The sequence below is a fragment of the Staurois parvus genome, unplaced genomic scaffold (assembly GCF_062004578.1).
Source record: "Staurois parvus isolate SC_StPar_1 unplaced genomic scaffold, SC_StPar_1.0 ptg001221l, whole genome shotgun sequence".
NCBI classification, from domain to species: Eukaryota; Metazoa; Chordata; class Amphibia; order Anura; family Ranidae; genus Staurois; species Staurois parvus.
In genome coordinates this window covers 1,224,094-1,368,272 of record NW_028319017.1, presented here as the reverse complement: position 1 = coordinate 1,368,272, position 144,179 = coordinate 1,224,094, and the positions used below count along the sequence as shown (strand labels likewise).

At 44.4% G+C, this 144,179-nt stretch overlaps 2 protein-coding genes across 2 annotated transcripts; both read right to left on the bottom strand.

Annotated features, from left to right (window-relative positions):
* Positions 1 to 3,127: 3,127 nt before the first annotated feature.
* On the bottom strand, positions 3,128 to 13,061 carry LOC149438076 (uncharacterized). Its single transcript, XM_089660295.1, has 5 exons — positions 12,123 to 13,061; positions 10,206 to 10,934; positions 7,589 to 7,650; positions 4,819 to 4,967; positions 3,128 to 3,441 (listed from the first exon to the last, which is right to left on the bottom strand). The coding sequence occupies exons 1-5, from the start codon at positions 13,059 to 13,061 to the stop codon at positions 3,128 to 3,130; spliced, it is 2,193 nt and encodes a 730-aa protein (XP_089516421.1).
* Positions 13,062 to 73,836: 60,775 nt separating this feature from the next.
* On the bottom strand, positions 73,837 to 125,664 carry LOC149438075 (uncharacterized). The gene is made up of 10 exons (XM_089660294.1): positions 124,770 to 125,664; positions 123,524 to 123,585; positions 119,793 to 119,944; positions 115,500 to 119,485; positions 112,201 to 112,262; positions 92,200 to 92,348; positions 86,289 to 90,062; positions 82,304 to 82,410; positions 78,651 to 78,764; positions 73,837 to 74,794 (listed from the first exon to the last, which is right to left on the bottom strand). Exons 1-10 carry the CDS (start codon positions 125,586 to 125,588, stop codon positions 74,771 to 74,773), a joined length of 9,249 nt encoding a protein of 3,082 aa, XP_089516420.1. The 5' UTR covers positions 125,589 to 125,664; the 3' UTR covers positions 73,837 to 74,770.
* Between the last annotated feature and the right edge of the window lie 18,515 nt (positions 125,665 to 144,179).

Genomic DNA, 144,179 nt, shown 5'->3' with positions numbered 1-144,179 from the left:
TACAGTATATATATTGCATATTGAAATGCATTTTTATTACAAAATATATGAAAAATATTTTTAAAAATACATTTCAAATATACTGTATGTCTTTAAAAACACAAATCTACGTTTTTGGAATGCATTTACAAATATATGTAAAAATATATGTTACAATTACTTTTTTATATGTTAAAAAAAATCTGGAGTATATTTAAAAAATATATATTGTTAAAAATATATTTTTTAAAAATATATTCTTCAGATTACAGATATGTAATAATATATGTTAAAATGACTTTTTTATATGTAAAAAAAAAAATCAGAAGAATATATTTAAAAAAATATATATTTTTAAAAATATCATTTTAAAAAAATATATTATTCAGATTTTTTTTTAACATATAAAAAAGTCACTTTAACATATATTTTTACATATATTTGTAAATGCATTCCAAAAATGTAGATACAGTATATTTGAAATGTATTTTTAAAAATATTTTTCATATACTTTGTAATAAAAATGCATTTAAACATGCAGTGTATATATATATATATATATATATATATATATATGGCAATATATTTGGGAAGAATATTTTGACAATATATTTCAAATACATTTTTCTTCCGTATGGGCTTTATTGATTTAATAAAGCTCTGCTTGAAACAGTGGCGGACTGACAACTCATGGGGCCCCCGGGCAATAGGGGATCATGGGGCCCCTGTGTCCTTGCCCAAACTCAAAAAAGCCTATGAAAAAGGTACAAGGGGCATCTCATGGGGCCCCCTACTGACCCCGGGCCCTCAGGCAGTGCCCGAGTTTCCCAATGGTCAGTCTGCCCCTGGCTGTAAAAGATACAATTACTTGATACCATTAGAGTTTCCCTTTAAACTATCTACAAAATGTTATTAAGTTAGGTCAAGAAAACACCAAAGAATATTTCGGCCAATAAGAAGAGTTCTTATACTCACATATATCCTAATCCTTTCACTAAGCTCCTTGTATGGACTGGATGAAGCATTCCTATATTCCGCTCTGAAGGGCAGATTCATTATGATAATAAAGAAATAACTGTAGGTTTCCTGTTTGGTGTTTGTGGGTTTAATTGTTGTAGTTGTTGGTATTGTAGTCATGGTCAGTCCCACCGCGGTTGTTGGTGCCGTAGTAGCTGTTGAAGTTGTATTCTGAACCGCTGTACTTCTTGGTTCTGCAGTTGTAGCTGTTGCTGCAGCAGTTGTTGCTCGTGCTGCTGTAGTACTGGCTGTGGCAATTGTTAGTAATGCTGTAGTGGTAGCTGGTGCAGTTTTAGCTGTAGCTAGTGACGTGGTAGTTGGTGTTGCTGTAGTTATAGTTGATGCATTTGCCAGATAAGCTGCTGTTGTTGCTTGTGCAGTTGTTGTTTGTGATGTTGTAGTTGTGGTTGTTGCAGTTGTCAGTGATGTTGTAGGTGTAGTAGATACACTTATAGACGACACTGCTGTAGTTTTACCCGGTGCAGTTGTAGTCAGTTCTGCTGTGGTTGTAGCCGGAGCAGCTGTAGTTGGTGCTGCAACAGGTGTAGTTGGTACTACTGTAGCATTGATGGTTGCAGTTGTTGTTAGTAATACTGTAGGTGTAGCTGGTGCTGCTGTAGTTAATGCATCTTTAGTTGTGGGTGCACCAGTTGTAGTTGTAGCTGGTACAGTTGTAGTCAGTGCTTCGGTTTTAGTTGGTGCTGCTGTAGTTGTAGCTGGTGCAGTTGTAGTCAGTGCTTCCGTTTTAGTTGGTGCCGCTGTAGTTGTAGCTGGTGCAGTTGTAGTCAGTGCTTCGGTTTTAGTTGGTGCCGCTGTAGTTGTAGCTGGTGCAGTTGTAGTCAGTGCTTCGGTTTTAGTTGGTGCTGCTGTAGTTGTAGCTGGTGCAGTTGTAGTCAGTGCTTCGGTTTTAGTTGGTGCTGCTGTAGTTGTAGCTGATATCACTATAGTTGTAGCTTCTGTAGTTCTAGTAAGTACTGCTGAATTTGTGGGTGCTGCTTCTGTTTTCAGTGCTTCACTAGTTGTACCTGGTGTAATTGTAGCTGGTGTAGTTTTAGTTGGTGGTGCTGCAGTTGTTACTGCTTCTCTAGTTGTACTTGGTGTAGTTGTTGCTGGCGTAGTTGTACTTGTTGGTGCTACAGTTTGTGTTACTGCTTCTCTAGTTGTACTTGGTGTAATTGTAGCTGGTGCAGTTGTACTTGGTGGTGCTGCAGTTGTTGTTACTGCTTCTCTAGTTGTACTTGGTGTACCTGTAGCTGGCACAGTTGTACTTGTTGGTGCTGTAGTTGTTTCTGCTTCTATAGTTGTACTGGGTGTAGTTGTAGCTGGTGTAGTTGTACTTGTTGGTGCTGCAGTTGTTACTGCTTCTCTAGTTGTATTTGGTGGTGTTGCAGTTGTTGTTACTGCTTCTCTAGTTGTACTTGGTGGTGTTGCAGTTGTTGTTACTGCTTCTCTAGTTGTACTTGGTGGTGTTGCAGTTGTTGTTAATGCTTCTCTAGTTGTACTTGGTGTAGTTGTACTTGGTGGTGTTGCAGTTGTTGTTACTGCTTCTCTAGTTGTACTTAGTGTAGTTGTCACTGGTGTAGTTGTACTTGGTGGTGCAGCAGTTGTTACTGCTTCTCTAGTTGTGCTTGGTGTAGTTGTCGCTTGTGTAGTTGTACTTGGTGGTGGTGTTGCAGTTGTTGTTACTGGTTCTCTAGTTGTACTTGGTGTAGTTGTAGCTGGTGTACTTGTTAGTGTTGCAGTTGTTGTTTCTGCTTCTCTAGTTGTACTTGGTGTACTTGTAGCTGGTGTAGTTGTACCTGGTGGTGTTGCAGTTGTTGTTTCTGCTTCTCTAGTTGTACTTGGTGTAGTTGTACTTGCTGTAGTTGTCGTTGGTGTAGTCGATTCTGCTGCAATTGCAGTCAGTGCTGTAGCCGTAATGGGTTCTGTTGTAGTTGTGGGTTCTGGAAAAGCCAGAAAGACAAAACATAAGCAGATTAAACGTAAGCTGTAACTGGAGGTATGCTGGTAGAGGTGGAAGTGACCTCAGTGTGGGAATTGTAAGTGAATCTCCTGTGGTAGCCGCGGGGCTGAGGTGAAAAGCTGATGTTGATTCAACAGAAGGATTTTTTAATTTCCTTCCTGCTGTACTCTACAGTAAAATATGAGCTACAATACAAGTGACTTGATAAAGCACATGTGTGCGAAGAGTGTTGGCCCAGTTACCAGCCTCAGCTTGCGGTCCACATCCAGAGCCTGACTTCCGCTCCCCCGCCCCGGTGGTTGTGACGTCACTTCCGTAGCGCCGTGGTCCCTGGCCGGGATAGCCACACTGGGTCACTACCACTTCCCGACCTGGGGACACAGGTGAGCGGACATTCCGTCTGTCAGGCCTGGGCCATACCGCTGATTCCGGATTATCTCTGGATACATTGTAGCCAAGCTGGCACAAAATAAAGTACACCCCTTGTGGAATCAATGTGGGGTTCATATCATGATTTATCCCCGTTTCAAGCCACAGTCACCCCAACGCTGGTTTTTTCCATCCAATTTTATCTGGAGGTATGCCTATCCACAGATGATTTCTTATCGTGATCCGGTGCACCATTGACTTCACATTGCTGTGTATTGTGGAGAGGTAAAAAAAGCGGGGCCGTTTACACATGAGAGTGAAGACAGCCTTATGGGGGCTCAACCTTTAACCACTTCCCGTCAGGCCGTTGTATATAAACGGCCAGACAGTGGCAGTGCAGGGTCGGGTGGCCATTTATAAATGGCCTTCCCGCACCCTGCTTGTGCGCGCTCCCTTGGAGGGCGCAGCAGCACGATCCGGTGCCTGCTGTATCCTCCGGATACAGTGGAACACCGACCGTTGTACGGGACCTCTGTGTGAGGTCCCAATCATGTGATCACTGATTGGCCAATCAGTGATCACATGCAGAGTAGTAAGCAAGATGTCACTTCTGACATCATTGCTTACTACGTGTGAAATCTGTGAATGATCACAGAGGTCACATGGTACAGGGCTATTCACAACAGCCTTGTACCATGCGACAAGCTGTGACCAATCACAGCTTACACAGTATTTCTCAATGGCTGCAGGAATGCAGCCAGAGAGAAGGAGAAATGATTGCTTTTACAGCCTTTATGGGTGTAAAAGGAATCAGTGTAAAAAAAAAAATCTTCATCACCCCCTCACCCCCGCAAGTAGTACAGTGTCACCATGGTGGTCACCATGGTGACACTGTACTGCTAGGGTGACAGTATGTAAAAAAAACCATAAATAATAATACAAAAAGATAAAAAAAGTTTAAAAATTATAATTTTTGGTTATAAACTAATTTGGGTTATTTTTTTTTTTTACTAAAAAGATAACGGAATAAATTTTGGCCAAGATTTATGATGAAATACTATTTATTTCCAAAATTTTATAAGAAAAACACTTTTTTTTCAAAATTTTTGGACATTTTCATTTACATAAGAAAACAAATAAAAATCCCAGCGGTGAATAAATACCACCAAAATAAAGTTTTATCTGTCTCAAAAAAATTCTAAAAAATTCATATGGGTACGGTGTTGCATGACCGCGCAATTGTCATTCAAAGTGTGATAGCGCTGAAAGCTGAAAATTGGCCTGGACTGGAAGGGGGGGAAAGTGTCCGGACTGGAAGGGGGGGAAAGTGTCCGGACTGGAAGGGGGGGAAAGTGTCCGGACTGGAAGGGGGGAAAGTGTCCGGACTGGAAGTGGTTATTACCTGTGGATTTGTGGTAACACCCCCATATTTTTACGATCGTTTCTTTTCTTGCTACTCATAAACTTTATTCCTTTATGGTTTCACCTACCTGGAGTTGTTGTGTTATCAAAAATGAGAGGGATGCCCCCCATGGTGCCATTAGCTCGCCCATCCCTGTCAAAAACCCTTTGTACTCCCAGGTCAGTATGATTGTCAGTCGGGAATTCTGCGGAAGCGTTGCAGACAGTGGAGCCTGGCCTGTAGAGAAAACAGAAATATCTCAACTTTGTGCCTTTTTGTGGTCAGATCTGCTGCTCACACAGACTTATTCCTCTTCCAATAAATCCAATAAAGAGTTTAGTTCCACTTTAACCGCTTTAGCTCCGCCCCATACAGGGTGTCAGCTGTGCGCAAAACCACGTATATTTCTGGGCATTTATCAAGGCCACGGCTGTCAATCACTGGGTAACGACTGGTGATTACCCGCTGGTGCCCAGTGATTGCCGAGGATCTCCGATGGGGGAAACAACTGTTTGTAAACAAAACAGTTCTCTCCCCTGTCAACTCCTGCACACTGCTTTGCATGGCTCTGCACCAGGGGTGGGCTGATGACTCATGGGGCCCCCGGGCAATAGGGGATCATGAGGCCCCTGTGTCCTCGCCCACACTCAAACCACACCCAAAAAAGCCTATGAAAGGTACCAGGGGCATCTCATGGGGCCCCCTACTGAACCCGGGCCCTCGGGCAGAGTTCTCGAATGGTCAGTCCGCCCCTGCTCTGCACAGCACAGCCATCCAGAGCAGTGTGCTTACAGTGAATCCCCCATAGTAAAACAGAACACAGTTAACCCTTTGATCGCCCCAGATGTTAACCCCTTCCTGCCCAGTGCCATTAGTACAGTGTCAGTGCTTTTTATTAGCACTGATCACTGTACTGGTGTCACTGGGGATGTCATTGACACCAAGTAAGTTCCCCCCCCAGTGTCAGAATGCCCACCGCAGTCCTACTATAAGTCGCTGATCGCTGCCATTACTAGTAAAAAAAAAAAAGAAGAAGAAAACTTCCAGTATCTATACCGCCATTTGTAAACACTATAACTTTCACGTATACCAATTAATTTACACGTATTGGGATTTTTTTTTTTAACAAAGACATGGAGGAGGATACATTTTGTCCTAAATTTATGACGAAATTTGATTATTTAAATTTTTAACTGGAATATTGTTTTTTTCTCAAAATTGTCGGTCTTTTTTTTATAGCTCAAAAAAATAAAAAACGCACAGGCGATCAATTACCACTGAAAGGAAGCTAATTTGTGGGAAAAAAAGACATAAATTTAATTTGGGTGCAGCGTTGCATGACCGCGCAATTGTCATTTAAAGTAACGCAGCGCCATAACGCAAAAAATGGCCTGGTCAGGAAGGGGGGGGGGGGGCAAATCCTCTGGAGGGTGAGGGGTTAACACAGGATCTAACCCTTCCCTACTGTATACAAAAGTATAATCTGTACATATACTTTAAATGTAGTTATATTATTTACCTCCTAAAATTTAATTTACAGAACAATTAATTACATTGTACATAGTTACAGGCGTACCTCGGTTTATGAATTTAATGCGTTCTGCGGGACTTTTCGTATTGCGAAAAATTTGTAAACCGAAAGGCGGTTTCCCATAGGAATGCATTGAAAACCAATTAATCCGTTCCGGAGGTCAGAAAAAAGTAAAAAAAAAAGCCTTTTATCTTTTCAAAACTCTTTATACAGTGCACTTTAAAGGCATAAATACTGTACAGGGACATGATAAAAAATAATTTGTAAATACATTGAAAACCAATTAATCCTTTCCGGAGGTCAGAAAAAAGTAAAAAATCTTTTATCTGTTCAAAACTCTCTATGAGGTGCACTTTAAAGGCATGAATACTGTACAGGGACATGATTAAAAAAAAATTTGTAAATGCATTTAAAACCAATTAATCCGTTTGTATTGCGAAAAAAATTCGTACAATTAATTACATTTTAAATAGTTACAGGCGTACCTCGGTTTATGAATTTAATGCGTTCTGCGGGACTTTTCGTATTGCGAAAAATTTGTAAACCGAAAGGCGGTTTCCCATAGGAATGCATTGAAAACCAATTAATCCGTTCCGGAGGTCAGAAAAAAGTAAAAAAAAAAGCCTTTTATCTTTACAAAACTCTTTATAAAGTGCACTTTAAAGGCATAAATACTGTACAGGGACATGATAAAAAATCATTTGTAAATGCATTGAAAACCAATTAATCCGTTCCGGAGGTCAGAAAAAAGTAAAAAATCTTTTATCCGTTCAAAACTCTCTATGAGGTGCACTTTAAAGGCATGAATACTGTACAGGGACATGATTAAAAAAAAAATTTGTAAATGTATTGAAAACCAATTAATCCGTTTGTATTGCGAAAAAAATTCGTAAACCGAGGCATTATTTTAGATGGATTTGCATTCGTAAATCAAAAATTACGTAGACCGAGGTACGCCTGTACATAGTTACATAGTTAGTCTGGCTGAAAAAAGACAAAAGTCCATCCAGTTCAACCATTAAAAAGAAAGATAAAGTTATAATCCTATACCCACAGATGATCCAGAGGAAGGCAAAAAAACTCCTAGCAAAGCACGATCCAATATGCTCCTGCAGGGGAAAAATTCCTTCCTGATCCCCCGAGAGGCAAAAGGATATTCCCTGGATCAATGTCACCTATACATTTTGTGTTTTTATTTGCCTCTGCACCAAAGGAGCTGACAGTCTATTATCCATACGACTAGAATTTATATGCACATAAGTCTGGAAGTTAGGGAGGCCTTACCCAGACCCCTGTACACCACCCCCTCCCCCATATAATAACCTACCTGAAGCCATGTACAGTGACACCGGTACAGTCAGGCAATGACTGATAAATGAACATGTACGCCTGCAAGGAAAATAGACATCATGACTTATTATTGATTTCTAATGTCAACAGATTAGAAATTAGAAAATGGTAAAAAAAAAAGTCCATCCAAATGGTTTTTTTTTAATAGTATGGAAGGATTAGAACCTCATGCACACGGGACGTTTTTACAGCGGCTGTTTTTGGCTTTTGACATTTTTTTTTCTGCAGCCAGTAAACCCCCCAGCATGTTATCCTATTTTTTTGGCTGGAAAAAACCCCAGGACTAGTGGGTTTCTAGAGAGAATTTTTAACTGTAAAAATGCGGCAAAATGCTGCAAACTGGCATTTTTGAACCTATTTTTGACAAAAAAATGTTTTATTTTTTAAAAAACACTAAAAAATGCAAACGAGGCAAAACACCTGTACAAGGAGTAGTTGTACTGGTGGTGGTGGGATCTATACTGTGGGAAGCTGTACTGATTGGAGGGAGATTATTACTAGGGGGTATGTATTGGGAAATGTTTTACTGGTAGGGGAGACATGTACTGCAGGGAGCTGTACTGGTGTGTGTGTGGGGGGGGGGGAATGGACATATGTACTGGGGAGAGCCTTACTGGTGGGGTGATCTGTACTGAGCTGAGCTTTCCTGGCCGGAGTGCCTTACTGGTGGGGAGATCTGTACTGAGGGGGAGATCTGTACTGAGGGGGAGATCTGTACTGAGGGTGAGAACTGTACTGAGGGTGAGGTCTGTACTGAGGGGGAGGTCTGTACTGAGGGGGAGGTCTGTACTGAGGGGGAGGTCTGTACTGAGGGTGAGATCTGTACTGAGGGGGAGATCTGTACTGAGGGTGAGGTCTGTACTGAGGGGGAGATCTGTACTGAGGGGGAGAACTGTACTGAGGGGGAGAACTTTACTGAGGAGGAGATCTGTACTGAGGGTGAGGTCTGTACTGAGGGGGAGGTCTGTACTGAGGGGGAGGTCTGTACTGAGGGGAGATCTGTACTGAGGGGGAGATCTGTACTGAGGGGGAGATCTGTACTGAGGGTCAGGTCTGTACTGAGGGTCAGGTCTGTACTGAGGGTCAGGTCTGTACTGAGGGGGAGATCTGTACTGAGGGTGAGGTCTGTACTGTGGGGGAGATCTGTACTGAGGGTCAGGTCTGTACTGAGGGGGAGATCTGTACTGAGGGTGAGGTCTGTACTGTGGGGGAGATCTGTACTGAGGGGGAGATCTGTACTGAGGGGGAGATCTGTACTGAGGGTGAGGCCTGTACTGAGGGTGAGGTCTGTACTGAGGGGGAGATCTGTACTGAGGGTGAGGTCTGTACTGAGGGTGAGGTCTGTACTGAGGGTGAGGTCTGTACTGAGGGGGAGATCTGTACTGAGGGTGAGGTCTGTACTGTGGGGGAGATCTGTACTGAGGGGGAGATCTGCATGAGGGTGAGATCTGTACTGAGGGTCAGGTCTGTACTGAGGGGAAGATCTGTACTGAGGGTCAGTTCTATACTGTGGGGGGGATCTGTACTGAGGGTGAGATCTGTACTGAGGGTCAGGTCTATACTGAGGGGGAGAACTGTACTGAGAAGGAGAACTGTACTGAGGGTGAGGTCTGTACTGAAGGAAGATCTGTACTGAAGGAGATCTGATCGGAGGGGGAGGGGGGATTCGTACTGGGACAGAAGCTGTACCAGAGGAAGAGTTCTACTGGAGAGAGGTGATAAGTACTGGGGGGAGTTTAGCATGAGGGGGGGGGATTGTTGCCCTATGTCTACTGACCTGTGCAATTCACATGCCAGAGCCATATTAGACTCTTGCCTGTAGCTTAGCAATTAAAGAATATTTTTTTGAAACAAGGACTGTACCCTCCCACTGTTAGTGCAATCGCACCATGGCGCACATAGCACGCAGCCTAATTATTTTCCTGTAGGTACTCCAATCAGGCCCTTCCTAGAAAAAAAAAATATCCACAGCCCTAAAATAAACGATATATAAGCCCGTAGAGGTGAATATGTGTTAAATAATGTTGGCCGCCATTCAACCTGGATGACAACTATAAAGTCTGCAGGGTGCAGCGATGAAGACATGATGAGAATCGCAGTGACAGTTACATTTCTTTTTAAACATTGAAACTTTTGATTGGCTACTTATGTATTTAGAAAAAACTTGTGGGAGTTTGCTGTACAAAAATGATCATTATAGTTTCCCTTTATACAGTCTACAAGATTCAATTCGTGAACATCAAGAAACACCCAACGATATGAAGGCCAATAACAATAGTTCTTATACTCACATAAATCCTAATCTTTTCACTGAGTTCCATGTATTTTGCAGATGAAGAATTCCTATAATCGTCTATAAATGTCAGACTCATTCTTATAATAAAGAAATAACTAACGGTCTTCTGTCTAGTGATGGTGGGCTTAATTGCTGTTGTAGATGTTGGTAATTTAGTTGTAGTTGGTACGGCTGTAGGCTTAGGTGGGGCAGTTGTAGTTGTAGATGAGACAGTTGTAGTTGGTACTTCTGTAGTTGTAGGTGGGACAGTTGTAGTTGGTACTGCTGTAGTTGTAGGTGGGGCAGTTGTAGTTGGTACTTCTGTAGTTGTAGGTGGGAGAGTTGTAGTTGGTACTTCTGTAGTTGTAGGTAGGGCAGTTGTAGTTGGTACTTCTGTAGTTGTAGGTGGGGCAGTTGTAGTTGGTACTTCTGTAGTTGTAGGTGGGACAGTTGTAGTTGGTACTTCTGTAGTTGTAGGTGGGGCAGTTGTAGTTGGTACTGTTGTAGTTGTAGGTGGGGCAGTTGTAGTTGGTACTTCTGTAGTTGTAGGTGGGGCAGTTGTAGTTGGTACTTCTGTAGTTGTAGGTGGGGCAGTTGTAGTTGGTACTTCTGTAGTTGTAGGTGGGACAGTTGTAGTTGGTACTTCTGTAGTTGTAGGTGGGGCAGTTGTAGTTGGTACTGCTGTAGTTGTAGATGAGACAGTTGTAGTTGGTACTTCTGTAGTTGTAGATGAGAGAGTTGTAGTTGGTACTTCTGTAGTTGTAGGTAGGGCAGTTGTAGTTGGTACTTCTGTAGTTGTAGGTGGGGCAGTTGTAGTTGGTACTGCTGTAGTTGTAGATGAGACAGTTGTAGTTGGTACTTCTGTAGTTGTAGATGAGAGAGTTGTAGTTGGTACTTCTGTAGTTGTAGGTAGGGCAGTTGTAGTTGGTACTTCTGTAGTTGTAGGTGGGGCAGTTGTAGTTGGTACTGCTGTAGTTGTAGATGAGACAGTTGTAGTTGGTACTTCTGTAGTTGTAGGTAGGGCAGTTGTAGTTGGTACTTCTGTAGTTGTAGGTGGGGCAGTTGTATTTGGTACTTCTGTAGTTGTAGGTGGGGCAGTTGTAGTTGGTGCTGCTGTTGTTGTAGATGAGACAGTTGTAGTTGGTACTGCTGTAGTTGTAGGTGCTGCAGTTGTAGTTGGTATTGCTGTAGTTGTAGGTGGGGCAGTTGTAGTTGGTACTTCTGTAGTTGTAGATGAGACAGTTGGAGTTTGTACTGCTGTAGTTGTAGGTGGGGCAGTTGTAGTTGGTACTTCTGTAGTTGTAGATGAGACAGTTGTAGTTGGTACTGCTGTAGTTGTAGGTGGGGCAGTTGTAGTTGGTTCCGCTGTAGTTGTAGGTGAGGCAGTTGTTGTTTGTACCGCTGTAGTAGTAGATGAGACAGTTGTAGTTGGTACTTCTGTAGTTGTAGGTGGGGCAGTTGTAGTTGGTACTTCTGTAGTTGTAGGTAGGGCAGTTGTAGTTGGTACTTCTGTAGTTGTAGGTGGGGCAGTTGTATTTGGTACTTCTGTAGTTGTAGGTGGGGCAGTTGTAGTTGGTACTTCTGTAGTTGTAGGTGGGACAGCTGTAGTTGGTACTTCTTCAGTTGTAGATGAGACAGTTGTAGTTGGTACTTCTGTAGTTGTAGGTGGGACAGTTGTAGTTGGTTCTGCAGTAGTTGTAGGTGCTGCAGTTGTAGTTGGTACTTCTGTAGCTGTATGTGGGGCAGTTGTAGTTAGTACTTCTGTAGTTGTAGGTGGGACAGTTGTAGTTGGTACTTCTGTAGCTGTATGTGGGGCAGTTGTAGTTGGTACTTCTGTAGTTGTAGGTGGGACAGTTGTAGTTGGTACTTCTGTAGCTGTAGGTGGGGCAGTTGTAGTTGGTACTTCTGTAGTTGTAGGTGGGGCAGTTGTAGTTGGTACTTCTGTAGTTGTAGATGAGACAGTTGTAGTTGGTGCTACTGTAGTTGTAGGTGGGTCAGTTGTAGTTGGTACTGCTGTAGTTGTAGGTGGGGCAGTTGTAGTTGGTACTTCTGTAGTTGTAGGTGGGAGAGTTGTAGTTGGTACTTTTGTAGTTGTAGGTGGGACAGTTGTAGTTGGTACTTCTGTAGTTGTAGGTGGGGCAGTTGTAGTTGGTACTTCTGTAGTTGTAGGTGGGACAGTTGTAGTTGGTACTTCTGTAGTTGTAGGTGGGGCAGTTGTAGTTGGTACTGCTGTAGTTGTAGATGAGACAGTTGTAGTTGGTACTTCTGTAGTTGTAGATGAGACAGTTGTAGTTGGTACTTCTGTAGTTGTAGATGAGACAGTTGTAGTTGATCCTTCTGTAGTTGTAGGTAGGACAGTTGTAGTTGGTACTTCTGTAGTTGTAGGTAGGACAGATGTAGTTGGTGCTGCTGTTGTTGTAGATGAGATAGTTGTAGTTGGTACTGCTATAGTTGTAGGTGCTGCAGTTGTAGTTGGTATTGCTGTAGTTGTATGTGGGGCAGTTGTAGTTGGTACTTCTGTAGTTGTAGGTGGGACAGTTGTAGTTGGTACTTCTGTAGTTGTAGGTGGGGCAGTTGTAGTTGGTACTTCTGTAGTTGTAGGTGGGGCAGTTGTAGTTGGTTCTTCTGTAGTTGTAGATGAGACAGTTGTAGTTAGTGCTACTGTAGTTGTAGGTGGGGCAGTTGTAGTTGGTACTGCTGTAGTTGTAGGTGGGGCAGTTGTAGTTGGTACTTCTGTAGTTGTAGGTGGGAGAGTTGTAGTTGGTACTTCTGTAGTTGTAGGTGGGGCAGTTGTAGTTGGTACTTCTGTAGTTGTAGGTGGGACAGTTGTAGTTGGTACTTCTGTATTTGTAGGTGGGGCAGTTGTAGTTGGTACTTCTGTAGTTGTAGATGAGACAGTTGTAGTTGGTACTTCTGTAGTTGTAGATGAGACAGTTGTAGTTGGTACTTCTGTAGTTGTAGATGAGACAGTTGTAGTTTGTACTGCTGTCGTTGTCGGTACCGCAGTTGTCGGAGCTGCTGTCGTTGTCGGTACCGCAGTTGTCTGTGCTGCTGTAGTTGTCGGTACTGCAGTTGTCTGTGCTGCTGTAGTTGTCGGTACCGCAGTTGTCGGACCTGCTGTCGTTGTTTGTACCGCAGTTGTCGGAGCTGCTGTATTTATTGGTACCGCAGTCATCGGAGCTGCTGTCGTTGTCAGTACCGCAGTTGTCGGAGCTGCTGTCATTGTCGGTATCGCAGTTGTCTGTGCTGCTGTAGTTGTTGGTACCGCAGTTGTCGGAGCTGCTGTCATTGTCAGTACCGCAGTTGTCGGAGCTGCTGTCGTTGTCGGTACCACAGTTGTCGGTGCTTCTGTAGTTGTCGGTACTGCAGTTGTCGGAGCTGCTGTCGTTGTTGGTACGGTAGTGGTCGGTGCTGCTGTAGTTGTTGGTACCTCAGTTGTCGGAGCTTCTGTAGTTGTCGGTGCTGCTGTAGATGTCAGTAACGCAGTTGTCGGTGCTGCTGTAGTTGTCGGTACCGCAGTTGTCGGTGCTGCTGTAGTTGTCGGTACCACAGTTGTCGGTGCTGCTGTAGTTGTCGGTACCGCAGTTGTCAGAGCTGCTGTCATTGTCGGTACCGCAGTTGTCGGTTCTGTTGTAGTTGTCAGTACCGCAGTTGTCGGAGCTTCTGTAGTTGTCGGTACCGCAGTTGTCGGGGCTGCTGTAGTTGTCGGTACCGCAGTTGTCGGGGCTGCTGTAGTTGTCGGTACCGCAGTTGTTGGAGCTGCTGTAGTTATTGGTACCGCAGTCGTCGGAGCTGCTGTCGTTGTCGGTACCGCAGTTGTCGGAGCTGCTGTCGTTGTCGGTACCGCAGTTGTTTGAGCTGCTGTAGTTATTGGTACTGCAGTTGTCGGAGCTTCTGTAGTTGTCGGTACCGCAGTTGTCGGTGCTGCTGTCGTTGTCGGTACCGCAGTCGTCGGAGCTGCTGTAGTTATTGGTACTGCAGTCATCGGAGCTGCTGTCGTTGTTTGTACCGCAGTTGTCAGAGCTGCTGTAGTTGTCGGTACCGCAGTTGTCGGAGCTGCTGTCATTGTCGGTACCGCAGTTGGAGCTGCTGTCATTGTCGGTACCGCAGTTGTCAGAGCTGCTGTCGTCGGTACCGCAGTTGTCAGAGATGCTGTCGTTGTCGGTACCGCAGTTGTCGGAGCTGCTGTCGTTGTCGGTACTGCGGTTGTTGGAGCTGCTGTCTTTGTCAGTACCGCAGTTGTCGGAGCTGCTGTCGTTGTCGGTACCGCAGTTGTTGGAGCTGCTGTCGTTGTTGGTACCGTAGTTGTTGGTGCTGCTGTAGTTGTTGGTACCTCAGTTGTCGGAGCTGCTGTAGTTGACGGTACCAGAGTTGTCGGTGCTGCTGTAGATGTCAGTAACGCAGTTGTCGGAGCTGCTGTCGTTGTCGGTACCGCAGTTGTCGGAGCTGCTGTCGTTGTCGGTACTGCAGTTGTCGGAGCTGCTGTCGTTGTCAGTACCACAGTTGTCGGAGCTGCTGTCGTTGTCGGTACCACAGTTGTCAGAGCTTCTGTAGTTGTCGGTACCGCAGTTGTCGGTGCTGCTGCAGATGTCAGTAACGCAGATGTCGGTGCTGCTGTAGTTGTCGGTACCGCAGTTGTCAGTGCTGCTGTAGTTGTTGGTACCGCAGTTGTCAGAGCTGCTGTAGTTGTTGGTACTGCAGTTGTCGGAGCTGCTGTAGTTGTCTGTACCGCAGTTGTCAGTGCTTCTGTAGTTGTCGGTACCACAGTTGTCAGTGCTGCTGTAGTTGTTGGTACTGCAGTTGTCGGAGCTGCTGTAGTTGTTGGTACCGCAGTTGTCAGTGCTTCTGTAGTTGTCGGTACCACAGTTGTCAGTGCTGCTGTAGTTGTTGGTACCGCAGTTGTCGGAGCTGCTGTAGTTGTCTGTACCGCAGTTGTCAGTGCTTCTGTAGTTGTCGATACCACAGTTGTCTGTGCTGCTGTAGTTGTCGGTACCGCAGTTGTCGGACCTGCTGTCGTTGTTTGTACCGCAGTTGTCGGAGCTGCTGTATTTATTGGTACCGCAGTCATCGGAGCTGCTGTCGTTGTCGGTACCGCAGTTGTCGGAGCTGCTGTAGTTGTTGGTACCGCAGTTGTCTGTGCTGCTGTAGTTGTTGGTATCGCAGTTGTCGGAGCTGCTGTCGTTGTCAGTACCGCAGTTGTCGGAGCTTCTGTAGTTGTCGGTACTGCAGTTGTCGGAGCTGCTGTCGTTGTTGGTACGGTAGTGGTCGGTGCTGCTGTAGTTGTTGGTACCTCAGTTGTCGGAGCTTCTGTAATTGTCGGTACTGCAGTTGTCGGAGCTGCTGTCGTTGTTGGTACGGTAGCGGTCGGTGCTGCTGTAGATGTCAGTAACGCAGTTTTCAAAGCTGCTGTAGTTGTCTGTACCGCAGTTGTCTGTGCTGCTGTAGTTGTCGGTACCGCAGTTGTCTGTGCTGCTGTAGATGTTGGTACCGCAGTTGTCGGACCTGCTGTAGTTGTCGGTACCGCAGTTGTCGGACCTGCTGTAGTTGTCGGTACCGCAGTTGTCGGTGCTGCTGTAGTTGTCGGTACCGCAGTTGTCGGTGCTGCTGTAGTTGTCGGTACCGCAGTTGTCGGGGCTGCTGTAGTTGTCGGTACCGCAGTTGTCGGAGCTGCTGTCATTGTCGGTACCGCAGTTGTCAGTGCTGCTTTTGTTGTCGGTACTGTAGTTGTCGGTGCTGCTGTAGTTGTTTGTACCGCAGTTGTCTGTGCTGCTGTAGTTGTCGGTACCGCTGTTGTCTGTGCTGCTGTAGTTGTCTGTACCGCAGTTGTCGGAGCTGCTGTAGTTGTCGGTACCGCAGTTGTTGGACCTGCTGTAGTTGTCGGTACTGTAGTTGTCGGAGATTCTGTAGTTGTCGGTACCACAGTTGTCGGAGCTGCTGTCGTTGTTGGTACTGCAGTTGTCGGATCTGCTGTCGTTGTTGGTACCGCAGTCGTCGGTGCTGCTGTAGTTGTTGGTACCGCATTTGTCAGAGCTGCTGTAATTGTCGGTACCGCAGTTGTCGGAGCTGCTGTTGTTGTTGGTACCACAGTTGTCGGAGCTTCTGTAGTTGTCAGTACTGCAGTTGTCAGTGCTGCTGTAGTTGTCAGTACCGCAGTTGTCCGAGCTGCTGTAGTTGTCGGTACCGCAGTTGTCGGAGCTGCTGTAGTTGTCGGTACCGCAGTTGTCTGTGCTGCTGTAGTTGTTGGTACTGCAGTTGTTGGTGCTGCTGTAGTTGTTGGTACTACAGTTGTCGGAGCTGCTGTCGTTGTTTGTACCGCAGTTGTCGGAGCTGCTGTAGTTGTTGATACTGCAGTTGTCGGAGCTGTTGTAGTTGTTGTTACCGCAGTTGTCGGTGCTGCTGTAGTTGTCGGTACTGCAGTTGTTGGAGCTGCTGTCGTTGTCGGTACCGCAGTTGTCGGTGCTTCTGTAGTTGTCAGTACCGCAGTTGTCTGTGCTGCTGTAGTTGTCGGTACCGCAGTTGTCTGTGCTGCTGTAGTTGTCGGTACCGCAGTTGTCTGTGCTGCTTTAGTTGTTGGTACCGCAGTTGTCGGTGCTGCTGTAGTTTTTGGTACCGCAGTTGTCTGTGCTGCTGTAGTCGTTGGTACCGCAGTTGTCTGTGCTGCTTTAGTTGTTGGTACCGCAGTTGTCGGTGCTGCTGTAGTTTTTGGTACCGCAGTTGTCTGTGCTGCTGTAGTTGTTGGTACCGCAGTTGTCTGTGCTGCTGTAGTTGTTGGTACCGCAGTTGTCTGTGCTGCTGTAGTTGTTGGTACCGCAGTTGTCTGTGCTGCTGTAGTTGTTGGTACCGCAGTTGTCGGTGCTGCTGTAGTTGTCGGTACCGCAGTTGTCTGTGCTGCTTTAGTTGTTGGTACCGCAGTTGTCGGTGCTGCTGTAGTTGTTGGTACCGCAGTTGTCGGTGCTGCTGTAGTTGTTGGTACCGCAGTTGTTGATGCTGTAGTTGTTGGAGCTGCGGACGCTGAAGTTGTTGTTGGAAATGTGGTGGTTGGCACTACAGTTCCTGGAGATGTTAGGGTTACAATTGTTGCTGGAGCTATAGTTGTAGCTGCCTCGCTGGATGTCCTTGAAGCTGCAGTCGTTGTTGGTACCGCAGTTGTCGGAGCTGCTGTAGTTGTTGGTACCGCAGTTGTTGGAGGTGCAGTCATTGTTGATTCTACAATTACATGTAAGAAATGTTTATCATCATATTTTAGGTTGTTTCTGAAACTAATGCCAATCCCATCATATCCTCCCTCTATTGTTACTTGGATTTCACCAGATTCCCTGCATAGTGAATGTGGACTAAACATCCAACCAATGAGAGTTTTCCCAGGGGATCGATCTCAAAGTCAGTGTATTTTAACATGAATGTGTTGGTGGAATGAATCAAGTTTTCTCTATAAATGTTACATAGTTAGGATGAAAAATATAAAAACAAGTCCATCAAATTCAACAAGTAGAAAAAAAGAAACAAATAGAAATCCTCCATATACACAATCCTATATCCACAGTTGATCCCTTTGCTTTTATCTGGCTCTTGGGACACTGTTCCTTTCACTGATTCAAGGCACTATTCACCACACTGACACCAAGAGTTCCTCCCACTGACACCAATGATGGGGCACTATTCCTCCCACTGACACCAACGATTGGGCACTATTCCTTCTACAGATACCAATGATGGGGAACTGTTCTTCCCACTAACAACAACAGTGGGGCACTATTCCTCCCCCTGATACCAATGATGGGGCACTATTCCTCCCACTGACACCAATGATGGGGCACTATTCCTCCCACTGACACCAATGATGGAGCCCTATTCCTCCCACTGATACCAATGATGGGGCACTATTCTGCCCTCTGACACCAATGACAGTGGTACTATTCCACCCACTAATACCAATGATTGGGCACTATTCTTCCTACTGATACCAATGATGGGGCACAATTCCTCCCACTGACACCAATGATGGGACACTATTCCTCCCACTTATACCAATGATGGGGCACTATTCCTCCCACTGACACCAATGATGGGGCACTATTCCTCCCACTGACACCAATGATGGGGCACTATTCCTCCCACTGACCCAAATGATGGGGCACTATTCCTCCCACTGATACCAATGATGGGGCACTATTCCTCCCACTGACACCAATGATGGGAAACTGTTCCTCCCACTGATACCAATGATGGGGCACTATTCCTCCCACTGACCCCAGTGATAGGGCACTATTCCTCCCACTGACACCAATGATGGAACACTATTACTCTCACTGATACCAATGATGGGGCACTATTCCTCCCACTGATGCCAATGATGGGGCACTATTCCTCCCACTGACGCCAATGATGGGGCACTATTCCTCCCACTGACACCAATGATGGAACACTATTCCTCCCACTGATACCAATGATGGGGCACTATTCCTCCCAATGATACCAATGATGGGACACTATTCCTCCCACTGATACCAATGGTGGGGCACTATTCCTCCCACTGACACCAATGATGGGGCACTATTCCTCCCACTGACACCAACAACAGGGATACTATTCCACCCACTAATACCAATGATGGGGCACTGTTCCTGCTCATACTGACCACAGGGGTGCCATGTATTTTTTTTTACTCCCATTGACAACAAAGCCTGAGGCATTATCTATTCCCAAAGGCAAAAAAGTGCCCCCCTCCCTAAAGTGTGAGTAAATTGACCCTTTCTTAGGCAGTTTAGAGGCCCCTGATCCAGAGGAAGGGTAAAATACACTAGGTAATTTGTATTCTCTTGTAAATAGGGAGGACAATCCTCTGGAGGTGCAGCTTCGGCATCTGAACCTCATTTGGGTTGGATGAAACTATATAACATTTTCCTCTAGTCCTCTGCTGATGATGTTCGTAGGCGCAGACACACTTTTATACATGTTAACATGTTATTTATTTCTCATATTGGCATTCCCATCAACTACTTATTAGAATTTCTTGGACATCCTGAGAATGAAAGTTGTATGTAATTGGATTGTGTGTGATTATCTTTATATTTTTCAACCTTAGATTGTACGCCCCTCGGGGGCGGGGACTGATGTGAATGTACAATATATATGTAAAGTGCTGCGTAAATTGACGACGCTATATAAGTACCTGAAATAAATAAATAAATAAATAAATTAATGTTCGAAGCTGTAACTCACCTGTAGACTGGCAGTTTGTAACCAAGAAAAGCCCTAAATGAAAAAAACAAATTGATAAAATCGCATGTAAACGTTAACATGTACTGTCGTGTGAAAACGTAAATGTATTCAGTTGAAATGGTTGACTTTTTCATCATATTTGAACAGGTAAACCTGTGAGCTGTCATTCAAATAATGCCGACAAATAAAGGGGATATATATGAAGGAGGCATAAAATTGTTTAATATTTTTTACAATCTAAATCAGGAGTCTACTGACACCAATGATGGGGCACTATTCCTTCCACTGACACCAATGATGGGGCACCAGCCCATGGGCCAAATGCAGCCCTTTGATGGTCTTTATATGGCCCTTGGGGCATAGTTTTAGCCACTGACTCATGAGGCCCTATTCCTCCCACTGACTCCAATGATGGGTCACTATTCCTCCCACTGACACCAATGATGGGGCACTATTCCTCCCACTGATACTAATGATGGGGCACTATTCCTCCCACTGATACTAATGATGGGGCACTATTCCTCCCACTGACTCCAATGATGGGTCACTATTCCTCCCACTGATACCAATGATAGGACACTATTCCTCCCACTGACTCCAATGATGGGGCACTATTCCTCCCACTGACACCAATCATGGGGCACTATTCCTCCCACTGATACCAATGAAGGGGCGCTATTCCTCCCTTGACACCAATGATGGGTCACTATTCTTCCCACTGATACCAATGATGGGGCACTATTCCTCCCACTGACTCCAATGATGGGTCACTATTCTTCCCACTGACACCAATGATGGGACACTATTCCTCCCACTGACTCCAATGATGGGGCACTATTCCTCCCACTGATACCAATGATGGGACACTATTCCAGCCTCCTGCAAGGGGATTGGCCAAGGTCTCTCAAACGTGCAGATCTGGGCTTCCTCTCCTCCTCCACCCCTGTTCCAGAAAGTTCTTAGGTTTCTGTAAAGGTGGGAGGGCTCCAGAAGCCCTGATCTGATAGAGTTTCACATCCTGTCCTGAGGTAACCTCACTATCTCACTCCCCAGGCTGACTCATCCCAGGCTGCTAGTTAGCCTCTATCTAACAAATGTATGGATTTGAACACCTCAGTCAACCTCCGACACCCTTCACCATCCTATTTGTTGAGTTATGTGTTGCAGGGGGAACATTTTACCATTTGCAAATATTTTGGATTTAGGTTACAGTGTCTATTTACACACTCGTCAATAAAATCAACCGCTCCCCATTTTGAAACAGTCCATGTTTAGAGGCAGGTCAGTGCAGGACAATATAACACTACCCTTATCAAAAATACAGTGATTGTTCCTAATTTCTGAATTTCCAAGTGAATAGAAAATCCAGATTTTGAATATTGGAGCAAAAATAAGCAGAAAATGTGCTTTATAAATGAGACTTTAGATGGCAGCAGGGGCGGACTGACAACTCATGGGGCCCCCGGGCAATAGGGGATCATGTGGCCCCTGTGTCTTTGCCCAAATGCAAAAAAGCCTATGAAAAAGGTACCAGGGGCATCTCATGGGGCCCCCTACTGACCCCGGGCCCTCGGGCAGTGCCCGAGTATCCAAATGGTCAGTGCGCCCCTGGATGGCAGAATGGTGGAGAACGATCAATGAATCAATATGGAACTTGCAGTACCATTAGAAGATCCCAAAACCTGATTTCTTACCTGTCAGGAGCAGAAGGCGGAACCCCCCTGCCATTCTGCTGCTTACGTTGAAACCCCTTTTCAGCCCTGACACAGCTCACAGGATCCTGCTGGGAAAAAATGTAAATTAAAAAATAAAATAAATAATAATAATTACATTTTATATATATATATATATATATATATATATATATATATATATATATATATATAAAAACATTGTATCTTCATGATATGAATGTTTCCACCTGACAATACTGTCAGGCCCTATTTGCACAAGCCCCCCTACCCGGACATGCAAATCACGTATATATACACGTAAATTTGCGCAGCCCTGTAGCAGTATTTCGGCTATAGGTCGGTGGGCAAGCAGTTAAAAGACCACCTGAACCAATTATACTCACCGTCACCCCACATGGAAGAACAATATATGTTAAATATATTCAATATATTTAAAAATATATTTCAATAAATAAATAAATAAAATATTTTTACAAATAAACTTTCAAATGTATTGTATGTCTTTAAAAATACATTTAATCTACATTTTTGGAATGCATTTACAAATATATGTAAAAAATATATGTTAAAATGACTTTTTTATATGTTAAAAAAATCCGAATAATATATATAAAAAACACATTTCAACATGCAAGATATGTATATATAAGAATGTAAGAAGAATGTCCCTTACATTGGTGATCAGTGGGAAGAATGTCCCTTACATTGGTGATCAGTGGGAAGAATGTCCCTTACATTGGTGATCAGGGGGAAGAATGTCCCTTACATTGGGGGTCAGTGGGAAGAATGTCCCTTACATTGGTGGTCAGTGGGAAGAATGTCCCTTACATTGGTGATCAGTGGGACGAATGCTCCTTACATTGGTGGTCAGTGGGAAGAATGCCCCTTACATTGGTGGTCAGTGGGAAGAATGTCCCTTACATTGGTGATCAGTGGGAAGAATGTCCCTTACATTGGGGGACAGTGGGAAGAATGTCCCTTATATTGGTGATCAGTGGGAAGAATGTCCCTTACATTGGTGGTCAGTGGGAAGAATGCTCCTTACATTGGTGGTCAGTGGGAAGAATGTCCCTTACATTGGTGGTCAGTGGGAAGAATGTCCCATACATTGGTGATCAGTGAGAAGAATGTCCCTTACATTGGGGGTCAGTGGGAAGAATGTCCCTTACATTGGGGGTCAGTGAGAAGAATGTCCCTTACATTGGTGGTCAGTGGGAAGAATGTCCCTTACATTGGTGGTCAGTGGGAAGAATGCCCCTTACATTGGGGGTCAGTGGGAAGAATGTCCCTTACATTGGTGATCAGTGGGAAGAATGTCTCTTACATTGGTGGTCAGTGGGAAGAATGCCTCTTACATTGGGGGTCAGTGGGAAGAATGCCCCTTACATTGGTGATCAGTGGAAGAATGTCCCGTACATTGGTGATCAGTGGGAAGAATGCTCCTTACATTGGTGGTCAGTGGGAAGAATGTCCCTTACATTGGTGGTCAGTGGGAAGAATGTCCCGTACATTGGTGATCAGTGGGAAGAATGTCCCTTACATTGGGGGTCAGTGGGAAGAATGCCCCTTACATTGGTGGTCAGTGGGAAGAATGTCCCGTACATTGGTGATCAGTGAGAAGAATGTCTCTTACATTGGTGGTCAGTGGGAAGAATGTCCCTTACATTGGTGGTCAGTGGGAAGAATGCCCCTTACATTGGTGATCAGTGGAAGAATGCCCCTTACATTGGTGGTCAGTGGGAAGAATGCTCCTTAAATTGGTGGTCAGTGGGAAGAATGCTCCTTACATTGGTGATCAGTGGGAAGAATGCTCCTTATATTGGTGGTCAGTGGGAAGAATGCTCCTTACATTGGCGGTCAGTGGGAAGAATGCTCCTTACATTGGTGGTCAGTGGAAGAATGCTCCTTACATTGGTGGTCAGTGGGAAGAATGCTCCTTACATTGGTGGACAGTGTGAAGAATGCCCCTTACATTGGTGGTCAGTGGGAAGAATGCCCCTTACATTGGTGGTCAGTGGGAAGAATGTCCCTTACATTGGTGGTCAGTGGGAAGATCAAACTGCCACTGTCAAAAATATACAATTTCCATAATTTTCATCGCAGAGGACAAGGGGGCACTCTTTACGTCTGGAGGAAAAGAAATGTAATCTCCAAACACGGAAAGGTTTCTTCACAGTGAGAGCTGTGAGAATGTGGAATAGACTCCCTCCAGAGTTGGTTGTGGCCAGCTCAGTGGATTGCTGTAGGAAAGTCCTGGATTCTTTCTTGGATACACAGAATATAACTGGATATAACATTTATAGGTAAAGTTGATCCAGGGAATATCCGATTGCCTCTCGGGGGATCAGGAAGGAATTTGTTTCCCTGCAGGAGCAAATTGGATCGTGCTTTGCTGGGTTTTTTGCCTTCGTCTGGATCAACTGTGGGTGTAGGATTATACATTTTTTTTTTTTTTCAATGGTTGAACTGGATGGACTTTTGTCTTTTTTTCAGCCAGACTAACTATGTAACTAAGTAAAGTCTTCAACTGTCCATTCTAATGTATCTACTACTAATTTTATCATAACCAGGATTACTCCCCTGTCTGGGTTGGCTTGGGGCCAACAATGTTTTTCTCCCATTTTGGCAATGGCAGGTGTCACCTGAATGATTGCTGTGAGCAATTGCTCCATTTACTCCAGATTTACTTGCTCTGCTTTATATATGTAGATGAGCGCCATCAGAATGTAAAGAGAAACACAAGTTGTGTGAAGGACTTTCTCTGTGACTGCTAAGTGTGTATGAATGTTGTGTGTGACGCAGCGTGTGCTCCATTGACACATCTGTTTTCTTAACACACCCTCATATAGAGGCTAACAGAGGTCACAAATCTGCTGTATATTTCCTCCTCAGGAGTGCAGCTAGAATTTTAAGTATCACCTGCCAAAATAATATCCAGTTTTACGACAGATTATATATTTCCTCTTCACAGGATATAATGCATTCCTCATGAGTAGAAGCACTTTCACAATCCTGCACGAGTGTCCTTCTATACCAAATACATACGTGACAGACACCTTGGGAAATAATCCTACATAATCAAGCCTACTTAAGGAAGACATATGAATGTGCTCCCAGGAGTGGATATCAAACATCGACAGTAGACTTTCTCAAGCTTTTGAACACAATAAAAAAATAAAAATAAATAAAAATAAAAATAAAGAAATAAATTTTATATATATATATATATATATATATATATATATATATATTACACACACTGCATGTTGAAATGCTTTTTATATATATTACAAAATATATGAATAATATTGTTAAAAATACATTTTCAAATATACTGTATATCTTTAAAAATAAATTTCATCTACATTTTTGGAAAGCATTTACAAATATATGTAAAACATATGTTAAAATGACTTTTTTATATGTTAACAAAATATCAGAAGAATATACTTAAAAAATATATATTTTTAAAAATACGTGACAGACACCTTGGGAAATAATCCTACATAATCAAGCCTACTTAAGGTAGACATATGAATGTGCTCCCAGGAGTGGATATCAAACAACTACAGAAGACTTTCTCAAGCTTTTCAACAAAATAAAAAAAAAAATTAAATAAAAATAAAGAAATAAATTATATATATATATATATATATATATACAGTATATATATATTTTACACACACTGCATGTTGAAATGCTTTTTATATATATTACAAAATATATGAAAAATATTGTTAAAAATACTTTTTCAAATATACTGTATATCTTTAAAAATAAATTCCATCTACATTTTTGGAATGCATTTACAAATATATGTGAAACATATGTTAAAATGACTTTTTTATATGTTAAAAAGATAGAAGAAGAATATACTTAAAAAATATATATTTTTAAAAATACGTGACAGACACCTTGGGAAATAATCCTACATAATCAAGCCTATTTAAGGTAGACATATGAATGTGCTCCTGGATATCAAACATCGACAGTAGACTTTCTCAAGCTTTTCAACACAATAAAAAAAAAAAAATAAAATAAAAATAATAAAAATAAAGAAATAAATTTTATATATATATATATATAAAAGATTATTTCTCCTAGATTGTACGCTCGAAAGAGTAGGGCCCTCTAACCCCTCGTGTGCTGTTTGATGTTACTGTTCTGTTTCATGTATTGTCCCCCCTCTATTGTACAGCGCTGAGCAAACCCTTTGGCGCTATATAAACTCGATAAATAAATAAATAAATAAATAAATATATATATATATATATATATATATATATATATATATATAAAAAATTTATTTATTTATATATATATATATATATATATATATATATATATATATTACACACACTGCATGTTGAAATGCTTTTTATATATATTACAAAATATATGAAACATATTGTTAAAAATACATTTTCAAATATACTGTATATCTTTAAAAATAAATTTCATCTACATTTTTGGAATGTATTTACAAATATAAGTTAAATTGACTTTTTTATATGTTAAAAAAAATCAGAAGAATATACTTAAAAAATATATATTTTTAAAAATACGTGAGACACCTTGGTAAATAATCCTACATAATCAAGCCTACTTAAGGTAGACATATGAATGTGCTCCCAGGAGTGGATATCAAACAACTACAGAAGACTTTCTCAAGCTTTTCAACACAATGGAACCCTTGAAATTACTTTCTGGTCTTGTGGAACCCTTGCTGAAAGTTACTATATCTTCAATTCATGGCACATTAGGGTGATGGTCAGTGGGAAAAATGCTCCTTACATTGGTGGTCAGTGGGAAGAATGCTCCTTACATTGGTGGTCAGTGAGTGGGAAGAATGTTCTTTACATTGGGGGTCAGAGGGAAGAATGTTCTTTACATTGGGGGTCAGTAGGAAAAATGTCCCTTACATTGGTGGTCAGTGGGAAGAATGCTCCTTACATTGGTGATCAGTGGGAAGAATGCCCCTTACATTGGCGGTCAGTGGGAAGAATGTCCCTTACATTGGTGGTCAGTGGGAAGAATGTTCCTTACATTGGGGGTCAGTGGGAAGAATGTTCCTTACATTGGTGGTTGGTGGGAAGAATGTCCCTTACATTGGTGGTCAGTGGGAAGAATGTTCCTTACATTGGGGGTCAGTGGGAAGAATGTTCCTTACATTGGTGGTAATTGGGAAGAATGTCCCTTACATTGGTGGTCAGAGGAAAGAATGTCCCTTACATTGATGGTCAGTGGGAAGAATGCCCCTTACATTGGGGGTCAGTGGGAAGAATGTCCCTTACATTGGTGATCAGTGGGAAGAATGTTCCTTACATTGGTGGTCAGTGGGAAGAATGTTCCTTACATTGGTGGTCAGTGGGAAGAATGTTCCTTACATTGGTGATCAGTGGGAAGAATGCTCCTTACATTGGTGATTAGTGGGAAAAATGTCCCTTACATTGGTGATCAGTGGGAAGAATGTTCCTTACATTGGTGGTCAGTGGGAAGAATGTCCCTTACATTGGGGGTCAGTGGGAAGAATGTCCCTTACATTGGGGGTCAGTGGGAAGAATGTTCCTTACATTGGTGATCAGTGGGAAGAATGTCCCTTACATTGGTGATCAGTGGGAAGAATGTCCCTTACATTGGTGATCAGTGGGAAGAATGTCCCTTACATTGGGGGTCAGTGGGAAGAATGTCCCTTACATTGGTGATCAGTGGGAAGAATGCTTCTTATATTGGGGGTCAGTGGGAAGAATGTCCCTTAAGCTTGTGGTCATTGGGAAGAATTACCCCCTTACAGATAGCTAAAATATATTTTAAATATACTTTAAAAATATTCTTCCCAAATATATTGATATATATTTGAAATACTACGATTTTGGCAGTATTCAATATATTTAAAAAAAAATATATATATGTATATATATATATATACACACACACACGCTGCATGTTGAAATGCTTTTTTTATATATTACAAAATATATGAAAAATATTTTAAAAAATACATTTTCAAATATACTGTCTTATAATATAATGTCTTTAAAAATAAATCTAATCTACACTTTTGGAATGCATTTACAAATATATGTAAAAACATTTGTTATATGTTAAAAAAAATCTGAAGAATATATTTAAAAAAATATATTTTTAAAATTTTGTTTAATATATTTCATATATTTTGTTTTATACATTAAAAATGCATTTCAACATACAGTATGTATATATATATATATATATATATATATATATATATATATTTTTTTTTTTTTTTTTAAATTTATTGGATACAGTTAAAATTGTAGTATTTCAAATATATGGCAATATATTTGGGAAGAATATTTTTAAAATATATTTTTCTTCCATGTGGGCTGGGAAGGTTTTTCATAAGATTTTGGAGGGTGTCTGTAGGAATGTGTGCCCATATGAAAGGTTGGGCAGTGATGTTGAATAAAAAGACCTGGCTCACCATCTGCAATCCAGTTCCAGCCAAAAGTATTCTGTAGGGTTGAGGTCAGGACTCTGTACAGGACACTTCAGTTCCTCCACACCAAACTGGTCAGACCATGTCTTAATGGAGCTGGCTTTGTAAACAGGGGGCACAGTCACGTGGGAACAGAAGAGGTCTTCACCAAATTGTTACCACAAGGTCGGAAGAGCACAATTGTCTACAATGTCTTTGTATGATGGAGTATTAACACTGAAAACACCCAAACAACTTAATTTGGAGGTGGTTCAAATATATAAATACATATACATATACATATATATATATATATATATACTCTGTATGTATATATATATATATATATATATATTAATGCTTATAGTGTAAGTTGGCTTCTTCCTTTCAGAGACAATCTCAGAAATCTCTTTATTAACACACATAAACACTTGCATTTCTAATGACATATCTACACACACAGTATTTTTTTTCCAACATTGAAGGCGGTGCAGTTTTATGTTGATTTTTTTTTTATCATATTATAAAAAGTATAAAAAAAATACATTAACAGACCATAAAGGATTTACAAAATGCTTAGAGGTCTATAGATATTTTCTAGGATATTAAGATCAAGATAACAATACATGTGATAAGGAAGAGCATTTCAACAAAGCGCATATATACTATGACCTTCTCTTGGATCTATAAAGTGATAAAATATTTGGGCCCCTTTCACACGGGGTAGACTCCACTTGTTCAGCAGAATGGATCAGACGGATGACAGGTCCGTGTCAGCTCCACTTATGCAGAGCGGTCACAGACACAGCCTGCTCTGCTCTATGGGCAGGTGGATGTAAATGGACTGGCTGTCCGTTTACATCCAACTGCCCTCCGATACATTCTGCCCAATATACATTTTTAAAAATATATATATTGCATGTTGAAATGCGTTTTTTATATATTACAAAATATTTTTTAAAATATATTCTTCAAATTTTTTTAGCATATAAAAACGTAATTTTAACATATATCTTTACATATATTTGTAAATGCATTCCAAAAATGTAGATTTCTATTTTTAAAGACATACAGTATATTTTAAATGTATTTTTAAAAATATTTTTTCATATATTTTACAATAAAAATGCATTCAACATGCAGTATATATATAAATTTATATATATATATATATATTTATTGAAATATATTTCTAAATATAATATATATATAATATATAATAATATATATATAATAATATATATATATTTATTGAAATATATTTTGAAATATATTGAATATGGCCAAAATTGTAGTATTTCAAATATATGGCAATATATTTGTGAAGAATATTTTTTAAATAAATAAAATGTGGGTTGTATATAACAAATACCTAACGAGTAAATTAAATTATCCACTTACCTACCTCACTATGGACTTGTCTAATGTTGACCTTCTGGTAGTCACAGCTGAATGACAGACATTGCAGGTAAGCTGGCATCTTTTATAAAGGAGGTTGCCCCATCCGGTGACTTATCATAGATGCCACTCAGGGAGGAAATGACATTTTCCGAATGTGATAAAAATTTTGCACCATCTTTTACTTCTTCCCAACTGCCCCATTCTGAGCCATTGTATGAGCAATGTACAGGAATGTCAGGTATGAAGTCTGCCCAAGATGGGGCTTAACATGAGACAATTATGTGATTTCCCTATTTAATGAAGTCACTACTGGGATTGGCAATAAATCAACCTTTAATCCATTCACTGTGAAATTATTACTCATTTGCTTTCAATTGCTTTTTAATCGTTAGATAAACAGACTACTGTTGGCTTGATCATGTGCCATCAGTTTTGGTGGAGGGGTATAGTACAGTCTACAACCGATCAGATCGCAGGGATGCTAACAGGACGAAATTCTGTAGAAAATAATAATAAATCAAAAGAGTTTATAATAAATTAGACTTTTTAGGCACACTAGAGCCAAAAAGGAATATTTTTAACATCAGAAATTTTAGGAGGCCACCCTAGGTTTGGCGGACCTGTGGGGGTCCATTTATATTACTGGACACATTGAATGGGGTCATTATTGGTTACACTGCTTTTTCTGTGGCCATTGGGGGCCTCCATGGATATTGAAACAATGATTGTTTTTTACTTTCCCACATGGAAGAGAAATATATTTCCAATATATTTAGAAAAAAAATTATATTTGTGACATGTATTTACAATATATTGGCCTACGCTAATATATTGTAACATGTATTCTAAAAAATGGAAATGTAAATATATTTTCTAAAGGCATATATTTAAAAATATATTTAAAAAAATATATATTCTTCTGCTTTTTTTTTTAATATAAAAAAGTCACTTTAACTGCTTATAAATGCATTCCAATAAATGTAGATTAAATGTATTTTCAAAGACATAATATTTGAAAATGTATTTTTAAAAATATTCTTCATATATTTTTTAATATATAAAAAAACGCATCTTAACATAAACTTTATATATATTTTGAAATATATTTTTGAAATATATTGAATACGGCCAAAATTGTAGTATTTCAAATATATGTCAATATATTTGGGAAGAATATTTTTAAAATATATTTAACATATATTTTTCTTCCACGTGAGTTAGGATGATGAGTTGGTTAATTCTCTCTCTCTCTTTATTATGCTGTACGAGGTGGTATCAAAAGGTTTCCAGACTAGTTTTGTAACACGCCAACAAATGGCAATACAAGGCTGCACACCGGGAAAATCTACCACAGAGGCTGAAACTAGGAAAATCTACCACAGACGCTGAAACTAGGAAAATCTACCACAGAAATGTTTGATGATGAGTCGTTGGAGGTATTTGGAGTGGCGCAGAAGAGCAAGAGCGGAAGACCATCACTGGAGGATGAAGAGAGATCAGGAAGTCCTTCAACGAACTCAACCTCCAAAAAATTTCAAAACCATTTGGCAACTTGTGCAAGATGATCATCTGGGAACAATTCAAAGCATTGCTGCCCTTGTCGGTTTGTCATACGAAACAGTAAGTTTCCCTGATCAATCCCCCACCAGATATACAATGACGCTGTACTGCACTAGTGACAGTATGTTAGAAAGAAAAATGTGAAAAAAAAACAATTATTTTTAATTTCTCCATTTTCCCAAAAATTATGACAAAAACAACTTTAAAAAATTTGCCATGACTCTTACTAAATGCCTTGGACTGTCTACTTTCCAAAAAGGGTTCTTTTGGGGGGTATTTGTACTCTCCTGGCATTTTCAGGTATCAAAAAATGAGATCGGAAGACCTCAATTTGTTTGTTAACTTTTTTCTTTTTTTTAATTCTATTTATTTTTTAATTTTTTGTTAAGTCAATAGTATATCAGTGATTCATTATATTATACACTGTATTAGTGACTTAAACTGATTTCAGCGTTTTTGCTATATAAAATGTACATTACATCTCTTTTCACAAAGATATTTTGTTATTCTTTTTGATACTACATTGCATACAACTTATGTAACGGCCTATCTGTTGTAATGTATACTATACAAAAAAATGTATGTATGTATGTATTAAAAAAAAAAATAAATGAGATCGGTCTTCGGTACATCAGGACTGATCGATTTTCTGGTACTGTATATATCCCATAGTTTGTAACTATATAACTTTCCTACAGACTAAATAATATACGCTGATTTGGGTTATTATCACCAAAGAAATGTAGCAGAATACATCTTGGCTTAAATGTATGAAGAAAGATTATTTATTTGCAAAATTTTGTAACCGAAACAAAGAAAATGCTATTTTTTAATACATTTTCAGTCTTTTATGGTTTATTTAGCAAAAAAATAAAAAAAAAAACCAGTGGTGATTAAATACCAACAAAAGAAAGCTCTATTTGTGTGACCAAAATGCTAAAAATGTGATTTGGGTACAGTGTTGCCAAAGTTGAAAGCTGAAAATTGGGCTGGGAAGGAAGGGGGAGGAGTAGGCGCTCGATGTGAAAGTGGTTAAAGTGTCTAAAAATCCGAAAATTTTTTTTTAGCTTCAGATAGAGTTGAGAATGGTTAGAACTCTTTTACTTATTGTGGGGAAAGTGGACAAATAGCACTGGATCCACAAAGTTGTTTTATTGGTTTTGCGATCTTAAAATGTTGATGTTGAGGTAGGTGATCTGGTTCCGGGGCAAGAGAATGCTACACCCCAGAGGATCTCCATGGTCTCCTTGGCTTGTAGTGTAATGCAAAATTGAAGTGCCACACCACTGTTTTTCATCTGAAGCCCTGATGAAGGGGGTGTTTTTGGACCTCAGAAACACATTGTATACACTCCGGATTTTCACCTTGATTTTTATTGGAATAGAGATGTATTGGGACAGAAGTGAACTTGAACTTTAATGGTCAGCACCTGATTTGTCTGTGTCCCCATTAGGGATGTTCACCTTCTCTATGACCACTTTTAAGGGCTGAAAGTGACTGGAAATCCAACATATTCATTTGTCACTGGAACAGCAGTAAAGCGGAAATATTTAATTAGGTACACTTGTTCTGCCGCCAAAGGTCTAAGATGGGATATCCTTCACTTTGTAGAGATTTCTCCTTACTTCATATTGCATCAACAGAGCAGAAATGGAAATCTTTTAGGACATTGATAGCAAAAAAACTGTCAGGAGTTTCTTATATTCCCTATTTTGTAAAAAAAAAAATAAAAAAATGAAAACACATTTTGATCTGTTTGGTCCTTGGAGGATCTTCTATAAAGAGGTCCTTGCTTGTCATTCAAAGTCAACAAAAATATTTTCATGAATTTGTTATTTTTTAGCATCAGGGTAATAATAGAGGCTCAGCTGAAATCCACAATATTTTTTGTTGTGATCACACCCCATTCAGGGGTATATCTACCGTGAGGCAAACAAGGCATTTGCCTTGGGTGGCATTTTTCAGGCAGGGGGTCACTACGAATGACACTACGAGCACTGGTGTAGCTTCAGGGGTTGCAATGGTGACGCCGCCCATGCTCCAAAGGGGTCCATCTTTCAGATAGTTGTCCCGGTGGCCATGCTATTTCCTGATATGGCTGAGGGACTCCTCTGTCATGCTGCTGCTCACTCTGGGTGTCCACCCAAAATTTGTTTTAAAATCATCCGTCAGGCAGCTACAGCTGTAGTCCTCTCCCACTGAGCCCGGACCTTATGATAGCAGCCATATCATTTGGCTCCACCCCACCTGGAAGCCACAGAGGAAGTAATATGCAGGCTGGTGGAAAAGGCATCGGAGGTATTGGAACTGGAGTGTGTTCTTGAGTGCTGGAACAGGTGATCAGGAGGGTGGGCAGTGGTGGACCATGTGCTCAGGAGGGGGTACTGAGGTGGACCAGGTGCTCAGAAGGTGGTGCAGTGGTGAAACAGAAGGGGAGTGAAGAGGTAGAAAAGGTTCTCAGGAGGGGATGCAGTGGTGGAACAAGAGGGGGGTGAAGAGGTGGAAAAGGAGCGGTACAATAGTGGAACAGGTGCTTAGGAGGGGGTTCAGAGGTGGAAAAGGTGCTCAAGAGGGGGTGAATTGGTGGAACGGGTGCTCAGGAGGGGGTGCAGAGGTGGACCAGGTGCTCAGGCGGGGGTATTGAGGTGGACCAGGTGCTCAGAAGCGGGTGCAGTGGTGAAACAGGAGGGGGATGCAGAGGTGGAAAAGGTTCTTAGGAGGGGATGCAGTGGTGGAACAGGAGGGAGGTGAAGAGGTGGAAAAGGAGCGGTGTAATGGTGGAACAGGTGCTCAAGATGGGGTGCAGAGGTGGAACAAGTGTTCAAGAGGGGGTGAAGAGGTGGAACAGGTGCTCAAGAGGGGCTTCAGAGGTGAAACAGGTGCTCAGGAGGGGGTGCAGAGTTGAAACAGGAGGGAGGTGCAGAGGTGGAAAAGGGGAGGGGGTGCAGTGGTGGAACAGGTGCTCAGGAGGGGGTGCAGGGGATGACCAGGTGCTCAGAAGGGGGTGCAAAGGTGGAAAAGGGGAGGGGGTGCAGTGGTGGAACAGGTGCTCAGGAGAGGGTGCAGTGGTAGAACCTTAAGGGGTGGATCTTAAACAGGAAGGAGTGGGACAAATTTAGATGGATGGGGGGGGGGGCACCCATTTTTTGTCTTGCCTAGGGCAGCACAAAACCAAAATACACCACTGTCTATGTGCCCTGAATGCAGAGTGCCACTGCGCATGCACGGGTGATGTCATCGACTATTGCCAATGTGAATACCTCCTAAATGGTACACGTTTAGGAGATATTCACTGTGCCTGATTGTAAGCTTACCTGTAGGTACAACTTAAAAAAAGAGTTTACTACCACTTTAAGGTCATAAATATTAATAATGTTGAATACAATGTGGATTATTGTTGATCAACATACCGCAAAGTCGTTCGTCCATGAGTTGTATATTGCAAAGTCACCAAGGATGCAAACAACCAAAAAGAATGTATGAAAGCAACTGGGTGTGCAAAATATGCTCATTGATCTGGACGTTTTCCAATGTATACTGTAGATTCAATAGATACAAAAGCAGGTGGGTATACATTTACTGGTATGGGACCAACGTGTTTGTCCACTGCAATCTTGGGAGCAACAAAGCTGGTCAACCATACAAAAAAATTGGCAACCACTCCCAACTTATAACTGGCTTTTGAAGCAAGGTGTACATGGAAGGGCAACACACTTTGGTAATTTTGGGAGCAACAAAGTTGGTCATCTGTACAAAAAAATTGGCAACCACTCCCAACTTATAACTGGCAAGTACAAAAACTGCCATATGTGTGATATTTATCTCTATTTAAGATGCGTACGAATAAATGCAACTCCTCAAATCTTCCAATATGGACCATAGGTCTTTCTGGAAGCTGTTGTATCATACATCTCATAGACTGTAAATCCATGGCGAGGTCTTCACTAGAATGTAATGGAACTGGGCACTAGTTCTGACTCTAGTACACAGCAGTTAGCTAAACGGGTACATTTATTTCTAGCACTTCTGTGTATTAGCAAAATACCTTTTCAAAAAATAAATCACCTCCTGATACGGGGAATGTACTGAGGATCCTACATAACCACATGAAATATTGCTAAACGATACCATAGCCACAAAAAAATTACTTGACGTAAACAATGTGTGTTAGAAAATAACTGTTTTTGTTGCATACACTTGCGATATACTGTATGTGGACGTCACATTGCCTCATTAAGGCCCATCTGTGTAGGGTGGTCCCCAACTCTAACCTTTGAGAAACTCCATCTTGGAACATATAGGGCAATGAATATATTAGGGGGGATATGCCTGGAGGTAGCCTTGGTAGCACCCTCCTAGTTAGGTGCTAGGATTTGTATAGGATAAGTATAGCTGTGGTATTCTGCTTAACAGATTGCTATGATTGATAAGTCAGGTCTGCTCATGATGCTCTGGTGCTGTTTGAGTTCCACCCGCCTTCAGGAAGTTATGAGTGAGCTTTCCAGAACATGGGTGGGAGCTAGGTAAATGGACAGCATGAATATGGATACAGTTCTAGCCAATTGCAGGGGAGGGTGCCCCCATTGCATGCTGGGAGTGGTATTTATATTCTGTGAGCTCATGGGTTCAGAGTCTTACCCTGGAGAGGATTGCTGCAAGCCGGGCTGCTGGCCCTTAGGTCACCCACCTCATGCTGGCACTTGCTGCCATGCGGCCTGAGGTGGGTGGCCTGAGGGCCTGAAGTTAGAGCGAGTGACCCTGATTCCACAGTAGGCTGACTGAGGGGAGGTCTGCCAAAGGTCTGTCTGGTATGATTGGAGAGAGAGTCGCTTGGAAGCAGGGGCGGACTGACAACTCATGGGGCCCCTGGGCAATAGGGGATCATGGGGCCCCTGTGTCCTTGCCCACACTCAAAGCACACCCAAAAAAGCCTATAAAAGGTACCAGGGGCATTTCATGGGGCCCCCTACTGACCCCGGGCCCTTGGGCAGTACCCGAGTGCTTGAATGGTCAGTCCGCCCCTGCTTGGAAGCTTGGAAGGAGGTTGCCATTCTGTCCTTGGACTTGTGAGTACAGACACTGAGAGATCTTGGGGACTTTGTGTGCTTTGCTACCCCTCTGGTGCTTGATAGTCTGTGTGGGTCTGAGAAAAGGGAACACTGGCTAGTGTACTGAAGAGCGTGTCCAACTCTTGCTGCTGCAAATGACTTTGCGCAGTTCTATCACTTATGGACTGATATAGTCTGTTGTAACAGGCTTGTACCTGAGAAGCTCAGCCCTGCAACTACTACTACTGCTAAAGGGAGTGTGATCAAGGGCGGACTGACCCTTTGGAAACTCGGGTCAGTAGGGGGCCCCATGAGATGCCCCTGGTACCTTTTTCATAGGCTTTTTGAGTTTGGGCAAGGACACAGGGGCCCCATGATCCCCTATTGCCCAGGGGCCCTGTGAGTGGTCAGTCCGCCCCTGAGTGTGATCACTCCTAAACTACTTGATGCTACACTTTAACCACTTCCCGTCTGGTCGTTGTATATAAACAGCCGGACGGTGACAGTGCAGGGTCGGGTGGCCAGTTATAAATGGCCTCCCTGCCCCCTGCTTTTGCGCGCAGCACCGTGATCCGGTGCCCGCTGTGTCCTCTGGACACAGTGGAACACCGATCGTCGTACAGGACCTTTGTGCGAGGTCCCGATTATGTGATCCCTGATTGGCCAATCAGTGATCACATACAGAGTAGTAAGCAAGATGTCACTTGTGACATCATTGCTTACTACGCATAAAATCTGTGAATGGTCACATGGTACAAGGCTATTCACAACAGCCTTGTACCATGTGACAAGCTGTGACCAATAACAGCTCACACAGTAGTTCTCAATGGCTGCAAGAATGCAGCCAGAGAGAAAGAGATATTATTGCTTTTACAGCCTTTATGGGTGTAAAAGCAATCAGTGTGAAAAAAAAAAAAAATCTGCATTACCCCCCACAAGTAGTACAGTGTCACCTTGGTGACACTGTACTGCTAGGGTGACAGTATGTAAAAAAAAAAAAAACACATAAATAATAATATAAAAAAAAAATGTTTAAAAATGATAATTTTTGGTTATAAACTAATTTGGGTTATTTTTTTTTTACTAAAAAGATAACTGAATAAATTTTGGCAAAGATTTATGATGGAATATTATTTATTTGCAAAATTTTATAAGAAGAACACTTTCTATCAAAATGTTTGGACTTTTTCATTTACATAGCAAAAAAAATTAAATCCCAGTGGTGAATAAATACCACCAAAATAAATCTTTATCGGTCTCAAAAAAATGCTAAAAAATTCATATGGGTACAGTGTTGCATGACCGCGCAATTGTCATTCAAAGTGTGACAGCGCTGAAAGCTGAAAATTGTCCTGGACTGGAAGGGGGTGAAAGTGTCCAGACTGGAAGGGGGTGAAAGTGTCCGGACTGGAAGGGGGGGAAATTGTCCGGACTGGAAGGGGGTGAAAGTGTCCGGACTGGAAGGGGGGGAAAGTGTCCGGACTGGAAGGGGGTGAAAGTGTCCGGACTGGAAGGGGGGGAAAGTGTCCGGACTGGAAGGGGGTGAAAGTGTCCGGACTGGAAGGGGGTGAAAGTGTCCGGACTGGAAGGGGGTGAAAGTGTCCGGACTGGAAGGGGGTGAAAGTGTTCGGACTGGAAGGGGGTGAAAGTGTCTGGACTGGAAGGGGGGTGAAGGTGTCCGGACTGGAAGGGGGGGAAAGTGTCCGGACTGGAAGGGGGGGAAAGTGTCCGGACTGGAAGGAGGGGAAAGTGTCCGGACTTGAAGTGGTTAAAGAGATGTCTGCTATTTGCTTTCAGCCAGGACTTCAACAGTGCTTAATTAAGATATCAGCTAGATGTCCTCAGTGTGAATAGTTCTAATTTTGGAGTATCCTACTAAAATTCCCTATACCCATCCCCAGTTATACAATAAAATCTCCAAAAGCAAACATCGCCTAGCCTGGTGATTGAAGACAACGAGCAAGTGTGTGTGTGTCTAGTTACAGCGAGACAAAAGGGGGAGACCTGGGCAAAAATACAAGCGGCTCCTCCAGGGGTAGTGATACACCTATTTCTCCTTACAGGCACATGTAAAACATAAAAAGCACCTAACAGTAAACCAAAGAGGTAAACGTATTACTAGAACCTCTAGTGCTCTGTGGTTAGCCCATTAAATCTTCTGAGGATATGAGTAGCCAGGCTTGATCATGTCATTTCTTCCACAGTGGGGTCCTATGCAGGCCCCTCTCGTGTAGCTGTCATACTCACTGAATACAAGCTCAACCTTCAATGATTTTGCCCTTCTATACAGTATTTGTGATTCCTACGTTTTGTGCTGTTCTCGGTCATTCCTTTAGCTCTGACCAATGTTTTTACAAAATGTCAGAGTTTCTGATATTGGTTACGATACTTGGTACTCAGTCTTTATTCTCCACATTTTCCTCCCTTTCTCCTTTCGGAACTGCTTGTTTGTTAGCATGACATTAACTGTTTGCTCTGAATCTGACATAGACAAATTTGAAGTCATAAAATATGTAAATTGATATTAAACAACTGCATGGAAGAAGGTGCTTTGGGAAACAATGCATGAGAATTTTCATAAGACTCAAATAGTGACAACTTGACATTAGAACAAAGACAATCTATTAATAGTTAAGAACAAAGACGTGATGTGGTTTTTAAAACCAGTTTACAAGAGTGGAATTGTGGTTAGAATGAGTAATCAACAATATGAAGCAATGGTTTCAAAAAATTTGTACGAATATAGAATGGTACGAAAGGATTTCCAAGGGAGTTGTTCATCAACACCAACAAGATGTCTCCAGATATTCCAAGAGGCTTTGGCTAGTGGTGTCATTGATGGGGCAGCAGCAAAGTTTTAGAAGGTATTGTACCCAAGATCCCAAATTTTTATGTAATACCAAAAATTCATAAAAATACAAATTCCCCTCAGGAAGCCCAGTATGGTCGTTCATAGAAAGGGTAAATGTATATAATGTGTATATATATATATATATATATATATATATATATATATATATAGATAGAGAGAGAGAGAGAGAGAGAGAGAGAGATAGAGATAGAGATATATACATATATATATATATAGAGAGAGAGAGAGATATATAGAGAGATATATAGTATAGGAAATAAGTATTTAATCCCCTGCTGATTTTGAATGTTTTCCCACTCACAAAGAAATGATCGGTCTAAAAATCGAATGGTAGGTGTATTGTAGACAGTTGGTGACATCTGCGCACTGTGCGCTTCAGCATGCGCTGACCCCGCCCTGTCATGTGACGTGGCCTACCACTTGGTGGCTGAGTTGCTGTTGTTCCCAGTTTAAGTATAAATCAGCACACATATATATATAAAATCCTCAGAAATCCCTTAAAGTCATATCAATATCCTTCCCGCGAAGTACTAATAAAACATATATTCATTGACTTAAACCCAAAAACCCACAATTATAGTGAAAAAATCAAGACCCAAAGAGATTACCCAAAAATAAAAAATATCAAATATATATAAAAGAACAAAAATAAAATAAAGTCCCAATATGCAAAGTGTCCAAATAATGTGTCCAAACAAAGATCAATTTCTTGATAGGAAGACGCTTCCTACTCCACTGAAGAAGATGCAAATCAATCACAGGTGCTCTTCAAATACCTCAAAAAACAAAATCTCAACATAGTATATTACCTTTTAAATCCCAGAACTAAAGTGCCACACGTGTATCATGCAGAAAAAACTTTGTTGCATGATACACGTGTGTATCCTTGTTGACAAAGTCCGGAAGTGACGAAACGCGTCCAGGGCACGTGACGTATTGACGTTCCCGGAAGTGCTGCGGCAACCATTTTGGATTCTGGAATCCCTGTGTGTTGGAGGTCTGGAGAGTAACGGTGCACTTCAGGTGTCCCCCAGAGCTACAAAGTGATAGTGCTGGATAGGAGTAGCAAGGGGGAATTACCTGGTGATCGGGAGACCCTCTACACACGGAAAGGGGATCGTATACTGGGCATGAGGAGTTGGATGCTGTTTTGCTGATCTTATCATTTTTATATGTAAGTGGCTACAATAAATTTTATATATGATTATAATTCACATACTGATTCCTGGTCTGTTTGTGAGGTCCTGAGGAACAAGAGGATACCAATCTAAGGACACTCGGTACATATGTGGTTGATTACAAGCTGGAATCTGTTTGTTTTAGGGTAATTATGCACTTTATATATAGTTTGCAGTGATATTTATTAATTTTCTTTTCACATGAGTGCTGTGACACTGGAGTGTTTTTTTTGCATGATACACGTGTGGCACTTTAGTTCTGGGATTTAAAAGGTAATTTTGCATATTGGGACTTTATTTTATTTTTGTTCTTTTATATATATTTTATATTTTTTATTTTTGGGTAATCTTTTTGGGTCTTGATTTTTTTCACTATAAATGTGGGTTTTTGGGTTTAAGTCAATGAATATATGTATTATTAGTACTTTAGGGGAAGGATATTGATATGACTTTAAGGGATTTCTGAGGATTTTATATATATATGTGTGCTGATTTATACTTATTCTATTCTGTTTTTTTTTTTTGCATGATACACGTGTGGCACTTTAGTTCTGGGATTTAAAAGGTAATATACTATGTTGAGATTTTGTTTTTTGAGGTATTTGAAGAGCACCTGTGATTGATTTGCATCTTCTTCAGTGGAGTAGGAAGCGTCTTCCTATCAAGAAATTGATCTTTGTTTGGACACATTATTTGGACACTTTGCATATTGGGACTTTATTTGTGTTGTTCCCAGTTGCTTTCACTTTGTTATAATCCCACTAACAGCTGACCGTGGAATATTTAGTAGCCAGGAAATGTCACGGATGGACTTATTGCACAGGTGACCACCTATCACGGGACCACGCTTGGAGTCACTGAGCTCCTGAGAGCGACCCATTCTTTCACCAATGTTTGTAGAAGCCGTCTGCATGCCTAGGGGCTTGATTGTATACACCTGTGTCCATGCAGGGGATTGAAATTCCTGAATCCAATGACTTGGAGGGCTGGCCCAATACTTTTGGCAATATAGTGTACATCCAGTGCTGGAACTGCATACCCCCCACGTTCCCTGATTAAAACTATAAGCAAAAGAAACTTGAGAACAGCCTACATAAGCCTGATAGAATGTAATTACTTAATCCTTGTGTATTATTTGCCAGCTTGTGCGCTCCGCCATGTGTGTAGTCTGTCCATTGAAGGATCATGAAGAGGAAGAGGGAGCTGCCCAAGAAAGGCTTCTAATGCTTCACCCTGTTGTTTGTGGCATAGAATGGCACATTTATAGCAGTCTCAGACTATGACGTGTGTACCTAAATTAAATAGCATTTAGAATGAAGCACAAGTTAAAGTGCACCTGTCCTATATACAAAATAACGGAAGCTACATATTCAATATTTGTTAATTAAAATCCAAAGCAGTCCATTTAAAGTAGTATTTGCTCTTGGTGCATGGTTAAAATAGATCTACCGGGACTCCATTTGTTTTTTTGTAGGCCATAAACATATCCTTTTCCATCCTAATGTGTATTTTTGGCATTCACGTGCAACTTTCCTTTTTGCAATATTGAACCTCATCTGTCATGTAGCTGCCCAACCCCCTCTTTTACTTAGGCCTTCCTGTACTGATGCTACATCCTGTGCCAAGTTTATTTCTCTTCATAATTTGGTGTCATCAGCAAATACAGTTTACTATGCTTCAGTGATGAATGGACACAGGAGTAATCGGTACCGATCTCTCACTGTGTTCATTCAGGAAAGGAAAAGGTCGGTAAATAGGACATTGTTTTCCAGCCACCCCCATGAATTAATCGGGGGGGGGGGGGGGCACAGATACCAATCCCCCTGCAGAGCAGCCAAAGGGAGAAAAAGGAGGAGAGGCTGAAGAGTTGGCAATAAGGTTGCACAGCCCGCGTTCCTGCTCGGAGGGTGCCTGGGCCACCCTTTTGAACTTATGAGGCCCGGTACAGGAGGGCCAGCTGTACTGCCATATCAGCGGCAATCTGGTGGCCCATTAACTGTCTCTTAGTATTAGGAGGAGGATCAGACTACCTGATCATGTGATCATATGATTGGAATCATAACTCATAATCAGACTTGGCACCATCAATGAAAACTTGGTCACTCTGATGGGAGCACACAGTGAGCGCACTGTCAACACAGAAACCTTGGTGACCCATGACACATATGTGTTACATGTCTCTACTCCACCCTCCCTGCCACCACAGATACATTACTTGGTTGGCAAGAGGTAAATGGGCTATTCATTGTTATCTTGGTTTTTTTTGGCTGGAGTTGTGCTTTAAATGCATGCCCCCATGCTTCATTGTGAGAACTGGTCTCGTCTTGGTAAAAATATATCTTACCGTATATACTCGAGTATAAGCCGAGTTTTTCAGCACATTTTTTGTGCTGAAAAACGGCCCCCTTGGCTTATACTCGAGTCAACGTCCAGGTGTGGGCGGGATGACATGCCGTCCCTGTCATCTGGACACATCCCCGGGATCAATCCTCGCCGGTAATTGGCCGCCGGAACTGTAGCTCAGGAGAGGCACACAGGCGCCCAATCACCGGCGAGGAGGTGAAGCTTGGAGAGGAGGAGCCGAGCGGCACCGCGAAGATCGAGCGAGTGAAGAGGAGGAGAGCGGCCGGAGAAGGAAGACATCTGACCGGTAAGTGTGTACCATGGGAGAGGGAGGGAGCGAGCGAGCCCAGGCTGGAGCAGGGGTCAGCAAGGTAAGTATCATTGGTGTCAGTGGGAGGAATAGTGCCCAATCATTGGTGTCACTAATACCAACGATGGGGCACTATTCCTCCCCCCACTGACACCAACGATGGGGCACTATTCCTCCCCCCACTGACACCAACGATGGGGCACTATTCCTCCCCCCACTGACACCAACAATGGAGCACTATTCCTCCCCCCACTGACACCAACGATGGGGCACTATTCCTCCCCCCACTGACACCAACGATGGGGCACTATTCCTTCCCCCACTGACACCACCGGCTTATACTCGAGTCAATAGTTTTTCCCAGTTTTTTGTGGTAAAATTAGGTACAAGGGCTTATATTCGGGGTCGGCTTATACTCGAGTATATACGGTATCCCAAGTGGTCATTCTGTCGCAGACCTGTGCAAAACTGCCTCAGTTGGCTGCACGTTGATTGCCTTTGCAGGGGTCACAAATATTTATTTATTTCAGGTACTTATATAGCGCTGTCAATTTATGCAGCACTTTATATACTGTAAAAAAAAGTAAGTAATGTATCCACCTGCGCTGCTGCGTTTACAATATATGATATAAAGACAGCTGCCAACATCCAATCCTCACCTTTTAAATGGACATATATATACAAATATTCAATATTGATGTAGCGCTGTGATAATTAAATATCCAATCAATAACGATTAAACACAATAGCTGTATCACTTAACAATAGAGTGGATTTCAACTGTGAGAAAACAGTGTATTCTGTGTCAAACAGCCCGCACAATCTCGGCACACAGTGATTCCCTCTATAACATATAAATCGCTATTTATAGATGGTAAAGACAAAAAATTACAGTCCACAGTATCCAGTGTAGATGTATAAACACGCTTTTAGAGGACACACATGCTCCTGTGCTCGTGCAAGTGGTAGGTGACAATCCTTATATGGCTAGCATGCCCGCTCACCTTCCCCCTGCGACCCACAGGGGCCAAATAGCCTTACGGGTCACACCTGGACCCTATGCGTTTTCTCCAGGTGCAAGGTACTCCTCACTCTCCAATGCTCTCTCCTTCACCATCTGCTATTCCCCCTGAATAGGTACCGCTGTGCATGTACTTAAAAAACTCATGGGATGGTGGCAGTCATGAAACAAAAACACAAAGATCCTCCATAGTGCAAAACTGTATATAACATTTATTCTGTTTAAAATCGCCAAGTTGCAACTCACATTTCAGCAGACAAAATATCGCTTGTAACACCTCTCATGGGTGTACTGAGGCACTCTGGTGTAGCAAAATGACACCAGAGTGCCTCAGTACACCCATGAGAGGTGTTACAAGCGATATTTTGTCTGCTGAAATGTGAGTTGCAACTTGGCGATTTTAAACAGAATAAATGTTATATACAGTTTTGCACTATGGAGGATCTTTGTGTTTTTGTTTCATGACTGCCACCATCCCATGAGTTTTTTAAGTACATGCACAGCGGTACCTATTCAGGGGGAATAGCAGATGGTGAAGGAGAGAGCATTGGAGAGTGAGGAGTACCTTGCACCTGGAGAAAACGCATAGGGTCCAGGTGTGACCCGTAAGGCTATTTGGCCCCTGTGGGTCGCAGGGGGAAGGTGAGCGGGCATGCTAGCCATATAAGGATTGTCACCTACCACTTGCACGAGCACAGGAGCATGTGTGTCCTCTAAAAGCGTGTTTATACATCTACACTGGATACTGTGGACTGTAATTTTTTGTCTTTACCATCTATAAATAGCGATTTATATGTTATAGAGGGAATCACTGTGTGCCGAGATTGTGCGGGCTGTTTGACACAGAATACACTGTTTTCTCACAGTTGAAATCCACTCTATTGTTAAGTGATACAGCTATTGTGTTTAATCGTTATTGATTGGATATTTAATTATCACAGCGCTACATCAATATTGAATATTTACTTTATATACTGTATATATTGTACATTCACATCAGTCCCTAACCCTCAAGGGGTGTACAATCTAAGGTCCCTAACTCACATTCATATACTAGGACCAATTTAGACAGGAGCCAATTCACCTACCAGCATGTCTTTGGAGTGTGGGAGGAAACCCACGCAGGCACAGGGAAAACATACAAACTCCAGTCAGGTGGTGATGTGGTTGGGATTTGAACCGACAACCCTAGTACTGCCAGGCGGAAGTGCTAACCATTTAGCCACTGTGCTGCTACATAATACAATTGCATAGTGTTTGAGAACTGAGAGGCAGTTCAGTTTTGTGGCTAATGTGCTTAATGCACGTCCCTCATTAAAGTTTATGAAAAGGAGAAATTTACAGAGGGCAGCTGCTATGACGTCAGAATATATGCAACTTGTTCATTCTGATATTATTGTATAACACAAACACAATATACAGTATGTTGAAATGCAGGTCATTAGCGTGAAAATGAACCTTTTGCTGATAAGTTATTTTCGAACAAGTGGATGGTCTCTTGCTGTGACAAAAATCAAATGTCGATAATACCATTAACCATCCGTCAGAGATGTTTGTTAAAAAAAAAATATATATTTGCTTTTTTTTTATCACTTTTACTCCAGCCCATAATAATAAAACGGTGTAAAAAAAATTTGTTACATTATTTCCCACAACAGTGCTTGAAAATCACTTCTTCATAATGACAACCACAGACCGGCCATGACAATTGTTTTTATTAATATTGCTATGAATAGGATTATGTAATTAGCATACATATTGGGCAGAATAACCTGACATGCTCACATGTTTTCACAGAGATGTTTGGTATGAATCATAATAAATAAATTATTCTTGTAAAAAATACATTAGAACACATTTGATAAGTAAGAGGTTGATTGGTAGTAAGGCAGCATTGTGTTGCAATGAACTATGTCTATAACTGCAGCACATTCCTTTAGATTGCAGTTGACATTGCTGCTGCTCAGGGGCGGACTGACAACTCATGGGGCCCCGGGACAATAGGGGATCATGGGGCCCCTGTCTCCTTGCCCAAACTCAAAGAAGCCTATGAAAAAGGTACCAGGGGCATCTCATGGGGCTCCCTACTGACCCCGGGCCCTCGGGCAGTTCCCAAGTTTCCAAATGGTCAGTCCGCCCCTGCTGCTTCTACTGAGTAAAGTTAAATCCCAATTAAAGTTCCAGTTTAAATCAGCTAACTACATTCCATGCATATCAAAGGAAAAGGCGTGCAAGTCTTACAGATCTTTTTTTTTTTAAAGCAGCCACATCCTGAATAGAAAAGCCTGTCCCCTGCCAGCATGCTGCAGAGGACTTTGCTCTTTGTGAGATCTCTCTGCAGAGGTGCAACAGAGCTAGAGCAATTCAGTCAGTAGAAAGAATGCTCTTCACTGACTGGACACCTCTAACCTTGAATCATTGGAGACCGCTAGCCTTGCATCAGTGGAGATTTCTAGCCTTGAAATATCGAAGATCTCTAACCTTGATTTATTGGAGATTTCCAGCCTTGAATCATTGGAGCTGTCTAGCATTGAATCATTGGAGATCTCTAGTCTTGAATCATTGGAGATCTATAACCTTGAATCATTAGAGATTTCTAACTTTGAATTATTGGTGATTTGGTCATTGGAGATCTTTAGCCTTGAAACATTGGTGATCTCTAACCTTGATACTTTGGAGATCTCTAGCCTTGAATCATGGAAGATCTCTAGCACTGAATCATCGACAGTCTCTAGGCTTGGCTCATTGGAAATCTATGGTCTTCAATCACTGGAAATCTCTAGGCTTGGCTCATTGGATATATTTGAGGTCTCTGGCCTTGATTCATTGGAGATCTCTAGCATTGAATCATCGGTAATCTCTAGGCTTGGCTCACTGGAGATATAGTCTTCAATCACTGGAGATCTCTAGTCTTGGCTCATTGGAAATCTCCAGCCTTGACTCATTGGAGATCTCTAGTCTTAGCTCATTGGAGATTTCTAGCCTTGACTCATTGGAGATCTCTAGGCTTGAATCGTTGGTGATCTCTAGCCTTGATACTTTGGAGATCTCTAGCCTTGAATCATGGAAGATCTCTAGCATTGAATCATCAGCAATCTCTAGGCTTGGCTCATTGGAGATCTATAGTCTTCAATCACTGGAAATCTCTAGTCTTAGCTTTTGGAGATATTTGAGATCTCCAGCCTTGATTCATTGGAGATCTCTTGCCTTAGCTCATTGGAGATTTCTAGCCTTGAATCATTGGTGATCTCTAGCCCTGATTCTTTGGAGATCTCTAATCTTAAATCATGGGAGATCTCTAGCATTGAATCATTGGCAATGTCTAGGCTTGGCTCATTGGAGATCTACAGTCTTCAATCATTGGAAATCTCTACTCTTGGCTCATTGGAGATCTCCAGCCTTGACTCATTGGTGATCTCTAGCCTTGATACTTTGGAGATCTCTAGCCTTGAATCAAGGGAGATCTGTTCTTGAGCCCCTCCTTTTCTCTCTCTATATCTCCTCCCTGGGCCAACTGATAACCTCCCATGGCTTCCAATACCACCTCTATGCTGATGACACCCAGATCTATCTCTCCACTCCCCAGCTCACCCCCTCAATCTCCTCACGTATCACAAATCTACTAATCGACATATCAGCATGATGTCACATCACTACCTTAAACTCAATCTTTCAAAAACTGAGCTTGTAATATTTCCTCCTCCCTAGTCCCCCACTCACGACTTTACCATTAAGATCAACAGCACAACCATTGGTCCTTCCCCTCATGCCAGGGTGCTAGGCATAATCCTAGACTCTGACCTCTCCTTTGGGCCCCACATCCACTCACTGGCTAAATCCTGCCGCCTCAACCTCCAGAACATTTCCAAAATCCGCCCCTTCCTGACCAATGACACAACAAAACAACTTATCCATGCCTTGGTTATATCCTGCCTCAATTACTGCAACTCCCTCCTCATTGGTCTACCGTTACACAGGCTATCCCCCCTTCAGTCTATTATGAATGCTGCTGCTAGACTCATACACCTTACCGACTGCTGCCCCTCTCTGCCAATTCCTTCACTGGCTTCCACTAACCCAACGTATAAAATTCAAAATACTAACCACAGCTTACAAAGCCATCCACAACACTGCCCCTAGCTACATCGCCAACCTCATCCACAGATACCACCCAAATCGCCCCCACTCTGCTCCTCCCATGATATCTTCCTCTCTAGCTCCCTCAACACCTCCTCCCACACTCACCTCCAGGACTTCTCCAGAGCCTCTCCCATCCTCTGGAACTCCCTACCACAGAATGTCCGGTCAGCCCCCACCCTGTCTGCCTTTAGGCGATCTTTGAAAAATCACTTCTTCAGGGAAGCCTACCACCTGCACCTAAGAACTGTACTTGAATCACCTCCACCAGATCATTACCCACAGCTATCACCTTTTGTATCACCTCCCCCTTCCTTTAGATTGTAAGCTCCATGAGCAGGGCCCTCACATTCCTTCTGTACTGAAATGTATTGTAATTGTGCTGTCTCCCTTATATTGTAAAGCGCTGCGCAAACTGTTGGCGCTATATAAATCCTGTATAATAATAATCTCTAGCATTGAATCATTGGAAATTTCTAGTCTTGGCTCATTGGACATCTCCAGCCTTGACTCATTGGATATCTCTAGTCTTAGCTCACTGGAGATTTCTAGCTTTGACTCATTGCAGATCTCTAGCCTTGAATCATTGGTGATCTTTATCCTTTATACTTTGGAGATCTCTAGCACTGAATCATTGTCAATCTCTAGGCTTGGCTCATTAGAGATCTATAGTTTTCAATCATTGGAAATCGCTAGTCTTGACTCATTGGAGATATTTGAGATCCCTAGCTTTGATTCATTGGAGATCTCCAGCCTTGACTGATTGAAGATCTCTAGTCTTAGCTCATTGGAGATTTCTACACTTGACTCATTGGAGATCTCTAGCCTTGAATCATTTGTGATCTCTAGCCTTGAATCATTGATGACCTCTAGCCTTCATAGTTTGGAGAGCTCTAGCTTTCAATCATGGGAGATCTCTAGCATTGAATCATTGGCAATCTCTAGGCTTGGCTCATTGGAGATCTATGTTCTTCAATCACTGGAAATCTCTAGTCTTGGCTCATTGGAAATCTCCAGCCTTGACTCATTGGAGATCTCTTGTCTTAGCTCATTGGAAATTTCTAGCCTTGACTCATTGGTGATCTCTAGCCTTGACTCTTTGGACATCTCTAACCTTGAATCATGAGAGATCTCCAGCATTGAATCATCTGCAAATTCTTGGCTTGGCTCATTGGAGATCTATAGTCTTCAACCATTGGAAATCTCTTGTCTTTGCCCGTTGGATATATTTGAGATCTCTGGCCTTTGTTCATTGGAGATCTCCAGAAGGAAAATGTTGTGTTAAAGGTTGATTCCATAAAAGGGGTGCCACCTAGGATGCCAATAGTTGGGGGCCTACAGCACAACTATGCTGGTTGTAGGGTGTAAGCTCAGTACTAGTACTGAATTCAAGATTTGTACAGGATTCATGTGTTCCTGCAGTTGTATTTGATCCAGGTTTTGTGTTTTTCCCTGGTTTTGTGCTACTTTCTAAAATTCTACAAGTTCCTGATGTTATATTGCCTCCTGGAATTGTAATTGATACAGATGTTGTGCTGGCTTCTGGAGTTGTACTGGATCCCCGTATTACACTGGCTCTTGGAATTGTAACCGATCCCCTTGTTGTACTGGCTCTTGTAATTGTACTAGATCCAGGTGCTGTACTGGTTTCTGAATTTGTACTGGATCCTGGTGTTGCACTGGGTTTTGGGGCTGTATTAGTTCCTGGAGTTGTTTTGGATCCACGTGTTGCTCTTCCTCCTTGTGTTGTACTGGGCTCAGTTGTGCTTGCTGCTTGTGTTGTACTAGATTCAGGTCTTAGCTGTTGATTGGCGTTGTACTGGCTCCTCGTGTTGAGCTGCCATCTGGAATTGTCCTGGATCCAGGTGTTGTACTGGTTCTTTTAGTTGTATTGGATCCAAGATTTGTACTGGCTTCAGTATTTGTATTGGCTCCATGTGTTGTCCTAGCTCTTGAGGTAGTACTGGATCTCGGTGTTGTACTGGTTCCTGGTGTTGTTTTGGTTCCTGCAGTTGTATTTGATCTAGGTATTGTGCTTGCCCCTGGTGTTGTGCTACCTCCTAGAATTCTACTAGTCCCTGATGTTATATTGCCTCCTGGAATTGTACTTGATACAGATGTTGATCTGGCTTTTGGAGTTCTATGTAATCTAGGCATTGTACTGGCTCTTGGAGATGTAATGGATCCAGTTGTTGTATCAACTCCTGAAACTGTGCTAGACCCAAGTGCTGTACTGGTTTCTGCCTTGATCTAGGTGTTGCACTGGGTTCTGGGGTTGTATTAGTTCCTGGAGTTGTTTTGGATCCAGGTGTTGCACTTCTTCCTTGTGTTGTACTAGGCTCAGGTGTTGTACTTCCTGCTTGTGTTGCGCTGTTGCTTGGAGTTGCACTGGCTTCTGGTGTCGAGCTGCCTTCTGGAATAGTTCTGGATCCAGGTGTTGTACTGGCTTTTTTAGTTGTATTGGATCCAAGATTGATACTGGCTCCAGTATTTGTACTGGATCCACATGTTGTCCTAGCTCCTGAGGTAGTACTGCATATAGGTGTTGTACTCGTTCCTGGTATTGTTTTGTTTACTTTAGTTGTTTTGGCTCCTGCAGTTGTATTGTATTCAGGTATTGTGCTTGCCCCTGGTGTTGTGCTACCACCTGGAATTCTACTAGTTCCTTGACTTATATTGTCTCCTGGAATTGTGCCTGATACAGATGTTGTGCTGGCTTCTGGAGTTGTATGTGATCCAGGTGTTGTATCGGATCCCGTTGTTGTACTGGCTTTTGGAGTTGTACTAGGTCCAGGTGCTGTACTGGTTTCTGAATTTGTACTGGATTCAAGTGCTGCATTGGGTTTTGGGGTTGTATTAGGTCCTGGAGTTGTTTTGGATCCAGGTGTTACACTTCCTCCTTGTGTTTTACTAGGCTCAGTTGTACTTGCTGCTTGTGTTGTACTTGATTCAGGTGTTGTGTTGCTTGGAATTGTACTAGCTCCTGGTGTTAAGTTGCCTTCAGGAACTGTCCTGGATCCAGGTGTTGTACTGGCTCCTGGAGTTGTATTGGATCCAAGATTTGTACTGGATCCAGGTGCTGCACTGGGTTTTGGGGTTGTATTAGTTCCTGGAGTTGTTTTGGATCCAGGTGTTGCACTTCCTCCTTGTGTTGTACTTCCTGCTTGGGTTGTACAAGATTCGGGTGTTGCGCTGTTGCTTGGAGTTACACTGGCTTGGGGTTACACTGGCTCCTGGTGTTGAGCCTTTGGGAATTGTCCTGGATCCAGGTGTTTTACTGACTTTTTTAGTTGGATCCAAGTATTGGCTCCAGTATTTGTACTGGATTCATGTGTTGTCTTAGTGCTTGAGGTAGTACTAGATATAGGTTTTGAACTGGTTCCTGGTGTTGTACTGGTTCCTACAGTTGTAATGAATTCAGATATTGTGCTTGCCCCTGTTGCTGTGCTGCCTCCTGGAATTCTGCTAGTACATGGAAGTGTACTGGATCCAGAAGTTGTATTGGCTCCTGTAGGTGTACTGGATCCAAATGTTGTATTGGTTCCTGGAGTTGGACGTGATCCAAATGTTGCACTAAATCTTTAAGTTGCGCTGGATCCAGTTGTTGTATTGGCTCCTGGAATTGTACCAGATTCAGATGCTGTACTGGTTGGTGTTGCACTGAGTTTTGGGGTTGCATTAGTTCCTGGAGCTGTTTTAAATCCAGGTGTTGCACTTCCTCCTTGTGTTGTGCTAGATCCAGGTGTTGTGCTGTTGCTTGGAGCTGCACTGACTCCTGGCACTGAGCTACCTTCGGGAATTGTCCTGGACCCAGGTGTTGTACTGGCTCCTTGAGTTGTATAAGATCCAAGATTCGTACTGGCTCCAGTATTTGTTCTGGATCCATGTGTTGTCCTAGCTCTTGAGGTAGTAATGGATATGGTGTTGTACTGGTTCCTAGTGTTGTTTTGGCTTCTGCAGTTGTATTGGATCCTGAAGTTGTATTGAGTCCAGGTATTTTGCTTGGCCCTGGTGTTGTGCTACCTTCTAGAATTCTACTAGTTCCTGATGTTATATTGCTTTCTGGAATTGTACTTGATACAGATGTTGTGCTGGCATCTGGAATCGTATTAGATCCAGGTATCGTACTGGTTCTTGGAGTTGTATTAGATCCTGTTGTTGTATTGGCTCCTTGCATTGTACTAAATCCAGGAGCTGTACTGGTTTCTGAATTTGTACTGGATCTGTGTGTTGTACTGGCTCCTTGTCACAGCTATGGTGGGTAGCTCTCTAGACCCACAGCTAGGGTTTCCCAGGACGTGGGGTCTAAGCCCCAGTCTGCTTGTTCACCAGAGTTCCTGATGGTGGTGATGGACTTGGAGCAGGCCGGGACCAGGTCGCGGCCCCCCGGTACACCCAGCTGAGGTAGAGAAGACTACTAGCGGAAGCAGGATACAGGGTGACTATTACATACCGGATTGGGGAGCCTGAAATGGAGAGAAGGCGTCCTCTTACGACTCTCGCTCGGAGTCCCTGTAGGTGGGAGCAAGCGTGCAGAGCCAGGAGTGGCGGGAGTGCTGTGCGGATCTTGCAGCTGTCAGTAGGTAGCTGGGAACTCAGGAGATCTGAACACAAGTCAGGTGCAGGTGCAGGAACGTAGGTGCAGCAGCAGGCAGGTGTGGCGGTAGTTTGGATGCTGTGAGTGCAGCGGTAGGTAGGTAAGACACAGGTCAGGTGCGGTTGCAGACAGAATCATACAGCAGAGTCAGGCAGGCCGGGTCGGTAACAAGCCGGCAGATAAGTACAAGAGGAGCTAGCAGGAGAATGGTCGGAAATAGCCAGGGTCGGTACAGGCGGAGTTCTTTCTTAGGCGAGTATGAGCAGGTATCAGGATCAGAATCAGGAATTTGAGCACAGGAGCGTATTTAGACCAGAAGGCAGTGATTCTTCATTGCAACAGATGTAAATAGCCGTGACGTGGGCTCCCGCGCCTGCGCACTCGCTTCACCGCTACTCGAGGGGATCCGTCGCACCACTGCACGGCGACAGGATCCCTGACACTCTTTTAGTTACATTGGATCCAAGATTTGTACTTGATCCAGGTGTTGTCCTGGCTTTTGAGGTTGTACTGGATCTAAGTATTGTACTGGTTCCTGGTGTTATTTTGGTTCCTGGAATTGTATTGGATCCAGTTATTGTGCTGAGTTGAAAATTTGCACTGGATCCCGCTGTTGTCCTGGCTCCTGGTGTCCTGCTGGATCCAGGTTTTGTACTAGCTCTAGATGTTTTTCCTGGATCCAGGTGTTGTACTGATTCCTGTTGTTTTTGTTCCTTTGGCTGTACTGGACCTACCTGTATGTATTGTATTGGTTCCTCGAGTTTTATTGGATCCAAGTATTATGTTTGCCCCTGGTATTGGGATACTTCCTGTAATTCTACTAGTTCCTGATTTAGCATTGCCTCCTGGAATTGTGCTTGAAAGAAATGTTGCACTGGCTTCTAGAGTTGTATGTGATCCAGCTGTTGTATTGGCTCCTGGAATTGAACTAGATCCAGGTACTGTACTGGCTTCTGTATTTTTACTGGATCCAGGTATTGCACTGGGTCCTGATGCAGTATTAGTTCCTGGAGTTGTTTTGGATCCAGATATTTCATCAGTTCCTGATGCTGTATTGGTTCCTGGAAATGTACTGGACCCAGGTGATGTACTAACTTCCAAAGTTGTACTGGATCCATGTGTTTTTGTTTCCAGACTTACGTATATTGGAACTAGATGTTTTACTTGCTTTTGGAGCTTTACTGGTTCCATGTGTTATACTAGCTGCTGAAGTTGTGTTCGATCCATGTGTTGTACTTGTTCTTGTTGTTTTTATGCTTGGAGCTACACTTGACACAGGTATTGTACTATCTCCTAAATTTGCATTGGATACAGTTGTTTTACTGGTCCTTGATATTGTTTTGGTTCCTGAAGTTCTACTGGATACTGGATTCTGAACACCTTGAGTTGTGTATCTAGTTGTATTGGTTTCTTGAGACTTACTCTATCTGGATGTATTGCTTGCTCTTCATATCATTCTAATTCCTGGTCTTCTACTATAGGTCTTGTTGTTACATTGCCTCCTTGAGTTGTGCTGGATACAGATGTGTTCACTTCTGGAGCAACACTTCTTACTGGAAGTTATCACTATCATGATAAGTGATGATAGTGGTATCAGTTATCATGATGGTGGCCAGAGGCTCAGTGCTGCCTATGGTTTTTGTTGTTGCAGCCTGAGTGTTGCCTTTTGTATTAGTGGTTGTCATTAGAGATGAGCGAATTATTCAAAAATTTGATTCGGCTGATTCGCCGAATTTCAGGAAGAAATTCGATTCGATGCGAATTTATTCGCTACGAAGTTAAATTATAAAAAGGGTTTCTAGGCTTCAGAGAGCCTTTAAATTAGTGCAGAACACTGTACCTTTAATTTAAATGCCCTTGGAGATGAGGAAGGAGAAGGAGAAGGATGAGAAGAAGGAGAAGGAGAAGGATGAGAAGAAGGAGAAGGATGAGAAGAAGGAGAAGGATGAGAAGAAGGAGAAGGAGAAGGAGAAGGATGAGAAGATGGAGAAGGAGAAGGATGAGAAGATGGAGAAGGAGAAGGATGAGAAGAAGGAGAAGCATGAGAAGAAGGAGAAGGAGAAGGATGAGAAGAAGGAGAAGGATGAGAAGAAGGATGAGAAGAAGGAGAAGGATAAGAAGAAGGATGAGAAGAAGGAGAAGGATGAGAAGAAGGATGAGAAGAAGGAGAAGGATGAGAAGAAGGAGAAGGATGAGAAGAAGGATGAGAAGAAGGAGAAGGATGAGAAGAAGGATGAGAAGAAGGAGAAGGATGAGAAGAAGGAGAAGGAGAAGGATGAGAAGAAGGAGAAGGAGAAGGATGAGAAGAAGGAGAAGGATGAGAAGAAGGAGAAGGATGAGAAGAAGGAGAAGGATGAGAAGAAGGAGAAGGATGAGAAGAAGGATGAGAAGAAGGAGAAGGATGAGAAGAAGGATGAGAAGAAGGAGAAGGATGAGAAGAAGGATGAGAAGAAGGAGAAGGATGAGAAGAAGGATGAGAAGAAGGAGAAGGATGAGAAGAAGGAGAAGGATGAGAAGAAGGAGAAGGATGAGAAGAAGGAGAAGGATGAGAAGAAGGAGAAGGAGAAGGATGAGAAGAAGGAGAAGGATGAGAAGAAGGAGAAGGAGAAGGATGAGAAGAAGGAGAAGGATGAGAAGAAGGAGAAGGATGAGAAGAAGGATGAGAAGAAGGATGAGAAGAAGGAGAAGGATGAGAAGAAGGATGAGAAGAAGGAGAAGGATGAGAAGAAGAAGGATGAGAAGAAGGAGAAGGATGAGAAGAAGAAGAAGGATGAGAAGAAGAAGAAGGATGAGAAGAAGGAGAAGGATGAGAAGAAGGAGAAGGATGAGAAGAAGAAGAAGGATGAGAAGAAGAAGAAGGATGAGAAGAAGGAGAATTCCAAGCCGGCAAAAAGTGTATCTGCAGAGCTCCGCTATTTCTTAGCGGAGCTCTGCAGATACACTTAGCGGAGCTCTGCAGATACACTTAGCGGAGCTCTGCAGATACACTTTTTGCCGGCTTGGAATTCTTCTTATTTTCATCCTACTTCTTCTTCTTCATCCTCATCCTCTTCTTCTGAGGATGAGGATGAGGATGAAGAAGAAGAAGAAGAAGTAGGATGAAAATAAGAAGAATTCCAAGCCGGCAAAAAGTGTACCTGCAGAGCTCCGCTAAGTGTATCTGCAGAGCTCCGCTATTCCTGACAGTTCTGTGACATTCACTCCATACAGCGGTTGAAACATTGTATCTATTTGTTTCCATAAATGGATCCATTTATGGAAACAAATAGATAAGAAGAATTCCAAGCCGGCAAAAAGTGTATCTGCAGAGCTCCTCTAAGTGTATCTGCAGAATAGAGGAGCTCTGCAGATACACTTTTTGCCGGCTTGGAATTATTCTTATTTTCATCCTACTTCTTCTTCATCCTCATCCTCAGAAGAAGAAGAAGAGGATGAGGATGAGGATGAAGAGGAAGAAGAAGAAGAAGAAGAAGAAGTAGGATGAAAATAAGAAGAATTCCAAGCCGGCAAAAAGTGTATCTGCAGAGCTCCTCTATTCTGCAGATACACTTAGAGGAGCTCTGCAGATACACTTTTTGCCGGCTTGGAATTATTCTTATTTTCATCCTACTTCTTCTTCTTCTTCATCCTCATCCTCAGAAGAAGAGGATGAGGATGAAGAGGAAGAAGAAGAAGAAGAAGTAGGATGAAAATAAGAAGAATTCCAAGCCGGCAAAAAGTGTATCTGCAGAGCTCCTCTATTCTGCAGATACACTTAGAGGAGCTCTGCAGATACACTTTTTGCCGGCTTGGAATTATTCTTATTTTCATCCTACTTCTTCTTCTTCTTCTTCATCCTCATCCTCATCCTCTTCTTCTTCTTCTGAGGATGAGGATGAAGAAGAAGAAGAAGTAGGATGAAAATAAGAATTCCAAACCGGCAAAAAGTGTATCTGCAGAGCTCCGCTAAGTGTATCTGCAGAGTTCCTCTATTTCTGACAGTTCTGTGACAGTTCCTTCACATGTACAGCGGTTGAAACATTGTATCTGTTTCCGAATAAAAACATCTGTATCCTAAATGGAAACAAATAGATACAATGTTTCAACCGCTGTACATGTGAAGGAACTGTCAAAGAACTGTCAGAAATAGCGGAGCTCTCTGCAGGGACACTTTTGCCGGCTGATCGGGAAAAATCCGATTCGCGCACCCGAAGTAGGCAAATATTTCGGATTTTTCCTGAAATTCGTATCGAATTCCACTTCGCCTGGTTCGATTCGCTCATCTCTAGTTGTCATCATGGAGGTAATTTTTGGTGACATCCTTGTTGATGGTCTAGTTGTTGAAGTTACATCTATTGTTTTAAAATAAAATGTTGATCAATTCTTCTGAGCTATACATTATATACATTTTATGTTTAAATGTTGTCTCTCAGTGTTTTGGTTCTAGTATAGAAACGTATACACTCTTGTATCTTGATGTTTTCATAGTATTTTGTTATATCATATATACGCTATATTGCCAAAAGTATTGGGACACATCTCCAGTTTTCCCCTCGTCACGCGAAGCCCCACCCCCACGTGCACTTTTTTGCATTTATTTTTTAGATACACTGTGATGCTAAAAGTATTGGTCCAGATCTCTAAATCATTGGACTCAGGTGTTCCGATCACCTCCATGGACACAGGTGTATAAAATCATCACCTAGGCATGCAGACTTCTTCTACAAACATTTGTGAAAGAATGAGTCACTCTCAGGAGCTCAGTGACTCCAAGCGTGGTCCCGTGACAGGTGGCCACCTGTGCAATAAGACCATCCGTGACATTTCCTGGCTACTAAATATTCCACGCTCAACTGTTAGTGGGGTTACAACAAAGTGGAAGCAACTGGGAACAACAGCAACTCAGCCACCAAGTGGTAGGCCACGTCACATGACAGAGCAGGGTCAGCGCATGTTGAAGCACACAGTGCGCAGAAGTTGCCAACTGTCTGCAGAGTCAATAGCTAAAGACCTCCAAACTTGGTGTGGCCTTCAGTAGAGCCCAACAACAGTGCATAGAGAGCTTCTTGGAATGGGTTTCCATATTCAAGCAGCTTCATCCAAGCCTTACATTACCAAGTGCAATGCAAAGCGTAGGATGCCGTGGTGTAAAGCACGCCGCCACTGGACTCTAGAGTAGTGGAGATGTGTTCTCTGGAGTGACCAATCATGGTTCTCTTTCTAGCAATCTGATGGACATGTCTGGGTCTGGTGGTTGTCAGGAGAACGGTACTTGCCTGACTGCATTGTGCCAAGTGTAAAGTTTGGTGGAGGGGGGATTATGGTGTGGGTTGTTTCAGGGGTTGGGCTTGGCCCTCTAGTTCCAGTGAAGACATCAGCATACCAAGACATTTTGGACAATTTTATGCTCCCAACATTGTGGGAAGAGTTTGGGGATGGCCCCTTCCTGTTCCAACATGACTGCACACCAGTGCACAAAGCAAGGTCCATAAAGACATGGAGGAGCCAGTTTGGGGTGGAGGAACTTGACTGGCCTGCACAGAGTCCTGACCTCAACCCCATAGAACACCTTTGGGATGAATTAGAGCGGAGACTGCGAGCCAGGCCTCCTCCCCCGACATCAGTGCCTGACCTGACCAATGTGCTTCTGGAAGAATGGTCCAACCTTCCCATAGACACCCTCCTAAACCTTGTGGATGGCCTTCCCAGAACAGTTGAAGCTGTTATAGCTGCAAAGGGCGGGGCCAACTCAACATTGAACCCTACGGACTAAGGCTGGGAGGTCATTAAAGTTCATAAGCGTGTAAAGGCAGGCGTCCTAATGTAGTGTATCTTATTTCTGTAGTTTTCATGAGGGTCACCCACGCTTTCCCATAGACTTCTATTAGATTGGGCTTTTTTGGTGTGTTTTCTGAAAGCTCACCAAAAGTTCTGTATGCTGCATTTTCGGTGCACTTTCAGGAAACGCACCAAAAATGGCCAATCGAATAGAAGTCTATGGGAAAGCAGTGGTGATCCTCACAAAAACCACGAATAAGCTGAGTTGTACCTGTGTCAATCCTCAGCGTGCCATTGTGAAACCACCCTTAAAAAGATTGGGAAATGGTATGTTATGTTATGACAAGTATAATCATTGTAACTGTGTATCAAAGAGCTACATTTGTATCTCTTACAACATTGTATATAAGAAGTAACCATACCATAAAATACTTTGTGGTCTAAGGTGTGCAAGTGCAATGGTTACAAAGAAAACAGATGTTCTAGACCAGAGTTTCTCAACCTTTTTTCAGTCAAGGTACCCTTAAAAATGATGGACAGTCCATAGGCATCCTTTAAAATTATGGACAGTCTTGAGACACCCCATTCTAAAATGGGGTGCCTCAACACTGTCCATAATTTTAAAAGGGCAAATTATTCTAAACGTGAAAAGTTTTATATAACGCAGCAACATCCACACATGTAGGACACCCATTGTTAGAGGTGATTTATTCTTCCAAAGCAAATACACTTTTGCACACTGGTACTGACTAGTATTCCAATGTTTCTCTTCTCTCTCAGTTTTTCTCCATCACTGTTAACTTATCACTGATGGAGAGGGGGCGGGGAAGGGTCAAGCTAGGATGCTATGCAGGCAGCTGACATCCTCCTTATCAACTGATGATGTCATTGGTTGTCAGGAAGCTGGCAGCTAGAAGGTCGTAATGGTGCACAATGGAAACCTGTGGCTTTGTGTAACTAAAAGGCAGGCTTGTTCCACCCGCTGGCTTGTATACAAGTTTTGGACAATGTTTAGACATTTTGCCAAGGTACCCCTGAAGAAACCTCAAGGCACCCCAGGGTGCCTGGGAACCCTGGTTGAGAGGTTGTTCTAGACCACAGGCGTCAAACTGGTGACCCTCCAGCTGTTGCAAAACTACAAGTCCCATGAGGCATTGCAAGAGTGACAGTTACAAGCATCACTCCCAAAGATAGAGGCATGATGGGACTTGTAGTTGTGCAACAGCTGGAGGGTTGCCAGTTTGACACCCCTGTTCTAGACACAGGAGTTCATTTAAAGCAGAACTCCAGTCAATTTTTTTTAAATTTCACATGCAGCACTGCATGGGTTGTTAACTGTTCATTTTGTCCAGGGGCTCAGGGAAAAGCTACACTTACCCAATCCTGTGATCCTCTGATAAACTGCGCTCCCCCACGTCCAGCGGTGGACTGTTCCTGCTGTCCTCATGTCCAGAGCTGATCTATGGGCGGGATGATGTCAGGAACAGTCCATTCACAAGACCAGTAGCGTGGGGGGGGGGACAGGAGGGCGGGGATCGGTCTTGCGGAGGATAGACGGATTAGGTAAGTATATCTCTGCTTTCTGAACCCCATAGATAAAAAGGAACATTTAACCGATGCAGTGCAGGCATGGCTCCACTGCATGGGAATATAAACATTTTGCCTGGATTTCTTCTTTACCCTCCCTAGCGGTATTCCCGAGTGTAGCTCGGGGTAAAATGTCTGTACCAAAAGCGGTAACCCCGAGCTACACTCGGGCTTACCATGCGGCGCTGCATAGGGAGTCCCTGCAGAGCTTACCTTGTCATTCGCTCCCACGATGTGTCCCCTGCAGCGTCCCCGGCCATCTCCTCCGGCTGATGCCGGCATCCGGATCCTGTGTTCCGGTCCCTGTGACGTCGGGACGTACGGGCAGCGGGAAATTTGAAAATTTTAAAAAAATGTCATTTTTTAAAAACGATTTTACATAGTAAAACATTGCTGTTTCAACCCATTTCACATACATTTTTGTCCCGAGTGCTCTGTCCTGTCCCCTGTCTGCATTTTGACTGTTCTTTCTGCCTGGAAACTTAGAAAAGTCCATGGCGTCCAAAAAGTGTCCCTTTAGGTCAAAAGTGGGTTTAGATCAGCTAGAGAACAGCGATAGTAAATCAGAACCACTTGCAGAATTGAGTGATAATGATTCGTGGGGGAAATTCCTCATCAGACACTGAAAACGATTCTGCGACTTTGCTCAGCGATGTGCCAACTTGGCGCTATATTTCACATTTCAGTGTTTTTGGTTTGATTATATTATTGAATTAAATTTATTATTATTATATTATTATTTTTTATGATTATTTATTAAATTATAATTTATGATTTTGTGTTTCAAATTTTATCATCCCCGGGATGTTTACTAGACTCTTGTTCGGACAGATTTCAGTGAGTTATTCCTAAATATTACAGCCTACAATAAAAAAAACAACATATTTCCATGCAAAATAATGGTACCGCTTTCAGCACCAAAAATCTGAAATAATCATACCGCTAGGGAAGTTAATACCACCGACAAATCTCATTCAGTACTGTATATGCCGACTGTGATATTGTCCTGTTTTGAGTGAGATGTTGCCTAGAATTCAATTAGTTTTATTGTTTGCTAATGAAGTATTGTGACCTCTGGTGTTTGTACGTACAATATATATATATATATATATATAGTCTTTTTTTAGTTTTTTTTTTAGCTATTTATTGGAATCAGATTTTATATGCAAATGGTATTTACCCCTTCGACTTTTATATTCCTTATTTTTTAGTTGCATTTTCATTGTTAGATTCATCACCTTTTATGTTTATTTTTATGATCTTTCTATTTGTGCTTGTTTTGTAGCCCTCATGTAGGGGGAGTGCATTTGGTCCTCAAAACGTTTTTTCTGCCTTGGGCTCTCACGTTTGTTTGGCACTCTCATTGGATTGCATCTATTTTAATAGGGAGAGGGCACTATATAGATAGCAATCTTCTATTGGTGGCCCTTCTAAGCCACCTGACCACATTTCAAAGGCCAGACACTGCTTGATCGGTAATTGGTTGGTATGGCTGTGAATGAACACATTAGTTCACCATTTTTACACATTGCAAATCACTAGAGTTTAGGTTGGACTCATAGTCTACCCAAGCCCTAAGCTCACCCTAGTGCACAGAAGCAGTTGCATTACTTAAGCTCCACCCAAAAGGGGAAGTTCCGCTTTAAGCCTTTGTCCCCCACTCGCCATTAAGGATTGGCACCTTTGGGGAAGGGGTACCCGAAATTGACAGGTACCCGCTCTCACTTCCACTGTCATCGCCTAGACGATCGGTAGCGGAAGTTGTCCTCCTCACTCCCCGTAGTCCTCTGGGACATATGACAGGTCCCAGAAGACTACGGGACCATTCACAAAGCGCACCACTTCTTGCACATGCGCAGTGGGCACCCGGCTGTGACAGCTTGTTCCCACACTGAAGATGCCGGCGCCGGGGAGAGAAGACGGCCAGTGAAACCAGCGGTGCTGAGGACACCGCTGGACCAAGGGACAGGTAAGTGGCTGTATTTTAAAAGTCATCAGCTACAGTTTTTGTAGCTGCTGACTTTTATTTATTTTTTCAGCTGGAACTCCGCTTTAAAGGATAAGTTCATCTTTTGGGACATGTTACACCTATATTCAGGGTGTAACATGTAACATGCTACAGATGCACCAGCCTCTGCTCCCCCCCAAGTCCCTGTTTTAAATGATGGGCCTAACACCCCCCTGTTCACGGTCGAAAGTTCGACCATGAACTTCAAACAGAGACAATTCACTAAGCGGTATCTGCCGCATCTGAGTATGTGATAAGACATCGCTCAGCTACCAAAATACGGCATGAGTTATATTATTAAGTCATGTGGTATTTTAGTAGTGAAAACATTCTTTAGCAGGTCTCAGTTGTCAGTGAGGTTTCCCACTGATAGCTGAATGTAAAAAGAATTGTTGCCATTGCCCAGCAATTAAAAATAAAAAAAAACAAACGTCATGAGGTTCCCCCCCATCCATACCAAGCCCTTTGGGTCTGGAATGGATTTTGAGGGTAACCCCATGCCAAAAAAATGGTGTAAAGGTCCCCCTCAAAATTCATACCAGACCCTTATCCAAGCATGCAGCCTGGCAGGTCAGGAACCTGAACCATACCAGGCCACATGCCCTCAACATGGGGGGGTGCTTTGGGGCAGGGTGGCTCTTCCCCAAGTCCCCATGTTGATTGGGACAAGGACCTCTTCCCCACATTTGTGGCCGTTGGTTGTGGGGATCTGTGGGCAGGGGGGCTTATCAGAATCTGGAAGGCCTCTTTAACAAGGGGGCCCCCATATCTCCCCATGTGAATGAGTATGGGGTACATGGTACCGCTACTCATTGAAAAAAAAAAAAGTGTAGTGTAAAAAATGGCAGGAGACAGTCTTTGACAAATGCTTTATTAAAAACAAAAATAAAAAATATGTCACCCGAAGTAGATCCAAGATCTATCACGATGCCCGCCACTGCCGCCGCCGAGCCACAAAAGAAAAAAACAAATTGCTCTCGACGCTGGCTCCCGCCGTCTGACAACTGAACTGGCCTGACAGTCCTTAAATACTGTGGTGATGTCACAAGGGTGCTGGGTCACCCGGTTGATGTCAGCAGGTGGCCCCACCCCCTTTTGACATCATCATGCGCTGTGATTGGCCAAAGCATTGCACCTGACCTGTGGTAAGGTGCTTTGTTTTGGCCAATCACAATGCTCTGTCAGGGCGCAGTGCACTGTGGGGTGCGGTGGGCTCAACCCTACCCATTTTGACAGCTAGCAGGGGATGTTCTTCCCCCACTAGCTGTCACGATCTAAAAAAAAAGGAGATCCACCAAGGCCAGATGTAGCCTGTCTGATATGGCAGTGCAATTAAAATGTCAGGGGGGCAGAGAATGGGAGGCTAGCAGGCCAGTGTACAGGGGTCAGCAGGGCAGTGTACAAAGGTCAGCACAGAAGAGCACAGGGGTCAGCAGAGTTGAGGACTGGGGTCACAACTGGCAGAGCAGAGGACAGGAGTCACTGCTGGCATGGTAGAGGACAGGGACAGGGGCGGACTGACAACTCATGGGGCCCCTGTGTCCTTGCCCAAACTCAAAAAAGCCTATGAAAAAGGTACCAGGGGCATCTCATGGGGCCCCCTACTGACCCGGGCCCTCGGGCAGTGCCCGAGTTTCCAAATGGTCAGTCCACCCCTGGACAGGGATCACTGCTGGCACGGTAGAGTACAGGGATCACTTTTGGCAGGGCAGAGGACAGGGATCACGTTTGGCAGGGCAGAGGACAGGGGTCACTGCTGGCAGGGTAGAGGACAGGGGTCACTGCTGGCATGGTAGAGGACAGGGATCACTTTTGGCAGGGCAGAGAACAGGGATCACTTTTGGCAGGGCAGAGGACAGGGGTCACTGCTGGCAGGGTAGAGGACAGGGGTCACTGCTGGCAGGGTAGAGGACAGGGGTCACTGCTGGCAGGGTAGAGGACAGGGGTCACTGCTGGCAGGACATTCAGCAGAGCTCGTTCTCACATCCCAGCACTGCACACAGCCTGGGCACAGGCAACAGAGTTCCTCCTCCCCATACAGATAGATTTGGCTTTGGGGGGCACACCCCACCCCAGCACCCCCCTAGATCCGGCCATGAGATTCACCCACCCGACCATGTCATTCATTCACAGTGTTCTGTGAATGTGAAAACTACAAGTACTGACAGCCTTTGCAGCTGTTGGCTTGTACTTCTCAATGAACTACCAGGGCACTGTTGAATAACTGCAGACAGATACACAAACAGTCTGCAGGACCATTGTACAGTATTACACCCACTATCTGGTCATCAAAAAAAATTTTTTTTAAATAAAAAGATGAACTTATCCTTTTAATTTCTCTTTTTTTAAGTTTGTACTGTACACACCCTTCCCAGCCATCATAGCTTTTTTCCTGCATGTGCATGATCTTCTACCTGCTCATTCGCCCAAAATCTGAGCTAGCTGTTGTCACAGCCCATATGATCCTGTGGTGCCCTCTGGTGTATTCTGCCATTGTTGCCTTGTGCGATTCAAAGCAGGAATGATTAAAAGAAGAAACTCTCCCAATAGGGGATAAAATTAATTACTATCAGTAAACCTTTATGTCTGAATAGGTCACGCTGTCGGCTACAATTTGTTGTAAATGCCTGTATATTAATGGTAGAAACTAAATTCATTTACTTCTTTAACCTTGAGCTCCGGAAGCTTTACCCCGTTCATGACCAGAGCAATTTTTGCTATTCAGCAATGCAACTGGCAATTGAGCTTTTAGGCAACACTGTACCCAAATTAAATTTATTTCATTTTTTCACACAAATAGAGGATTTCTTTGGTGGTATTTAATCGCCACTGGGCTTTTTTTATTCTTTTATCATGTAAACAAAAAAAAGAAAATTTGGAAAAACAATCAATATTTTCTACTTTCTGTTATAAAACATATCAAATTAAAAAAATAAATAAATACAAAAAAAAAAATGTCTTCATACATTTAGGTCAAAATAGATTGGTCATATGAGGGTGTGCAGGGACACTGGGGGTTATATGAGGGTTTGCAGGGACACTGAGGTTCATGTGTGGATGTCCAGGGACACTGGGGGTCATATTAGGGTGTGCAGGGACACCGGGGGTCATATGAGGATGTGCAGGGACACCGGGGGTCATATGAGAGTGTGCAGGGACACCGGGGGTCATATGAGAATGTGCAGGGACACCGGGGGTCATATGAGGGTGTGGAGGGACACCGGGGGTCATATGAGGGTGTGCAGGGACACCGGGGGTCATAGGAGGGTGTGCAGGGATACTGGGGGTCATATGAGGGTGTGCAGGGACACCGGGGGTCATATGAGGGTGTGCAGGGACACCGGGGGTCATATGAGGGTGTGCAGGGATACCGGGAGTCATATGAGGATGTTCAGGGACACCGGGGGTCATATGAGGGTGTGCAGGGATACCGGGGGTCATATGAGGGTGTGCAGGGACACCGGGGGTCATATGAGGGTGTGCAGGGACACCGGGGGTCATAGGAGGGTGTGCAGGGACACCGGGGGTCATATGAGAGTCCGCAGGGATACCAGGGGTCATATGAGAGTGTGCAGGGATACCGGGGGTCATATGAGGGTGTGCAGGGACACCGGGGGTCATATGAGGGTGTGCAGGGACACCGGGGGTCATATGAGGGTGTGCAGGGACACCGGGGGTCATGGGAGGGTGTGCAGGGACACCGGGGGTCATAGGAGGGTGTGCAGGGACACCGGGGGTCATATGAGAGTCCGCAGGGATACCAGGGGTCATATGAGGGTGTGCACGGACACTGGGGGTCATATGAGGATGTGCAGGGACATCGGGGGTCATATGAGGGTGTGAAGGGACACTGGGGGTCATATGAGGATGTGCAGGGACATCGGGGGTCATATGAGGGTGTGAAGGGACACCGGGGGTCATATGAGGGTGTACTATATGTGTTCGGTAAACAAAAAAACTTAAAATTGTATATTAATTTGTTTGTGTGAAAGTTATAGCTTCTACTATAATATAGATCAAGGAATTTGTGCAGCTTTGATGCTATACTGGCAATAGTGGTGATCAGCAACTTATAGTGGGACTGTAATAGTGTAGTGGACAATCTGGTGCTAACAGACACTGACATCAATAGTGACAGTAATACAATGATCAGATATAATACTGTTCACTGTACTAATGGCACTGGCTGGAAAGGGGTTAACATCTAGGGGCAATCAAAGGGTTAATTGTGTGCCTAGGAAGTATGTGTGATATATGCTGCTTTTACAAAGAGATCTGGCTGTTTTGTTCTCCCTGTTTGGCAGGGAGAAAAAAACTGCCAGACCAGTGCTCTGTGTGCAGAGACCTGTGTGTTTGGAAACACAGGACATTGTGCTGTGATTGGACACAGCCGATCCGCAGGTCTCAGCCATAAGTCATTGGCTCACATCTGCTGACAAGATCGTGCTGGGTCCAACCGCTGCTTGGGTGAGCAGGGGGCGCGAGCATCCCAGACCCAGAAGAAAGCTTGCAACGTTTATTCTCGTCGCTGAGCCTGCAGCTGCCGCCCGGTCACAGTAAATCTACTGTACCCAGGTGGCAAGCGGTTAATGGACATTCAAAACACCAAATATAAGATTGTTACTGGTGATATTAGTCCTTTTTATGGAGGAACTCTTGAAATAAATTTCAGGTCTTAGGGAGCTCCTGCTAAAATATATTATATCTACATCTCATGACACATTAGTGTAGCAATAAATACAACAGTAAATTAAAAATGATGAATTTGACATATCTAGCATATTTGATACTCTTCGTTGGTTCTCATCCTACCTATCCCACCACACCTTCAGTGTCACTTACAATTCTATGTCTTCCTCTCCCCCTCCTTTCTCCATTGGGGTCCCCCAAGGTTCTGTCCTTGGACCTCTCCTATTCTCAATCTACACCTCCTCCCTGGGTCAACTGATAGCCTCCCATGGCTTTCAATATAATTTCTGATATTACTGATGACACCCAAATCTATCTTTGTACCCCTCAGCTCACTTCACCAGTCACCTCCCGTATCACTAATTTACTATCAGACATAGCAACCCGAATTGTTTGCGGTCCAACCCAACTCTCTGTGGCTAACTTCCTGTTTCCTCCAGGACCAGAACAAGTCACTTCCAGTGTGTGGTGTAGCAATCATGCACACAGAGATGGACACGGTCATCCATTTTGCTCCAAACCTCTCCATTTTGTATCTCTTTCTCCCAAATCAGATTCCTCCGATATCCCCCCTCCCTCTCTGTTGAGTGACATGTGGTCTGGATGATGACAGAGATCACAGGCAGCAAACTCATTGGGAGGGCGTCATGGCTATAAACCTTACTAGCTGGTGCCCCTATGTCTGCGAGACTCTTGTTGGAGAAGGGATCGTAAAACTATAAACCAGCCGTCAGGGAGCTTCAAAGACATTCCAGGTAGTCGTAAAAACAGACTTACATTTAAAAACTCACTTTTCCATATAATTTTATATCTTCAAATAGGACATAATTACATAAACATGGGGCACGTATTCGGACGGCTCACTTTAAGACAAGTCGCCTGGTATATTACATCCTCTAGCTGGCATATACAGGAGAGCAGAAAATTATATCTTCTTAACCATCCAAGCAGGTATCTCATATTTCAGATCTAACCGATCAGCAGAAGATTCTGTGCATTAATCTACTGGTGGATAGAATGTTATATGTATCCAGGGTAAAATATGAACCATAATATAAGCCAGGAGGGATTTTCGGTCATAGCTTGGGTCTCCACCTGCCACACCCGCCCAAATGAGGTGATTGGTCCTCTGCTTCAGGGAGACACCCTGCTGAGTTCCTAGATAAAGGCTGTGATGCTTGAAGTTAAGTTAAGCTGAGTTGAAGTTGGAAGAATCTCTCTTTTAACATCGGAACTTACTTTGGGAGATAAGACCCTTTTGGCTCTGAAACCTGACCTGCTTAACCCAAGGCTGACGGCAAGTACTTTATCCCTCTAAACTTCTTTCTGTTATCTCTTTGCTGTGCTATTGTTCTCTGTATATTTATATATATATATATTGGCTACATCTTTTTCTGTAAATATTTTTATTGCACCCTTTTGACCTTTTAGTAATAAATCTTACTTTCTGAAAGTGTTGAACTGTTTCTAAAGCTCTTTAATGCAAACTAAGCACCCCTGTCTCTGAAGAGCGCTACTGTGTGTGTGTTTTAAACTTCGGTATATCTCTGCCTGTGGTGACAGTGGTATACCGACGATTATTCAAACATCATAGTGTTATTGCTGATATTGCCGAGTTTCCTCTTTCTCTGTACAAAAAGGAGGTGGTGGCAGTGTGAAGGGTTAATTGCGTAATTAACCTGACCCAGTAACAATCACTCCCAGGCTGCAAGTACACAGATTGTGGTTCATTAGCTGGAAAATCATTGTGCAGAGTGCGGCTGGGCGTGGCATTATTACGCACGTGACAGCGTGGTCTTAGATTGGCTAGTCCTTTGGTCACGAATTTGGTGAGAAGGGCTGGAGTCTGGCGCAGTGATCATCACATGCGGTGGCTCCTGGGGCCTGAGAGACACTCCACTGTAGGGAAAAGGAATTCCATCAGCTCTCATTCATTGTGTTATCCAACTGGATCGTTTCCTCGCAAACGGCAGGATATCCCACCACAGCCACGGAGCCTGGTAATTCGGTCCTGCCAGGGGTGTATTTACCACAAGGCAAACAAGGCATTTGCCTAGGGCTGCATTTTTTGGGGTGGGCATCACTGCCCCTTGGAAGAAGGGACGGTAGAAGGGACACACGCGGCATGGGGACCTGGTGTGTTCCGAGAGATGCTGTGGGTTTCATGACGGTGTATGCACTCTTGTTCCTGGGGATGTCCAGAGCTGTGAAGGTAAGTATCTTTCTCTCTCTCGCCATGAGGGATGGTGGCTGGTGTATGGGGGGCAGGGGCGGACTGACCATTTGGGAACTCAGGCACTGCCCGAGGGCCAGGGGTCAGTAGGGGGCTCCATTAGATGCCCCTGGTACCTTTCATAGGCTTTTTTGGGTGTGGTTTGAGTGTGGACGAGGACATGGGCCCCATAATCCCCTATTGCCCGGGGGCCCCATGATTTGTCAGTCCGCCCCTGATGGGGGGCATTAGTAGAGGAAGGCTCAGGTGGGGGGCAGGGGTGTTTTTGGTCACCTGTTGTTAATTTCATTAACACCAAAGCAGCTGAAACTGATTAACAACCCCCTCTGCGACTTACCTGACCAGACCAATATCCCAGAAGTTTCATGGACTTAATGCTAGACTCTGTTTAAAAAGTGTTCCTTTGATTTTTTTGAGCAGTGTACATACACTCTATTTTGATGGTGTCAAAATCATGTATTTGTAGCTGGTTAGTGTTAGGCAGATGATGTGCCTCTGGAGGTTTTGCTTCTTCTGAAAGTAGATGATATAAATATATACTGTATGTATTTCAACGTAAGATTGCTTTACTCAATATGACATTTTATGTAATTGTGTACCAAAGGTAATTTCAAAGTCAAAAATTTTGGGGGGGTTGCAGTGAAGAGATACATAGTATAGAGTCTTAATTGTTTGTAACTCTTTCGTATTTTTTTTTATCTTCTTGTATCCATTTAATTTGTTACTTAGTATGTAGAGCGTTTAGATTGTTACTTTACTTCCATCTAGTGGCCTTGTACTAGTAACATTTTTATGAATGAACCCCACTGAGTATCAACAAAATCTGCAAGAAAACAAGATATTTATTATAGAAGACAAATACAAAAACATACATCTACCTGCCTGTCCTCAGTAGTCCCCCGGAGGGATGTCATTGTGCGCTGGCCAATGAAGATGGTCAAAGACTGGCACATAGAAGAAGACGATGGTGCCAGTGAGGGACAGGGACCTTTGGAGGGAAGGTAAGTATTGATCCCTTGAAATCTGCTTGAACTAAACCTGTGTCAGTTTCTGGCTAACAGAATGCCCCCTAATGAGTTCCTTAAAATAAAAAGGCAGCACTTGTACCTTTTTAGTGTTCTGTTAGCAGTCAGTCTTGTCACCCAGCAGCCGACTCTCAAAGCACAGAGAGCATGAAAACCTCTAGCAGAAATCAGCGCACACATCAAAAAGCACTTTGGACAGCTGAAACTAATTAGTGGGGTCTGGCTACGAGTAATGCCCCGTACACATGATTAGAAAATCATACAAAAAATTTTGCGGAACCGCTGATGGAACGATTTTCTCTTCGTTGATAAGCAGGATGTTTTAACCGATAACGATATTGTGAATGAAAAAATCCGGTTGAACAACAGTGAAAATGTTGTCGTTTCACATACGAACGACCGATTTTCTATGCGGCGTTATGACGGTCGTATGAAAAAAATCTGTCAAGCGCTATCACGCATGAGCGGAAACAGAAGATGACCCGGATGTTTATGTCCAAGGAATCTTCGTAAACACAAATGAAAAATCCAAATGTAAAAAGTAGATCGGCCCAATGAGATAATGAAACCAGAATTGTGCAGATTATATTTTATGTGTCACTATTTATGTATATAGGTCATGTAATAAACGATATTATACTCATTGCTGGTAATCGTGTATATCGCTCGTTCTGGCTGGAAGGGCGTGGCTACAAGGTCACATGCACACCGCATCACTTCCACTTGTATGGAAGACATCAACACTACGTATTGCCCGACGAACGATTTTTTTAGATTTGTTAATGTGGGCCGCAATTTCGACCAACGAACAAATGCCTCTCGGTCGTCGGTTGACTGATCGGTAAATTTTCTAATTGTGTATTCCCACCTTAAAAGACCTAGGATTGGAGGCTTTATCCCACCAAGAGCTCTTAAAAGCCTCTGGGCTCCAGAATCCAGATTAGAACTTACTTAAAGCAGAGTTCCAGTCGCACTGTGAAAAAATAAAAGTCAGCAGCTACAAAAACTCCTGCTGCTGACTTTTAAAAATCAGCCACTCACCTGTCCCACGATCCCACGGTGTCCTCACCACAACCTGTTTCACCAGCCGCCTGGTGTTCCAATCGCAGGCATCTTTGGTGTGGGCACCCGGCTGTGACAGATTGCGGCTTCACAGCTGGGTGCCCACTGCGCATGTGCGAGAAGCGCTGCGCTTCTTGAATGGCCCCGTAGTCTTCTAGGACCTGTCACGTGTCCCAGAAGACTATGGGGAGGGAGGAGAATGTCCACCTCCGATCGCATAGGCGATCGCAGTGGAAGTGGGAGCGGGTACCTGTCAATTTCGGGTACCCGCTCCTCAAAAGGTACCAATCCTTAATGGGGAGCGGGCAACCAGTCTTTAAAGCGGAACTTACCCTTTTGGGTGGAGCTCCGCTTTAACAACAAAGCTTGTTTTCTTCATAGCATACAAAATCCCTGGAACCCCTCGCTATGTGTAGGTGAATACCCTTGGTGACATACATACACCATCCATAATTCTGCCAGCCAGTGTCTCTGCCAAGGATCTTGTACAGCAAATGCTCATGTTCAAGTACATGTGCGGGGTCATGAGCATAGAAGCCTAACTATATGTGCAAAGACAAGAATGAGCATGATCATTGGCACATACATGCGTGCACCCACAGGTCTTGGTGCCCAGCAGCCTACTTAAATCCAGGGTCTACCTGGCCTCAGTGCTGAATTGTTTTTAGCTCTGGTTCCTACCCACTTGGAAGAAAAATATATTTGAAATATATTTTTAAAATATTCTTCCCAAATATATTGCTATATATTTGAAATGCTACAATTTTAGCCATATTCAATATTTAAGAAAAAAAAAAATTATATATATATATATATATATATATATATATATACACTGTATGTTGAAATGCCTTTTTATTACAAAATATATGAAAAACAATTTTTCAAAATAAATTTCAATTATAATATTTTTAAAGAAATATAATAAATATTTCTTTAAAAATACAAATCTACATTTTTGGAATGCATTTACAAATATATTTAAAATATATGTTAAAATTACTTTTTTATATGTTAAAAAAAATCTGAAGAATATATTTAAAAAAATATATTTTTAAAAATATTTTTCATATATTTTGTAATAAAAATGCATTTCAACATGCAGTGTGTACATATATATATATACACATCTCTTTTGGATGACCCCTGCCTGTTATGTCTGCTTCTTGCTCATGTTACCGACCTCAGCTTGGACTTCAAATGATTCTGCCTCCTGACTTGATACTTTGTCACCAGCACCTTACCTACTCCTGCCTGTTCCTGACCTCAACCTTGATCCTGACCCTACACTTGGCTGTTGCTGAACATAGCTTGTGACCTGGCTCCATACTACTACTGGAAAGACTCCTGTGCTTCCCACATGGAAGAAAAATTTATTTGAAATATATTTTAAAAACATTCTTCACAAATATATTGACATATATTTGAAATACTACAATTTTAACAATATATATATATATATATATATATATATATATATATATATATATATTGCATGTTGAACTGTGTTTTTATTACAAAATATATGAAAAATATATATATTTTTTAAATATATTCTTCAGATTTTTTTAACATATAAACAAGTAGTTTTAACATATATTTTTACATATATTTGTAAATGCATTCCAAAAATGTATATTTGTATTTATAAAGATATACAGTATATTTGAAATGTATTTATGCCACAATCACGTATTATGCTGTCCTGCAGTTCATTAGCATGGAAATTAAAGTGATATTAATGGCATTTTGTTTAACCACTTGCCCACAGATCAAAGGGTTAAGAGCACACAGTTAACCCTTTGATCGCCCCAGATGTTAACCCCTTCCTGCCCAGTGCCGTTAGTACAGTGTCAGTGCCTTTTATTAGCACTGATCACTGTATTAGTGTCACTGGGGATCAGTGGCAGTTAGTCAGTCCCCCCCCCCCCCCCCAGTGTCAGAATGCCCGCTGCAGTCCCGCTATAAGTTGCTGATCGCCACCATTACTAATATAAAAAAATATATAAATTCCAGTATATATACCGCCATTTGTAAACTCTACAACTATGTAATTATCATAATTGTATGACTACTGTTGTATATATATGTATCTTCCAGCTAGGGCATTGGACTTCTTTACCTCCAATTCTTTCTGTGTCCTGAGGACGCTAATAGGCAAAACGCGTTGACCTGTGGAGGACTTAGATGTCATAATACATAATGCTGTGCAGGGGCGGACTGACAACTCATGGGGCCCCCGGGCAATAGGGGATCATGGGGCCCCTGTGTCCTTGCCCAAACTCAAAAAAGGTACCAGGGGCATCTCATGGGGCCCCCTACTGACCCCTGGCCCTCGGGCAGTGCCCGAGTTTCCAAATGGTCAGTCCACCCCTGATGCTGTGATTTATTGGGCTGACTAGCCATATACTGTTTTTTATGGTGAATGTTTGGAAGATATGTTTCAATAAACATGTTTTATACAGTAATATGAGGTTACCAAAACGGACAACAGTGTATACTCTCCAGCGCTCCAGGAATCAATTGCCAAATGAAGGTCAGGGAAACCAGAACAGAAGGAAGCCTATGGATAACGTGTCGGGGATGCAGCCATCCTCAGATGGGGAAATCAACAACCGGAAAAGAGCAAACAGGTGGCGCAAACACCTAGCACATTATGCACGGTTTATTCAAAATGCATAAAGGAGGGTTGGCTGGTGGGGCTGCAGCACACAGAAGGTGTTTTTATCTTCATGCATAGAAGGCACTTTACAACCACTTTAATATATTGCAGATGAGTTAGTGGTAAACAAGGGGATGATCCCATGAACTTGGTGTAGAGCTATTCACCCTGAGGTCATCACAGAGGACAAGGGGGCGCTCTTTACGTCTGGAGGAAAGTAAATTTAATCTCCACACGGAAAGGTTTCTTCACAGTAAGAGCTGTGAGAATGTGGAATAGACTCCCTCAAGAGTTGGTTGTGGCCAGCTCAGTGGATTGCCGTAGGAAAGTCCTGGATTCTTTCTTGGATACACAGAATATAACTGGATATAACATTTATAGGTAAAGTTGATCCAGGGAATATCCGATTGCCTCTCGGGGGATCAGGAAGGAATTTTTTGGATCGTGCTTTGCTGGGTTTTTTTGCCTTCCTCCGGATCAACTGTGGGTGTAGGATTATAACACCTTTGGGATGATTTGGATAACTGATTACGATTCAGGTCTTCTCATCTTTCACCTGACCTCAAAAATGGGCACAAATTCCAACAGACAAGCTCTAAAATCTTGTAGAAAGCCTTCCCAGAAGGGTGAGGAGGATGTTAGATGGATCAACTCCATAATAATGGCCATGGTTTTGGAATATAATGTCAAGCAAGTCCTTATAGGCGTGATTGTCAGGCAAGGTCGTATACGGATTTACACTTTTCTTATAAAGCTCTACATGTACAGAACTGTTGGGGTTTTTGCCTTCCTCTGGATCAACTGTGGGAATAGCATTATAACTTTATTTATTTTTTTTGATGGTTGAACTGGATGGACGGTTGTCTTTTTTCAGCCAGACTAACTATGTAACTATGTAGTGACAAAAAACCCATGTCGATAATACCATTAACAAGCTATCAGAGATGTGTACTTGTAAGAAATATGTCCCCTTTGTATCACTTTCGCTCCAGCCTGTAAAAACAAAATGGTGGATCAAATCCGGTTTCACTACATTATTTCCAGCACCTTCTTTATAATGACACCGATCTGCTTTGACACTTGTATATTAATATAGCTAGAAATAAGTTTAATCACATAAATCTCAGGTGCCATGATTTGACATATTCACACATTTTCAAAGAGATGCGCATTATGAATCATAAAAAAATAAAATAATCTTGTAAAAAATAAATTAGAACACATTTGCTAATTAAGTTAATTTTATAGCTTTGTAGTAAGTGAGTATAGAGCAGTGTTTCTCAACTCCAGTCCTCATGGACCCCCAACAGGTCATGTTTTCAGGATTTCCATTATTTTGCACAGGTGATTTGATCAGTTTCACTGCCTTAGTAATTACCACAGCTGTTTCATCTGAGGGAAATCCTGAAAACATGACCTGTTGGGGGTCCATGAGGACTGGAGTTGAGAAACACTGGTATAGAGTTACAATGAGCTGTGGTTATACCTACAACACATTCCATTAGATTGAATTGGTTGTTGTTGCTCTTATTGGGTAAACAAAAGAATGCTCCTTGTTTAAAGGGTTAGTTTATCTTTAAAAAAAAAAAACATGCCAAAGTCCTTATTATATTAATATGCAGTGCGCCATTTTGTAAAAGAACGCTCACTTTATAAGCTGCTCATTCCATTGCCCTCCCCTCTCTGTCCTATAGATGGCAGGACTTGGATTTCAACCCAGAATGTGCCAGTAGGCAGATACTATCTCTACTATTATACATTAGTCTATTTCCACTTCAAGGAGGAGCTGAGAGGACGGGTTCAGTGCAATTTCTGCTTAATAAATATGTCCAGTGTTTCAAAATTCAAAGCAGGGATACCAGTATTGTAAACAGGTCCACAACAGGACTTCATTATCGGTGATTCCCGCAGAGCCGAGCTTTGACAATATAGATAATAGTTTCTTGTTGCACGAGTCCTCAGATAAAGTTTGAACATTCATATTTCTCTTCAAACTTGGCCGGAGGTCTTGGATGGTTGGTCTATCTAAGAGTATATCTTCCAGTCTGTGAAAAGAGGAGAATATTAATAAGTATGAGAAAAAATATAAGTACAGAAGTCTTCTGCCTAAACCGACTGGCTTAAAAATATGTCTTAGAGGAAACAGTATGTATTAGTATCTCCAGGAAGACAGAGACACCAGCGTAATGTTCTTACATAGTTCCGTAGTTAGTCTGGCTGAAAAAAGACCAAATTCCATCCAGTTCAACCATTAAAAAAAAAAAAAAGTTATAATCCTATACCCACAGTTGATCCAGAGGAAGGCAAAAAAACCCCAGCAGTTCTGTACATGTAGCGCTGTGTAAGAAAAGTGTAAATCAGTATACGACATTGCCTGACCATCATGCCTATAAGGGCTTGCTGGAGATTCCATTCCAAAATCAAGGCCATTATTATGGAGCTGATCCATCTAACAACCTCCACACCCTCCTGGGAAGGCTTTCTACAAGATTTTAGAGCTTGTCTGTTGGAATTTGTGCCCATTTGTGTGGTCAGGTGATAGATGAGAAGACCTAAATCGTAATCGGTTATCTAAATCATCCCAAAGGTGTTCAATAGGGTTGAGGTCAGGTCTCTGTGTAGGATACTTGAGTTCCCTCACACCAAACTGGTCAAACCATGTCTTTATGGAGCTGGCTTTGTACTCAGGGGCACAGTCATGCTGTAATAGAAAAGGGCATTCACCAAACTGTTACCACAAAGACAAAGGAACTTGAAGGTACTGATGTTGGATGATGAGAACACCTGGTTCACCATCTGTGTGCCAATTCATCCTGAAGGTGTTCAGTATGGTTGATGTCAGGGCTCTGCCCAGGACACTCCAGTTCCTCCACACCAAATTCATCAAACCATGTCTTTATGGAGCTGGCTGCTACCACAAGGCTGGAAGTGTACAAATGTCTAAAATATGTTTGTATGCTCTAATATTAACAATATCCTTCAATGAAAACACCTGCACTCAGTCATTTAGATGGGGTCCACATACTTTTTGCAATGGAGCACACATGCCACAGAAATGCTGACATAATTGCATCTAACAGGGGATGGACTTTTGAAGGTATAAAAGAGCTAAAGTTCAACTCCAGATTTTTTTTATAGTTTTGATCATGGTGGGGAAAGGTTACAACTTCTGCAGGTTTTTACTGCTATCTCTGTTCCTGTTGGGGAGATTTACATTACTTTCCGTTCCCATAAGAGACAATCACAAGAACATGAAGTGATGAGATATTTGTTTGATGGAAACAGTGGGAGCAACAAAAGCCCCCCTATTTAGTAAAATGAGAAAGGGATAGATCCTGTGTTGGGGTTTATTGGTCTCTACATCTTCCTGTTCCTAGACCTCATCTGGAATATGCAGTTCAGTTTTGGGCACCAATTCACAAAAACAACATTGGGGAACTGGAGAAAGTACAGAGAAGGGCAACCAAACTGATAAGAGGCATGGAGGAGATCAGCTATGAGGAAAGATTAGAGAAACTGAATTTATTCTCTCTTGAGAAGAGGAGATTAAGGGGGGATATGATCTCCATGTATAATACATAAGGGGAGATATGATCTCCATGTATAATACATAAGGGGGATATAATCACCATGTACAATACATGAGGGGGGGATATGATCACCATGTATAATACATAAGGGGGGATATGATCTCCATGTATAATACATAAGAGGGATATGATCTCCATGTACAACACATAAGGAGGGGATATGATCTCTATGTATAATACATAAGGAGGGGATATGATCTCTATGTATAATACATAAGGGGGGATATGATCTCCGTGTATAATACATAAGGAGGGGATATGATCTCTATGTATAATACATAAGGGGGGATATGATCTCCATGTATAATACATAAGGGGGGGATATGATCACCATGTATAATACATAAGAGGGGATATGATCACCATGTATTATACATAAGGGGGGATATGATCTCCATGTATAATACATAAGGGGGATATGATCTCCATGTATAATACATAAGGGGGATATGATCTCCATCTATAATACATAAGGGGGGATATGATCTCCATGTATAATACATAAGGGGGGGGGATATGATCTCCATGTATAATACATAAGGGGGGATATGATCTCCATGTATAATACATAAGGGGGGGATATGATCTCCATGTATAATACATAAGGGGGGGATATGATCTCCATGTATAATACATAAGGGGGGATATGATCTCCATGTATAATACATAAGGGGGGATATGATCTCCATGTATAATACATAAGGGGGGATATGATCTCCATGTATAATACATAAGGGGGGATATGATCTCTATGTATAATACATAAGGGGGGATATAATCACCATGTATAATACATAAGGGGGGATATAATCACCATGTATAATACATAAGGGGGGGGGGGGGATATGATCTCCATGTATAATACATAAGGGGGGATATGATCTCCATGTATAATACATAAAGGAGGATATGATCTCCATGTATAAATACATCAGTGGTTCATATAGTGAATAGACTCCCTCCAGAGTTGGTTGTGGCCAGCTCAGTGGATTGCTGTAGGAAAGTCCTGGATTCTTTCTTGGATACACAGAATATAACTGGATATAACATTTATAGGTAAATTTGATTCAGGGAATATCCGATTGCCTCTCGGGGGATCAGGAAGGAATTTTTCCTCTGCAGGAGCAAATTGGATCATGCTTTGCTGGTTTTTTTTACCTTCCTCTGGATCAACTGTGGGTGTAGGGTTATAACTTTTTTTTTTCTATGGTTGAACTGGATGGACTTTTGTCTTTTTTCAGCCAGACTAACTATGTAACTGAGACCCATAGGGGTTGATTTACTAAAACTGGAGAGTGCAAAATCAGCTGTGCATAGAAGCCAATCAGCTTCTAAAGCCCAGTACACACAATGAGAATATCTGACGAACGATTGTCTGTTTTTTTCGCCTTTTGAAGAATTTCAAAAGTGATGTCATGTATTTGTATTGTATTTTTGGACAACTACTGCAATGAATAAATGAAAATCATTGAATCTGGCATCGAACGAGAAAGATTTTTGCGCTTGTCCCTTCAGATATTGTCTCATGAATTGTTGTGATCAGTTCTCGAAAGCTGTCTTATAACAATCCGATTATCGGACGATAATCCTCGTATGAAAATTTTCGTACAATTTTCTTATCGTGTGTATGGGTCATAACTTGTTCAATTAAGCTTTGACAATAAAACCTGGAAGCTGATTGGCTACCATGCACAGCTGCACCAGATTTTGCACTCTCCACTTTTAGTAAATCAACTCCATAGTGAAATTTAGACACCTGGTGAGACTTTCTGCCCCAAAAACACAACAAAAAAATCTCCTCAAAGTAAGAGAAGATCCCTGCTCAGGCTAGCAATACATGATTGTGGGTCTGGGGACACCCACGGCTCATATTTTACCTGATTCAGCAGGAATTGACCAAAATTTGAGTCATGTCATGAGCCAACAGTGGTCACTGAAGCAATAGCTATAACATTTTGGCTTTTCCATAATATTGTGTTTCAATGAAAATGTTCAGGACAAACTTGAGAGGGTAAATTTCCAAAATAACAAAAAATGATTTGGCTCCATGCTTGAAAATTTGCTTAGCACAGAACACAGATTACTCTGGGTGTCTCTTTTAGGAGATCTGTTCATTTGCATAATAGCAGCCCTCCCAATTTTATAAAGGAAAACAAAAAAACAACGCCATGGTTTTATATAGTTCTTGTATCCTCTACAGCCCCCTACAAATGGACCAAACCAATCGCGGTCCATACACCTTGACCAGTCAATTCATCGCCTACCCAGCAAATGTAATTTTTCAGTTTTAAGATATGGTAAGTCTTGATACCCTGACTGTTGGCATTGACATTTCGAAACTTCGCACTGCCCGTCCGGTCTCTGGAAAACTATAAGATGGGATCTCTCTTGATATTAAGCTATTAAAAAATCCAAATCGGGCGATCTGTGGAATAAACAAATTGTATAAGGTATTAAATAACAAACTAATAAAGTTGGCAACATAACTCTCTGACTCTAAGACAGACATAATGTAAGTCTGTCTGTCATGTTTCACATGACTGTCATATTGACTGTCATATGCCTTTAAGTGTTTCTATATTTTGTTTCTGCTCTTCCCTTTCCTTTGGTTTAGTTAATGCTGTATAGATAGCCCTCCCCCTTTCCCAGAAATGCATTGCAGCTCTAGCCTCATGTCATGGAGCAGGAAACATTATGATCTTTTGACCTATCGAATGTTCATTGTAAGATTCTCTCAGTTTATGGAATAAACTTCACAAGATCTACAAGATATCTTATCGATTGAGTCACTGACTGTGGTATCCAACTGAGGTTGAAGTTATCGCTATCTCATCACAACTGTAAGTTACAGAGATCACACTATCAATGCTTAGATTGGAGAGACAGAACACTGTCAGTTATTTCAGTGATTCCTTTATAGTTTGCAGGCAATCTAAAATTTCAGTATTTTATTTTAGAGATACATATAAATACTATCAGTGACTGAGCGTTTGATGTCCAGGGCCCGCCACCACAGACCATTCTTCTCCTGTGAGGACTCACACTGCGAACAGCTTCTGCAGTTAAGTAGGAGCATTAAGCTGGCCATAGACGACTCTATAAATGTCTCATAGAAACTTCTAAACCCGACCGGTTTTCATTGGAACATCTTCTAAACCTGACCAGTTTCATTGGAACATCTTCTAAACCTGACCGGTTTCATTGCAACATCTTCTAAACCTGAATGATTTCATTGGAACATCTTCTAAATCTAACCAGTTTCATTGGAACATCTTCTAAATCTGACCAGTTTCATTGGAACATCTTCTAGATCTAACCAGTTTCATTGGAACAGCTTCTAAACCTGCCTGGTTTCATTGGAACATCTTCTAAATCTTACTAGTTTCATTGGAACATCTTCTAAATCTAACCAGTTTCATTGGAACATCTTCTAAACCTGCCTGGTTTCATTGGAACATCTTCTAAATCTTACCAGTTTCATTGGAACATCTTCTAAATCTAACCAGTTTCATTGGAACTTCTTCTAAACCTGACCGGTTTCATTGGAACATCTTCTAAACCTGACTTGTTTCATTGGAATATATTCTAAACCTGACTGATTTCATTGGAACATCTTCTAAATCTAACCAGTTTCATTGGAACATCTTCCACCCTAATTTTAGGACTTTTACTTCTTGGATATGATCCTATTAGATGATTCAACAAGAATACATAAGCTACTTCATAATGGCAGCTGTGCCTATGACTCTCAAAATGTTGCTTGTATGATAACCTTGATGATGAATCTTATCTGGGAATCCACCAAGGATCTGGACTATCTTACATGTGAATTAACAGCATCATTAGCAATGAAATACATTTTTCTAGATGACCCTCCTTGCACATTTATTATAGGCAAACTCTCTACAGCGTGAACATTATTCACTATTTGCCTATACTTTGTAGTGAATGGGGTCCTTACAAGTCATTGTGGTTTCATAGCGATCACCTTTACTGTTCGCCATGATCACAGTTCACATAAATTGTTTATGAAAAAACATGCCCTATAATTTTACATTGTATACTCTTTATTGTACAAATGATTTACATGAGAACTATTATGACATTTATACACTGTTCTATCATCTGCTTCATTGTGGGCCGCATCAGTATTATGGTTGCCCTCAAAGGGCTGGTTGTATCTTTAAGACTATATAAATTTATTTAGAGCTTTTTTTTCTCAGAACATAGGTGCAGAAACTCATCCAGCCACCCCCCCCTCCCCCCAGGGTGCAGGGTTCAGGGGTGCCCTATGTACAGATTGCAGAGTCCAGTGGTGTGCTAAATGCCAAGTGCAGGGTTCAGGGGTGCACTTTGTACAGAGTGCAGGGTTCAGGTGTGTGCTATGTACAGAGTGCAGAGTTCATGTGTGTGCTATGTAGAGAGTGCAGAGTTCATGGGTGCGCTGTCTACAGAGTACAGGTTCAGGGGTGCCCTATGTAGACAGTGCAGGGTTCAGGTGTTTGCTATGTACAGAGTGCAGAGTTCATGTGTGTTCTATGTAGAGAGTGCAGAGTTCATGGGTGCGCTATCTACAGAGTACAGGTTCAGGGGCGCCCTATGTAGACAGTGCAGACTCCAGGGGTGCACTAAATACCAAGTGCAGTGTTCAGGTGTGCACTATGTACAGAGTGCAGATTCAGGGGTGCCCTATGTACAGACTGCAGAGTTCATGGATGCCCTATGTACAGAGTTTAGGGGGTGCGCTAAACACCAAGTGCAGGGTTCAGGAGTGCACTATGTACAGAGTGCAGAGTTCAGGTGTGTGCTATGTACAGATTGCAGAGTCCAGGGGTGCGCTAAATACCAAGTGCAGTGTTCAGGTGTGCACTGTGTACAGAGTGCAGGGTTCAGGTGTGTGCTGTGTACAGAGTACAGGTTCAGGGGTGCCCTCTGTAGACAGTGCAGAGTCCAGGGGTGCACAACATACCAAGGGCAGGGTTCAGGGGTGCACTATGTACAGAGTGCAAGGTTGAGAAGTGCCCTACATACAGAGTGCAGGACTTAGGCATCAGCAGTCTTTCATGGGCTGTCCACCCAGCTCTGACCTCTGCACCACTTTTCCTCATCCAGAACCTCTGCACACATCTCCCTCCACAGCCCTTATCTCCCCCCCCCCCCCTCCAAAAAGCTTTCTAGCATCTCACCTACCCAGCCTGGCTCTAGTACCTCTTATTTGTAGGGAGGTCATTGGTCGGCATCTGTGCACCCGGGCATGCATGGGGATCACAGAGCAGCTTAGCAGAGCCGCCGAGAGGATAGCTGATGGCTTCTGTGTTTACAAGTGACAGTGACAAGTCCGGAGTTAAGGGGCGAGAGGTGGAACGGAGTATGGACAAGTTTCAGCTGAAAAACACCCTAGTGCAGGGGTGGCCAACCTGCGGCTCTCCAGCTGCTGCAGGACTACAAGTTCCATCATGCCTCTGCAAGTCAGTAACTTCCCATCTTTGCAATGCCTCATGGGAAATGTAGTTCCACAACAGCTGGAGAGCCACAGGTTAGCCACCCCTGCACCTAGTGCAAGGGCCACATAATATGGCCTTGTGTGTTGGATACATGTGATCTAGGATGTTTCTATGCATTTTTTTAAAAAAAGTGTTGGATCATTAGTTGAAGATGATTTCTTTTAAAAGGTATACCTACCTGTCTTTGCTGTCTTTTAAAAAAAAAGGTAAAAATAAAAAGGTTTTATACAAAGTAGCTGGTTACTTTTGTTGTTTACAGATATATTTGTCTTCATTATTTAGGTAATTTGCTTGCATCTATTTTATTATTACTTCTCCCTGGTACCCCACTGAAAGAACCTTTATACATGGGGAATAAAAAGTGTTTCTATTGTGTGGCTTGGTATCTTTGTGGTTTGGGGGTGTATTCAGTGTCTTGTGTCTGTATATGAATGTGCCCCACCAGAATGTTGACACTTACCAGATATCCCCCTATCGGGATAGCAGCCACTGCAATAGCTGTCAGCACAATGAGCGCGATGCCATAGTTAGGGATGAATCCAGATGTGTCACTTCCACCATTTACTACTGGATGGGAAAAAAATAGAAAAAAAAGTTGTGTAAAGATTTGAACAAATAGACATATCGGTCTTAAAGTGAAGCTGCCCCGGTCCAACACCGGCTCTGGATTTACTCTCAGGCACAGCAGGCAAATGACTATTGGCAGTAGAGGCAAGAGGGGTGGGGGGTGGTCCTGTATAGATAATGGGAATCCTAATATGGCAATTTCCAGTAGCCATCTCCTATATGTTATTCTCAGTCAGGTTAAGACCAAGAAAACAAGACAATGTTCTGTGTTATAGGGGGATCCTAGTAGAGGGGTGTTATTTTACTTATTTCAGGTACTTCCAGGGACGGACTGACAACTCATGGGGCCCCCGGGCAATAGGGGACCATGGGGCCCGTGTCCTTGCCCAAACTCAAAAAAGCCTATGAAAAAGGTACCAGGGGCATCTCATGGGGCCCCCTACCAGGGGCGGACTGACAACTCATGGGGTCCCCAGGCAATAGGGGATCATGGGGCCCCTGTATCCTTGCCCAAACTCAAAAAAGCCTATGAAAAAAGGTACCAGGGGCATCTCATGGGGCCCCCTACTGACCCCGGGCCCTCGGGCAATGCCCAAGTTTCCAAATGGTCAGTCCGCCCCTGCCCCCTACTGACCCCGGGCCCTCGGGCAGTGCCCAAGTTTCCAAATGGTCAGTCCGCCCCTGGCCTGTACACATCCATACCTTTCTGAGACCAAGTTCTATAGTCCTATATGTTATTCTCAGTCAGGTTAAGACCAAGAAAACAAGACAATGTTCTGTGTTATAGGGGGATCCTAGTAGAGGGGTGTTATTTTACTTATTTCAGGTACTTCCAGGGACGGACTGACAACTCATGGGGCCCCCGGGCAATAGGGGACTATGGGGCCCCTGTGTCCTTACCCAAACTCAAAAAAGCCTATGAAAAAGGTACCAGGGGCATCTCATGGGGCGCCCTACTGACCCTGGGCCCTCGGGCAGTACCCAAGTTTCCAAATGGTCAGTCCGCCCCTGGGTACTCCAATAATGCAATCAATTTATGCAGCGCTTTACATATATATTGTACATTCACATCAGTCCCTGACCCTCAAAGGGCGTACAATCTAAGGTCCCAAACTCACATTCATACATACACATACTAGGGACAATTTAGACAGGAGCCAATTCACCTACCAGCATGTCTTTGGAGTGTGGGAGGAAACTGGAGTACCCGGAGGAAACCCACGCAGGCACAGGGAGAACATGCAAAGGCCAGGCAGGTGGTGCCATTGTTGGGATTCAAACCAACAACCCCTAGTACTGCCAGGGGGAAGTAGTAACCATTAAGCCACAGTGCTGCCCACGTTTGGGTGATATGGTGGTGTTTGTGATATGGCAATATTTGGAATGATATGCTGAAGTTTAGGAAGATATTGTGGAATTTGGGATGATATGGTAAACTTCTGTCTGTCTGATATGGGGAAATTTGGGATGATATGCTAACGTTTGGGGTCACATGGTGGAGTTTAGAGTAATATCGTGGAGTTTTGGATGATTTGGTGGCATTTGACTGAAACGATGAAGTTTAAGATGATTCGGTGAAGTCTGAGATGATTTGGTGAAGTTTGGGATGTTATAGCGGAATTGTAGATAATTTGGTTAGGGTGATATGACGGTGTCGGGGGTGATATTGGAATGTTTGAAATGATTGTGACAGACTCAACTGGGACAGTGCTCATGGTAAGTAGGCAAGAGGCTAGTCTGCAACCCCTTCCAAAATCCCCTGTCCCAGTTGGGTTGTCACAATGATAAATTAAATAATAAATAATAAACATACTAGGGAGAATTTAGACAGGAGCCAATTAACCTGCCAGCATGTCTTTGGAGTGTGGGAGGAAACCAGAGTACCCGCACAGGCACAGGGAGAACATGCAAACCCCAGGCAGATAGTGCTGTGGTTGGGATTTGAACTAACGACCCCGAGTACTGCCAGGAGGCAGTGCTATACCTTTAGCCACCGTGCTGCCTTACCTAGGGTGCCAATAGTCTGGTGCCTGCAGGAGCCAATGATGGAAATCCGGCTGTGGAATGTTCTGAAGTACGAGAGCCTTGTGGTGCCTGGAGGTCCCTGTGATAGTGTCTAGATTAAGACCTCTGTTCCTGTGGAGTTCTCTGGATTTCGAGGTCTGAGGGGCATCAGTTTCAGATTGGATGCCTTTCATAGGTGGATGGGTGAGCTCTCTGCCCTCTGCACCCACTCACTCAATTGTACAAAACAGACAATCTAGAGTTGCATACGGGAGTAGGTAACAAGGAGTGCAGCATGTAGTCAATCATATGTAACAATACAGCTGCGGAGCAGTAAGGAATACAGTACATTACAAGGAGCGGAGCTGTCAGGAGTATGTAATACACAGCATAGCAATCGGTGAAGAGGTCAGGAGTATGTAATGTACAGTACAGCACACAAAGTGCAGCAGTCAGGAGTATGTAATATACAGCATAGCGATCGGTGAAGAGGTCTGGAGTATGTAATGTACAGTATAGAGCAAGAGTGGTCAAGAGTATGTAATGTACAGTATTACAGTATAGCGCAAGCATGGTCAGGAGTATGTAATGTACATTATCGCATACAGTGAAGAGCTCAAGAGTATGTAATATACAGAACAGCACACAGAGTGGAGCAGACATCAGTGTGTAATATGGGTTATAGAGACCAGTGAAGAGGTCTGGAGCATGTAATGTACAGTGCAGAACACAGAATGGTGAAGAGCATGTAATGTACAGCACAGAGTACAATGAAGAGGTCAGGAGTATGTAATGTACAGTACAGCACACAGAGTGGAGCAGTCAACAGTGTGTAATGTGGGTTATAGAGATCAGTGAAGAGGTCTGGAGTATGTAATGTACAGCACAGAGTACAATGAAGAGGTCAGGAGTATGCAATTCACAGTATTGTGTACAGTGAAGAGGTCAGGAGTATGTAATGTACAGTACAGCACACAGAGTGCAGCAGTCAGGAGTATGTAATATACAGCATAGCGATCAGTGAAGAGGTCAGGAGTATGTAATGTACAGTACAGAGCAAGAGTGGTCAGGAGTATGTAATGTACAGTATCACATACAGTGAAGAGCTCAGGAGTATGTAATGTACAGTACAGAGCATGAGTGGTCAGGAGTATGTAATGTACAGTACAGAGCAAGAGTGGTCAGGAGTATGTAATGTACAGTATCACATACAGTGAAGAGGTCAGGAGTATGTAATGTACAGTATCACATACAGTGAAGATGTCTGGAGTATGTTATGTACAGTACAGAGCATGAGTGGTCAGAAGTATGTAATGTACAATATCACATACAGTGAAGAGCTCAGGAGTATGTAATGTACAGTACAGCACAGCACACAGAGTGGAGCAGTCATCAGTGTGTCACACATTGCCTCCACTCGTAGTGTACTGACTATGCCGACAGCTTTTCTACTATCTGGCCTTTATTGATGCAAAGTTTTTGTTAGAGAAGATTTCTAGATATGGATATTCTTACTTGCTTGTACTGGTCCAGCTTGGAACAATGTTACTATGTATATATATATACCTGTGGGATCTCCCTAGAAGCTGGAAATCACCGAAGTAAACACTGCTACTACCCTGCTACTACAGTGATTTCTACTAGCTTCCGGGTCCCATGCTGAGTGGCTGCCCAGCTGCATAGTGAACACAAGAGGTTGACTACTGGGCATGAGCTCCAGTCAGAGAAGGCTTTGCATTTCAGGGAAATCCCAAATTTGAGTTGAGCTTTAACTTACTGACCCTTGATCTGAGCCATAATACAAAACAATGCTGACTACAAATTCTATCACCCTTCATGTTGTAATTGAAGGTGTGGGACAAACTATATATTACCTTGTGCAGCAACAGCACTGATTCCAGATGTTGTACTGGCTACAGTTGAAGTGGCTCCTGTAGTTCCTCTAGGTACAGATGTTGTGTGTGGTACAGGTGTTTTATTGGTTCCAGGTATTGTGCTGGCTCTTGGAGATGTACTGGTTCCAGGTGTTGTACTGGTTCCAGGTGTTATACTGGCTCTTGGAGATGTACTGGTTCCAGGTGTTGTGCTGGCTCTTGGAGTTGTACTGGCTCTTGGAGTTGTACTGGTTCCAGGTGTTGTACTGGTTCCAGGTGTTGTACTGGCTCTTGGAGATGTACTGGTTCCAGGTGTTGTGCTGGCTCTTGGAGTTGTACTGGATCCAGGTGTTGTGCTGGCTCTTGGAGTTGTACTGGCTCTTGGAGTTGTACTGGTTCCAGGTGTTGTACTGGTTCCAGGTGTTGTACTGGCTCTTGGAGTTGTACTGGATCCAGGTGTTGTGCTGGTTCCAGGTGTTGTACTGGCTCTTGGAGATGTACTGGTTCCAGGTGTTGTGCTGGCTCTTGTAGTTGTACTGGCTCTTGGAGTTGTACTGGATCCAGGTGTTGTGCTGGCTCTTGGAGTTGTACTGGTTCCAGGTGTTGTGCTGGCTCTTGGAGTTGTACTGGTTCCAGGTGTTGTATTGGTTCCAGGTGTTGTACTGGCTCTTGGAGATGTACTGGTTCCAGGTGTTGTGCTGGCTCTTGGAGTTGTACTGGATCTAGGTGTTGTGCTGGCTCTTGGAGTTGTACTGGTTCCAGGTGTTGTGCTGGCTCTTGGAGTTGTACTGGATCTAGGTGTTGTGCTGGCTCTTGGAGTAGTACTGGTTCCAGGTGTTGTGCTGGCTCTTGGAGTTGTACTGGTTCCAGGTGTTGTGCTGGCTCTTGGAGTTGTACTGGATTCAGGTGTTGTGCTGGCTCTTGGAGTTGTACTGCTTCCAGGTGTTGTACTAGTTCCTGGAGTTGTACTGGGTCCAGCTCTAGTGCTTAATTCTGGCATTTTGCTGCCTCCTGGATTTGTTCTAGTTGCAGATGTGCTTCCTCCTGGTGGTGTACTGCCCACTGAGGTTATGTTAGCTCCAGGTGTTGTATTGGTTACTGGTGCTATACTAGTCCCTGGAGTTGTACTGGATCCAGGTATTATACTGAATCCTGGAGTTGTACTGGATCCCGGTGTTGTATTGGTTCCTGGAGTTCTGCTGGATACAGGTGTTGTACTGGCTCCTGAAGCTGTACTGATCCCAAATTTTGTACTGGCTACTGGAGTTGTAATGGTTCCGGGTATTGAACTGGCTCCTGGATTTGTTCTGGATCCAGGTTTTGTACTGGCTCTTGGAGTTGTACTTAATTCAGGTGTTGTACTGGCTGTAGGAGTTGAACTGGATCCATGTGTTGTACTGCCACCTGGAGTTGTTTTGGATCTGGGTGTTGAATTGGCTCCTGGAATTGTACTGGATCCAGCTGTCATGCTCAATACTGGTGCTGTACTGCCCCCTGGAGTTGTTCTAGGTACAAATGTTGTGCTTCCTCCTGGTGGTGTACCACTTTCTGGAGCTGTATTGGATCCAGGTGTTGTATTAGCTCCAGGAGATGTACTGAATCCAGGTGATGCACTGGCTCCTGGAGTTGAACTGGATTCAGCTGTAGAACTTGATATTGGTGTTGTACTGCCCCCTGGAGTTTTTCCAGGTGCAGATGTTGTGCTTCCTCCTGGTGATGTACTGTTTACTGGAGTTGTACTGAACAAAGATGTTGTACTGGCTCCTGGAGTTGTACTGGGTCCAGTTGCTATACTGGCTACTGGAGTTGTACTGGTTCCAAGTGTTGTACTGCCTCCTGGCAATGTGCTGGATCCTAGAGTTGCACTGGATCCAAGTGCTGTACTGGTTCCTGGAGTCGTACTAAATTCAAGTGTTGTTCTGGTCCCTGGTGCTGTACTGGATCCAGATGTTGTACTGGTTCCTGGTGTTTTGATTCCTGCAGTTATACTGGGTCCCAGTGTGGTACTGGCTTCTGGAGCTGTGTTGGATCCAAGTGTTGTACTGGCACCCAGAGATGTGCTGGATCCAAGTGCTGTACTGCCTTCAGGAGTTGTACCAGTTTCAGGTTTTGTATTGGCTCCTAGAGGTGTACTGGATCCAGGTGTTGTACTGGCTTCTATAGCTGTACTTGATTCACGTGTTGTACTGGATCCAGGTGTTCTACTGGCTTCTATAGCTGTACTGGATTCAGGTGTTGTACTGGATTCAGGTGTTGTACTGGATTCTATAGCTGTACTTGATTCAGGTGTTGTACTGGATTCAGGTGTTGTACTGGATTCTATAGCTGTACTTGATTCAGGTGTTGTACTGGATCCAGGTGCTGTACTGGTTTCTATAGCTGTAATTGATTCAGGTGTTGTACTGGATCCAGATGTTGTACTGGCTTCTTTAGCTGTACTTGATCCAGATGTTTTACTGGATCCAGGTGTTGTACTGGCTTCTATAGCTGTACTTGATCCACGTGTTGTACTGGATCCATGTGTTGGACTGGCTTCCATAGCTGTACTTGATTCAGGTGTTGTACTGGATCCAGATGTTGTACTGGCTTCTATAGCTGTACTTGATCCTTGTGTTGTACTGGATCCAGGTGTTGTACTGTCTTCTATAGCTGTACTGGATTCAGGTGTTGTACTGGATCCAGGTGCTGTACTGGATCCAGGTGTTGTACTGGCTTCCATAACTGTACTTGATTCAGGTGTTGTACTGGATCCAGATGTTGTACTGGATTCAGGTGTTGTACTGGCTTCCATAACTGTACTTGATTCAGGTGTTGTACTGGCTTCCATAGCTGTACTTGATTCAGGTGTTGTACTGGATCCAGATGTTGTACTGGCTTCAATAGCTGTACTTGATCCATGTGTTGTACTGGATCCAGATGTTGTACTGGCTTCCATAGCTGTACTTGATCCATGTGTTGTACTGGATCTAGGTGTTGTACTGGATTCTATAGCTGTACTTGATTCAGGTGTTGTACTGGATCTAGGTGTTGTACTGGATCCAGGTGTTGTACTGGATCCAGGTGCTGTACTGGCTTCTATAGCTGTACTTGATTCAGGTGTTGTACTGGATCCAGGTGTTGTACTGGATCCAGGTGTTGTACTGGATCCAGGTGCTGTACTGGCTTCTATAGTTGTACTGGATCCAGGTGCTGTACTGGCTTCTATAGCTGTACTTGATTCAGGTGTTGTACTGGCTTCTATAGCTGTACTGGATCCAGGTGTTGTACTGGATTCTATTGTTGTACTGGATCCAGGTGTTGTACTGGATTCTATTGTTGTACTGGATCCAGGTGTTGTACTGGCTTCTATAGCTGTATTTGATTCAGGTGTTGTACTGGATTCTATTGTTGTACTGGATCCAGGTGTTGTACTGGATTCTACTGCTGTACTGGATCCAGGTGTTGTACCGGATTCTATAGCTGTACTTGATTCAGGTGTTGTACTGGATCCAGGTATTGTACTGGATTCTATTGCTGTACTGGATCCAGGTGTTGTACTGGATTCTATAGCTGTACTTGATTCAGGTGTTGTACTGGATCCAGGTATTGTACTGGATTCTATTGCTGTACTTGATTCAGGTGTTGTACTGGATCCAGGTGTTGTACTGGATTCTATCGCTGTACTGGATCCAGGTGTTGTACTGGATTCTATTGTTGTACTGGATCCAGGTGTTGTACCGGCTTCTATAGCTGTTGTATCCGCTGGTGTTCTTGAAGCTAAAGTTGTTGATGGCTCTGCAACAAAATGTAAGGAACATTTTCAGTTCTAAGTTACCGTTGCCAATCCCATTATGTCCCTTTATTGTTACTCTACATTTAGCAGAATGCTTGGTGTTTGATTGCCCTAATAACATCCTACCTAACATCATGCTTTTTCTAGGGTATCAAGCAGTGTCTTTCGCCATGAATGCATTGTGTAACCTTTTCTTCTTTAAAAGGTAGAAATGATTCCTGTAGGAATGTTTTTAGGAATTGCAGTTAAAAAATGAGAAGATTAAGAAAATTACCCCAAGAGATAGAAAAGCTTATCATAGTGTAACATGTTGTTCTTTGTTTAAATAATCATACTATATATAAAATAAACTATTGCAGATTAATTCTTGAAAATAAGGTGAATAATCTTGTGGCAGTGCAGGTTGAGCATCTGAACCCTATTTGGGTGGATTGAAAAATACACTATATTGCCAAAAGTATTGGGCCGTCTGCCTTTACACACACATGACCTTTAATGGCCTCCCAGTCTTAGTCCGTAGGGTTCAATATTGAGTTGGCCCCGCCCTTTCCACGCACATGACCTTTAATGGCCCCCCAGTCTTAGTCCGTAGGGTTCAATATTGAGTTGGCCCCGCCCTTTGCAGCTATAACAGCTTCACGTCTTCTGGGAAGGCCGTCCACAAGGTTTAGGAGGGTGTCTATGGGAAGGTTGGACCATTCTTCCAGAAGCACATTTGTCAGGTCAGGCACTGATGTCGGGGGAGGAGGTCTGGCTCGCAGTCTCCGCTCTAATTCATCCCAAAGGTGTTCTATGGGGTTGAGGTCAGGACTCTGTGCAGGACAGTCAAGTTCCTCCACCCCAAACTGGCTCCTCCATGTCTCTAGGGACCTTGCTTTGTGCGCTGGTGCGCAGTCATGTTGGAACAGGAAGGGGCCATCCCCAAACTCTTCCCACAAAGTTGGGAGCATGAGATTGTTTAAAATATCTTGGTATGCTGATGCCTTAAGAGTTCCCTTCACTGGAACTAGGGGGCCAAGCCCAACCCCTGAATAACAACCCGTACACCATAATCCCCCCTCCACCAAACTTTATACTTGGCACAATACAGTCAGACAAGTACGGCTCTCCTGGCAACCGCCAAACCCAGACATGTCCACCGGATTGCCAGACAGAGAAGTGTGATTGATCACTCCAGGGAACACGTCTCCACTGTTCTAGAGTCCAGTGGCGGCGAGCTTTACACCACGGCATCCACAGGAGCCTGTTCCCACCACCACAGTTGAAAATAATGTAAAAGGCTAAAAAAACTCTTGCAGCCAATAGATTTGGCAGTTTGACTTGTTCTGGTTGTTCCCCATCTTCCCAGTACAAATCCACTTGATGATGAAATCCCTCCGCCCAGTACAAATCTTTGCCCTCCCCCCATCACCCCTCGCAGCTCTAATTCTCTCTCTCCTCATATGCCCCCAGCACAAATCCCCCTTCCCAAATATAAAAATGTCCCCCTCCTAACCAAAATCCTCCACCCCTCAAATTTCCCATCCAAGCACAAATCCTCACCCCCCACTCCAAATCCCCCTTCCAGTACATATTCTCTACTTGCAATCCCCCATCTTAGCACATACCCCTCCACCCCTTCAAATTTCCCCTCCTGGCACAAATATCCCCCCCAAAAAATATTTCCCCTCTACTGTTTTACTTTTATAGCACAAATCCCTCCTCCCAGCACAAATCCTCTTCCCACATCCCCCCTTCCTACACAAATCCCCCCCCCCAAATCCTAGCACACCTCCCTAGATTTGCCCCCCAAATTCCCCTTCTCAACACAAATTCCCTCCCTTCATCTTCTTGTGGTGCCCCTGCCTTACATTAAGCCACAGTGCCCAGGGCAGCCGTCCCTCCTGCCCACCCCTTGTCCTGGCCCTGGGGGTGACCCCTGCTACTATTCGATAAACAAGAAAAGTTGCTGCATCCCGGAGTGCAGCGATTCATTTCCCATTCTGATCAATTTGCCGGAGTGCAGCCAGCCAGACCGGCACCAGATTTAGCAGAGGAGCCTGTGATAGGTGAACGTCTGGTGATGCCCCGTATTCAGTATGATGAGAGTTCCTAGTTTTCTGCTACTCGTGTCATTTATTCCTTTATGGCTTCACCTACCTGGAGTAGTTGTGTTTTCAAAAAGGAGATTGATGCCACCCAGGTTACCATTAGCTCGCCCATTCCTATCAAAAACTTGCTGTACTAGTGCGTCACTATGATTGTTCGTTGGGAATTCTGCTGAAGCGTTGGCGATGGTGGACCCTCGTCTGTAGAGAAAACAGAAATATTTCAACTTTTGTTTTCTTTTTCCTGGTCAGATCCGCCACACACACAGATATATTCTTCCTTCTATAAACCCAGTACATGCAATGGGGTTTATTGTGCACTTTGCAAAGTGTAGTTGCTCTGGAGCTTAGTAAATGAGCAGAAGCTCTGCTGACTTCCATCGTCCAATCACGTCTAAGCAAAAGTGTTTTTTTTCAATTCTCCTTGTAGTTGATTGGGTATTCCTTGCAAAGTGAATATTTATCTCATTTACAAAGCTCTGGAGCAATTTCACTTGCAGAGTGCAACGTCACTTGTATGGTACTCAGTCTATTTGTATTTAGTAAATCAACCCCAATGTGTGAATAGACAGTGCACAGACCCACATGGAAGAAATATATATTTAAAAAATATTCTTCCCTAATATATTGACATATATTTGAAATACTACAATTTTGGCCATATTCAATATATTTCAAAATATTTTTCAGTATGGTATATTAAATGTATCTTTAAAGACATACAGTATATTTGAAAATTTATTTTTAAAAATATTTTTCATATATTTTGTAGTAAAAATGCATTTCATCATACAGTATATATATATATATATATATATATATATATATATATAATACGGCCAAAATGTTAGTATTTCAAATATATGTCAATATATTGGGAAAGAATATTTTTAAAATATATTTTTCTTCCAGTGGGTTAGTCCCCTTAGGCTTCATTCACACGGCCGCAAAAATGCATACACAAGTGATTTTTAATTACAGATCTGAACACAGCTACATTGTTTTCAATGGAGCCATTCACAAAAGATGTGTAAATGTGAACAGCTGTAAGATCCAGAACACAGAATGCAAAAATCTAAGAACATGTCATTTAAACCTCCATTTAACCATTGTACTGCAGACAGGCGGCTCCTACGGGAACAGCAGTGTACCCAACGGGAACAAGGGGGAACGCAGCACTGAATGTATGTAATGGAATAGGAAGCTGGGGTGTGCTGGAGGGTCTATTAATGCTGGCTGCTGGGGGATCTATTGTTGCTGATGGGAATCTATTGTTGCATGGGTTTCTATTTGTTGCTGGGTAGGTCTAATGTTGCTGGGAAGGATGGATCTAATGTTGAGGGAGAGGTCTATTGTTGCTGGCTGCTGGGAGATCTGTTGTTGCTGCTGGGGGTCTATTGTTGCTGGAGTGGTATTTTGTTGCTGTTGCTGGGGGAGTCTACTGTTGTATGCGGGGGGGGGGATGTCTATTGTTGTTGGGGTGAGGTCTATAATTGCTGGGGTGGGCTCTATTGTTGCTCACTGCAGGGGATCTATTTTACTGTCTTTCTTGTTATCATTAACAAATTCCATACAAATTACTTAGTAGCACAAAATGTTGCTTGGTTCTGTATTCTCTAAAAGGGTTGGTACTGGTGGGTAGGGGGTGGAACCAAGGGATGGTGCTCAGAGGTGGGTAGGTGATGGAACCAAGGGATTGTGCTCAGAGGTGTGGTAGGGGGTGGAACCAAGAGATGGTGCTCAGAGGTGGGAAGGGGATGGAACCAAGGGTCAGTGCTCAGAGGTGGGTAGGAGATGGAACCAAGGGACAGTGCTCAGAGATGGGCAGGGGATTGAACCAAGAGACGGTTCTCAGAGGAAGGTAGGTGATGGAACCAAGGGACGGTGCTAAAAGGTAGGTAGGGAGTGGAATCAAGGGACATGCTCAGAGGTGGGTAGGGGGTGGAACCAAGGGACGGTGCTCAGAGGCGGGTACGAGATGAAACCAAGGGATGGTGTGCAGAGGTGGGTAGGAGATGGAACCAAGGGTCAGTGCTCAAAGGTGGGTAGGGGATGGAACCAGGGGACAATGCTCAGAGATGGGTAGGGGATGGAACCAAGAGATGGTTCTCAGAGTTTGGTAGGGGATGGAACCAAGAGACGGTGCTTAGAGGTGAGTAGAGGTTTGAACAAAGGAACGGTGCTCACAGGTAGGTAATGGGTGGAACCAAGGGATGGTGCTCAGAGGTAGGTAGGGGATGGAACCAAGGAATGGTGCTCAAAGGTGGGTAGAAGATGGAACCAAGGGATGGTGCTCAGAGGTGGGTAGGAGATGGAACCAAGAGACGGTGCTCAGAGGTGGGTAGGGGATGGGACCAAGGGACGGTGCTCTGAGATGGGTAGGGGATGGAACCAAGGGTCAGTGCTCAGAGGTGGGTTATGGATGGAACCAAGGGATGGTGCTCTGAGGAGGGTAGGACATGGAACCAAGGGTCAGTGCTCAGAGGTGGGTAGGGGATGGAACCAAGGGACAATGCTCAGAGATGGGTACGGGATGAAACCAAGACATGGTTCTCAGAGTTGGGTAGGGGATGGAACCAAGGGACGGTGCTCAGAGGTGGGTAGGGGATGAAACCAAGACATGGTTCTCAGAGTTGGGCAGGGGATGGAACCAAGGGACGGTGCTCAGAGGTGGGTAGGGGGTGGAACCAAGGGATGGTGCTCAGAGGTGGGTAGGAGATGGAACTAAGTGACCGTGCTCAGAGGTGGGTAGGGGGTGGAACCAAGGGATGGTGTTCAGAGGTGGGTAGGAGATGGAACTAAGGGACGGTGCTCAGAGGTGGCTAGGGGGTGGAACCAAAGGACATGCTCAGAGGTGGGTAGAGGGTGGAAACAAAAAATTACTCAAAAGTGGGGAGTTCCTGCAACTATTCCCTGAGAAAAATAGCCCTGAGTGTACCTGTACATTGCTGCCCATTTCCGGGTTCAGGGCGCACACGCGAGCTCCCCTGCTGGCTCCCACTGTGATTGGACATAACAGGATTTTGTCAGCAGGTTCCAGCCAATGATTCATGGCCGGGACTTGCTGACTGTGTCCAATCACAGCCCAGAGACCTGCGTTGACAAACAACACAGAGCTCTGTACAGAGGGAACATAGGGGTTGATTCACTAAAGACGAATAGACTGTGCACTTTGCAAAGTGCAGTTGCTTCCCTTTACCTAGAATACCCAATCACGTGCAAGGAAAATAGAAAAAAACAGCATTGTTGCTTGTGCACGATTGGATGATGAGAGTCAGCAAACCATTTGTTCATTTACTAAGCTCTGGAGCAACTGCACTTGCAGAGTGCACAGTCTAATTGCCTTTTAGTAAATCAACCCCAAAGTCTTTGTTTCTTCTGCCTACAAAGCAGGAAGACAAAACAAAGATTTTTTAGCAAGAAACAGCATACACAAACAGTTAATCCCTTGATTGCCCCGAGATGTTAACCCCTTCCAAGCCACTAGTACAGTGACAGTGTATAGTATTATCACCGATTATTGTATTAGTGTCACTGGTAATGTCAGTGTCAGCCAGTTAGTTCCCACCATATTCAGTTAGTGTCAGATTGCCCGCTGCACTCTCACAGTCCCACTATAAGTCGCTGATCGCCACCATTACTAGTAGAGATGAGCGAAGAAATGAAAAATTCGATTCGACTGATTCGGCGAATTCGTGGACAATATTCGATTCGAGTCGAATAAATTCGCTGTGAATTTAACTTAAAAAAGGGTGTTTCTAGGCTTCAGAGAGACTTAATATTAGTGCAGAACACTGTACCTTTAATTTAAATGCCCTTGGAGTCTGCTGGGGAAGAGAAATAATACTGTCAGTCAGTATGACATGCAGATGAGTGCCGTCGATCTTAGAATCACCGCACACTTCACTCATTTGGGCAGTCACGGGGCCAAAACCAGAGTGTGGAGCCACAGTGTGGCGGTGAAGGCAGCAGCAATGGGAGGCCATACAGCACCCTATGACAAAAATGGAAACCACCAGCAGTGTGAGGAGACCTGAAAGTGGCACATGGCAGAGTGTGGCGATAGAGACAGCAGCAATGGGAGGCCGTACAGGGACCCATGACACACTCTGGACCTGGCAGCAGCATGAGGAGGCGGTACAGGGGCCCATGACAGATTACGGGCCTGGCAGCAGCATGAGGAGTCGGTACAGGGGCCCATGGCAGATTACGGGCCTGGCAGCAGCAATGGGAGGCCGTACAGGGACCCATGACACACTCTGGACCTGGCAGCAGCATGGGGAGGCGGTACAGGGGCCCATGACAGATTACGGGCCTGGCAGCAGCATGAGGAGTCGGTACGGGGGCCCATGACACACTCTGGACCTGGCAGCAGCATGAGGAGGCGGTACAGGGGCGCATGACAGATTACGAGCCTGGCAGCAGCAACTTGGACAGGAGGACGTTCAGCTTCTGCACCGTCGGGTGCGTGCTCGCAAACTGTTGTCTCTTGGAAACGGATTCCAAGAAAGACTGCTGACGGAATCCGTGAAGAGGAGTAGCAGGAGAAGGAGCATCTGAACGAGCGGAATATGCCAACAAGCGACAACAGTGGCCCATGACAGATTACGGGCCTGGCAGCAGCATGAGGAGTCGGTACGGGGGCCCATGGCAGATTACGGGCCTGGCAGCAGCTATGGGAGGCCCGTAATCTGCCAGCACCCTATGACAAAAAATGGAACCCACCAGCAGTGTGAGGAGACCTGAAAGTGGCACATGGCAGAGTGTGGCGATGGAGACAGCAGCAATGGGAGGCCGTACAGGGACCCATGAGAGACTCTGGACCTGGCAGCAGCATGAGGAGGCGGTATAGGGGCCCATGGCAGATTAGGGGCCTGGCAGCAGCTATGGGAGGCCCGTAATCTGCCAGCACCCTATGACAAAAAATGGAACACACCAGCAGTGTGAGGAGACCTGAAAGTGGCACATGGCAGAGTGTGGCGATGGAGGCAGCAGCAATGGGAGGCCGTACAGGGACCCATGAGAGACTCTGGACTTGGCAGCAGCATGAGGAGGCGGTATAGGGGCCCATGGCAGATTAGGGGCCTGGCAGCAGCTATGGGAGGCCCGTAATCTGCCAGCACCCTATGACAAAAAATGGAACACACCAGCAGTGTGAGGAGACCTGAAAGTGGCACATGTTTGGGGCATGATTCATGGCGGATTTAGTCAGTTGTGTCAGGAACTGGTGGTTTGAAATCCAGACTAATCCACGCCTGATTCATTTTCACAAACGTGAGTCTCTCCACACTTTGGGTGGACAGTCGTGTCCTCCGCGGAGTTGCAATACCTCCTGCCGCACTAAACACGCGCTCCGATGCCACGCTACTGGCCGGGCATGACAGCCTTTCAAGGGCAAATTCAGCTAGTTGGGGCCAAAGGTCAAGTTTCGTTGCCCAGTAGTCAAGGGGATTGTCTACCTCGGTTGGCAGGGTGCTGTCCAAGTAGGCCTAAGCCTGTTGTTTGAGGTCCTGCTCCAGGTCCACCTGATGCTGCTGCTGCTGCTGCGGCTGGTTAGTAGTTTCCTCACTGCGCTGGTGAAGAAAGCTACTCATCATCGACTGCAGACTGAGGCAGCCGCTGCTGGTGGAGCTGCCACTGCTCCTACCACCCCACCCCTCCCCTGCTGCCATGGCAGCGGAACACGAGCGCACAGGGCCCACAGTGTCTGAGGATGGACGTTGGCGCAGACAGGCAGAGACCAGCTGACTACATAGGTGTTTTTTATAGTACGTTATTTTGGCCTCCCTCTCAGCAGGTGTGAAAAAGGCCACCATTTTTGAACGGTAGCGAGGGTCCAACAAGGTGGACAGCCAAAAGTCATCCCTCTGTCTGATGGTTATTATTCGGCTGTCGCTACGCAAGCAACCGAGCATGCTATGGGCCATTTGTGCCAAGGAATGCGAGGGACTCCCTGCCTCCATCTCCACAGCATACTGCCACGGTGCGTCTAGGTCCTCTGTCTCCTCTTCCTCCTCCTCTACCAGATGCTCCTGCTCCTCCACTCCTGTCCGCTGAGTGGAAAAACCACCCATTTCACTCAATAATTCCTGAGCACCAATGTCCTCCTCTACCTCCTCCTCTTCTTCCAGTCCTGCCCCCACAGGGGCCATGTGGCGTTGAGATCTGTGCGCCACGTCTACCGCACCCTGACCAGCCATTGTTAACAGCATTTGTTCCAGGACGTGCAACAGAGGAATGACGTCGTTCATCCCATAGTCCTGCCGACTCACGAATAGCGTGGCCTCCTCAAAGGGCCTGAGCAAGCGCAGGTGTCACGCATGAGCTGCCAATGGCTGACATCTAAGTTACACAGGGAGTACCTTTATCTGCTTTTAACATCAGGAAATCTGTGATGGCCTTTTGCTGTTCGTAAAGGCGGTCTAACATATGTAGGGTTGAATTCCACCTTGTTGCAACGTCACAGCATGAGGAGTCGGTATAGGGGCCCATGGCAGATTAGGGGCCTGGCAGCAGTTATGGGAGGCCCATAATCTGCCAGCACCCTATGACAAAAAATGGAACACACCAGCAGTGTGAGGAGACCTGAAAGTGGCACATGGCAGAGTGTGGCGATGGAGACAGCAGCAATGGGAGGCCGTACAGGGACCCATGAGAGACTCTGGACCTGGCAGCAGCATGAGGAGGCGGTATATAGGGGCCTACGGCAGATTAGGGGCCTGGCAGCAGCTATAGGAGGCCCGTAATCTGCCAGCACCCTATGTCAAAAAATTCAACACACCAGCAGTGTGTGAGGAGACCTGAAAGTGGCACATGGCAGAGTGTGGCGATGGAGACAGCAGCAATGGGAGGCCGTACAGGGACCCATGACAGACTCTGGACTTGGCAGCAGCATGAGGAGGCGGTATATAGGGGCTTATGGCAGATTAGGGGCCTGGCAGCAGCTATAGGAGGCCCGTAATCTGCCAGCACCCTATGTCAAAAAATTCAACACACCAGCAGTGTGAGGAGACCTGAAAGTGGCACATGGCAGAGTGTGGCGATGGAGACAGCAGCAATGGGAGGCCGTACAGGGACCCATGACAGACTCTGAACTTGGCAGCAGCATGAGGAGGCGGTATATAGGGGCCCATGGCAGATTAGGGGCCTGGCAGCAGCTATAGGAGGCCCGTAATCTGCCAGCACCCTATGTCAAAAAATTCAACACACCAGCAGTGTGAGGAGACCTGAAAGTGGCACATGGCAGAGTGTGGCGATGGAGACAGCAGCAATGGGAGGCCGTACAGGGACCCATGACAGACTCTGGACTTGGCAGCAGCATGAGGAGGCGGTATATAGGGGCCCATGGCAGATTAGGGGCCTGGCAGCAGCTATGGGAGGCCCGTAATCTGCCAGCACCCTATGTCAAAAAATTCTACACACCAGCAGTGTGTGAGGAGACCTGAAAGTGGCACATGGCAGAGTGTGGCGATGGAGACAGCAGCAATGGGAGGCCGTACAGGGACCCATGACAGACTCTGGACTTGGCAGCAGCATGAGGAGGCGGTATATAGGGGCCCATGGCAGATTAGGGGCCTGGCAGCAGCTATGTGAGGCCCGTAATCTGCCTGCACCCTATGTCAAAAAATTTAACACACCAGCAGTGTGAAGAGACCTGAAAGTGGCACATGGCAGCAGAGTGTGGCGATGGAGACAGCAGCAATGGGAGGCCGTACAGGGACCATGACAGACTCTGGACTTGGCAGCAGCATGAGGAGGCGGTATATAGGGGCCCATGGCAGATTAGGGGCCTGGCAGCAGCTATGTGAGGCCCGTAATCTGCCTGCACCCTATGTCAAAAAATTTAACACACCAGCAGTGTGAAGAGACCTGAAAGTGGCACATGGCAGCAGAGTGTGGCGATGGAGACAGCAGCAATGGGAGGCCGTACAGGGACCATGACAGACTCTGGACTTGGCAGCAGCATGAGGAGGCGGTATATAGGGGCCCATGGCAGATTAGGGGCCTGGCAGCAGCTATGTGAGGCCCGTAATCTGCCTGCACCCTATGTCAAAAAATTTAACACACCAGCAGTGTGAAGAGACCTGAAAGTGGCACATGGCAGCAGAGTGTGGCGATGGAGACAGCAGCAATGGGAGGCCGTACAGGGACCATGACAGACTCTGGACTTGGCAGCAGCATGAGGAGGCGGTATATAGGGGCCCATGGCAGATTAGGGGCCTGGCAGCAGCTATGTGAGGCCCGTAATCTGCCTGCACCCTATGTCAAAAAATTTAACACACCAGCAGTGTGAAGAGACCTGAAAGTGGCACATGGCAGCAGAGTGTGGCGATGGAGACAGCAGCAATGGGAGGCCGTACAGGGACCATGACAGACTCTGGACTTGGCAGCAGCATGAGGAGGCGGTATATAGGGGCCCATGGCAGATTAGGGGCCTGGCAGCAGCTATGTGAGGCCCGTAATCTGCCTGCACCCTATGTCAAAAAATTTAACACACCAGCAGTGTGAAGAGACCTGAAAGTGGCACATGGCAGCAGAGTGTGGCGATGGAGACAGCAGCAATGGGAGGCCGTACAGGGACCATGACAGACTATGGACTTGGCAGCAGCATGAGGAGGCGGTATATAGGGGCCCATGGCAGATTAGGGGCCTGGCAGCAGCTATGTGAGGCCCGTAATCTGCCTGCACCCTATGTCAAAAAATTTAACACACCAGCAGTGTGAAGAGACCTGAAAGTGGCACATGGCAGCAGAGTGTGGCGATGGAGACAGCAGCAATGGGAGGCCGTACAGGGACCATGACAGACTCTGGACTTGGCAGCAGCATGAGGAGGCGGTATATAGGGGCCCATGGCAGATTAGGGGCCTGGCAGCAGCTATGTGAGGCCCGTAATCTGCCTGCACCCTATGTCAAAAAATTTAACACACCAGCAGTGTGAAGAGACCTGAAAGTGGCACATGGCAGCAGAGTGTGGCGATGGAGACAGCAGCAATGGGAGGCCGTACAGGGACCCATGAGAGACTCTGGACTTGGCAGCAGCATGAGGAGGCGGTATATAGGGGCCCATGGCAGATTAGGGGCCTGGCAGCAGCTATGTGAGGCCCGTTATCTTGCAGCACCCTATGTCAAAAAATTAAACACACCAGCAGTGTGAAGAGACCTGAAAGTGGCACATGGCAGCAGAGTGTGGCGATGGAGACAGCAGCAATGGGAGGCCGTACAGGGACCCATGAGAGACTCTAGACTTGGCAGCAGCATGAGGAGGCGGTTTATAGGGGCCCATGGCAGATTAGGGGCCTGGCAGCAGCTATGTGAGGCCCGTAATCTGCCTGCACCCTATGTCAAAAAATTTAACACACCAGCAGTGTGAAGAGACCTGAAAGTGGCACATGGCAGCAGAGTGTGGCGATGGAGACAGCAGCAATGGGAGGCCGTACAGGGACCCATGAGAGACTCTAGACTTGGCAGCAGCATGAGGAGGCGGTATATAGGGGCCCATGGCAGATTAGGGGCCTGGCAGCAGCTATGTGAGGCCCGTAATCTGCCTGCACCCTATGTCAAAAAATTTAACACACCAGCAGTGTGAAGAGACCTGAAAGTGGCACATGGCAGCAGAGTGTGGCGATGGAGACAGCAGCAATGGGAGGCCGTACAGGGACCCATGAGAGACTCTGGACTTGGCAGCAGCATGAGGAGGCGGTATATAGGGGCCTATGGCAGATTAGGGGCCTGGCAGCAGCTATGTGAGGCCCGTAATCTGCCTGCACCCTATGTCAAAAAATTTAACACACCAGCAGTGTGAAGAGACCTGAAAGTGGCACATGGCAGCAGAGTGTGGCGATGGAGACAGCAGCAATGGGAGGCCGTACAGGGACCCATGAGAGACTCTGGACCTGGCAGCAGCAGGAGGAGGTGGTATATAGGGGCCCATGGCAGATTAGGGGCCTGGCAGCAGCTATGTGAGGCCCGTAATCTGCCTGCACCCTATGTCAAAAAATTTAACACACCAGCAGTGTGAAGAGACCTGAAAGTGGCACATGGCATGAGAGACTCTGGACCTGGCAGCAGCAGGAGGAGGCGGTATAGGGGCCCATGGCTGATTAGGGGCCTGGCAGCAGCTATGTGAGGCCCGTTATCTTGCAGCACCCTATGTCAAAAAATTTAACACACCAGCAGTGTGAAGAGACCTGAAAGTGGCACATGGCAGCAGAGTGTGGCGATGGAGACAGCAGCAATGGGAGGCCGTACAGGGACCCATGAGAGACTCTGGACCTGGCAGCAGCAGGAGGAGGTGGTATATAGGGGCCCATGGCAGATTAGGGGCCTGGCAGCAGCTATGTGAGGCCCGTAATCTGCCTGCACCCTATGTCAAAAAATTTAACACACCAGCAGTGTGAAGAGACCTGAAAGTGGCACATGGCAGCAGAGTGTGGCGATGGAGACAGCAGCAATGGGAGGCCGTACAGGGACCATGACAGACTCTGGACTTGGCAGCAGCATGAGGAGGCGGTATATAGGGGCCCATGGCAGATTAGGGGCCTGGCAGCAGCTATGTGAGGCCCGTAATCTGCCTGCACCCTATGTCAAAAAATTTAACACACCAGCAGTGTGAAGAGACCTGAAAGTGGCACATGGCAGCAGAGTGTGGCGATGGAGACAGCAGCAATGGGAGGCCGTACAGGGACCATGACAGACTATGGACTTGGCAGCAGCATGAGGAGGCGGTATATAGGGGCCCATGGCAGATTAGGGGCCTGGCAGCAGCTATGTGAGGCCCGTTATCTTGCAGCACCCTATGTCAAAAAATTAAACACACCAGCAGTGTGAAGAGACCTGAAAGTGGCACATGGCAGCAGAGTGTGGCGATGGAGACAGCAGCAATGGGAGGCCGTACAGGGACCCATGAGAGACTCTGGACTTGGCAGCAGCATGAGGAGGCGGTATATAGGGGCCCATGGCAGATTAGGGGCCTGGCAGCAGCTATGTGAGGCCCGTTATCTTGCAGCACCCTATGTCAAAAAATTAAACACACCAGCAGTGTGAAGAGACCTGAAAGTGGCACATGGCAGCAGAGTGTGGCGATGGAGACAGCAGCAATGGGAGGCCGTACAGGGACCCATGAGAGACTCTAGACTTGGCAGCAGCATGAGGAGGCGGTTTATAGGGGCCCATGGCAGATTAGGGGCCTGGCAGCAGCTATGTGAGGCCCGTAATCTGCCTGCACCCTATGTCAAAAAATTTAACACACCAGCAGTGTGAAGAGACCTGAAAGTGGCACATGGCAGCAGAGTGTGGCGATGGAGACAGCAGCAATGGGAGGCCGTACAGGGACCCATGAGAGACTCTAGACTTGGCAGCAGCATGAGGAGGCGGTATATAGGGGCCCATGGCAGATTAGGGGCCTGGCAGCAGCTATGTGAGGCCCGTAATCTGCCTGCACCCTATGTCAAAAAATTTAACACACCAGCAGTGTGAAGAGACCTGAAAGTGGCACATGGCAGCAGAGTGTGGCGATGGAGACAGCAGCAATGGGAGGCCGTACAGGGACCCATGAGAGACTCTGGACTTGGCAGCAGCATGAGGAGGCGGTATATAGGGGCCCATGGCAGATTAGGGGCCTGGCAGCAGCTATGTGAGGCCCGTTATCTTGCAGCACCCTATGTCAAAAAATTAAACACACCAGCAGTGTGAAGAGACCTGAAAGTGGCACATGGCAGCAGAGTGTGGCGATGGAGACAGCAGCAATGGGAGGCCGTACAGGGACCCATGAGAGACTCTAGACTTGGCAGCAGCATGAGGAGGCGGTTTATAGGGGCCCATGGCAGATTAGGGGCCTGGCAGCAGCTATGTGAGGCCCGTAATCTGCCTGCACCCTATGTCAAAAAATTTAACACACCAGCAGTGTGAAGAGACCTGAAAGTGGCACATGGCAGCAGAGTGTGGCGATGGAGACAGCAGCAATGGGAGGCCGTACAGGGACCCATGAGAGACTCTAGACTTGGCAGCAGCATGAGGAGGCGGTATATAGGGGCCCATGGCAGATTAGGGGCCTGGCAGCAGCTATGTGAGGCCCGTAATCTGCCTGCACCCTATGTCAAAAAATTTAACACACCAGCAGTGTGAAGAGACCTGAAAGTGGCACATGGCAGCAGAGTGTGGCGATGGAGACAGCAGCAATGGGAGGCCGTACAGGGACCCATGAGAGACTCTGGACTTGGCAGCAGCATGAGGAGGCGGTATATAGGGGCCTATGGCAGATTAGGGGCCTGGCAGCAGCTATGTGAGGCCCGTAATCTGCCTGCACCCTATGTCAAAAAATTTAACACACCAGCAGTGTGAAGAGACCTGAAAGTGGCACATGGCAGCAGAGTGTGGCGATGGAGACAGCAGCAATGGGAGGCCGTACAGGGACCCATGAGAGACTCTGGACCTGGCAGCAGCAGGAGGAGGTGGTATATAGGGGCCCATGGCAGATTAGGGGCCTGGCAGCAGCTATGTGAGGCCCGTAATCTGCCTGCACCCTATGTCAAAAAATTTAACACACCAGCAGTGTGAAGAGACCTGAAAGTGGCACATGGCAGCAGAGTGTGGCGATGGAGACAGCAGCAATGGGAGGCCGTACAGGGACCCATGAGAGACTCTGGACCTGGCAGCAGCAGGAGGAGGTGGTATATAGGGGCCTATGGCAGATTAGGGGCCTGGCAGCAGCTATAGGAGGCCCGTAATCTGCCAGCACCCTATGTCAAAAAATTCAACACACCAGCAGTGTGAGGAGACCTGAAAGTGGCACATGTTTGAGGCATGATTCATGGCGGATTTAGTCAGTTGTGTCAGGAACTGGTGGTTTGAAATCCAGACTAATCCACGCCTGATTCATTTTCACAAACGTGAGTCTCTCCACACTTTGGGTGGACAGTCGTGTCCTCCGCGGAGTTACAATACCTCCTGCCGCACTAAACACGCGCTCCGATGCCACGCTACTGGCCGGGCATGACAGCCTTTCAAGGGCAAATTCAGCTAGTTGGGGCCAAAGGTCAAGTTTCGTTGCCCAGTAGTCAAGGGGATTGTCTACCTCGGTTGGCAGGGTGCTGTCCAAGTAGGCCCAAGCCTGTTGTTTGAGCTCCTGCTCCAGGTCCACCTGATGCTGCTGCTGCTGCTGCGGCTGGTTAGTAGTTTCCTCACTGCGCTGGTGAAGAAAGCTACTCATCATCGACTGCAGACTGAGGCAGCCGCTGCTGGTGGAGCTGCCGCTGCTCCTACCACCCCACCCCTCCCCTGCTGCCATGCCAGCGGAACGCGAGCGCACAGGGCCCACAGTGTCTGAGGATGGACGATGGCGCACAAAGGCAGAGACCAACTGACTACATAGGTGGTTTTTATAGTACGTAATTTTGGCCTCCCTCTCAGCAGGTGTGAAAAAGGCCACCATTTTGGACCGGTAGCGAGGGTCCAACAAGGTGGACAGCCAAAAGTCATCCCTCTGTCTGATGGTTATTATTCGGCTGTCGCTACGCAAGCAACCGAGCATGCTATGGGCCATTTGTGCCAAGGAATGCGAGGGACTCCCTGCCTCCATCTCCACAGCATACTGCCACGGTGCGTCTGGGTCCTCTGTCTCCTCCTCCTCCTCCTCTACCAGATGCTCCTGCTCCTCCACTCCTGTCCGCTGAGTGGAAAAACCACCCATTTCACTCAATAATTCCTGAGCACAAATGTCCTCCTCTACCTCCTCCTCTTCTTCCTGTCCTGCCCCCACAGGGGTCATGTGGCGTTGAGATCTGTGCGCCACGTCTACCGCACCCTGACCAGCCATTGTTAACAGCATTTGTTCCAGGACGTGCAACAGAGGAATGACGTCGTTCATCCCATAGTCCTGCCGACTCACGAATAGCGTGGCCTCCTCAAAGGGCCTGAGCAAGCGGCAGGTGTCACGCATGAGCTGCCAATGGCTGACATCTAAGTTACACAGGGGAGTACCTTTATCCGCTTGTAACATCAGGAAATCGGTGATGGCCTTTCGCTGCTCGTAAAGGCGGTCTAACATGTGTAGGGTTGAATTCCACCTTGTTGCAACGTCGCAGATCAGGCGATGCTGTGGAATTCCGTTCTGCCGCTGCAGCTCAATGAGGGTGTTCTTTGCGGTGTAGGAATGGCTGAAATGCATGCACAGTTTACGTGACATTTTAAGGATGTCTTGCAGTGGGATGGTGGATTTTAGGAACCGCTTGACAACCAGATTGAACACGTGAGCCATGCATGGCGCATGGCACAACCTTCCTTGACGCAGAGCAGACACCATGTTCTTTCCGTTGTCAGTCAACATGGTTCCGATTTTTAGTTTGCGCGGAGACAGCCATCTGTCGATTTCTCTGTTCATTACACTCAGCAGTTCCTCCCCTGTGTGACTACGTTCGCCAAGGCATACCAGGTGCAGCACAGCGTGACACCGTTGCGCCCTGCACATGTGATATGCCGGTCGGGTAATGGGACTTGGCACGGGGGTGGCGGCTGAGGACACGGCGGAAAAAGAGGTGGTAGAGGCGGACATGCTTGCTGGACCAAGGACGTGAAAACGTGGAGGCAAAAGCGTCGTGACCTGTCCAAGTTGCTGGTGCGGCTGTGCCGGCACCACGTTCACCCAGTGGGCCGTAAATGACATGTACTGTCCCTGACCGTAGTTACAGCTCCACACGTCGGCGCTGCCGTGCACTTTGGCAGAGACCGACATGCTCAAAGACTGGCCCACCATCTCTTCTACATGTGAATGCAGGGCTGGCACTGCCTTTTGGGCAAAGAAATGACGGCTTGGCACTCTCCACCGCGGCGCGGCACAAGCCATCATTTCTCGGAAAGGTGCTGAGTCCACCAGTTGGAAAGGGAGGGACTGCAGCACCAGCAACTTGGACAGGAGGACGTTCAGCTTTTGCACCGTCGGGTGCGTGCTCGCAAACTGTTGTCTCTTGGATACGGATTCCAAGAAAGACTGTTGACGGAATCCGAGAAGAGGAGTAGCAGGAGAAGGAGCATCTGAACGAGCGGAAGATGCCAACGAGCGACAACTCCCCTCAGCAGAGGTGTTGGAGCCTTGACTGGCTGATAGAGGGCGATTGACGACGTCGGGTGACGGAGCAAGTAACGGAGCGGGTGATGGAGCGGGGGCTGGGGCAGGCAGAACCGCCGTATGTTTATCACGGTTTTCCCAGGCCACCGAATGGTGACGCTGCATATGCTGACGCAACGCTGTAGTCCCAACATGGGCCCCCTGGCCACGCTTGCATTTCTGGCCACATAGTCGACATACGGCTACGTTTACTTCCTCGGGCGGCTTGAGGAAAAATTGCCACACCACCGAGTAGGAAACTTTGCCCCCGCTACTCTTCACTGGCTGACTGCTACTTCCTCCGTGCGCACCGGCACCACTACTGGCCGTGGTGGTAGGCTGCAGTGGAGCTGGTGCTCTACTCCGTGGACGTTTGGCTCCACTGACACTGATGCGACCCTGCTGCTGTCTCCTGGGCAACCCACCGACTGTTTTGCTCGCTGCCAAGCTGCCACCCTCTTCTCCTGATGATGCGGAAGAAATTGCCTGATGACGACGAGGCTGCCAAGTGCGATCAACCTCCTCATCATCAAGTAGGGTCTCCGCCTCACTACTAGCCCCCTCGGCTGCGTCTGGGTCAGGAGACAGACCTGTCTCTAGACCGGCTACCGAGCCACTCTCCTCGCCAGTACTTGTTCGCTTGGCTGCTGAAAAGGCCGATGTCTCCCCCCGTTCCTGACCGCCCTCTGTTAGCTCTTCCTCACTGTACAGTGGGGCTGAGCCCACAGCATGCGATACTTCGCTTGGTGAGGGAACAGCAAAGGACAGGGGCAGGTAGAGGACACGTGATTTCAGTGGGCTTGGTCCCGGGCCATGCCAACTAACGGTTGTGTCTGACGTACCCACCGACCGTTGGCTGTAGGTGTCAGAGGTGACCTGGGAAGAGGAAGACGACCGAGCCAACCAATCAATGACGGCAGGGTTGTCGGTGGAGACACGACCGCTGGATGACACCGGGAGCACTGGCCTCTGGCTGCGAATACTGCTGCCTCGACCCCTTCCTCTGCTGCCACGTCTGCTCGCTCCTAAAACATTGCCTCCTCTGCCACTCCTCTGCATGTTGTCTGACATACTATTTAATTCAACGATTAGGTGTCCCTGAGTAACAATTCTCTGGCACTCAGTAACAATTCTGTCTGTCCCTGAGTATGAATTCTGTGGCCCTGAGTAACAATTCTGTGTCTGTGCGAGTAACAATTCTGTGTCTGTGCGAGTAACAATTCTGTGTCTGTGCAAGTAACAATTTTGTGTCTGTGCGAGTAACAATTCTCTGGCACTCAGTAACAATTCTGTCTGTCCCTGAGTAACAATTCTCTGGCACTCAGTAACAATTCTGTCTGTCCCTGAGTAACAATTCTCTGGCACTCAGTAACAATTCTGTCTGTCCCTGAGTAACAATTCTCTGGCACTCAGTAACAATTCTGTCTGTCCCTGAGTATGAATTCTGTGGCCCTGAGTAACAATTCTGTGTCTGCGCGAGTAACAATTCTGTGTCTGTGCAAGTAACAATTTTGTGTCTGTGCAAGTAACAATTTTGTGTCTGTGCGAGTAACAATTCTCTGGCACTCAGTAACAATTCTGTCTGTCCCTGAGTAACAATTCTCTGGCACTCAGTAACAATTCTGACTGTCCCTGAGTAACAATTCTCTGGCACTCAGTAACAATTCTGTCTGTCCCTGAGTAACAATTCTCTGGCACTCAGTAACAATTGTGTGTCTGTGCAAGTAACAATTCTGTGTCTGTGCAAGTAACAATTTTGTGTCTGTGAGAGTAACAATTCTCTGGCACTCAGTAACAATTCTGTCTGTCCCTGAGTAACAATTCTCTGGCACTCAGTAACAATTCTGTCTGTCCCTGAGTATGAATTCTGTGGCCCTGAGTAACAATTCTGTCTCTGTGCGAGTAACAATTCTGTGTCTGTGCAAGTAACAATTTTGTGTCTGTGAGAGTAACAATTCCCTGGCACTCAGTAACAATTCTGTCTGTCCCTGAGTAACAATTCTCTGGCACTCAGTAACAATTCTGTCTTCCCTGAGTAACAATTCTCTGGCACTCAGTAACAATTCTGTCTGTCCCTGAGTATGAATTCTGTGGCCCTGAGTAACAATTCTGTCTCTGTGCGAGTAACAATTCTGTGTCTGTGCAAGTAACAATTTTGTGTCTGTGAGAGTAACAATTCTCTGGCACTCAGTAACAATTCTGTCTGTCCCTGAGTAACAATTCTCTGGCACTCAGTAACAATTCTGTCTGTCCCTGAGTATGAATTCTGTGGCCCTGAGTAACAATTGTGTGTCTGTGCAAGTAACAATTCTGTGTCTGTGCAAGTAACAATTTTGTGTCTGTGAGAGTAACAATTCTCTGGCACTCAGTAACAATTCTGTCTGTCCCTGAGTAACAATTCTCTGGCACTCAGTAACAATTCTGTCTGTCCCTGAGTAACAATTCTGTCTGTCCCTGAGTATGAATTCTGTGGCCCTGAGTAAGAATTCTCTGGCACTCAGTAACAATTCTGTCTGTCCCTGAGTATGAATTCTGTGGCCCTGAGTAACAATTGTGTGTCTGTGCAAGTAACAATTCTGTGTCTGTGCAAGTAACAATTTTGTGTCTGTGAGAGTAACAATTCTCTGGCACTCAGTAACAATTCTGTCTGTCCCTGAGTAACAATTCTCTGGCACTCAGTAACAATTCTGTCTGTCCCTGAGTATGAATTCTGTGGCCCTGAGTAACAATTCTGTCTCTGTGCGAGTAACAATTCTGTCTCTGTGCGAGTAACAATTCTGTGTCTGTGCAAGTAACAATTTTGTGTCTGTGAGAGTAACAATTCTCTGGCACTCAGTAACAATTCTGTCTGTCCCTGAGTAAGAATTCTCTGGCACTCAGTAACAATTCTGTCTGTCCCTGAGTAACAATTCTCTGGCACTCAGTAACAATTCTGTCTGTCCCTGAGTAACAATTCTGTCTGTCCCTGAGTATGAATTCTGTGGCCCTGAGTAAGAATTCTCTGGCACTCAGTAACAATTCTGTCTGTCCCTGAGTATGAATTCTGTGGCCCTGAGTAACAATTGTGTGTCTGTGCAAGTAACAATTCTGTGTCTGTGCAAGTAACAATTTTGTGTCTGTGAGAGTAACAATTCTCTGGCACTCAGTAACAATTCTGTCTGTCCCTGAGTAACAATTCTCTGGCACTCAGTAACAATTCTGTCTGTCCCTGAGTAACAATTCTCTGGCACTCAGTAACAATTCTGTCTGTCCCTGAGTAACAATTCTCTGGCACTCAGTAACAATTCTGTCTGTCCCTGAGTAACAATTCTGTCTGTCCCTGAGAATGAATTCTGTGGCCCTGAGTAAGAATTCTCTGGCACTCAGTAACAATTCTGTCTGTCCCTGAGTATCAATTCTCTGGCACTCAGTAACAATTCTGTCTGTCCCTGAGTATGAATTCTGTGGCCCTGAGTAACAATTGTGTGTCTGTGCAAGTAACAATTCTGTGTCTGTGCAAGTAACAATTTTGTGTCTGTGAGAGTAACAATTCTCTGGCACTCAGTAACAATTCTGTCTGTCCCTGAGTAACAATTCTCTGGCACTCAGTAACAATTCTGTCTGTCCCTGAGTAACAATTCTGTCTGTCCCTGAGTATGAATTCTGTGGCCCTGAGTAAGAATTCTCTGGCACTCAGTAACAATTCTGTCTGTCCCTGAGTATGAATTCTGTGGCCCTGAGTAACAATTGTGTGTCTGTGCAAGTAACAATTCTGTGTCTGTGCAAGTAACAATTTTGTGTCTGTGAGAGTAACAATTCTCTGGCACTCAGTAACAATTCTGTCTGTCCCTGAGTAACAATTCTCTGGCACTCAGTAACAATTCTGTCTGTCCCTGAGTATGAATTCTGTGGCCCTGAGTAACAATTCTGTCTCTGTGCGAGTAACAATTCTGTGTCTGTGCAAGTAACAATTTTGTGTCTGTGAGAGTAACAATTCTCTGGCACTCAGTAACAATTCTGTCTGTCCCTGAGTAAGAATTCTCTGGCACTCAGTAACAATTCTGTCTGTCCCTGAGTAACAATTCTCTGGCACTCAGTAACAATTCTGTCTGTCCCTGAGTAAAAATTCTGTGGCCCTAATAACGTTTCTGTGGCCCTAAGTAACAATTCTCTGGCACTGAGTAACAATTCTGTCTGTCCCTGAGTATGAATTCTGTGGCCCTAACTAGCGTTTCTTTGTCCCTAAATAACGATTCTGTGGCCCTCATTAACAAGTCTGTGTCCCTGAGTAATGGTTCTCTGTCCCTAAGTAACTTCTCTCTGTCCCCAATTCTCGTTTCTGTGGCCCTAACTCTGTCCCTGTCCCTAGTACAGAGCGGTCTGCCTCTGTTCAATGACTGCAGGCAAATGAAGATTTCCAAAATGGCCGCTATATATACCTCGACCATTACACAGTGCTGGCTGGCTGGCTGCTGATTGGCTGATGCGATCACATGTCGTTGAGGAATGCATTATGGGGCAGCGCGCCTTGTCTGCGCGCCTTCCCCGACATCCCCGCTCCGTCGCCGCACATGTCAGCCGCCATTTTCGGAAAAATTTCGATTCGCGCGTCCGAATTAGGCTGTTTTTCGGATTCGGCACGAATCGAAATTTTTCCGATATTCGACTCGAATTCCACTTCGGATACTTCGATTCGCTCATCTCTAATTACTAGTATAAAAATAAATAAATAGAAATGATATATATCATAGTTTTTAGATGTTATAACGTTCACACAAACCAATTAATATACACTTATAGAAATTGTTTTGTTTTTTTTGTACCAAAGACATGTAGCAGAATATATTTTGGCCTAAATTTGTTTTTTTTTTTTATTTTTTTATTGGATATGTTTTATACATGCACAAAAATCTGGGTGGAAGCCAAGTGCTGGAAGTTAGGGAGGCCTTACCCAGACCCCGTATGATATCTCACCTGAAGCCATAGACAAAGACACTCATACATTCAGAGAACGTTTCTTGAATCATTAGGAGAGCCTGCAAGGAGAATATATATATAATTACTGATTTGTCCTTTCAAAATTTAAAGAGCTAGTATTCAGCTCTAGAAATTTCATTAAAGTGCAAGTAAAATCCAAAGTTTTTATTTCGTATGAAGAGAATGTAGAAGGATTGGAACCTCCGTCAGGTTTTTTGCTGCTATCCAGCTTGATAGGGAGATTTTCCCTCATTTTTTTGTCCTGCCAACAACCTTTTCACTAGATAGGTAGCGAGGGAGAATCTCCAACATCTACACAGGCAGAAACAATACTAGAAAAAGCAAATGTATTAATATGGAGTCAACAAACACAGGGCACATCTCTCCCTGTGACCGATTTCCTCTTCAGGGAAACTATAATGTTTCCTTTTTATTATTTATTTATTTTTTTATAGTTTACAACTTTATAAGATAATGATTTCTCTAATTTTTTTATCATAATTTATATACAAGTATTATTTTAAAAAGATACCTCTCTATAACATCAGTTTGCAGCAGACTTGTTGTGGATGCAGCACACGGTCAGCAGGGCCTGAACGCTTGTTGGCTGCCTTTGTCTAACTGAAAACCCAGATGGGTACAAACGCTGCTAAGAGAGAGGGAGGGATGTCTCCATCCTCTGAGCCACTCAGCTATGTGTATGTGCTTCATCTGTTGTGCTGCCATTCAGGACTATTCACACAATAGTTACATATAGTTACATAGTTAGTCTGGCTGAAAAAAAAGACAAAAGTCCAGTTCAACCATTTAAAAATCCTACACCCACAGTTGATCCAAAGGAAGGCAAAAAAACCCAACAAAGCATGATCCAATATGCTCCTGCAGGGAAACAAATTCCTTCCTGATCCCCCGAGAGGCAATCGGATATTCCCTGGATCAACTTTACCTATAAATGTTATATCCAGTTATATTCTGTGTATCCAAGAAAGAATCCAGGGCTTTCCTACAGCAATCCACTGAGCTGGCCACAACCAACTCTTGAGGGAGTCTATTCCACATTTTCACAGCCCTTACTGTGAAGAAACCTTTCCGTGTTTGGAGATTACCATAACTAGAATAATCACAACAAACAATAAAGCATTTTTAAAAGCAAAGTTTTTTCATTAGAATAATGAACATGTTATACTCCCCTCCTCTTTCTGGGGGTGATCTTGCCCTATGTCTGCCCCCCCCCCAAAGCAAGCAGCTTGCTATGGGGACAGAGGTGCAGGCTCGCTCCTGAGCTGGGTTGTGTACATCCAAGGACACACACAGAGCGCCACTTTGCCCCGCCCTCCCTTCTGTGTCTGTCCCCATAGCAAGCTGCTTGCTAAGTGGGCGAATGTGTGGGCTTGCTCTAGAGCAGTGGTCTCCTAACTACGGCCCGGGAGCTTGCTTTTATATGGCCCTTGGGGCACTATTTTATCCACTGATACCAACAATGGGGTATAATTCCCTCCACTGACACCAAGTGTGGGGCACTATTCCTCACAATGACACCAACAATGGGGCCCAATGACACCAATGATGGGACACTCACAATGACACCAACAATGGGGTGCTGTTCCTCCTACTGATATCAACAAAGGGGCATGGTTTACTCCCACTGACATCTGGAGCTTTTCTACTCCCACTGGCCACAGTCCGGCCCCCTTGAAGTCTAGAGGACAGTAAACTGGCCCTTTGTTTAGAAAGTTTAAGAACCCCTGCTCTAGAGCCGGGATATGTGCATCCATAGACACACACAGAACCGCTCGGCCCTGCCCCCAGATCTCTGCTCACAGGATTTTACTGACAGCAGTATTGAAGGATGGTGATCATATGAAGCCATTTATTATCAAATAGTTGTTTGGCTCCTTTTTGAATCCAAATGATAACAGAAATCACCCAAATGGCCCGGATCAGAAGTCTCCGCCTCCCGGATCAGAAGTCTCCGCCTCCTGGATCAGAAGTCTCCGTCTCCCGGATCAGAAGTTTCCCTCCCCTGGAATGTTTGGCCTTGGTACAGACACACAAGGAGACACACACAGGGTAAAATGCCACCTTTATAAAGTTCTATTACCTTGTTACACAGGACTTTTGGCAGTTCTTTTCTGCTCCCCATGGCTCAGTATCTAGCCTAGTCAGTGCATCCACGTGAGAGCTAACAAACTCATTGACTATTTATACACTGACACTAATTGCAATTTAAAAAGCCGCCGATGTGGGACATTAACCTCTAATTGGCATTGTAACCCGTGTGTGTCACCTTGTGTGTCTGTACCAAGGCCAAACATTCCAGGGGGAGGAGACTTTTGATCTGGGGGCGGAGACTTCTGATCTCTGGGGCGGATACTTCTGATCTCTGGGGCGGATACTTCTGATCTCTGGGGCGGATACTTCTGATCTGGGGGGGCGGAGACTTCTCATCCATGGGGCGGAGACTTCTGATCCGGGCCATTTGGGTGATTTCTCTTATCAATATGATTTAAAAAGGAGCCAAACAACTCTGTGATAATAAATGGCTTCATAGGATCATCATCCTTCAATAAAAGAGCATTTTTTGGTAGATCAGTCATATTTTCAATATCAATGCCAAAATTTCACAATTTCTGCCGGGGGATGCAAACTTTTGAGCAAACTGTTCTTTGGCCTTCTAGGTTGTAATACATTATTGATTTGCTGGAGGACTATCTCTGAGGGGATAATGCTCCATCTTGTCCTGCAGCATATAAACTGTCCTATGAATTATTTTCTCCTACAGGGGAGCAACAACAAAGATCTGCACTTTGGTTAGATTTCTAATGTGCTAACCATTTGTGATTAGTTAGTGGTAGGGCTCTACCCAGTTAGGCTGTATGTGTGTGAATCAGGGGCCTTCTGACAACTCATGGGGCCCCCGGGCAATAAGGGATCATGGAATTCCTGTGTCCTCGCCCACCCTCAAACCACACCCAAAAAAGCCTATGAAATACCAAGGGTATCTCATGGGGCCCCCTACTGACCCCGAGCCCTTGGGCAGTGCCCGAGTTCCGAATGGTCAGTCCGCCTTTGGTGTGAATATATACTGTAAGAGGTCTGACACCTGATTTGGTCCTGATACGACTTGGTGTCAGTCTCCTGCTACACTGTACAACATTTGCATTCAAATGTTTGCACTTGTTCAAAGTACTTCTTTTTTTACTATGTGGAATGCAACATAGAAAACTTTGTTACACTGTTATTTCCCCATCCCCGTCCTTTGTTGTTGCTGTTGTTGTTGTTGTTTTTATACTCACATATTTCCTAATCTTTTCACTGAGGTCCTGGTAAGGTGTGGATGTAGGAATATTATATTCTTCTATGAATTGCAGATCCAATATAATAATGAAGAAATAGATCACAGTTTTCTGTCTAGTAGTTGTGGGCTTAATTGCCGGTGTAGTTGTTGGTATTGTAGTCGTGGTCATTGCTGACGGTGTCATCAATACTGTTGTAGTAGTAGCTGCAGAAGTTGTATTCTGTGCTGCTGGAGTTGGTGTAGCAGCAGTTGTTGTCACTGCAGTTGTCAGAGCCGCTGTAGTTGTAGTTGCTTTTGCTGTTGAAGGTGGTGCTGCTTTTGAGGTGGGTGCAGCAGTTCTACTTTGTGTTTCTGTAGTTGTGGTTTCCGTACTCATTACTGATGTTGTAGGTGCTGAAGTTGTGGATGGTGCTAACATAGTTGTAGTCAATGCTGCTGTAGTTGCTGATGATGTTGGAGTCAGTGCTCCTGCAGTTGTAGAAGCTGTGGTTGTGACCGCCGCAGTTTTAGGCAGTGCTGCAGTTTTAGTTGGTACTTCTGTAGTTGTAGGTGGGGCAGTTGTAGTTGGTACTCCTGTAGTTGTAGGTGGAGCAGTTGTAGTTGGTACTTCTGTAGACGTAGGTGGGGCAGTTGTAGTTGGTACTTCTGTAGTTGTAGGTGGGGCAGTTGTAGTTGGTACTCCTGTAGTTGTAGGTGGGGCAGTTGTAGTTGGTACTTCTGTAGTTGTAGGTGGGGCAGTTGTAGTTGGTACTTCTGTAGTTGTAGGTGGGGCAGTTGTAGTTGGTACTGCTGTAGTTGTAGGTGGGGCAGTTGTAGTTTGTACTTCTGTAGTTGTAGGTGGGGCAGTTGTAGTTGGTACTGCTGTAGTTGTAGGTGGGGCAGTTGTAGTTTGTACTTCTGTAGTTGTAGGTGGGGCAGTTGTAGTTGGTACTTCTGTAGTTGTAGGTGGGGGAGTTGTAGTTGATACTTCTGTAGCTGTAGGTGGGGCAGTTGTAGTTGGTACTTCTGTAGTTTTAGGCGGAGCAGTTATAGTTGATACTTCTGTAGTTGTATGTGGGGCAGTTGTAGTTGTTACTCCTGTAGTTGTAAGTGGGGCAGTTGTAGTTGGTACTCCTAAAGTTGTAGGTGAGGCAGTTGTAGTTGGTACTTCTGTAGTTGTAGGTGGGGCAGTTGTAGTTGGTATTTCTGTAGTTGTAGGTGGGGCAGTTGTAGTTGGTACTTCTGTAGTTGTAGGTGGGGCAGTTGTAGTTGGTACTTCTGTAGTTGTAGGTGAAGCAGTTGTAGTTGATACTTCTGTAGTCGTAGGCGGGGCAGTTGAAGTTGACACTTCTATAGTTGTAGGTGGGGCAGTTGTAGTTGGTACTGCTGTAGTTATAGGTGGAGCAGTTGTAGTTGATACTTCTCTAGTTGTAGGTGGGGCAGTTGAAGTTGACACTTCTGTAGTTGTAGGTGGGGCAGTTGTAGTTTGTACTGCTGTACTTGTAGGTGGAGCAGTTGTAGTTGATACTTCTGTAGTCGAAGGCGGGGCAGTTGAAGTTGAAACTTCTATAGTTGTAGGTGGGGCAGTTGTAGTTGGTACTGCTGTAGTTATAGGTGGGGCAATTGAAGTTGACACTTCTGTAGTTGTAGGTGGGGCAGTTGTAGTTTGTACTGCTGTAGTTGTAGGTGGGGCAGTTGTAGTTTGTACTGCTGTAGTTGTAGGTGGGGCAGTTGTAGTTTGTACTTCTGTAGTTGTAGGTGCTGTTGTAGTTGGTACTTCTGTAGTTGTAGGTGGGGCAGTTGTAGTTGGTACTTCTGTAGTTGTAGGTGGGACAGTTGTAGCTGATACTTCTGTAGTTGTAGGTGGGACAGTTGTAGCTGGTACTCCTGTAGTTGTAGGTGGGGCAGTTGTAGTTGGTACTGCTGTAATTGTAGGTGGGGCAGTTGTAGTTGGTACTTCTGTAGTTGTAGGTGGGGCAGTTGTGGTTGGTACTGCTGTAGTTGTAGGTGGGGCAGTTGTATTTGATACTCCTGTAGTTGTAGGTGGGGCAGTTGTAGTTGGTACTTCTGTAGTTGTAGGTGGGGCAGTTGTAGTTTGTACTCCTGTAGTTGTAGGTGGGGCAGTTGTAGTTGGTACTCCTGTAGTTGTATGTGGAGCAGTTGTAGTTGGTACTTCTGTAGACGTAGGTGGGGCAGTTGTAGTTTGTACTGCTGTAGTTGTAAGTGGGGCAGTTGTAGATAGTACTTCTGTAGTTGTAGGTGGGGCAGTTGTAGTTTGTACTTCTGTAGTTGTAGGTGGGGGAGTTGTAGTTGATACTTCTGTAGCTGTAGGTGGGGCAGATGTAGTTGGTACTTCTGTAGTTTTAGGCGGAGCAGTTATAGTTGATACTTCTGTAGTTGTAGGTAGGGCAGTTGCAGTTGTTACTCCTGTTGTTGTAAGTGGGGCAGTTGTAGTTGGTACTCCTAAAGTTGTAGGTGAGGCAGTTGTAGTTGGTACTGCTGTAGTTGTAGGTGGGGCAGTTGTAGTTGGTAGTTCTGTAGTTGTAGGTGGGGCAGTTGTAGTTGATACTTCTGTAGACGTAGGCGGGGCAGTTGTAGTTGGTATTTCTGTAGTTGTAGGTGGGGCAGTTGTAGTTGGTACTTCTGTAGTTGTAGGTGGGGCAGTTGTAGTTGGTACTTCTGTAGTTGTAGGTGGGGCAGTTGTAGTTGTTACTTCTGTAGTTGTAGGTGGGGCAGTTGTAGTTGATACTTCTGTAGTCGTAGGCGGGGCAGTTGAAGTTGACACTTCTATAGTTGTAGGTGGGGCAGTTGTAGTTGGTACTGCTGTAGTTATAGGTGGAGCAGTTGTAGTTGATACTTCTCTAGTTGTAGGTGGGGCAGTTGAAGTTGACACTTCTGTAGTTGTAGGTGGGGCAGTTGTAGTTTGTACTGCTGTAGTTGTAGGTGGAGCAGTTGTAGTTTGTACTGCTGTAGTTGTAGGTGGAGCAGTTGTAGTTTGTACTGCTGTAGTTGTAGGTGGAGCAGTTGTAGTTGATACTTCTGTAGTCGAAGGCGGGGCAGTTGAAGTTGACACTTCTATAGTTGTAGGTGGGGCAGTTGTAGTTGGTACTGCTGTAGTTATAGGTGGGGCAATTGAAGTTGACACTTCTGTAGTTGTAGGTGGGGCAGTTGTAGTTTGTACTGCTGTAGTTGTAGGTGGGAGAGTTGTAGTTTGTACTGCTGTAGTTGTAGGTGGGGCAGTTGATACTTCTCTAGTTGTAGGTGGGGCAGTTGTAGTTTGTACTTCTGTAGTTTTAGGTGAGGCAGTTGTAGTTGGTACTTCTGTAGTTGTAGGTGGGGCAGTTGTAGTTGGTACTGCTGTAGTTGTAGGTGGGGCAGTTGTAGTTGGTACTGCTGTAGTTGTAGGTGGGACAGTTGTAGTTGGTGCTGCTGTAGTTGTAGGTGGGGCAGTTGTAGTTGGTACTGCTGTAGTTGTCAGTGGGGCAGTTGTAGTCGGTACTGCTGTAGTTATAGGTGGGGCAATTGAAGTTGACACTTCTGTAGTTGTAGGTGGGGCAGTTGTAGTTTGTACTGCTGTAGTTGTAGGTGGGAGAGTTGTAGTTGGTACTGCTGTAGTTGTAGGTGGGACAGTTGTAGTTGGTACTTCTGTAGTTGTAGTTGGTACTTCTGTAGTTGTAGGTGGGACAGTTGTAGTTGGTGCTTCTGTAGTTGTAGGTGGGGCAGTTGTAGTTGGTACTTCTGTAGTTGTAGGTGGGAGAGTTGTAGTTGGTACTTCTGTAGTTGTAGGTGGGACAGTTGTAGTTGGTACTTCTGTAGTTGTAGGTGGGACAGTTGTAGTTGGTACTTCTGTAGTTGTAGGTGGGGCAGTTGTAGTTGGTACTGCTGTAGTTGTAGGTGGGGCAGTTGTAGTTGATACTTCTGTAGTTGTAGGTGGGGCAGTTGTAGTTGGTACTTCTGTAGTTGTAGGTGGGGCAGTTGTAGTTGGTACTGCTGTAGGTGTGGGCGCTGGAGGAACAAGGAAAGGCAACATTTAAGCAGATATAACTTAAAGCGTATCTAAACCCAAGAACATAAATTTATTGTATTGCAGCTTACCGGTTCTTAGATGTGGTGGCTGCATTAGTTTTCTTTTTTCACACTTTTTCCTCTTCATTTTACCCTGGTAATCCTGCTATTAACTCACTTCATGTCTTAAAACATGCCTTTTACTTACATGTGTATTTCTGGTAATGCTCCAGTTTTTTGTGCGATAACAGTTTCTATGCTACCTTTAAAATGTACATAATGAGTAATCTTTAATGGTTTCCCCTACCTGGGGTTGTTGTATTTGTAAAAAAGAGATGAATTCCCCCCATGGTGCTGTTATCATCTTCCGCGTTTCTATCAAACGTTTCCTGTACTCCCATATCAGTATGGTTGCTAGTCGGGAATTCTGCAGAAGTGTTGGCGATGGTGGAGCCTCGTCTGTAAAGAAAACACACACAAATATCTCAATTTTTCTGACCTTTTCCTGGTCATTTAGACATATTCCTCTTTCTATAAACCCAGTACTATATATCATGTGGGAACCGACAAACAGACCATGCACATTGACACCCTTAAAGCAGCCTTGTTCAACCAAACTTCCATTGAATGCTAAGGTTCCTCCACAAGTTGCTAGGAGTTCCATAAGCAATAAGAAATTCCTGCCTTGCAAATGGGTTACCACTGACTGATCTTTTTAGTTATCTGTAAGAGGAAATTCTTCCCACTGACCTCCAATGTAAGGAACATTCTTCCCACTGACCCCCAATGTAAGGGGCATTCTTCCCACTGACCTCCAATGTAAGGGACATTCTTCCCACTGACCCCCAATGTAAGGGACATTCTTCCCACTGACCCCCAATGTAAGGGACATTCTTCCCACTGATCACCAATGTAAGGGACATTCTTCCCACTGATCACCAATGTAAGGGACATTCTTCCCACTGATCACCAATGTAAGGGACATTCTTCCCACTGACCCCCAATGTAAGGGGCATTCTTCCCACTGACCACCAATGTAAGGGACATTCTTCCCACTGACCCCCAATGTAAGGAACATTCTTCCCACTGACCACCAATGTAAGGGACATTCTTCCCACTGACCACCAATGTAAGGAGCATTCTTCCCACTGACCCCCAATGTAAGGGACATTCTTCCCACTGACCACCAATGTAAGGGACATTCTTCCCACTGACCCCCAATGTAAGGGACATTCTTCCCACTGACCTCCAATGTAAGGAACATTCTTCCCACTGATCACCAATGTAAGGAGCATTCTTCCCACTGACCCCCAATGTAAGGGACATTCTTCCCACTGACCACTAATGTAAGGGACATTCTTCCCACTGACCACCAATGTAAGGGACATTCTTCCCACTGATCACCAATGTAAGGGACATTCTTCCCACTGATCACCAATGTAAGGGGCATTCTTCCCACTGATCACCAACGTAAGGGACATTCTTCCCACTGATCACCAATGTAAGGGACATTCTTCCCACTGACTACCAATGTAAGGGACATTCTTCTCACTGACCACCAATGTAAGTGACATTCTTCCAACTGATCCCCAATATAAGGGACATTCTTCCCACTGACCACCAATGTAAGGAGCATTCTTCCCACTGACCACCAATGTAAGGACATTCTTCACACTGACCACCAATGTAAGGAGCATTCTTCCCACTGACCCCCAATGTAAGGGACATTCTTCTCACTAACCCCCAATGTAAGGGACATTCTTCCCACTGACCACCAATGTAAGGAGCATTCTTCCCACTGACCCCCAATGTAAGGGACATTCTTCTCACTAACCCCCAATGTAAGGGACATTCTTCCCACTGACCTCCAATGTAAGGCGCATTCTTCCCACTGACCCCCAATGTAAGGGACATTCTTCCCACTGACCTCCAATGTAAGGCGCATTCTTCCCACTGACCTCCAATGTAAGGCGCATTCTTCCCACTGACCACCAATGTCAGGATCATTTATCCCACTGACCAAAAATGTAGGGAGCATTCTTCCCAATAATCCCCAATGTAAAGAGCATTCATCCCAGTGACCTTCACACTAATGTACTGTGAGCTGTAGATATAATAATTATCGGGGGTTCCCTGAGACAGAAAATTATTTCAAGGGTTCCTCCAAGTTAAAAAGTTTAAGGAAGAACTGCTTTAAAATGTATGAAAAACCAAAACTTCCAAGTTGTTTGGTGTGGGGAAGATTTAAAACCCTTGTCAACATACAGTATGTTTTGTTGTCTGTATCCTGTTGGGGGAATTTCACTTCACTTCTTGTCAACATGTAAGAAGATGTCTCAAAATTTCCCATTTAGACAGTTATCCCCGGAACAGCGGCCAAAATTGGAAGATTTCCTCCCACCTCTTATTCAAAATTTTTGATTTCCCATCACTATCTGTCTAGGTGTCATTGGTCACCAGGACCCATACAGAGGGTGAGTCTCCCCAGGGGTGATACAGACAGCAATAAAAACTTAACAGAGGATCTACTTCTTTCCTGTTCAATACAAATGTACAAAAAAAATGTTATCTGTACACACACTTTATAATAATATCCTCCAAATATAGAGAAATTAACTAGTTGCCGACCGCAGATAGCCGAATGACGGCTGCACTGCGGCCGGCCAGTTCTGAGTGGACATCATATGATGTCCTCCCAGAACACGCTCTCCTGCGCGCCCCAGGGGGCGCGCACCCGGCGATCTCCGTGATCGCTGTGTCCTACGGACACAGCTGATCACGTGATGTGGTAAAAGGCCAATCACAGCGGCCTTTTACCGTGTGATCAGCGGTGTACAATGACACGCTGATCAGAGGGAAATGCAAGTGCCGGTTCTCGGCTGCACTTTCCTCACGCTGTCAGATCGTGAGGAAAGTACTGCCGAGAACCGGCAGTTGTCAGAGCGAGGATCGGCAACGATCATCAGGGCACTGATGATCAGTGCCCTGATGATCGGTGCCCAGCAGTGCCGCCCACAAGTTCCGCCCACCTGTGCCCAGCAGTGCGCCCACTAGCTCCACCCACCTGTGCCCAGCAGATCACCCACCTGTGCCCAGCAGTGCACCCACCTGTGCCACTCTGCAGTGCCACCTACCTGTGCCCATAAGTGCCACCTACCTGTGCCCAGAAGTGCCACCCACCTGTGCCCACCCACCTGTGCCACCCACCTGTGCCCACCCACCAGTGCTGCCCACCAGTGCCACCCACCAGTGCAGCCCAGCAGTGCTGCCAGTCAGTGCCACCAGTCAGTGCCCAGGGGTTGTGCCAGTCAGTGCCGCCAGTCAGTGCCCAGCAGTGATGCCAGTCAGTGCCGTCTATCAGTACCCATCATCAGTGTCACCTATCAGTGCCGCCTATCGGTGCTCCATATTAGTGCCGCCTATCCGTGACACCTCAGTAGTGCTGTCTATCAGTGCCGCCTATCCGTGCCACCTCATTAGTACTGCCTATCAGTGCCCTTTAGTGCTGCCTATCAGTGCCCATCAGTGCTGCCTATCAGTGCCTATCAGTGTTGCCTCATCAACGCACATCAGTGAAGGAGAAAAAATACCTGTTTGAAAAATTTTATAATAGAAACAAAGAAACTTTTTTTTTTTTTCAAATTTTTTGCAATTTTTTTATTTATAGCGCAAAAAGTAAAGCGCCCGGTGGCGATTAAATACCACCAAAAGAAAGCTCTATTTGTGAGAAAAAAATTATCAAAATTTCATATGGGTACAATGTTGCATGACCGCGCAATTGTCAATCAAAGTGCGGCAGCGCTGAAAGCTGAAAATTGGCCTGGTAAATAAGGGGGTATAAGTGCCTGGTAGGCAAGTGGTTAATTAATAATGTTTTATTTGCCCATGCACCGAAAGAGCTGACAGTCTATTATCCCTATGACAGAAATTGAAATGCACATACATCTGGGTGGAAGCCAAGTGCCGGACGTTGGGGAGGCCTTACCCAGACTTCTGTACACTACCCCTCCCCCACATATTAACATTGGGTTAACTTACCTGAAACCATGTACAGTGACACCAATACAGTCAGGCATCGTTTGAATAATGATTAGATACGCCTGCAAGGAAAATATATATAATTAATGAGATCGATTTGTAATGCCAAAATTTAAAGGCCTTGTATTTAGAAATTAGAAATTTGATTGCACTGTTAGTCCAGCCATTTTTTATTTGATCGTTTCTCGGTTTTAACGGTAAGCCAGAGAAACACTTGAGCCATTAGAAAAACATCAAACAAAAATAAATTGTCTGAACCTTTTTGAATCATCAGAGCCCCCCCTTTATAAAAGGGTCCTCCTTTTATCAAACCCCTCCCCCTTATATCAGGGTCCCCATCAGAGTCCCCCCTACATCAGGGTCCTCCTTTTATCAAAGTTAGAGACTGTACACATCAGCTGTGGGCTCAATAAAATCCTGCAGCAGGCCATTTGTGGCCCATGAGCCATATTTGGAGACCCCTGTGTAGGCAGGAATTAGTTTCCTCTTTAGTAAGGCCCCTCCCCCCGGGCGGTTAGTGGAGCCCTAGTAAGATAAGAGCTTGGGAACAGGTCACCCCGGGCTTACACTATGTAGAGTTGTGACCTGTGCAGGAGAGAGAGCCCTTCGGAGCTGGATTGACTGGAGGCTTTGGATGAGAACCCACAGCAGGGGGACTCATGATTGAGAGAGATTGGGAGAGTTGGCTGGACTTCATGAGTTCTGGGTCATTTGCACTGTATTGTTCTGTACTGGATGCTTGAAGAGTAATATGAAGAACTGGCTGTAGGTCAAGGTGGGGGGGCCTCAGCGCTGGAGTTCATGGGACACAATATGGCAGAGTTTCTCCTAAAGACAGATACTGTATGTGTGTACCCCATCTCAAGAAGAAGCAGGGCAGGACCCATCTTGCTTGGTGGGAAGAGGCACCAAATCCAGGTTGCTTACACTTGGCCTGCAAGATTAAATTCATGAATGCCAAGAACCAATTGAGTCCTGTCCGTGATACTTTTTTTTATTTGCGCTAACATACAATTTTCAGGACAAGCTTTCACGGTATGTCCCCTTCTTAAAGGTCCAAGCAGTACTTCTTGGACCTTGAAGAAGGGGACATACCCCGAAACTTGTCCTGAAAATTGTATGAGAGTGCAAATAAAACAAGTATCACGTCAGTACTCAATTGGTTCTGTTGCAAGTGCACTAATACGGCTATAATCACCTCAAGCATGAATGCTAAGGAACTCCTAACAATCATGCTCATACTCACATATCTCCTAATCTTCGCACTGAGTTCCTTGTATGGTCTGGAGGTAGGAATGTTATAGTCTTCCAAGAATTCCAGATCCATTATTATATTAACGAAATAGCTAACAGTTTTCGGTTGAGCATTTGTGGGCCTCTTTGATGTTGTGGTTGTTGGTATTGTAGTCGTGGTCAGTTCTATTGTAGTTGTTGGTGTTGTAGTTCTGGTTGCAGCGGTTGATGTTGTATTCTGTGCTGCTGTAGGTCTTGGTTTTGCAGTTGTATTCGATGCCGTTTTAGTTGTCAGTGCTGCTGTAGTTGTTGGTACAGCAGTTGTCAGTGCTGAGTTAGTTATAGTGGGTGTAGTTGTAGAAAGTACTACTGTATTTGTAGATGGTGCATTTGTAGTTTGTAATGTTGTAGTTTTGGGAGCTGCAGTTGTTGATGCTGCATCAGTGGGTGCTACTGTAGTTGCAGGTGCTGAAGTTGTACTTTGTGGGGATAAAGTTGTGGTTTCTGTGCTTGCAGTCAGTGCTGTTTTTGTAGATGCTGCAGTAGTGATGTGTGCTAATGCAGTTGTAGTCTGTGCTGATTTAGTCATATCTGTATTAGATGTAGTCATTGCTGCTGTAGTTGTAAGTGCCGATGTTGTAGACAGTGCTGCTGTACTTTCTGCTGTTGAAGTTGTAGTAGAAGGTTGTACTGTAGCTGTGGTTGCTGCAGTTGTAAGCAGTGTTTTAGTAGTTGTGGATTCTGCATCTGACGGTGCTGAAGTTGTTGTTGGCACTGCAGTTGCTGTTGTCCTAGAAGCCTTTGGACCTGAAGTTGTTGGAGTTAGAGCCATTGTTGGAGCTGTTGATGCTGTGGTTGTTGGAGTTACAGCTGTTGATGGTGCAGTTGTTGAAATTAGAACTGTTGTTGGAGCTTTTGATGCTGCAGTTGTTTTTTTTGTTGGAATTGTTGATGCTGCAGTTGATGGAGTTAGAACTGTTGTTGGAGCTGTTGATGCTGCAGTTGTTGTTGGAGGCGGAGCTGTTGATGCTGCAGTTGTTGTTGAAGGTGGAGCTGTTGATGCTGCAGTTGTTGGGGTTTGAACTGTTGTTGAAGCTATTGATATTACAGTTGTTGGAGTTAGAGCTGTTCTTGAAGCTGTTGATGCTGCAGTTGTTGTTGGAGTTTGAACTGTTGCTGGAGCTGTTGATGCTGCAGTTGTTGCTGAAGTTAGAGCAATTGTTGGAGCTGTTGATACTGCAGTTTTTGAAAGAGTTAAAGCTGTTGCTGGAGGTGTTGATGCTGTGGCTGTTGGAGTTAGAGAAGGTGTTGGAGTGGTTGATGTTGCAGTTGATTTTGGAGTTAGAACTGTTATGGAAGCTGTTGATGCTGCAGTTGTTGGGGTTTGAACTGCTGTTGAAGCTGATGATGCTGCAGATGTTGTTTGAGTTAGAACTGTTGTTGAAGCTGCTAATGTTGAAGTTGTCATTGGCGTTAGAGCTGTTGTTGAAGCTGTTGATGATGCAGCTGTTGTTGGGGTTAAAGAATTTGTTGGAGCTGCTGATGCTTCACTTGTACTTGGACTTAGAACTGATGTTGGAGCTGATGATGATGTAGTTGTTGTTGAAGTTAGTGCAGTTGTTGGAGCTGTTGATGCTTCACTTGTTGGTGGAACTGCCGATGCTGCAGTTGTTGGAGTTAGAGCTGTCGTTGGAGTTGTTGATGATGCAGTTGTAGTCAGAGCTGTTGTTGGAGCTGTTGATGCTTCAATTGTTGGAGCTAGAACTGTTGTTGTAGCTGTTGGTGCTGTTGATGCTGCAATTGTTGTTGAAAATAGAGCTGCTGTTGATTCCGCAGTTGGTGTTGGAGTTAGAGCTGTTGATGCTGCAGTTGTTGTATTTGGAGCTGCTTTTGGAGCTGTTGATGCTGCAATTGTTGGAGTTAGAGCTGTTTTTAGAGCTGCTGATGCTGCAGTTGTTGGAGTTAGTGCCGTTGTTGGAGCTGTTGATGCTTCACTTATTGTTAGAGCTGTTGATGCTGCAGTTGTTGGAGTTGGAGCTGCCATTTGAGTTGTTGACGCTTCACTTGTTAGAGGTAGAGCTGTTGTTGGAGCTGTTGATGCTGTAATTGTTGTTGGAGTTAGAACTGTTGTTGGAGCTGTTGATGCTTCACTTGTTGTTGGAGTTAGAACTGTTGTTGGAGCTGTTGATGCTTCACTTGTTGGAGCTAGAACTGTTGTTGGAACTTTTGATGCTTCACTTGTTGTTGGAGTTAGAACTGTTGTTGGAGCTGTTGATGCTGTAGTTGTTGGAGTTAGAGAAGTTGTTGGAGCTGTTGATGCTGCATTTGTTGGAGTTTGAACTGTTGTTGGAGCTGTTGATGCTTCAGTTGTTGTTAGAGTTAGAGAAGTTGTTGGAGCTGTTGATGCTGCATTTGTTGGAGTTTGAACTGTTGTTGGAGCTGTTGATGCTGTAGTTGTTCGAGTTAGAGAAGTTGTTGGAGCTGTTGATGATTCAGTTGTTGTTGGGGCTTCTGATGCTGCAGTTGTTGGAGTTAGAGCTGTTGTTGTAGCTGTTGATGCTTCATTTGTTATTGGAGTTAGAACTGTTTTTGGAGCCATTGATGCTGTAGTTGTTGTTGGAGTTAGAGAAGTTATTGGAGCTGTTGATGCTGCATTTGTTGGAGTTTGAACTGATGTTGGAGCTGTTGATGCTGTAGTTGTTGGAGTTAGAGTTTTTGGAGCTGTTAATTCAATTGTTGTTGGGGCTTCTGATGCTGCAGTTGGAGGTAGAGCTGTTGTTGGAGCTATTGATGATGCAGTTGTTGTTGGAGCTGTTAAAGCTTCACTTGTTGTTGGAGTTAGAACTGTTGTTGGAGCTGTTGATGTTGCAGTTGGAGCAGTTGATGTTGCCGTTGTTGGAGTTAGAGCCGTTGTTGAAGCTGTTGATGCTTCACTTGTTGGAGTTAGAGCTGTTGTTGGAGCTGTTGATGCTTCACTTGTTGTTGGAGCTGCCGATGCTGCACTTGTTGGAGTTAGAGCTGTTGTTGGAGCTGTTGATGCTTCACTTGTTGTTGGAGTTAGAGCTGTTGTTGGAGCTGTTGATGCTTCACTTGTTGGAGTTAGAGAAGTTGTTGGAGCTGTTGATGCTTCACTTGTTGTTGGAGTTAGAGCTGTTGTTGGAGCTGTTGATGCTTCACTTATTGGAGTTAGAGCTGTTGTTGGAGCTGTTGATGCTTCACTTGTTGGTGGAATTAGAACTGTTGTTGGAGCTGTTGATGCTTCACTTGTTGTTGGAGTTAGAGCTGTTGTTGGGGCTGTTGATGCTTCACTTGTTGTTGGAATTAGAACTGTTGTTGGAGCTGTTGATGCTTCACTTGTTGTTGGAGTTAGAACTGTTGTTGGAGCCATTGATGCTGTAGTTGTTGGAGTTAAAGAAGTTGTTGGAGCTGTTGATGCTGCATTTGTTGGAGTTCGAACTGTTGGTGGAGCTGTTGATGCTGTAGTTGGAGTTAGAGAACTTGTTGTTGGAGCTGTTGATGATTCAATTGTTGTTGGGGCTTCTGATGCTGCAGTTGGAGGTAGAGCCGTTGTTGGAGCTGTTGATGCAGTTGTTGGAGCTGTTGATGCTTCACTTGTTGTTGGAGCTGTTGATGCTTCACTTGTTGTTGGAGTTAGAACTGTTCTTGGAGCTGTTGATGCAGTTGGAGCAGTTAATGCTGCCGTTGTTGGAGTTAGAGCCGTTGTTGGAGCTGTTGATGCTTCACTTGTTGTTGGAGTTAGAGCTGTTGTTGAAGCTGTTGATACTTCTCTTGTTGGAGTTATAGCTGTTGTTGGAGCTGTTGATGCTTCACTTGTTGGAGCTGCCGATGCTGCACTTTTTGGAGTTAGAGCTGTTGTTGCAGCTGCTGATGCTTCACTTGTTGTTGGAGTTAGAGCTGTTGTTGAAGCTGTTGATGCTGTAGTTGTTGGAGTTAGAGAAGTTGTTGGAGCTGTTGATGCTGCATTTGTTGGAGTTTGAACTGTTGTTGGAGCTGTTGATGCTGTAGTTGTTGTTCGAGTTAGAGAAGTTGTTGGAGCTGTTGATGATTCAGTTGTTGTTGGAGCTTCTGATGCTGCAGTTGGAGTTAGAGCTCTTGTTGTAGCTGTTGATGCTTCACTTGGTGAAGTTAGAGAAGTTGTTGGAGCTGTTGATGCTTCAGTTGTTGTTGGAGATAGAGCTGTTGTTGGAGCTGTCGATGCTTCCCTTGATGGAGTTTGAACTGTTGTTGGAGCTGTTGATGCTGTAGTTGTTGGAGTTAGAGAAGTTGTTGGAGCTGTTGATGATTCAATTGTTGTTGGGGCTTCTGATGCTGCAGTTGGAGGTAGAGCTGTTGTTGGAGCTGTTGATGATGCAGTTGTTGTTGGAGCTGTTGATGCTTCACTTGTTGTTGGAGTTAGAACTGTTGTTGGAGCTGTTGATGTTGCAGTTGGAGCAGTTGATGCTGCCGTTGTTGGAGTTAGAGATGTTGTTGGAGCTGTTGATGCTTCATTTGTTGAAGTTAGAGCTGTTTTTGAAGCTGTTGATGCTTCTCTTGTTGGAGTTAGAGCTGTTGTTGGAGCTGTTGATGCTTCACTTGTTGTTGGAGCTGCCGATGCTGCACTTGTTGGAGTTAGAGCTGTTGTTGGAGCTGTTGATGCTTCACTTGTTGGAGTTAGAGCTGTTGTTGGAGCTGTTGATGCTTCAATTGTTGGAGTTAGAGAAGTTGTTGGAGCTGTTGATGCTTCACTTTTTGGAGTTAGAGCTGTTGTTGGAGCTGTTGATGCTTCAATTGTTGGAGTTAGAGAAGTTGTTGGAGCTGTTGATGCTTCACTTGTTGGAGTTAGAGCTTTTGATGCTTCATTTGTTGTTGGAGTTAGAACTGTTGTTGGAGCCTTTGATGCTGTAGTTGTTGGAGTTAGAGAAGTTGTTGGAGCTGTTGATGCTGCATTTGTTGGAGTTTGAACTGTTGTTGGAGCTGTTGATGCTGTAGTTGGAGTTAGAGAAGTTGTTGGAGCTGTTGATGATTCAATTGTTGTTGGGGTTTCTGATGCTGCAGTTGAAAGTCGAGCCGCTGTTGGAGCTGTTGATGCAGTTGTTGGAGCTGTTGATGCTTCACTTGTTGTTGGAGTTAGAACTGTACTTGGAGCTGTTGATGTTGCAGTTGGAGCAGTTAATCCTGCCGTTGTTGGAGTTAGAGTCATTGTTGAAGCTGTTGATACTTCTCTTGTTGGAGTTAGAGCTGTTGTTGGAGCTGTTGATGCTTCACTTGTTGGAGATGCCGATGCTGCATTTGTTGGAGTTAGAGCTGTTGTTGGAGCTGTTGATGCTTTACCTGTTGTTGGAATTAGAGCTATTGTTGGAGCAGTTGATGCTTCACTTGTTGTTGGAGTTTGAACTGTTGTTGGAGCTGTTGATGCTGTAGTTGGAGTTAGAGAAGTTGTTGGAGCTGTTGATGATTCAATTGTTGGGGTTTCTGATGCTGCAGTTGAAAGTCGAGCCGTTGTTGGAGCTGTTGATGCAGTTGTTGGAGCTGTTGATGCTTCACTTGTTGTTGGAGTTAGAACTGTACTTGGAGCTGTTGATGTTGCAGTTGGAGCAGTTAATGCTGCCGTTGTTGGAGTTAGAGCCATTGTTGAAGCTGTTGATACTTCTCTTGTTGGGGTTAGAGCTGTTGTTGGAGCTGTTGATGCTTCACCTGTTGTTGGAATTAGAGCTATTTTTGGAGCAGTTGATGCTTCACTTGTTGGAGTTAGAGCTGTTGTTGGAGCTGCTGATGCTTCACTTGTATTTAGAGTTAGAGCTGTTGTTAGAGCTGTTGAGGCTTCACTTGTTGTTGGAGTTGGAACTGTTGTTGGAGCTGTTGATGCTCTAGTTGTTGGAGTTAGAGAAGTTGTTGGAGCATTTGATGATTTAGTTGTTGGGGCTTCTGATGCTGCAGTTGTTGGAGGTAGAGCCATTGTTGGAGCTGTTGATGATGCAGTTGTTGTTGGAGCTACTGATGCTTCACTTGTTGTCAGAGCTGTTGATGTTTCACTTGTTGTTGGAGTTAGAACTGTTGTTGAAGCTGTTGATGTTGCAGTTGGAGCTGTTGATGCTGCCTTTGTTGGAGTTAGAGCCGTTGTTGGAGTTGTTGATGCTTCACTTGTTGTTGGAGTTAGAGCTGTTGTTGGAGCTGTTGATGCTGTAGTTGTTGGAGTTAGAGAAGTTGTTGGAGCTGTTGATGCTGCATTTGTTGGAGTTTGAACTGTTGTTGGAGCTGTTGATGCTGTAGTTGTTGTTCGAGTTAGAGAAGTTGTGGGAGCTGTTGATGATTCAATTGTTGTTGGGGCTTCTGATGCTGCAGTTGTTGAAGTTAGAGCTGTTGTTGTAGCTGTTGATGCTTTACTTGTTGAAGTTAGAGAAGTTGTTGGAGCTGTTGATGCTTCACTTGTTGTTGGAGTTAGAACTGTTGTTGGAGCTGTTGATGCTTCACTTGTTGTTGGCGTTAGAACTGTTTTTGGAGCCATTGATGCTGTAGTTGTTGTTGGAGTTAGAGAAGTTGTTGGAGCTGTTGATGCTGCATTTGTTGGAGTTTGAACTGTTGTTGGAGCTGTTGATGCTGTAGTTGTTGGAGTTAGAGAAGTTGTTGGGGCTGTTGATGATTCAATTGTTGTTGGGGCTTCTGATGCTGCAGTTGGAGGTAGAGCTGTTGTTGGAGCTGTTGATGATGAAGTTGTTGTTGGAGCTGTTGATGCTTCACTTGATGTTGGAGCTGTTGATGCTTCACTTGTTGGAGTTAAAACTGTTGTTGGAGCTGTTGATGTTGCAGTTGGAGCAGTTGATGCTGCCGTTGTTGGAGTTAGAGCCGTTGTTGGAGCTGTTGATGCTTCACTTGTTGTTGGAGTTAGAGCTGTTGTTGAAGCTGTTGATACTTCTCTTGTTGGAGTTAGAGCTGTTGTTTGAGCTGTTGATGCTTCACTTGTTGTTGGGGTTGCTGATGATGCATTTGTTGGAGTTAGAGCTGTTGCTGGAGCTGTTGATGCTTCACTTGTTGTTGGAGTTAGAGCTGTTGTTGGAGCTGTTGATGCTTCACTTGTTATTGGAGTTAGAGCTGTTGCTGGAGCTTTTAATGCTTCACTTGTTGGAGTTAGAGCTGTTGTTGGAGCTGTTGATGCTTCACTTGTTCTTGGAATAAGAACTGTTGTTGAAGCCATTGATGCTGTAGTTGTTGGAGTTAGAGAAGTTGTTGGAGCTGTTGATGCTGCATTTGTTGGAGTTTGAACTGTTGTTGGAGCTGTTGATGCTGTAGTTGTTGGAGTTAGAGAAGTTGTTGGAGCTGTTGATGATTCAATTGTTGTTGGGGCTTCTGATGCTGCAGTTAGAGGTAGAGCCGTTGTTGGAGCTGTTGATGCAGTTGTTGGAGCTGTTGATGCTTCACTTGTTGTTGGAGCTGTTAATGCTTCACTTGTTGTTGGAGTTAGAACTGTTGTTGGAGCTGTTGATGTTGCAGTTGGAGCAGTTAATGCTGCCGTTGTTGGAGTTAGAGCCGTTGTTGGAGCTGTTGATGCTTCACTTGTTGTTGGAGTTAGAGCTGCTGTTGAAGCTGTTGATACTTCTCTTGTTGGAGTTATAGCTGTTGTTGGAGCTGTTGATGCTTCACTTGTTGTTGGAGCTGCCGATGCTGCACTTGTTGGAGTTAGAGCTGTTGTTGGAGCTGTTGATGCTTCACTTGTTGTTGGAGTTAGAGCTGTTGTTGGAGCTGCTGATGCTTCACTTGTATTTAGACTTAGAGCTGTTGTTAGAGCTGTTGAGGCTTCACTTGTTGGAATTAGAACTGTTGTTGCAGCTGTTGATGCTGTAGTTGTTGGAGTTAGAGAAGTTGTTGGAGCATTTGATGATTCAGTTGTTCTTGGGGCTTCTGATGCTGCAGTTGTTGGAGGTAGAGCCGTTGTTGGAGCTGTCGATGATGCAGTTGTTGTTGGAGCTATTGATGCTTCAGTTGTTGTTGGAGCTGTTGATGCTTCACTTGTTGTTTGAGTTAGAACTGTTGTTGAAGCTGTTGATGTTGCAGTTGGAGCTGTTGATGCTGCCGTTGTTGGAGTTAGAGCCGTTGTTGGAGCTGTTGATGCTTCACTTGTTGTTGGAGTTAGAGCTGTTGATGCTTCACTTGTTGGAGTTAGAACTGTTGTTGTAGCTGTTGATGCTTCACTTGTTGGAGATAGAGCTGTAGTTGGAGCTGATGATGCTTCACTTGTTGTTGGATTCAGAGTTGTTGTTGGAGTTGCTGATGCTGCAGTTGTTGGAGTTAGAGCTGTTGATGCTTCACTTGTTGTTCGAGCTGTTGATGCTGTAGTTGTAGTTAGAGAAGTTGCTGGAGCTGTTGATACTGCATTTGTTGGAGATTGAACTGTTGTTGGAGCTGTTGATGCTTCAGTTGTTTTTGGAGTTAGAGATGTTGTTGGAGCTGTTGATGCTGCATTTGTTGGAGTTTGTACTGTTGTTGCAGCTGTTGATGCTGTAGTTGTTCGAGTTAGAGAAGTTGTTGGAGCTGTTGATTCTTCAGATGTTGTTGGAGTTAGAGCTGTTGTTGGAGCTGTTGATGCTTCACTTTTTGTTGGAGTTAGAGCTGTTGCTGGAGCTGCTGATGCTTCACTTGTTGGAGTTAGAACTGTTGTTGGAGCTTTTAATGCTTCGCTTGTTGGAGTTAGTACTGTTGTTGGCCCTGTTGATGCTTCACTTGTTGTTAGAGATGTTGATGCTGTAGTTGTTGGAGTCAGAGAAGTTGTTGGAGCTGTTGATGCTTCAGTTGCTGTATGGGCTTCTGATGCTGCAGTTGTTAAAGTTAGAGCCGTTGTTGTAGCTGTTGATGATGCAGTTTTTGTTGGAGCTGTTGATGCTTTACTTGTTGTTGAAGCTGTTGTTGCTTCACTTGGAGTTAGAACTTTTGTTGGAGCTGTTGATGCTGCCTTTTTTGGAGTTAGAGCTGTTGTTGGAGCTGTTGATGCTACAATTGTAGTTGCAGTTAGAGCTATTGTTGGAGCTGTTGATGCTTCACTTGTTGTTTGAGTTAGAGCTGTTGTTGGAGCTGCTGATGCTTCACTTGTTGTTGGAGTTAGAGGTGTTGTTGGAGCTGTTGATGCTTCACTTGTTGTTAGAGCTATTGATGCTTTAGTTGTTGTTGGAGTTAGCAAAGTTGTTGGAGCTGTTGATGCAGTTGTTGGAGCTGTTGATGCAGTTGTTGGAGCTGTTGATGCAGTTGTTGGAGCTGTTGTTGCTTCACTTGTTGTTGGAGCTGATGATGCTTCACTTGTTGTTGAAGTTAGAACTGTTGTTAGAGCTGTTGATGTTGCAGTTGGAGCTGTGGAGGCTGTCGTTGTTGGAGTTAGAGCCCTTGTGAGAGCTGTTGATGCTACGGTTGTTGTTGGAGTTGGAGCTGTTGATGCTTCACTTGTTGTTGGAGTTAGAGCTGTTGTTGGAGCTGCTGATGCTGGAGTTGTTGCTGGAGTTAGCGAAGTTGTTGGAGCTGTTGATGATGCATTTGTTGGAGTTTGCACTGTGGTTGGAGCTTTTGATGCTGGAGTTAGAGAAGTTGTAGAAGCTGTTGATGCTTCACTTGTTCTTGGGGCTTCTGATGCTGCAGTTTTTAGAGTTAGGGCCGTTGTTGGAGCTGTTGATGATGCAATTGTTCTTGGAGCTGTTGATGATTCAGTTTTTGTTGGAGCTGTTGATGCTTCACTTGTTGGAGATAGAACTGTTGTTGGAGCTGTTGATGCTGTATTTGTTGGAGTTTGAACTGTTGTTGGAGCTGTTGATGCTTCAATTGTTGTTGGAGTTAGAGAAGTTGTTGGAGCTGTTGATGATGCATTTGTTGGAGTTTGTACTGCTGTTGGAGCTGTTGATGCTGTAGTTGTTGGAATTAGAGAAGTTGTTGGAGCTGTTGATGCTTCAGTTGTTGGGGCTTCTGATGCTGCAGTTGTTGGAGCTGTTGATGATGCAATTGTTGTTGGAGATGTTGATGCTTCACCTGTTGGAGTTAGAACTGTTGTTGGAGCTGTCGATGTTGCAGTTGTTTGAGTTAGAGCCGTTGTTGGAGCTGTTGATGCAGTAGTTGTTGTTGGAGTTAGAGCTGTTGTTGGAGCTGTTGATGCTGCATTTGTTGGAGTTTGTACTGTTGTTGGAGCTGTTGATATTTCAGTTTTTGTTGCAGTTAGAGAAGTTGTTGGAGCTGTTGATGCTGCATTTGTTGGAGTTTGTACTTTTGATGGAGCTGTTGATGCTTTAGTTGTTGGAGTTAGAGAAGTTGTTGGAGCTGTTGATGATTCAGTTGTTGTTGGGGCGTCTGATGCTGCAGTTGTTGGAGTTAGAGCCATTGTTGGAGCTGTTGTTGAAGATATTGTTGTTGGAATTGTTGATGCTTCACTTGTTGGAGCTGTTGATGCTTCGCTTGTTGGAGTTTGAACTGTTGTTGGAGCTGTTGATGTTGCAGTTGTTGGCGTTAGAGCCGTTGTTGTAGCTGGTGATGCTGTAGTTGTTGTGGGAGTTTGAACTGTTGTTGGAACTGTTGATGATGCATTTGTTGGAGTTTGAACTGTTGTTGGAGCTGTTGATGCTTCAGTTGTTGTTGGAGTTAGAGAAGTTGTTGGAGCTGTTGATGATGCATTTGTTGGAGTTTGTACTGTTGTTGGAGCTGTTGATGCTTCAGTTGTTGTTGGAGTTAGAGAAGTTGTTGGAGCTGTTGATGATGCATTTGTTGGAGTTTGTACTGTTGTTGGAGCTGTTGATGCTGTAGTTGTTGGAGTTAGAGAAGTTGTTGGAGCTGTTGATGCTTCACTTGTTATTGGAGCTGTTGATGCTTCAGTTGTTGTTGGGGCTTCTGATGCTGCAATTGTTGGAGTTAGAGCCGTTGTTGGAGCTTTTGAAGATGCAATTGTTGTTGGAGCTGTTGATGCTTCAATTGTTGTTGGAGCTGTTGATGCTTCAGTTGTTGTTGGAGTTAGAGAAGTTGTTGGAGCTGTTGATGATGCATTTGTTGGAGTTTGTACTGTTGTTGGAGCTGTTGATGCTGTAGTTGTTGGAGTTAGAGAAGTTGTTGGAGCTGTTGATGCTTCACTTGTTATTGGAGCTGTTGATACTTCAGTTGTTGTTGGGGCTTCTGATGCTGCAATTGTTGGAGTTAGAGCCGTTGTTGGAGCTTTTGAAGATGCAATTGTTGTTGGAGCTGTTGATGCTTCAATTGTTGTTGGAGCTGTTGATGCTTCACTTGTTGGAGTAAGAACTGTTGTTGGAGCTGTTGATGTTGCAGTTGTTGGAGTTAGAGCCGTTGTTGGAGCTGTTGATGCTACAGTTGTTGTTGGAGTTAATGCTGTTGTTTGAGCTGTTGATGCTGTAGTTGTTGGAGTTAGAGAAGTTGTTGAAGATGTTGATGCTTCAGTTGTTGGGGCTTCTGATGCTGCAGTTGTTGGAGTTAGAGCCATTGTTGGAGCTGTTGATGATGCAATTGTTGTTGGAGCTGTTAATGCTTCATTTGTTTGAGCTGTTGATGCTTCACTTGTTGGAGTTAGAACTGTTGCTGGAGCTGTTGATGTTGCCGTTGTTGGAGTTAGAGCCAATGTTTGAGCTGTTGATGCTACAGTTGTTGGAGTTAACGCTGTTGTTGGAGCTGTTGATGCTGTAGTTGTTGTTGGAGTTCGATCTGTTGTTGGAGCTGTTGATGCTTCAGTTGTTGTTGGAGTTAGAAAAGTTGTTTTTGCTTCACTTGTTGGGGCTGCTGATGCTGCAGTTGTTGGAGTTAGAGCCGTGGTTGGAGCTGTTAATGATGCAATTGTTGTTGGAGCTGTTGATGCTTTACTTGTTGGAGTTAGAACTGTTGTTGGAGCTGTTGATGTTGCAGTTGGAGTTAGAGCCATTGTTGAAGCTGTTGATGCTTCAGTTGTTAGAGTTAGAGCTTTTGTTGGAGCTGTTGATGCTTTACTTGTTGTTGGAGTTTGAACTGTTGTTGTTGCAGCTGTTGATCCTGCATTTGTTGGAGTTTGAATTGTTGTTGGAGCTGTTAATGCTTCAGTTATTGTTGGAGTTAGAGAAGTTGTTGGAGCTGTTGATGATGCATTTGTTGGAGTTTGTACTGTTGTTGGAGCTGTTGATGCTGTAGTTGTTGTTGGAGTTAGAGAAGTTGTTAGAGCTGTTAATGCTTCAGTTGTTGTTGGAGCTGTTGATGCTTCAGTTGTTGTTGGAGCTGTTGATGCTTCAGTTGTTGTTGGGGCTTCTGATGCTGCAGTTGTTGGAGTTAGAGCCATTGTTGCAGCTGTTGATGATGCAATTGTTGTTGGAGCTGTTGATGCTTCACTTGTTGGAGCAGGTGATGCTTCACTTGTTGGAGTTAGAACTGTTTTTGGAACTGTTGATTTTGCAGTTGTTAGAGTTTTAGCCGTTGTTTGAGCTGTTGATGCCACTGTTGTTGCTGGAGTTAGAGCTGTTGTTGGAGCTGTTGATGCTGCATTTGTTGGAATTTGAACTGTTGTTGGAGCTGTTGTTGCTTCAGTTGTTGTTGGAGTTAGAGAAGTTGTTGGAGCTGTTGATGATGCATTTGTTAGAGTTTGTACTGTTGTTGGAGCTTTTGATGCCGTTGTTGATGGAGTTAGAGAAGCTGTTGGAGCTGTTAATGCTTCAGTTGTTGTTGGGGCTTCTGATGCTTCATTTGTTGGAGTTAGAACTGTTGTTGGAGCTGTTGATGTTGCAGTTGTTGAAATTAGAGCCGTTGTTGAAGCTCTTGATGCTACAGTTGTTGTTGGAGTTAGGGCTGTTGTTGGAGCTGTTGATGCTGTAGTTGTTGTTGGAGTTAGAACTGTTGTTGGAGCTGTTGATGCTGCATTTGTTGGAGTTTGAACTGTTGTTGGAGCTGTTAATGCTTCATTTTTTGTTATTGGAGTTAGAAAAGTTTTTTGAGCTGTTGATGCTGTAGTTGTTGGAGTTAGAACTGTTGTTTGAGCTGTTGATGCTTCATTTGTTGGAGTTTGAACTGTTGTTGGAGCTGTTAATGCTTCATTTGTTGTTGTTGGAGTTAGAAAAGTTGTTTGAGCTGTTGATACTGTAGTTGTTGTTGGAGTTAGAACTATTGTTTGAGCTGTTGATGCTGCATTTGTTGGAGTTTGTACTGTTGTTTGAGCTTTTGATGCTGTAGTTGTTGGAGTTAGAGAAGTTGTTGGAGCTGTTGATGCTTCAGTTGTTGTTGGGGCTTCTGATGCTGGAATTGTTGGAGCTATTGATGCTTCACTTGTTGGAGTTAGAACTGTTGTTGGAGCTGTTGATGCTGTATTTGTTGGAGTTTGAACTGTTGTTGGAGCTGTTGATGCTTCAATTGTTGTTGGAGTTAGAGAAGTTGTTGGAGCTGTTGATGATGCATTTGTTGGAGTTTGTACTGCTGTTGGAGCTGTTGATGCTGTAGTTGTTGGAATTAGAGAAGTTGTTGGAGCTGTTGATGCTTCAGTTGTTGGGGCTTCTGATGCTGCAGTTGTTGGAGCTGTTGATGATGCAATTGTTGTTGGAGCTGTTGATGCTTCACCTGTTGGAGTTAGAACTGTTGTTGGAGCTGTCGATGTTGCAGTTGTTTGAGTTAGAGCCGTTGTAGGAGCTGTTGATACTACAGTTGTTGGAGTTAGAGCTTTTGTTGGAGCTGTTGATGCTGTAGTTGTTGTTGGAGTTAGAACTGTTGTTGGAGCTGTTGATGCTGCATTTGTTGGAGTTTGAACAGTTGTTGGAGCTGTTGATGCTTCAGTTGTTGTTGGGGCTTCTGATGCTGCAGTTGTTGGAGTTAGAGCCGTTGTTGGAGCTTTTGATGATTCAATTGTTGTTTGAGCTGTTGATGCTGTAGTTGTTGTTGGAGTTATAACTGTTGTTGGAGTTGTTGATGCTGAATTTGTTGGCATTTGAACTGTTGTTGGAGCTGTTGATGATGCAGTTGTTTTTGGAGCTGTTGATGCTTCACTTATTTGATTCAGAACTGTTTTTGGAGCTGTTGATGTTGCAGTTGTTGGAGTTACAGCCGTTGTTGGAGCTGTTGATGCTACAGTTGTTGTTGGAGTTAGAGCTGTTGTTGGAGCTGTTGATGCTGCAGTTGTTGGAGTAAGAACTGTTGTTGGAGCTGTTGATGATGCATTTGTTGGAGTTTGAACAGTTGTTGGAGCTGTTGATGCTTCAGTTGTTGTTGGGGCTTTTGATGCTGCAGTTGTTGGAGTTAGAGCCGTTGTTGGAGCTGTTAATGATGCAATTGTTGGAGCTATTGATGCTACAGTTGTTGTTGGAGTTAGAGCTGTTGTTGGAGCTGTTGATGCTCCAGTTGTTGGAGTAAGAACTGTTGTTGGAGCTGTTGATGATGCATTTGTTGAAGTTTGAACAGTTGTTGGAGCTGTTGATGCTTCAGTTGTTGTTGGGGCTTTTGATGCTGCAGTTGTTGGAGTTAGAGCCGTTGTTGGAGCTGTTAATGATGCAATTGTTGTTGGAGCTGTTGATGCTGTAGTTGTTGTTGGAGTTTGAACTGTTGCTGCAGTTGTTGATGCTGAATTTGTTGGCGTTTGAACTGTGGTTGGAGCTGTTGATGCTTCAGTTGTTGTTGGAGTTAGAGAAGTTGTTGGAGCTGTTGATGCTGCATTTTTTGGAGTTTGTACTGTTGTTGGAGCTGTTGATGCTGTAGTTGTTGTTGGAGTTAGAGACGTTGTTGGAGCTGTTGATGCTTCAGTTGTTGTTTGGGCTTCTGATGCTGCAGTTGTTTGAGTTAGAGCCGTTGTTGGAGCTGTTGATGATGCAATTGTTGTTGGAGCTGTCGATGGTTCACTTGTTGTTGGAGCTGTTGATGCTTCACTTGTTGGAGTTAGAACTGTTGTTGGAGCTTTTGATGTTGCACTTGTTTGAGTTTGAACTGTTGTTGGAGCTGTTGATGCTTCAGCTGTTGTTGCAGTTAGAGAAGTTGTTGGAGCTGTTGATGCATTTGTTGGAGTTTGTACTGTTGTTGGAGCTGTTGATGCTTCAGTTTTTGTTGGGGCTTCTGATTCTGCAGTTGTGGGAGTTATAACCATTATTGGAGCTTTTAATGATGCAATTGTTGGAGCTGTAAATGCTTCATTTGTTGTTGGAGCTGTTGATGCTGTAGTTGTTGGAGTTAGAGCTGTTGTTGGAGCTTTTGATACTACAGTTGTTGTTGGAGTTAGAACTGTTGTTTGAGCTGTTGATGCTGCATTTTTTCGAGTTTGAACAGTTGTTGGAGATGTTGAAGCTTCAGTTGTTGTTGAGGCTTCAAATGCTGCAGTTGTTGGAGTTAGAGCCGTTGTTGGAGCTGTTGTTGGAGCTGTTGATGCTGTAGTTGTTGTTGGAGTTAGAACTGTTGTTGGAGCTGTTGATGATGCATTTGTTGGAGTTTGTACTGTTGTTGGAGCTGTTGATGCTGTAGTTGTTTTTGAAGTTAGTGAAGTTGTTAGAGCTTTTGATGCTTCAGTTGTTGTTTGGGCTTCTGATGCTGCAGTTGTTGGAGTTAGAGCCATTGTTGGAGCTGTTGATGATGCAATTGTTGTTGGAGCTGTTGATACTACAGTTGTATTTGGAGTTAGAGCTGTTGTTGGAGCTGTTGATGCTTTAGTTGTTGTTGGAGTTAGAGAAGTTGTTGGAGCATTTGATGCTTCAGTTGTTGTTGGAGCTGTTGATGCTTCAGTTGTTGGAGCTGTTGATGCTTCAGTTGTTGTTGGGGCTTCTGATGCTGCAGTTGTTGGAGTTAGAGACATTGTTGGAGCTGTTGATGATGCAATTTTTGTTGGACCTGTTGATGCTTCACTTGTTGGGGCTGTTGATGCTTCACTTGTTGGAGTTAGAACTGTTGTTGGAGCTGTTGATGTTGCAGTTGTTGCAGTTTGAGCCTTTGTTTGAGCTGTTAATGCTACAGTTGTTCTTGGAGTTAGAACTGTTATTGGAGCTGTTGATGCTGCATTTTTTGGAGTTTGAACTGTTGATGGAGCTGTTGAAGTTTCAGTTGTTGTTGAAGCTTCAAATGCTACAGTTGTTGTTGGAGTTAGAGCTGTTGTTGGAGCTGTTGATGCTTCAGTTGTTGTTGGGGCTTTTGATGCTGCAGTTGTTGGAGTTAGAGCTGTTGTTGGAGCTGTTGATGATGCAATTGTTGGAGCTATTGATGCTACAGTTGTTGTTGGAGTTAGAGCTGTTGTTGGAGCTGTTGATGCTGCAGTTGTTGGAGTAAGAACTGTTGATGGAGCTGTTGATGATGCATTTGTTGAAGTTTGAACAGTTGTTGGAGCTGTTGATGCTTCAGTTGTTGTTGGGGCTTTTGATGCTGCAGTTTTTGGAGTTAGAGCCGTTGTTGGAGCTGTTAATGATGCAATTGTTGTTGCAGCTGTTGATGCTGTAGTTGTTGTTGGAGTTTGAACTGTTGCTGCAGTTGTTGATGCTGAATTTGTTGGCGTTTGAACTGTGGTTGGAGCTGTTGATGCTTCAGTTGTTGTTGGAGTTAGAGAAGTTGTTGGAGCTGTTGATGCTTCATTTTTTGGAGTTTGTACTTTTGTTGGAGCTGTTGATGCTGTAGTTGTTGTTGGAGTTAGAGATGTTGTTGGAGCTGTTGATGCTTCAGTTGTTGTTTGGGCTTCTGATGCTGCAGTTGTTTGAGTTAGAGCCGTTGTTGGAGCTGTTGATGATGCAATTGTTGTTGGAGCTGTCGATGCTACACTTGTTGTTGGAGCTGTTGATGCTTCACTTGTTGGAGTTAGAACTGTTGTTGGAGCTTTTGATGTTGCACTTGTTTGAGTTTGAACTGTTGTTGGAGCTGTTGATGCTTCAGCTGTTGTTGCAGTTAGAGAAGTTGTTGGAGCTGTTGATGCATTTGTTGGAGTTTGTACTGTTGTTGGAGCTGTTGATGCTTCAGTTTTTGTTGGGGCTTCTGATTCTGCAGTTGTGGGAGTTAGAGCCATTATTGGAGCTTTTAATGATGCAATTGTTGGAGCTGTAAATGCTTCATTTGTTGTTAGAGCTGTTGATGCTGTAGTTGTTGGAGTTAGAGAAGTTGTTGGAGCTTTTGATGCTTCAGTTGTTGTTTGGGCTTCTGATGCTGCAGTTGTTGGAGTTAGAGCCATTGTTGGAGCTGTTGATGATGCAATTGTTGTTGGAGCTGTTGATACTACAGTTGTTGTTGGAGTTAGAACTGTTGTTTGAGCTATTGATGCTGTATTTTTTCGAGTTTGAACAGTTGTTGGAGATGTTGAAGCTTCAGTTGTTGTTGAGGCTTCAAATGCTGCAGTCGTTGGAGTTAGAGCCGTTGTTGGAGCTGTTGTTGGAGCTGTTGATGCTGTAGTTATTGTTGGAGTTAGAACTGTCGTTGGAGCTGTTGATGATGCATTTGTTGGAGTTTGTACTGTTGTTGGAGCTGTTGATGCTGTAGTTGTTTTTGAAGTTAGTGAAGTTGTTGGAGCTTTTGATGCTTCAGTTGTTGTTTGGGCTTCTGATGCTGCAGTTGTTGGAGTTAGAGCCATTGTTGGAGCTGTTGATGATGCAATTGTTGTTGGAGCTTTTGATACTACAGTTGTATTTGGAGTTAGAGCTGTTGTTTGAGCTGTTGATGCTTTAGTTGTTGTTGGAGTTAAAGAAGTTGTTGGAGCATTTGATGCTTCAGTTGTTGTTGGAGCTGTTGATGCTTCAGTTGTTGTTGGAGCTGTTGATGCTTCAGTTGTTGTTGGGGCTTCTGATGCTGCAGTTGTTGGAGTTGGAGCTGTTGATGATGCAATTGTTGTTGGAGCTTTTGATACTACAGTTGTATTTGGAGTTAGAGCTGTTGTTTGAGCTGTTGATGCTTTAGTTGTTGTTGGAGTTAAAGAAGTTGTTGGAGCATTTGATGCTTCAGTTGTTGTTGGAGCTGTTGATGCTTCAGTTGTTGTTGGAGCTGTTGATGCTTCAGTTGTTGTTGGGGCTTCTGATGCTGCAGTTGTTGGAGTTAGAGACATTGTTGGAGCTGTTGATGATGCAATTTTTGTTGGACCTGTTGATGCTTCACTTGTTGGGGCTGTTGATGCTTCACTTGTTGGAGTTAGAACTGTTGTTGGAGCTGTTGATGTTGCAGTTGTTGCAGTTTGAGCCTTTGTTTGAGCTGTTAATGCTACAGTTGTTCTTGGAGTTAGAACAGTTGTTGGAGCTGTTGAAGTCTCAGTTGTTGTTGAGGCTTCAAATGCTGCAGTTGTTGGAGTTAGAGCCGTTGTTGGAGCTGTTGATGCTGTAGTTGTTGTTGGAGTTAGAACTGTTGTTGGAGCTGTTGATGATGCATTTGTTGGAGTTTCATCTGTTGTTGGAGCTGTTGATGCTGTAGTTGTTTTTGAAGTTAGAGAAGTTGTTGGAGCTTTTGATGCTTCAGTTGTTGTTTGGGCTTCTGATGCTGCAGTTGTTGGATTTAGAGCCATTGTTGGAGCTGTTGATGATGCAATTGTTGGAGCTGTTGATACTATAGTTGTTGTTTGCGTTAGAGCTGTTGTTGGAGCTGTTGATGCTGCATTTGTTGAAGTTTGAACAGTTGTTGGAGCTGTTGATACTGCATTTGTAGGAGTTTGAACTGTTGGAGCTTTTAATGCTTCAGTTGTTGTTGAAGTTAGGGAAGTTGTTGGAGCTGTTGATGCTGCATTTGTTGGAGTTTGTACTGTTGTTGGAGCTGTTAATGCTGTAGTTGTTGGAGTTAGAGAAGTTGTTGGAGCTGTTAATACTTCAGTTGTTGTTGGGGCTTCTGATGCTGCGGTTGTTGGAGATAGAGCCATTGTTGCAGAAGTCAATGATGCAATTGTTGTTGGAGCTGTTGATGCTGTAGTTGTTGTTGGACTCAGAACTGTTGTTGGAGCTGTTGATGCTGCATTTGTTGGAGCTTGAACTGTTGTTGGAGCTGTTGATGCTGTAGTTGTTGTTGGAGTTAGAACTGTTGCTGCAGTTTTTGATGCTGAATTTGTTGGCGTTTGAACTGTTGTTGGAGCTGTTGGTGCCTCAGTTGTTTTTGGAGTTAGAGAAGTTGTTGGAGCTGTTGATGCATTTGTTGGAGTTTGTACTGTCGTAGGAGCTGTTGATGCTGTAGTTGTTGCTGGAGTTAGAGAAGTCGTTGGAGCTCTTGATGCTTCAGTTGTTGTTGGGGCTTCTGATGCTTCAGTTGTTGGAGTTGGAGCCGTTGTTGGAGCTGTTGATGATGCAATTGTTGTTGGAGCTGTCGATGCTTCACTTGTTTGAGTTTGAACTGTTGTTGGTGCTGTTAATGCTTCAGTTGTTGTTGCAGTTAGAGAAGTTTTTGGTTCTGTTGATGATGCATTTGTTGGAGTTTGTACTGTTGTTGGAGCTGTTGATGCTGTAGTTTTTGGAGTTAGAGAAGTTGTTGAAGCTGTTGATGCTTCAGTTTTTGTTGGGGCTTCTGATGCTGCAGTTGTGGGAGTTAGAGC

What these genes read in the sequence shown, in the direction of transcription:
- LOC149438076 (XM_089660295.1), bottom strand. Translation starts at nt 13,061, where the DNA reads ATGACTGCGGTACCAATAAATACAGCAGCTCCGACAACTGCGGTACAA. An exon ending in CTACAACTGTCTCATCTACA is followed by an intron (nt 10,935 to 12,122) that starts ACTACAGCAGTA and finishes GCCCCACCTACA; the next exon opens with ACTACAGAAGTACCAACTAC. An exon ending in TGATAACACAACAACTCCAG is followed by an intron (nt 3,442 to 4,818) that starts GTAGGTGAAACC and finishes TGATTCCACAAG; the next exon opens with GGGTGTACTTTATTTTGTGC.
- LOC149438075 (XM_089660294.1), bottom strand. Translation starts at nt 125,588, where the DNA reads ATGGCTCTAACTCCAACAACTTCAGGTCCAAAGGCTTCTAGGACAACA. An exon ending in GTCTTTGTCTATGGCTTCAG is followed by an intron (nt 92,349 to 112,200) that starts GTGAGATATCAT and finishes TTTTCTCTACAG; the next exon opens with ACGAGGGTCCACCATCGCCA. An exon ending in TGAAAACACAACTACTCCAG is followed by an intron (nt 90,063 to 92,199) that starts GTAGGTGAAGCC and finishes ATTTTGTTGCAG; the next exon opens with AGCCATCAACAACTTTAGCT.